This window comes from Manihot esculenta, chromosome 7 (genome assembly GCF_001659605.2).
Source record: "Manihot esculenta cultivar AM560-2 chromosome 7, M.esculenta_v8, whole genome shotgun sequence".
Taxonomy (NCBI): domain Eukaryota; kingdom Viridiplantae; phylum Streptophyta; class Magnoliopsida; order Malpighiales; family Euphorbiaceae; genus Manihot; species Manihot esculenta.
This window is the reverse complement of record NC_035167.2, coordinates 33,472,343-33,594,238: the sequence shown is the minus strand read 5'-3', so window position 1 is coordinate 33,594,238 and position 121,896 is coordinate 33,472,343. Positions and strand designations below refer to the sequence as shown.

Sequence of the window (121,896 nt, the reverse complement as noted above, 5' to 3'; positions counted from 1 at the left end):
TGAGAAGCCACCGACTGTCTGAATTAATTAATTAATAGGTTAATTACTTGATTAACAAAGAAGGTTCAAGTTAAATTTACTTCACTCTTCACATGCTAGAGTTGACCTCATCAGTAGCCTTTGTTCTAAGCCACAACACACTGTCTATTATTATTAATTAATTAATTAATTATTAACAGGGTTCTGTCTCTAAGACTTTAACTAACAAATCAAGTGAAGACAACATAACATAAAGTTCGATTAAATTAAGAAATAATGTCTCCAAAAATGCTCTCTCTCTTAAGAGAATCATGAATTACATTGCTAGAAGATGCAAAATTAAGGTACTGAGGGAGATTATTTTGGAGAAGATATGATGATTTGTCATCATCTGGATCAATATGTGGGGTTGGCATAACTGGTTCATTCTGCATCTGAATGCATAGTATCTCAGCTTGAGCTACTGCAAGCTGCATTTGAAGCTGAGAAACCTGGTTTTGCAGATATGATATGGCTCCAACACATCCATAAACCGGGTCTCTCACCCTTGCATTAGCTTCATACACTATGCTGCTCACTGCATCTGCCCTCTGATGAACCGGTAGCTCCTGCTCGACAATATTAACCAAAAAAAATCTTCAAACACTCGTGCGCGCACACACATACATATAGTATGAATTATGTATATGATTTGAATACGTAAAAAGGAAAGAAATGAGAGAGAGAAGGGAAGAGAAACCTGGAGCATTTTGCTAACGTTGCTAGCACCAAAAACTTTGTGAACAATAGCGAACTTGTGAGGGTCATCGGAGGGGAAGTAAGGAGCGAAAATGCAGTCCTTAGCGCAGCGGCGTCTAAGCAACTTGCAGGAAGCACATGGAGAATTTCCGCCCATTTGGTTTTGTGTAATGGAAGGTTTCTGAAGGAGAGAAAGATATGAAAACTAGGAAACTTGGGGATAGTGAGATGGGAGTGTGCATATATTTATAATGGATATGAACGTGTACAATAGATCAAATGCATACATTGTTTAGGGACATTAACGATTAAATAATTGACTTGGGTATTGTTTATTTGTTATAATTAATAATTAACCTATGAGATTAGATGAGAAACTAGTACTTTCTCACTCAGAAAATTGAAGGGTGTAATTTCTTATTAGTTTATTAGGAGAGAAGATAAGAGTAAATAAATAAATAAGAAAAGTCATGGTTCGAGACTACTATAGTAAGGAGGTCGATCAATAAATGAAAATTTTTTAAAATTTGAAAAGAAGCGACATGGACTCTTAATAAACTTATTCGATATAAATTTAGATTAATCTAATCGATATATTTAGAATATCAAATAATATATAAAAAAAATTAATTAATTAAAATTTACCTCCAAATTTAATAGTAATTCATAATTATTTAAAATTTATAAATACCCTAAATTATTGATCAATATTGTAGAATATGTACTTGAAACTTATTCAAAAGAAACTTAATCTATATAAATTTGTATCACTATCAAAACTTTTATTGCAAAACATGTCACGACTCTTCCCATGCCTCCCTAAAATCCAAAAAATTTTGTGAAGGAAGAATTGTGGGACAGCCTTATGGAGTGCCAAGGGGGCGTTGGTGGCAGCAACTGCGGGGCAGGCAGTTGGCTGGCCAACGGGCAGTTGGCAGATGCGTGGTTGGCCTACGGGTGAAGGGCCACTGCCAACTGGGCCTGCGGGATGTGTGGTAGGCCTATGGGTACGCACAGCATTAATCCTCCCCTCCACCAAGGAAGCTCAACTCAACTACGCCCAGTCACTCTGCTGGTTCTCCACACTAGAAAAGAAAACTCCTCTTTTCTTCCAGGATCTTCAAGCGGGATGGCAAACATGCCATGCGGAAGCCCACCTTGGCTCTGATACCACATGTCACAGGGCGCACTGGAGCACTGCGCCTGTGCGGCACTTAGACAGGCCCCAACGAGGTTACAGCCCGCCAAGTTCAGCCTATCGAGGAGTTTTGCCATGCTGACTGGTTTCGCCCTGCCTTGGGCTCATCAGGAGGAGCGGCTCTAGCCCCCGACCAGGGTGTACAGGTATGACAATCCCGCACACAACGGCCCTTCGAGCAACTCCCCACCCAATCTTTACGGCAACATCTTCCCCAGCATGGTGTCACGGCATCCCCAAGAATTATGCACGTGACAATCTCCCCCACTCAATCCATGCTCGCCCTCGAGCATGTCTGCAATTAAGCACTTTGATTCCAGCATCGTGTGCTCCGAAGTGACGCTTTTCCACCCAAGCTACGAGCGCAACGAGCTAATGGGGACGTCCCTATCCCGTCGAAACGCAGGCTTCACCTTGCCTTGCCCCACCCGTTGAGGCACCCGAGGAACCCTATCCTCGCTCACATAGTTGCCCCGCAATACTTGCTCTGGACACCACCTTCACCTAGTGAGTCCGATATAGCACCTCGATACGCGCAGCATCAATCCTTGCTCCCCTCCACCAAGGAAGCTCAACTCAACTACGCGCAGTCACTCTGCTGGTTCTCCACACCAGGAAAGACAACTCCTCTTTTCTTCCAGGATCTTCAGGCAAGATGGCAAACATGCCATACGGAAGCCCACCTTGGCTCTGATACCACATGTCACAGGGCGCACTTGAGCACTGTGCCTGTGCGGCACTCCAAGCCCTCCAGTTGAAGCCTCCTAGATTGAAGACCTCCCAATTCAGAGTCCCCCTTCCCTGTTTTGAGTGTCTCCCAGCAGTGCCAGCTGGGGGCAGAATGCTACTGGCCAGCCATGAGGCAGACAATAGTGGCTGGCCAGCCAACCAATCAGCAGACAGCAACAGGCTGAGTGGGTGAGCTTGAGTGCTCTTATTCCAACAATGTACCTATGTACCCCTTTGTACACATAAAGCTCAATTGTACATTGCTATGATTGTTTGAGTGAATAAAGCTCTTGATTGTTCCTTTCACCATTGTGTTCATAATGCCACCATGATGCCACAATTGTTAGCATTTCGCTGTGCTAATCTGAGTGCTTATTGCACAGTTCGATATGGGGCTGATGATGGGGTGAAAGGCTGACTTAGCCTTGGAAGAAGGCTAAGTGCCGCACAGTCCCTTGAAGAGACAAAATTACTGAATAATTTCAACAATGGACGTGACAAACACTTCTTTTTATATCTTAATCTTTTTAAAATATTGAAAATAAGTTTGGTAAAAATTTTTACCATTTACATAAAATTAATTTCTCCCAATTTATGTTTAACCTTTTGAAAATATTTTTTTTCTAAAAACTAAATTTAAATTTTATTTTTAAAAGCTCGAATTTTTCAAAATTTGTGTTTAACCTTTTGAAAATGTTTTTTAAATATAAATTTTTATTTTTATTTTTTAAAAACACGATATATTTTATTATTAAACTCCACATTTATTGACTATAGCCAAAAATGACAATCTACTTGAAAACAATCTTCTTAATCAGCAAAAACAGTTCTTAATAATAAGAATGACCCTAAAAAAAGGGGACATGGCCACAAAAGACAACATTTACCCTTCCAAAGCAAATCTTTGAAGTTATATTCATCACCCATTTTGTAAGACCATTGCCCTTAAATAATCCAAGAAAAGAAAAGAGCCCTAGTTAGGAGAAGAAGGAAAATAGTATATAGGGAAGCATATAGAAGCCAACGGTTCCTGTTGACCGCCGCCAAAGATTGTGTTAAGGTTAAGGTTTCCAATGTTCTGTTTCAGTGTTTTGTCTGTTTGCATTACAATAATTTTCAAGTTGAAAAATGTGAGAGCTTAATTAGGGTTTGCATTTATAAGGTTGTAAACCCTAGATGATTTAATTTGCGTGTGAAACCCTAGCTACCCAACTCCCCAAGAGAAGACTCTACGTGGTGAATGTTTGTTGGATTTGACACACAAACATTCACGTGAAACCTTTCACACACAATAATTCCCTCTCTAATATCTTTGCTTTTATCCGAGTTTTTCAAACTTATAATTGTAGTTGGATTATTGACCATTTTTAACCATTCATTATTTTAATTCAATTTCTGATTTTTATAATCTCCAATAGAAAGAAAAAATTCATATAATATTTATTTTATTAGTTTTTTAAAAGTATTTAATCTAATATGAGATTTTAGAGTAGATATATATCAAATTTAAGTCAGTTGTCATTTAGATACACTAAATCAAGGAAAATAATTAGAAGCTGATAAGAAATTGGCAGAATATAAATGTATCAACTTCCTCCTAAATTATTTTTTATTAATTATTATATATTTTGAAATTATTGTTAGTTGGTGATCACAGATGGTAATCTCGTGATAAGCTAGTCTGATGATTCAATCACTATCCATATATAGCAGACAACTTGGATTAATTTCTTAAGACCATTGAAGCTGATCAATGGTCACGGTTATGTTACTGTTTCTACACATCACATCCTATCAATTCTAATTCTTGCTGCTTGCTGCTTGCTGCTTGCTGCTCCATACAACTAAGAATGTTCTGCAAAAAGTTTCTGATTATGTCTATATAAAAGCAAAAAATGAAAAATAAAAAAAATTTAGCATTTGAGTTTCACTGAAAATTTGTTCAGAAACAAGAAGATGAAGAATCTATATTGGCAGAACTGAAGCTAGATAATCTCTTTGGACTCACTCTCACATGAACCATAATCATGACTATATAAATAAATATGAAAAAATTAATAAGAATTGGGTAATTTTTTTTTAATAAAATTTTATTGATGATAATTCGAAACCCCACAAAGAAATTAATGAGATCCTGACATCTACTCTATTAAAATTAAGTTGTATAGAGATTAATATTGAAACTTGTAGAACCCTAGCTAAGTATTAATTGCATGGCATTTAATGTTGGTCACATGATTCCACGCTTCTTTCTCTTGTCTTTCAAAATAAAACAGCACTTTTTACGTTGTATGTTGGTCTCTCTTCTCCCTTTACGATTCAACTTTTTTTTTTTTTTTTTAATTATTTTAAAAATTATTATTATTTATATAATAAATATTAAAACAAATAGTTCTCGAATGAAATTAAAATTTTAATTCGTATAAATAGAATAAATATTATTTAAATTTTTCATGCCTAAAATCGATAATTTGAGCCGAATTAATTAACAAAGAAGGGGAGAGTGATGAGTGTCCCAAAAGATATACGGTGATAATTAATTAAATAGTTGTTTAGAAATATATGAATTTCAAAACCCTAAGCTCTAGGAAGAAGAGATAGAGAGTGAGACAAAGGTACTGCAAGGAAGAAGCTTGTGTTAGAATCTGGGAATTTTTAGGAGTTAGAGAAAAAAAATAAAATAAAAGGAAAAAACAGACATCTTCACCACCTTAATGCAAGATTTAAGAAAAAAAAAACATATGAGATCTTCAATGCATTTTGCATTAAATGAGTTTCGTGCATGCTAATCAAAGATTCATTTTCGAGATGCATGGTTTTCTTTCTTTTCTATATATTATCTTATTTTTTATAATTAATTCTTTTTCTTTATTTTTTTTTTCTTTTTAATGTTGGTATGTGGATTATAGAAAGGACCCAAACAGGTCCCAAGGAAAAGTAAATTTCTATGGACTTTGGGCTTGGACTTGGTTTTAGCTTCAAAATTCTACCTTAGCAAAAGGCCCTTTGCCTTTTTAAGGATTGGATTTGGATGCCACAAGGAAAATAATTTGATTTTTAAGTTTTACAAAATTCAATAGTTAATTATCTACGAAAAATAAAAATAAATTAAGCCTTTGATTTTAATTTTGTTTAAGAACCCAAAAATCTAACTCGTAAATATTTACTAATCTAAAATGAAATATTTAATTAAATTATTTTCAATGATTTTAAATTAATCATTACCCAATTTCCATCTCAATAATTTATATTTTTTCAATGAAATTTTGTGGGATTTAAGTTAGTTAATTAATTTCACTATATTTAAAAAAAAATAAAATCATAGACTCAAGCTAAGATGCTTTTTCAATTAATATAATAATAATAATATATACTTGCAAAGAAGAAGTTTTGTTATATTTTGGATGAAATGGATAGGCAGTTTTAATATGATGACTGCATGTCATGATAAGTTAAATTCAATTTAAAGTAAAATTAGTCTAAAGTAAAAAATTTCTGTGCTAAATTTTTTTGATTTATTGATTTAAGAATCTCAATTTGATGATTATTTAACTAATTTATTGATATCTTGATTTAGACCAAAAATTAGAAATATCATTTTCTTGATTTTTAGCCAAATTGAGCTTAAATTAAGACGTATAATTTAATTTGAATATAAATTTAAAATTTGTTAAATTGATATTACCAATAAATAATGATATGACTAGAGGTAGTTCTGTCTCTTGAATATATACATAGATTATTAAAACGAGTTTAGTCCACGGTTCAAATCCATCGTATTATGTTTTGTTATTTGAATAGAGAATTTGTTATTTGAATAGAGAATATGGAGTTTGTTTTTAAACGGAATTTTTTAATCCAGTCTATTTTGAAATTGAGTATGCAAAATTATTTTTTAATCAGTCTATTTTGAAATCGAGTAAGCAAAATTAGACGAGATGATTATTATTTTGGTAATATATAACTTTAGTTGATAGTGGGAATTTAATTATTTTTTCTTAATTTTAATTCAATTTTTTTAAAAAAGAAGGCTGTCCACATATGTTGCAGGTTAGATTAGCTTAAATATTAAAAATTCATTTTTTAACAGGCACTTTTAGTTCCACCGGCTTTAAAATCAAACTCATACGGACTCAGCCGAACAACTCATTTTTATAGCACTATATACATAAACAATATAATGTTTATTTTCAAACCAGATTTCAAACACCATTTATATCCAATCGACCTTAATTTTAATCTAATTAAATTCTTTTATCTAGTTAGAGAATTTTTAAAGTGTAATTCACGTGTGAGATGAAATCGAGCTTAACATTTTCTTTTCATTTTTTATTTTTATGTTATTCCTTTTATTAGTAAAATTTTATTTATTTAATTGATGTAACCTGATCAATTGTATAGTTGAATAAATAATATATAATTATTCAGATTTATTAAATTTGTAATCACTTTAAGTTTGATATTCGTGATAAATAATATCTTATTGTGAAATAACGTATTCTGATTTTACAGCCGTGCTGGGTAAACTTTTTGGTGGGATCAGTCTTCCTAATTTTTAATACTATTATTAAATTGAAATCTTATTAAGCTAATCACGTGGTTTATTTGATAATTAGAAGTTGACTAATGAGTTGATCATTTTTAATCTTTTATTTAAGGGGATATTACGTTGTTAGACCGTATCAATAATTATAACTAGGCTGACCAAAAGTTGAGACCAAACATCCTTACATGTATGATTAATTTAGTGAATTCACTTTGAAATATTTCCGAAACTAGATATTTTTTCACTATGATTAATCACTTTAATTATTTGTTATTTATTAGTTTATTTTTACTTCTGATTTATTCTTCTCAATTAAAACTCTTTTTATATTTATAGTTTAATTTATTTTGCTTTGAAATCAGACATAAGATCAGACAGTTAGACACTCATAAATTGACAAGTGGGTCTTTAAGATTCATAATTAACAGGTCAGGCGTTCGATCTTCAAATCATCAAGTCGCATGTTCAATAGGTCGTCACGTTAGGAAAGTTAGTAAAAGATCGGTCGATCGGTCATAAAAATAACATATCGGTCAGATAGATTGAAAGATCGTTTAATCACGAGATTGATCATCATCAGATTATTATCAAGTTAAATTTTGAATAGATTAGTCAATAAATCGATAAATTGTCAAATCGATAAGCTGGACAGGTAGATGATCAAGTAGGTCATGATAGCACCATTCACCTTCTCACAAAATAAAAATATAAGTGGTAACTCAGTTCTATGTTAATTTGATTTTATTTATTATATTTATAATTTATAATTATTAAAAAATATAATTTATTTTTTATGAATTCAACACTCACCAAAAAATAAAAAAAAATATGAAGTATTAATAAATCAACCATATCAAAATATTAAAATGTATGAGGACAAAACCACCATTGAAGAGCTAAAATGAGCTAAAATTAATGTAATGACACCACAGAGAAAACTTGGCTTCTCTAAGAGGAAAGAGATCTAAAGTGAAAGGATTTTATATCTCTAGAAATTTAGGGAGAACGACATTATATCTATGCGTATATTTTTTTTTTCTTCAAAATATCTATGCCTTTTTGGCGTACACATAAGAGTGATCAATGACTAAAGCCACTTGAAAAATCCAAAAAATAAAAAAATATATATTATTTATTGAAATGAATAACATGTGTCACTTTCAAAGTGGTCCATATTTCAATCATATTTTAATCGAATCATAACTTTATGTTCATCTTATCTTTAATCTTATCACCACGATTAAAATATTTACACATTGAGCTATTAAAATAGTCATAGATTATATTAAAATTTATTAAATTTAATTTTTAATTAATTTTTAATATACTCTAATGTAAAATATTCAACACAAATTATTCATGTTTTTAATAATTTTATTTTATTTATATATTTATAATATTTTAATCATAACTTTATGTTCATCTTATCTTTAATCTTATTACCACGATTAAAATATTTACACATTGAGCTATTAAAATAGTCATAGATTATATTAAAATTTATTAAATTTAATTTTTTAATTAATTTTTAATATACTCTAATGTAAAATATTCAACACAAATTATTCATGTTTTTAATAATTTTATTTTATTTATATATTTATAATATTTTAATTGATTGAATTAACATATATTGATTTTATTTTTATATAATTTTTTAACTAATTATAATTAAGTATAAAGTATATTGATTCAAAAAAAATTAAGTATAAAGTATAATAATTGATAATGTAAGATTTTAAATTTAATTAGTTGTTAAAAATAGTAAATTAATGATAGTGATATGTGTAACGATCCGAAAATCGGACCGCTACCGGCGCTAGGATCCAGATCGGCTTAAGGCCGCCGGGACCCGTAGCAAGCCTGACATATAACCTGTGAACCTGTCAAATCCCATACATGATCATACATATTCATAAACCTGTAAACTTTTCCTTTCCATAAACCAAGCTCAATCTGTGCATACTCATAGCATAACATAAACCACACACTGGAGCACTCATCAAATACTCCAATGGGATATCATAACATACATTAATTAAGCTTGGTTGAACATAAACATCATAAAACATTTTATAGATCATGTATCAAAAGGGATTATTATACAAACTCGGTCAAGCACAACTTCTAAATCTCAATACATCATCATTACATATCATAACTGTATAAAACATTTCATTACAATTCAATCATGTCCACTGCTAGCTATTACATAACCATGACTTTACTGTAACGACCCGAAAATCGGACCGCTACCGGCGCTAGGATCCGGGTCGACTTAAGGCCGCCGGGACCCTTAGCAAGCCAAACATACATCCTGTAAACCTGTATAATCCCATACACGATCAACAACATGCGTAAAAATTTAAAACTTTTCCTTTAGACATCCAACCCAACCTGAACATACATGTACATAGTCATGATCATAATCATGATCCCTCTGTGGGATCTCATCAATGCCCCAACGGGCGATACAACATGAGATGAGTTGGCTTAAACATAAACATTATAAAACATTTCTATAGATCATGTATCAAAGGGATTACAATACTCATAGGGTCAAGCACATCTATCACCTCAATATACCTCGTTACATAACATACTGAAATCTCTTACATTACATCATAATACAATTGTCATGTCCACAATCTAACTATTACATCAACATACTTCAATAAACTTTGGCTAACCTTCTAGTCTACCCTGTACCTGCACATCTGGGGTTAGGGGAGAGGGGTGAGCTACAAAGCCCAGTGAGCAGAATAATAGAAAAACATATATTAAGATTTCATGCTTTCATGGAATGCAACACATCACAACAAATCACATCTCGGATGGTATTGTCACCAATAGTCCTCTACATAGTCCAACTGTGCCGGGACGTAGAATGGGTACAACCGGTCTTTCCCTTAACATAACATATCATACAGTCCAACTGTGCCAGGGACGTAGAATGGGTACAACCTGGACTTTCTCTTACATCGTGCCAGGGACGTAGAATGGGTACAACCTGGACTTCCATACCATATCATGCCATAACATCATCATATCATATGAGGACTAAAGGATCATCCAATGACCAATCCACATCAACATCAATATCATAAATGCAATGCGACATATTCGTGAATACTAATGCAAACAACCTACTATATCTCATGGCATTCATGATGCATGGATCATGCTCAAAATTCATATTTCATTTATTTTAAAACTTAAGATTTATTCCACTCACCTCTGGCTAGCTCTGACAAACTCTGTAGCAGCTATCTCACTGCTGAGGTCCTCGGTTCCTCGGGTCCGAACCTACACAGGTGGACTCCAATGAGGGACCAAACATACATAAACATGACTCTAATATACTCCCAAAAACCCCCTAAAACATCATGAAATCATCTCGTAAAAACATGCAAGAAATGGCTAAACAGGGCACTTTCGGCGGCAGGTTCGGCGGCCGAAACTCCCACACAGAGATGAAACTCATGCATGTTCGGCGGCACCTTCGGCGGCCGAAAGTCCCAGACAGAGACGAAAGTCTCCTTTCGGGGGCAACTTCGGCAGCCGAAAGGCCTGCCTCCACAAGGGGGTTCGGCGGCCGAAAGTCCCTTCGGCGGCCGAACCTGGTTTCTCCCAGAATGGCAGAAACTCAGCTCTCCTATGCACATTTCGCCTCCCAAGCTCAAATCATGCATACTACTCAACCAAAACATGCATACAAGCTCCTAGGGGCCTCAAACAAGCATATACCCCAACTACAACACTTCAAACATACTCAAACATGCTACATTGCTCAAAAATCCCATAAAACCCTAACATAGCTCAACTAACTTAAACATGCATTTCTACTCCATAAAACTTCATAAAACTTATTTAAAACATATAAGGAGCTTCAGATCGGCCCTTACCTCTTGAAGATCGAGAGGAAGACGACCTAAACTTGGAGATCCACGAAAATGAGCTCCTGAGTTCCTAAAGCTCCAAAACTTGTTTCAAAAGTTCAAAATCTTCAATGCAAGCTTAAAACTCAAGGAAAATGGTGGGGATTTGAAGGAAAAACACTAGATCTGGGGAGAGGGAAGTCGGAAGCTAGCTGTGGCCGAAAATGGGAGAAAGCTCGCCCATTTCGGCTAAGTGACCCTTTTATAGTGGTTGGCCAGGCCACGTTCGGGGGCCGAAAGTGCCTCCGCATGCATGCCATGTTCGGCGGCCGAACTTGACTTTCGGCGGCCGAACCTGAACTTCCCTCACTCATGCTTTTGGGGGCCTAACGTGCCTCCAAAACGCAAGCATGTTCGGCGGCCGAACTTGACTTTCGGCGGCCGAACCTGGGTTTTCCTCCAAGGACTTTTCATGCAAAAACTCATTTAATTTTCATACTTAAAACCATGAAATACTTTAAAACATTTTATGAAAACATGTTTCTACCCTACTAGAGGCTTCCGACATCCGAGATTCCACCGGACGGTAGGAATTCCGATACCGGAGTCTAGCCGGGTATTACATTCTCCCCCCCTTAAGAACATTCGTCCCCGAATGTACCTCAACTAGCACACAAAGCATGGCATAAAACATAACATACATACATAGCACATAAACATATAGGGATCTAACCTTAAAAGAGATGAGGGTACTGCTGGAGCATAGACTCCCGTGTCTCCCAAGTGCATTCTTCCAAGTTGTGGTGGTTCCACAGGACTTTCACCATTGGGATTTCCTTGTTTCTTAACTTTCTGATCTGGGTGTCTATGATCCGTACTGGCTGTTCAACATAGGTGAGATCCTCTTGAATCTCCACATCAGGCTTACTAAGAACCTTACTCGGATCTGACACAAACTTCCTCAACATTGAAACATGGAAAACCGGATGGATTCTTTCCATTGAAGCAGGTAAATCCAGCTTGTACGACACATTCCCAATCTTTTGCAAGATTTCAAAGGGTCCGATGTATCGTGGGGCTAGTTTACCTTTCTTCCCGAAGCGAACCACTCCCTTCATTGGAGACACCTTGAGCAATACCAGATCCCCCTCCTGAAACTCTAACTGTCTTCTGCGGACGTCTGCATAGCTCTTCTGTCTGCTTGCAGCAGTCTTGATTCTCTCTCTGATTATGGGTACCACCCTGCTGGTGATCTCTACTAGCTCAGGCCCTGCCAAGGCCTTTTCTCCAACTTCCTCCCAGCAAACAGGTGATCTGCACTTCCTTCCGTACAAAGCTTCATATGGAGCCATCCCGATGCTAGCATGATGGCTGTTGTTGTAGGCAAACTCCACCAAAGGTAGATGCTGCCTCCAAGAACCGCCAAAGTCCAGCACACACATTCTAAGCATATCCTCGGTAGTCTGGATGGTCCTTTCTGACTGTCCATCAGTCTGGGGGTGGAAGGCAGTACTGAAATCCAACCTAGTACCCATGGCATTCTGCAGACTCCGCCAAAATCTGGAGGTGAATTGGGGCCCTCTATCTGACACTATTGAAACAGGAACCCCATGCAGCCTGACGATCTCATCCACATACACCTGCGCCAACTTGTCCACAGAGTAGCCACTCCTGACAGGAATGAAGTGAGCAGATTTGGTGAGTCTGTCCACAATCACCCATATGGAGTCCACTCTGTTGGACGCCGCCGGTAACCCCACTACGAAGTCCATAGCTATATTTTCCCATTTCCATTCTGGAATAGGTAGCGGGTTAAGCATTCCAGCCGGCTTCTGATGTTCCAGCTTCACCCTCTGACACACTTCGCAGGCTGACACGAACTGTGCCACTTCTTTCTTCATAGCTGGCCACCAATAAACCTTCTTTAGATCTTGATACATCTTGGTGGCTCCGGGGTGAATGTTGTATCTTGCATTATGAGCCTCTCTCATAATGTCTCCTTTTAGCCCTATGTCATCTGGTACACATAGTCTGCTCCCATAGCGGAGGATCCCCTTGCTGTCGAATCTGAACGCACTATCATTGCCTGACTGAACAGTCCTGGCAATCTTCACTAACTCCGGGTCCTCATGCTGTCTCTGAGCCACCTACTCCAGAAACACGGGTGCCACTCTCATCTGGGCCACCAAGGCACCTATACCAGATAACTCCATCTGTAAACCTTCCTCAATGAGCTTGTAAAACTCCTTCACCACTGGCCTCCTCTCTGCCGATATATGGGATAAACTGCCTAGTGACTTCCGGCTTAGGGCGTCTGCCACGACATTCGCCTTACCCGGATGGTACTGAATCTTGCAATCATAGTCACTCAGCAGCTCCACCCATCTCCTCTGTCACAAATTCAAATCTCTTTGACTCAGGATGTACTGCAGGCTCTTATGATCTGTGAAGATCTCACATTTTACCCCATAGAGGTAGTGCCTCCACATCTTGAGTTCAAAGATTACTGCTGCCATCTCCAGGTCATGAGTGGGGTAATTCAACTCATGCTTCTTTAGCTGCCTAGAAGCATAAGCGATCACCCTCTCATTCTGCATTAGTACACAACCCAGTCCCACACGGGACGCATCACAAAAGACCGTAAAGTCCTCATCACTAGATGGCAGAGCTAAAACTGGTGCTGAAGTCAACCTCTTCTTAAGCTCTTTAAAACTCTCCTCGCACTGGTCGGTCCATAGAAACTTCTGATTCTTCCTGGTTAGTCTGGTCAGAGGAGCTGCTATCTTTGAGAAGTCCTGAACGAACCTCCTGTAGTAACCTGCCAAACCCAAGAAACTCCTGATCTCCGTCACTGAAGTGGGTCTAGGCCAGTTAGCCACAGTCTCTGTCTTCTTGGGGTCTACCTCAATCCCATTCTCTGACACTACATGCCCCAAGAACGAAATGCTCCTCAGCCAAAACTCACATTTAGAGAACTTGGCATACAAGCCATGTTCCCTCAAAGTCTGCAAGACCAACCGCAGATGATGGGCATGCTCCTCTGCATTCCTGGAATACACTAAGATATCATCTATGAAGACGATAACGAAGTGATCCAGGTACTGACTAAACACTCTGTTCATGAGATCCATGAATGCTGCAGGGGCGTTGGTTAACCCGAACGGCATCACAAGGAACTCAAAATGCCCATATCTGGTCCTGAAAGTTGTCTTCGGCACGTCTTCATCCCTTATCCTTAGCTGATGGTACCCCGATCTCAGATCTATTTTGGAGAAACAACCCGCTCTTGCTAGCTGGTCGAATAGATCATCGATCCTTGGCAATGGGTACCTATTCTTGGTAGTGACTTTGTTCAACTGCCTTCTTGGTAGTGACTTTGTTCAACTGCCTGTAGTCGATACAAAGTCTAAGGGATCCATCCTTCTTCCTCACAAACAAGACCGGAGCACCCCAAGGCGAGGTACTCTGTCGGATGAAACCCTTTTCTACCAGCTCTTGCAACTGCTCTTTCAACTCCTTTAACTCTGCTGGGGCCATCCTGTAGGGAGGGATAGAGATCGGTCTAGTTCCAGGCACTAACTCTATCTCGAACTCTATCTCCCTAGCAGGTGGTAAACCTGGAAGCTCATCAGGAAAGACATCCTGAAACTCTCTGACAACTAGCACCGAGGCCGGCTCCCTGACCTGACTGTCTAGCTCTCTCACATGAGCTAAGTACCCCTGACATCCCTTCCTAAGCAACCTACGAGCCTGAAGAGCTGATATCAGACCTCTAGGTGTGCCCCTCTTGTCTCCTCTGAAGACGACCTCTGACCCGTCCTGATCTCTGAACCTGACTACCTTGTCCCTGTAGTCCAAGGTAGCACCATGGGTAGATAGCCAATCCATCCCTAGAATGACGTCAAAGTCTGTCAAATCTAGAACCACAAGGTCGGCGGAGAGGCATCTTCCCTCAACAAAAACTGGACTGTACTGGCAGACTGACACTGCCACTGACGGGTCACACTTGGGTCCACTAACCCATAGGGGACACTCTAACCCAGAGACTATCAGACCCAACCTCTCAACGGCTCTCGGAGCAATAAATGAATGAGATGCACCCGGGTCCATTAATGCATACACATCAGAACACCCAATGACGAGATTACCTGACACCACGGTGTTGGATGTGTTAGCCTCCTGCTGAGTCATGGTGAAGATCCTGGCTGGAGCTGATGGACCTTCACCTCGAGAACCAGAAGAAGAGGCTGCCCCTCTCCCTCTACCTCTGCCACTGCTCTGAGTTGTGACTGGAACGGCTGGCTGTGCCACACTACCAGAAGCTGTCTGCTGGGGCTGGTCCATAAAAGGCGCTCTAGGACAATCCCGAGCCATGTGTCCCTCCTGTCCACATCTGAAACATGAATTAGTCCCAGCTCGACACACTCCCCTGTGCGGTCTTCCACATCTCTGGCATTCTGTTCCATCTGAGCCTGAGCTCGAGCCACCGCCAAATCCCAGACCGGATTTCAACTTGTTCCAAAACTTATTCTTCTTCGGCTTCCTGGTGGTGGTATCCCACCTCTTCTTACTTGAGCTCTGAGAAGAGAAACTTGGTCCTCCTCTGCCTGGGGTCTTAACCCCTGAAGACTGGGTCACTGACCCCTCAACTATAGCACTTGCCTCCATTCTTCGAGCCATATCCACCACAGTGTGGAAACTTTCTCTCTCAGCTGACTGAATCAGTGAGGAGTACCTGGAATGCAGCTTCATAACATACCTCTTGGCTTTCTTCGTATCTGTATCTAGAGCTTGCCCTGAAAAAGGCAATAGCTCCAAGAATTTATCCGTGAACTCCTCTACACCCATGTGCTCTGACTGCCTCAGTTGCTCAAACTCAATCATCTTCAGTTCTCTGGAACTGTCTGGAAAAGCCCATCCAGCGAACTCATTCGCAAATTCCTCCCATGTCATACCTTCTAGTCTCGGGTCCATATAACACTTGAACCATTCTCGTGCCTTCTTGCACTTTAGAGTGAACCCTGCCATCTGAATGGCCCTGCTGTCACTTGCCCCTAGCTCATCAGTTATAGTCTTCACCACTCTCAGATACTCAAAGGGGTCATCCCCTGACTTGTATTTGGGAGCATCTAGCTTGAGGTAATCTGTCATCTTTACCTTGCTCCCATCAGCTGAGCTAGGTCTAGGAGGTTGAGTAACTGGGGCTGCTGGTTCTGTAGGTGGTGGAGGTGGGGGTGCAGCATTCCCCGAGGTGGGGTTTGCCGGGTTTGGATAGAAGAGTGAGGGTGGATAAGCTGGGTACTGTGTGTAGGGTGGATAGAAAGGTGGATAAGGCATGTAGGTAGGGTAGGGGTTAAAGCTGGAGTAATCCGATGTACCTCCCATCGGATACCCTGAACCCTGTGGGAAGGGTGGATAATGGGGTGGAAAACCGTACCCCGATGCCTGAACGCCTTCCTGAGACTCCCCTGTCCCTTCTTCCTCCATGCTCACATCCAGGTTCCCATCCCTCCTCTGATCCTCTCCTGTAACCTCCCTCACATCTGAAGAACCTCCTCCTCTATCTGTCCCCTTTCTGCTAGCATCAAAAGACCTTCTAGGGTCCCTTGACACTCTTTCTCTGTTGGCTCTACAAGACATTGCCCTAGGCAATGTAGGAGGACGGGCGCTCGTGCCCTCATCCTCAGGTGGCACTCCAGTCAATCGTGCAGATCGACGAGTTCCTCTCATCCTGTTTTCTGAAAAACAGTACACATCACACAAACATTAGCATCATATGGTTCATGTGGGCACACATGAACCCTCATCACATACACATCACATTCATATCATAGCATCAATGCACATGTATATAATCATGGCATTTCACATCATCATACAAGACAGGACTCCACATCCTATCCTAGTGGACATGACCTTCCTATTGTGCTTGACCTTCTATAACATCTATGAGCCCGACACTCTAGGTCCGATCCTATAAACCTAGGGCTCTGATACCATTTCTGTAACGACCCGAAAATCGGACCGCTACCGGCGCTAGGATCCGGGTCGACTTAAGGCCGCCGGGACCCGTAGCAAGCCAAACATACATCCTGTAAACCTGTATAATCCCATACACAATCAACAACATGCGTAAAAATTTAAAACTTTTCCTTTAGACATCCAACCCAACCTGAACATACATGTACATAGTCATGATCATAATCATGATCCCTCTGTGGGATCTCATCAATGCCCCAACGGGCGATACAACATGAGATGAGTTGGCTTAAACATAAACATTATAAAACATTTCTATAGATCATGTATCAAAGGGATTACAATACTTATAGGGTCAAGCACATCTATCACCTCAATATACCTCGTTACATAACATACTGAAATCTCTTACATTACATCATAATACAATTGTCATGTCCACAATCTAACTATTACATCAACATACTTCAATAAACTTTGGCTAACCTTCTAGTCTACCCTGTACCTGCACATCTGGGGTTAGGGGAGAGGGGTGAGCAACAAAGCCCAGTGAGCAGAATAGTAGAAAAACATATATTAAGATTTCATGCTTTCATGGAATGCAACACATCACAACAAATCACATCTCGGATGGTATTGTCACCAATAGTCCTCTACATAGTCCAACTGTGCCGGGACGTAGAATGGGTACAACCGGTCTTTCCCTTAACATAACATATCATACAGTCCAACTGTGCCAGGGACGTAGAATGGGTACAACCTGGACTTTCTCTTACATCGTGCCAGGGACGTAGAATGGGTACAACCTGGACTTCCATACCATATCATGCCATAACATCATCATATCATATGAGGACTAAAGGATCATCCAATGACCAATCCACATCAACATCAATATCATAAATGCAATGCGACATATTCGTGAATACTAATGCAAACAACCTACTATATCTCATGGCATTCATGATGCATGGATCATGCTCAAAATTCATATTTCATTTATTTTAAAACTTAAGATTTATTCCACTCACCTCTGGCTAGCTCTGACAAACTCTATAGCAGCTATCTCACTGCTGAGGTCCTCGGTTCCTCGGGTCCGAACCTACACAGGTGGACTCCAATGAGGGACCAAACATACATAAACATGACTCTAATATACTCCCAAAAACCCCCTAAAACATCATGAAATCATCTCGTAAAAACATGCAAGAAATGGCTGAACAGGGCACTTTCGGCGGCAGGTTCGGCGGCCGAAACTCCCAGACAGAGACGAAACTCATGCATGTTCGGCGGCACCTTCGGCGGCCGAAAGTCCCAGACAGAGACGAAAGTCTCCTTTCGGGGGCAACTTCGGCAGCCGAAAGGCCTGCCTCCACAAGGGGGTTCGGCGGCCGAAAGTCCCTTCGGCGGCCGAACCTGGTTTGTCCCAGAATGGCAGAAACTCAGCTCTCCTATGCACATTTCGCCTCCCAAGCTCAAATCATGCATACTACTCAACCAAAACATGCATACAAGCTCCTAGGGGCCTCAAACAAGCATATACCCCAACTACAACACTTCAAACATACTCAAACATGCTACATTGCTCAAAAATCCCATAAAACCCTAACATAGCTCAACTAACTTAAACATGCATTTCTACTCCATAAAACTTCATAAAACTTATTTAAAACATATAAGGAGCTTCAGATCGGCCCTTACCTCTTGAAGATCGAGAGGAAGACGACCTAAACTTGGAGATCCACGAAAATGAGCTCCTGAGTTCCTAAAGCTCCAAAACTTGTTTCAAAAGTTCAAAATCTTCAATGCAAGCTTAAAACTCAAGGAAAATGGTGGGGATTTGAAGGAAAAACACTAGATCTGGGGAGAGGGAAGTCGGAAGCTCGCTGTGGCCGAAAATGGGAGAAAGCTCGCCCATTTCGGCTAAGTGACCCTTTTATAGTGGCTGGCCAGGCCACGTTCGGGGGCCGAAAGTGCCTCCGCATGCATGCCATGTTCGGCGGCCGAACTTGACTTTCGGCGGCCGAACCTGAACTTCCCTCACTCATGCTTTCGGGGGCCTAACGTGCCTCCAAAACGCAAGCATGTTCGGCGGCCGAACTTGACTTTCGGCGGCCGAACCTGGGTTTTCCTCCAAGGACTTTTCATGCAAAAACTCATTTAATTTTCATACTTAAAACCATGAAATACTTTAAAACATTTTATGAAAACATGTTTCTACCCTACTAGAGGCTTCCGACATCCGAGATTCCACCGGACGGTAGGAATTCCGATACCGGAGTCTAGCCGGGTATTACATTTACTCTAACCGACCACAAGCTCTATCCTGTACCTGCAAGACTGGGGGATAAAGGGAGAGGGGTGAGCTAAAAGCCCAGTGAGTAGAATCATAAAAAAACATATTAACAAACATGCTCCAATGAAATGCATCATAACACAGACAATTCACATAAGGGTTGGGTGAACTTGTCACCAAATAGTCCCAGTTTCCTTTGTGCCAGGCCGTAGCATGGGGTCCTGGTCTTCCTGTCATATCATACATTACTTACCATTTCCCCAGGGCCTCCTCTGGGCTCCTGGTCTTCGAGTCCCATATCCGTGCTATGCCGTAGAATGGGGTCCTGGTCTTTCATTTCCGTGCCAGGCCGTAGAATGGGGTCCTGGTCTTCCTGTCAGGTACTAATTGGGTCATCCAACATTCACCCACATCAACAATAAATAATGCAATGCAACATATTCGTGGATTCTAATGCAATCATCCTATTGCATAATCATGATGCATGAAACATGATAAACATTCAATTTTTCAATTTAAAAGATTAAGTTTAGTTCCACTGACCTCTGGCTGACTCTGATAACACCGAAGCAGCTGAACTCACTACTGGGGTCCTCGGTTCCTCGGGTCTGAACCTACATAGGTGGACTCAAATGAGGGACCAAACATACTAGAACATGACTCTAAAATACTCCCCAAAAACCCCCTTAAAACACCTCAAAACATCATGGAAAAACATGCAAATGAGGTATGCACAGGGTACTTTCGGCGGCACCTTCGGCGGCTGCAAGTCCCTCCAGAGCCGAAAGTTAGGCAGGTTCGGCGGCACCTTCGGGGCCGAAAGTCCCAGACAGAGGCGAAACTCATGCATGTTCGGCGGCACTTTCGGCGGCCGAAACTCCCAGACAGAGACGAAAGTCCTCTTTCGGGGGCAGTCTTTGGCAGCCGAAAGGCTTGCCTCCTAGCCATGTTCGGCTGCCGAACCTGGTTTCTGCCAAAGGGCAGAAACTTCAGCTCCTCATGCACATTGCCTCCAAAAACCACCCAAACATGCATAAACCTATTCTACAACACACATACACAAGCATACAAGTTCCTAGGGGCTTCAACTAACTTAAACCCCATCTACAACACATCAAGCATCCACATCCAAGCCACATTGTCCACACATGCACAGTAAACCCATAAACTCATACAACCCTACACATGCATTTCTACTTCAAGAATCAACTTAAAACTTACTTAAAACATGCAATGAGCTTAAGATCGGCTCTTACCTCTTGAAGATCGAGAGGGAGACGACTTAAACTCGGAGATGGGAGAGAGAGAGCTCCTTGAACCTCTAAACTCCAAAACTTGCTCAAATGCTCAAAACTTCAAAACAAAGTGAAAACTCATGAAAATCTTGAAAGATCTGAAGGAAGAAACTCAAGATTGGTGAGGAATGGCGGAAGGGCTCACTTTGGCTGAAAATGGGGAGAAAGCTCGCCCATTTCGACTAAGGGACTCCTTTATAGTGGCTGGCCAGGCCACATTCGGGAGCCGAACGTGCCTCCGCAACACATGCAAGTTCGGCGGCCGAACATGAGGTTTGGCGGCCGAACCTGGACTTCCCTCACTTATGCCTTCGGGGGCCTAAGGCTCTCCCGAAGTGCATGCATGTTCGGCTGCCAAACTTGGGTTTCGGCGGCCGAACCTGTGTTTTCTTCCAAGATTGTTTTCATGCAAAAACTCATTTCATCTTGCTTAAAACCATAAAACACATTAAAACATTTTATGAAAATATGGTTTTACCCTTTTAGAGGTCTCCGACATCCGAAGTTTCACCGGACGGTAGGAATTTCGATACCGGAGTCTAGCCGGGTATTACAATATGGCTCACTACTCATCCATAGATTTTGATTTGTTGATTGTCCTCCATTGATTCTCAATGTTAATGTGAGACTGAAAAAATTAACCAATTTGAATTAATTTAAAAATAATTAATTAAATTAAATTAATTTAAAATTTTGATTTGATTTTTTATTTATTTTTGTTAAATTATATTTTTAATTTTAAAAATTTTGATTATTTTGATTTAATTTAATTTTAATCATAAAAAAATTAAAAAAAATCAAATTGAATTTATTAGTGATAATAGTATATTATTTTTAATAATATAGAAAGATTAAATTATAATATTTCAATTAAATTTTAAAATATTAAAAATAAAGTGTAAAGTATAAAAGAATTATTAAAAATTCAAATCAATCAAACTAAATGAATCAAATCAAATCAAATCGATTTGATTTCTAATTAAAATAAGTTCGATTTTCATAAATATTAAAATTTTAATTTTTAATTTATTTTGTTAGATTCGATTTTAAATCAAACCGATCGAATATTCGTTCTAAATCAAAGGATATTAAGCGGCTCAAGTCATTGAACAATTTGTGCATAAACTTTTAAATCTCATTCTCATTTGGTGATTGACCGTTACAACTACATGATCTCTAGAATCTGTATAAGTATGAGATTTTAAATCTAAGTTTTAAAGAAAAGGAATTAATTAATTTTATTCTCGTACACTCACCTATTTCAATTAAATATTAATTTAAATATTAAAATAATTACTAATAAAATACTAACCGACTTATATTTTCTCTTCTTCAAATTAACAATTCTTAAAGAACAATATTAAATAAAATATATAAAAATTTAACATATTAAATAAAAAAAAATGATAAAATTTATAATAATTACCTAAAAAAATAATCAGAATAAAAATAATATAATATATTATTTATGTGACTTGATATACCTTTCCATGCTAGTACATGAAAAATTAACTTATATATTACATATGAAAATAATAAATTATAAATATTTATAAGGATTACAACGTGAAAAAGTAAAATGTCTCAATAATTTTATATCCTGTGATACAAAATGAGCTTAATGCTTAAACTGCTAATGTGATTTTCTTCATATTAGTACATTAATACCAAAATCTTATTATTTTAATAATAATTATTGTAATTAATACTAAAATCATTTTTTTTCTTAATAAATACTAAAATCATTTTTTTCTTACATTATCTTCAATAACTAGCATTCCAAGTTTTCATTATTTTCATTTTTTATCAAACAAAAATATTTTCATATGCAAGTTAATAATTAACCCTTAATTTTAACTATTATGTTGATTTGGAGGTTTAGTCTGTTTATTCAGAAATTTTTATTTTATTTTATTTATTTTATTAGGCTTATAATTTTGTAATTTAATTTTATATTTTAATATATTAAATTTAAAAAAAAAACTCTTAAAATAACAAAAAAAATCAGAATGAGTATTTTTGTTTTTCGGCTAAAGGTAAAAGAATGAAGAGTTGAATAGTTCAATAGAAGATTTTTTAAAATTTATTTAAATGTATTTATCGCCGAAATTTGAGTAACCATTTATTTCTGAAATAAAATTAAGATTAAATAATTAAAATGAAATAAATATAAAAAATGAGTCCGGAAAAATTATCTCCCACGCCAATAAAAAGAAACCCTAAACTCTTGGGACCAGATTCAGAATTGCCAGATTCTACTGTTACCTCCACGTGATCTCCAGAACTCTCTCCAGATAAGCCACGAGCCAGCCACGCGCTCGTTCTCCACCTCTCAATCTTCACCCTCCACGTGTTTTACAATCCAATGACCAATATTCATCCTTCACCCCTTAATATCTTCACTTCCCTACCTCACGCAAAATTATCACTCCCACACAGGAGCATAGGAGCCTTACTCATTGCTTCCATTGCCATTTTCAAATCCTTTCGTCTTCTTCGAGATCAAAAAGCTCTAATCTCCTTTCTTCTCTCTTTAGAAATCCATAAAAGTATGTTGCTGAAGGCTGCTCCTGCTCTCTCTTTGATTAACACTCGTGGGGAGAATCTGGGTCCTCTGTTTTCCTCTGTTTCTTCCTCGTCTAATCCTCCTTTTCCAATGATTCTTCGTGGAAAAACTGGAACTGGGTTTGTGGTCTGTGCATCAAAGGGTGCAAATGACAAGCCATTAACTGGTGTTATTTTTGAACCTTTTGAAGAGGTCAAAAAGGAGCTCAATTTGGTCCCTACTGTCCCTCAAGTTTCCCTTGCTAGACAGAAGTATGCTGATGAGTGTGAAGCTGCCATTAATGAACAGATCAAGTGAGTTTTCCTTCTTGGGGTAATTTTGGCTCTTGTTGATTTTGTTTGTTTTCTATTTGCTCTTAAGAAATGATCGGATGTTGTGGGGATGAGATTTGGTGTTTCTTTTATGCTATGCTTGGGTTGTTTTCTGTTAGTTTTGATCTGGGATTCGATTGTTTTCTTTCTGCCCGTGTTTTCTCTTACCTGAACTTTCATATGTAGATTTTTATCTGTGCATTGGTGCTCGTCTCTTTTTTTTTTTATTTTATTTTAATGATTTCTTTACATCTGTTTATCTTTCTAATGATTGTGTTAATTTTTTGGAAGGACAGTGTGGAGTATAATGTCTCCTACGTGTACCATGCCATGTTTGCTTATTTTGACAGGGACAATGTTGCTCTCAAGGGTCTTGCCAAGTAAAAAAATTTCTCCTTTATTTCGAGCTTTCTTCAGTTTATACAATGTGTGTGTCTGGGTTTTAATCGCTTGAGGCTTTGTTAAACAGGTTTTTTAAGGAATCAAGTGAGGAAGAAAGAGAGCATGCTGAGAAATTTATGGAATACCAGGTGCTTTAACATTGAAACCTGTAGTTTTTATTTCACTATTTGTTGTTTTTTGCAATTAAAGGCTTTGATAGGTTCAATAGTTTGGTAATAGAGAACTAGAGATGAATCCTTATCATCATTCAATATTTCAGAACAAAAGAGGTGGAAAAGTGAAGCTGCAGTCAATAGTAATGCCCCTTTCGGAGTTTGATCATGTGGAAAAAGGAGATGCATTGTATGGTGAGTTTTGATTTTCCCTTTTTGTATGTATCGTATGAAAAACTGTACAAAGTTGATGGAATTTTGATTTATAGAGGCCTTGTTCTCTATTGAAGATGAATTCTGCTGTCAATTTTTTTTCAATGGTTTGCTCCTCCATTGATTTATGGCGCATGATATGGTCGAATTTGAGACGGAACTTACATTTGAATGGAGTAAAATTTTGAGTTCAATAATGTGCAGGTTTGATTTTACTCATAAGAGACGTGAAATTTTGGTTGGATGAATGCATGTGGGGATAATTTATTTTTTTGTTGATTTGAAATATCTTATAAAATATCATTTAAAATACACTTTATACATTCTCAACTGCATTTATAAATATATTATTTATTTTTTTTGAGATCCACTTTATATAAGTACTCAATTTCATGAATCTCGTCCTTATTCATGAATTTAAGAAGAAGAATGAACAAGCTTCCAATCAAACAATTTACACTAATCTGCATCCAAACATACACCAAGGTTAGATTTGTGTATGATGATTGATGTAGCGTTGTACTCATGTTAAGGTCTTTTGTTCATGCATCCTTTTATACTTTGCTAGCTTATTATATGTTATGATGTGTTTTCTTGTTACACTTGTGATGTCTGTTAGATGTCAAATATTTTAAGTCATTATGTATTACATTTGCTTTTATTGCTTTCAAGTGGGCGTGATAAGTGGAAGAGGAACAAAGATTACTTTTTCTCTTTGGTGATTCATAGCATTGCAGTGTAAATGAAAAACCAGTAATGGGTTAAGATCCTTGCTTTATTTGCATTGTTGTCTTGTGAATTTTGTTGTTATCATTTACATTGGTGCTAACTGGATTAACTTTCTTTATTCAGCGATGGAGCTTGCTTTGTCTCTGGAAAAATTAACAAATGAAAAGCTCCTGAACTTGCAGAGTGTAAGAAATTTCTACTACTTAAATGTTTTTGCTCAGATTTGAAGTAGATGTATTTTAAATTTTAATGCTTGAATTGTAGTTTAAGACTTACGAAATAGGGTGATCCCAGGAGCTCCCTTCATGTCTTATAAAACAAATGTTTTGAAGTTGCTACATTTGTTAACCATGGCATAAAATTTGAAGTGCAACTTTGACCAACAGGTGGCTGAGCGGAACCATGATGTGCAGTTGGGTGATTTTGTTGAAAGTGAGTTCTTATCAGAACAGGTATTACTTTTGGGTTTACCTTCTTCATTAAGTCCTTCAGAAGTTATTTTTATCTACCATGAACAGCTTAGATGCTACTGATATATATATATATATATGTTTTGAAATTTAAACTTGGCTGTTTGATGGTTCCCTTTACAGGTGGAAGCCATCAAAAAAATTTCTGAATATGTTGCTCAGTTGAGAAGAGTGGGCAAAGGACATGGTAGGAACCCAAAATCTTGTTTGATTTCTACTTCTCTCGTCATCCTGTTATTCATTAATTTTTCATTGGACAAATACTCATCCTTCACACCCATAAGCTTTTGCTTGCGTATTTTTGTTTTCTAAATTTGTTTGGTGGATCACCAGGAGCGTGGCACTTCGACCAGATGCTTCTCCATGAGGAAGAGGCAGTTGTTGCATAATGATGGAGACATCTTATTTGCTGCTTAAGTACCATTTTGAAGGTTATCCTAAGCTATCTTTTTGGGTTAGTAGTTGTTGAAAGATTTTTGGAGGTGTGCTTAGCTCAGACATTAGGTGGTGTTTGATAAGATGAGAGACCTTTAAAAATGGGTTTAATCCCTCTTCCTTGACAATGATAATCCTGTTTAAAAGCGTTTGAAATATATGAATATCTTTTATTCCTAATCTTCATGGTTTATGTTATCCAAATCACAAAACCTAGTGATAATGGCACAACGGTTACTTGATTCAGTGTATCAATATGTGGAACACTGAATAGGATTGTTGGTTTGAACCGGCTGGTTCTGATGACAAGTCTAGCTAATAGACGTGATCAGCTGCCAACTTACATATGGCCAGGTTTCTAGCCTACCAAATAGCAACCGGGCTTTCAATTTCATTGAACTTGTCCACAAATTTTAAATGCTAAACATCAATGCGATTGACTTCGTCTATTTTCAATCTCATGCAGTGTTCGAACATAGCAGCCCACGTATTTATCAATTGGGCCTGCTTGCTTTAAATAAAGCATTTGATGGAACCTTTATTAAATTATTAGGCATTTCTTTTGGATCTATCATTATCCTTTAGACGTCGTCGGATTCAAAATAACCAATGTTTAAGAAAGTTAATTTTTTAGTACATTTTCAGAAAATTATTTTCTAAAAGATATAATTTAAATGTTTTTAATTAATATATTAACTTTTCAAAAAATAAATGGAGTGTGATTATAAAAATAATATAAATATTTATTTTAGTATAAAATATTTAAAATAAAATATTTAATTTAATACAAATAATTGTATATTAATCAAATACTCAACGTTAAAAACTGAATATTCATACTCTAAACCTTTTTACATATTATTTAAGAAGTATATAAATTTTGATTAAAAATATTTAATTTAACAGTTAACGATTTATTAACTTGAACTTTCAAAGTCTAACCATTTAAACGTGGAAAATGGATTTCAGATTTTAATATATTTCCACATTAAATATGGTTGATATAAAAAATATTCGAATCATGACAATCATTTTACATATTCTTGGCTTTCATTTGTTAGCTGGACTTTGTTTTTACCATTAATCTCCATATGATTTTTTTTTTGTTAACGTGTAAATTTTATATTTTAAAAATATATTAAAATATTTTTTAATTTCATTTAAATTTTGGTTATTTCACAATTTGTATATTTTTATTAAATTAATTAGTAATGAACGGCAATTGTGCATTTATAGACTTACTCAGATAATAAATGAATGCATGTAAATAAATTTGAGAGTCTATTTTATTTCTTTAATTTTTGATTTTGCTTTAAAAAAATAATCATAATAGTAATTATAATAACAAAAAATTAAAAAAATAATTTATAAATAAAATAATAATTTTGAAGCATAATAAAATATTAATTTATTGTATATAAAATATTTTCATTCTTAGTTACCATTAAAAATTGAAAAGTTAGATAAAGTAATGAAGATGTATAACAAAATTTAAATTAGAAAAAGCTAATTTTAAAAAAATTTAATTTACTCCATTTTTTATTCGAGATATTTTAGTATTTATTTTTAAGAAAAATGAATATTTTAATATTTACTTTTATCACTTTAAAATTAATGATGCTAAACAAAAACATAAAATTATCCACTAACAATCAAAGTATACTTCCATACTTCATTTCTTTTAATTTATCCCCGTGATTTTTCCCACGTGGACCTGAGTGATTGGATGAGTTGCATCACAGTAATCGAGAAATCAAAAATCAGATGACGACGCAGCACAAAGGGCAAAAACGGCGTCGTGCTAAAGAGCGCGGGGTACCGTGTCAGGACTTTGAATCTTCTTCTTGAAGAGCTTGCAGGTGTCACCAATTACTATAAAAAGCACAGAAAACTAAATACCAGTTTGTTTTACATGTAGAAAATGAAGACGTTCATGGCTTCCATCTCTTTTGTCATTTTCTGGTTTTCAATTCTCTTGCATTCTGTTGCCGGTCAATCCTTCGATGTACGGCAGCACCTCTCCACTGTAACAAGGTCTCACTTTCTCTCTAATACGCCTTTAGGATTCGATTTTGTTATTAGGTTCTGCTTTGTTTGCTTATAGATGGATTGACTTCACTTGTGTGAATTTCAGAATTTGCAATTCTTTTGGGTGGATTGTGAAGTAAATTATTTATATAGATGGGAAAGAGTAGAAACTACGGTGTTTCTTTTCTTTTCTTTATTTATTTATTTATGTATTTATTGTGTTGCGTTTGGTCACTTTAATTAAAAATTGAAACTGTTTAGCTTCTGATGAGAACAATTTATAGTTTTTTTTTTAATTTTTTTTTATTTTATCTCAGCTCAATTTTGAAGGGGAAACAAGCAGATCATCCCTAGTACTGTGCTATTGTTTAATTAAGCTGATTTTTTTTTTAATTTTTATTTTTGTGGGTGCAGATATGGTGTTGTGAAAGATGAGGTGAATAATTCCTTTGAACAGTTTAGTATTCCCGAAGGATGCACTCCTATCCACTTAAACCTTGTGGTAATTTACATCCTTTTCCTTATCCTCATTTATTAATTACTAATCCTTTAGTGTCATTTTTGGGGAGAGTGGAATTGTTTGTTGTGTAGCTTGACTGGTTAGCGTTAACGTTGATGCATTACATGATGAACAAGTTTAGAGTTTGGACTTAGCCTGATTAGCTTCTTATTCTTGGGAAACAATAACAGGAGCTGTTTTCTTCTTTATTACTATTTATATTGTGGCAGTCACTTTCTGTTTGTTTGGGTATTTCATTTTTCCTTCATTACCTTGGGGTCCACTTTTCTGATTCTGTTTTCTAGTTACTTGTGCTGGCTTTTGTTGAAGTGAACGCTTGCTTGAGAAAATCTACTGCCATGCTATTAAAACCTAGTTTTGAATCTTAATCTGCATTTTGGCTTCTCAGGCAAGACATGGAACTCGTTCTCCTACCAAAAAGAAGATGAAAGAGTTGGCCTGGTTGGCATCTCATTTGGAAGAACTTATAAGAGATGCCAAGGAACGGAACTTACCTTTGCAGAAAGTTCCTACATGGTTACAGGGCTGGAAATCTCCATGGAAAGGCAAATCGAAAGGTGGAGAATTGATTACCAAAGGAGAAGATGAATTATATGATTTTGGAATCAGGATTAGGGAAAGATTTCCAAATTTGTTCGAGGAGGAATATCACCCTGATGTATATCTGATAAAGGCTACCCAGGTGAGCTCTATCTTAAATTATTTATTTTGTTCAGTTCTAGTTACTTGGCATGCCTTATTGTCTGATTCTCGTTTATCTTTTTATCACAGAATTTACTCCCTGTACCAAATTTGTCTTATTTTAGAATTTAGAGTTTGACTTTGTGGCTTGGGCAATGGGCCTCATATAAGCACCTTTATCTTCATTTCTGGGGCTGAGACATCAACCTCGTGAATGCTGACTGCATCTTATTTTGTTCCCTCTTTTTATGGGTTTGTTTAATCTGCTTTGCTCCAATGTGTTAGGTTCCTCGAGCATCAGCTAGTGCTGTGGCATTTGGCATGGGGCTCTTTAGTAAGAAGGGAACCCTTGGACCATGGAATCAACGAGCTTTTGCAGTCAGCAGTGAAAGCCGTGCAAGTGATATAATGCTTAGGTTTCATGATTGTTGTGAAAACTACAAGGTATGTGTGTGGTTTTGCTTTTTAGTTGGTGGTTGCTTCTTGCTTGTGTTTGGACTTGGTATGTGTTTTTCATTTTGTTCAGGAAGTTGCTTTGAAGTAGTTATTCCTTTAATTAGTAGATTTTTGGAGATCTAGTTTGGCCTTTGGTTTGATAATTTCTAAGTTATCGAATTTAAACACATGGGGGATTGTTTGAATTTGACGATTTTCTTGCCCATGCCTGGATATTTCGTCATTTTCTTCCTCTAAATGCTTACATATGGATTCAGGCTTTTAGGAAAAGCCAAGAGCCAGTTGTCGAAAAGCTTAAGAAACCTATTTTAGATGCAATTACTGCTGCATTGGTGAGCCGTTATGAGCTTAATTTTACAAGACAGGACACTGCTTCTCTCTGGTTTCTCTGTAAACAGGTCATTGATTAGCTTCTTTTGCAATATTTTGTAGTTTTTGTATAAAATGAAAATATTTCTTTTTATGATTCCTGAAATTCAGTTGTGGCTTTTGAGCTGATGTTTACTTTTTCTTTCTCAATGCCCCTTGAATTTTCAATTTGCAGGAAGCATCCTTGTTGGATATAACAGATCAAGCGTGTGGTCTATTCAATCCTTCTGAGGTAGATCAGATTTAACTTGTTTGTGATTTTTCTAGTCTTTTTCTTGTTTCTGCATGGGTCTTTCCAATTATCTGAAACTTTGCAGACAGCAAATCTTGTGTATGCCATTACAAAATGTTTGTTGAGCACAATCAGTTGATCACTTCTTAATTTTGGCACCATTTTTGTTGGATGGCAAGAAAGTTATATGCATGGTTGATTAGCTTAAAAATATGGCCGTTGGCAAGTGTGGAATATGTCATCTTTATTAGAGAAGACAGAAATGCTTGTCAGAAAATTCAAGTAAAGAACTGTGCTTGTTTTCATTCTTTTATGGATATTGACTTGCAAAAATTTTAAATGCTTAGGTGGCTTTGCTGGAATGGACAGATGACTTGGCATTGTTTATATTGAAGGGTTACGGTAAATCAATAAACTACAGAATGGGAGTGCCATTGCTTGAAGATGTTGTTCAGTCCATGGAGCAAGCTATTAAGGTGCAAGAAGGTAATACACATCATCAAAGGACTGTGCGTATATAATCATGTCTGGTGCCACTGCCTTTAGGTCTTATTGCTGCACATCTCCTTTGGATGGAGAAGGCTTGAAGCCTGGAACATTCATATATATTTATTAGTTTGTAGATTATGTTTATCTGGAGATTTGGTTTTAATAACTAATCAGGGATGTGATTAGTTATTGAATTCACTGTTTTTAATGGAAAATGTGGAGGGAGGGCTATATTTCTGTCAAAATTTTGTATTGCAGTTTTTATTGGTTGCTATATTTAGCTTGTCTTCTTTTTCCCCAAATATCTATGTTTTGCCTTCAAATCTAGTAACTGGAAGTCTTTTAGGTAGCTAGCCTTGAAATAAGGGGAAAGCAATGATAAACCTTTCCTTCTCTAGTAATGTTTCGTTCTTCTTTTAAAAGGATATTTACCAATGAACTCCCTCTTAGTCTAGAGCTTTAATTTTTCTCCATTCTGTTCGTTCAGAAGTACTTGCCTCTGGACATTATGAAAAGGCAAGACTACGATTTGCACATGCAGAGACTCTGGTTCCTTTTACATGTCTGCTTGGTCTTTTCCTTGAACAATCGGGTTAGTGCTTCCGTTTGTGAAATTCCCATTTAATGAGCCAAATCTCTGTACTTTGTGGCTTCTACCATGTGCTAAATTTGTTTTAATCCTTGGAATCTTTCAGAATTTGAAAAAATACAGAGAGAGCAACCTTTGGAACTTCCTCCAAGGCCTCCCCACAGTAGAAATTGGTGGGGTAGCAAGGTAACACCTTTTGCTGGCAACAACATGTTGGTCCTGCACAGTTGTCCTGCAAACTCTTCAAGCAAGTACTTCGTTGAAGTACTCCACAATGAGTATCCCATTCCAATGCCAGTATGTTTTTCTGGTCCATTTGATCATTGTTTTTCTTTTTTACTTTTTTATGTACGCTGGTCCGATTTTGATTTTATTAATTTCTGATCTATACCTATATATACTTTAGTTGTTAACTTTTTGTGTTTTTGTGAATAGGGTTGCAATAATTCTAATTTCTGTCCATTTGAAGAGTTTAAGGTATTAGATTCATTTAACCAAAAGAGTGATGATATAATCACTTCTTTTATTCTCGGTGTAGATTCATTTTCTCTTTTTTTCTTCAGGAAATGGTAGTTGCTCCTCATTTAAAGCACAACTACAATACACTCTGTGCTAAGAAGCTGGAACAACCAAAGCAGAAGATTGAAACTAGTAAGTTATTGCTGCTGTTTCATTGGCTCTTCTTATTAGCGAGAGATTAGACAGTCTACCAAAGCTTTTCTCTAGTTTGTTCAAGAAACAAAAAGAGAACCATTCTTACATGGATATTTTTCGTTTTTGGCACTCCATTGTTTATGTGATTTTCAGTAAAGGGCAGCTCTTCCTTTTAGCAGAGTTTCACCTGGATTGATCCTATCATCAATATTGACATTGCTTCTCTGACTGCACAAGTTCACGATGTTGCTTCCTATTCTGATACAGTTGTTTGCTTTATACTTCTGAGGCAGCATTTGAACGCATAGCCTTTTTTTCTCTTGATCTTTTGCGCTCCTTGTAAACCATGTATTGGACTGGCTAGTGGCTTCAGGATCAACCTTTTTTCTGCACTGAATAGTGAGTAGAACTTTTACTGACTTTGTACAATAATAAATTAATAAACAGTTTTGGCATGCCGTTGGAATTTGTACTGTTGTCCGTCTGTAGAAATGGGTTTCACGTTATTATAGTTCTCTAGTTCCAATTTTACCCAGGGAATTATTTTGAAGTGTCTGTGTAAGTAATTTAGTTCAGACAAAAAGAAGGAAAAAGGAGAAAGGTAAAGCAGACAGAGAATATGAACACTATCATTTGAATATGCATGATAACACAATATCATGTAGAATTTTGAGTTTGTTTCACCTAAAAATAGGTTTTAAGAGACTATTATTTGCATACAAAACTGTTCTTAATTAAGTAGGTAAGAAAATTACGGTCTCTACATGCATAATTACAAGGAACTGTCAAAACATAGATTATAAGGTTTAAGAGAGAAGGGCTCATGGTTCAAGGCTTCATGTATTGGTAAGGTGGAGGAATCATCTTTCTCCCTTGACAGCCTGCAAAGACAGGAATTTTGCCATAAAACTCAGAATATAAATGGGATTACATAAGAAACCTAATGCATTATTAGCTGAAAATGTCAAAATGAAACCCTTAATACAAATATTCAATAATTGTTGAGGAAATGGAAGTCTGTTGCATACACCTTCAAAGCCTCTGACCTCAATCTCTCTCCACTCTTGAACCATAGCACAACAGCAACACATAAGATGAGTTAAGAAGTCATCAAACGAACCTCCCTGCACAAGATGGTGATGATTTTCTGATCACTTCATCATCATTCAAGCAAATTAACGCTCTCAAGTCTCAATTCATACTCTTATACAAGTTTTTATGTCAGGACTCGATACATGATATGGCAACTGCTCTGCATCTGCATTTTCTATACGCTTGTCTCTAGTATAATGGTCAGGAATTGCTACGTTCAAGTCTCAATTCATACACTCTTATGCAAGTTTTTAAGTGAGAGTAGTAACTGCTCTCCATCTGCATTTTGCATCCAATTTGTTTATAGTTGAATTGTCAGGAACTGCTAGATTCAACAAGAGGATTTTCAAAACTTCCATAACAGAAGATAAAACTACCTCTATATTAAAAATATGCCTAATTTTCCTCCTAATGCAGCAGGTGTAACAGCAGCATCCACAGAAGATGGCATACGCCATTAGATCATTAACTGCGCGCTCACGAGCTGTTGCACGCAAGAAAAGTTGTAAGAATAATTTGAGAATTATGCAGTAAAATCTGTTAGTTGGGAAGATAATCTAACACTTTCTCATAACATTGCTTTATACTTTAATCAGAAAAGCTTACATATTTCCCCTTTCGACACGACATTCGCTATCCTTGAAAATGTGCCACAGGGATATATGCAGGTCTTCAAGCCTGTATCAGAAAACTAGATAAATTATTACATAGATTTAAAAGCCTAACTGAAAAGTCTTGTGCACTGGAACATCCTTTTTTACTCGGACATGATTCGTTACCCTGCACAATTTAGAAAAAGAAGAAAAGATTACAGGAACTCACTCAAACAAGGCTCTTCACAGCAATCAAAGAGATCAACCTGCCACTCAGATTGTCTCTTATCATCAGGATTCATTTCTCCATAGCTGGATTTTGCATTTGTTATGAACCTGAAGTTGTAGAATTTCCCTGTGTAATTTTTCAAAGAAGCACGCACTACTGAAGAAGCTTTACTATAATGTCTCGGAAGAACTTACCCTGATACCATGTAAGTTGGTTCATTCACAAGAAGTTTAGTTAATTTCTTCTCAGGAATTGCATTGACAACATTTTCTGTGACATCAATGAGATGTTCTATTACACGACATTGATTCGGATCATTGATTGTTCTTGATCTCTGCAGCTCAATATGCAGCTTCTCTTTCTCTTCTTGCAGAGCCTCATGAAATTCCAGATTAGGATATCGCCGAGACAGTGACTTCTCCAAGATGTTGGCGTCTTTGTTTGTCCTGTCAGGTTTCAGAATCACATTCTGTGCCTCTAAATCCTCTTCTTCCAGAGTGTATTCTCTGTGATCCTCTTCAATGGCCTCCAGGCCTTCCTTTATATTCTGATTAATTAATTAATTAAGCAATTAATTATGGAACCCATTTTCAAAAGAAAAGTTTCTGATGTAAAAATAGATAAATTGCAAAAATACAAGTTTGGTCTATATAGATTTTCTTGGCCTTTGACAAAGAAAAATAGCTCAAGCGTAAAGCAGACTGCACTATTTTTCTGTCAAATCACACCGACAATAATAATTCAATAAAATTTAGAGATTAGAATATTCATCTATCATAGTCCTCTGTCCAGATAGGGTAAAAAAAATCACTTGATAGAAAAAATTCATTAATTAATACTGTAATTTTAAAAAATATATTAAAATAATTTTAATATTTTAAAAAATTTATTAGCTAATTATTTTATTAATTTTAATGGTTAATTATTTTATTATTTAATTTTTATAATTTTAAAAATTTTATTAATTAATTTCTTAAACTTTTAAAAAATATACTAATTAATATTTTTATATTACTAATATTTTAAAATTTTTATAATATTTAATAATTAAAATTAATAAAAAAATTAATTAATATTTTTTTTTAAAATATTAAAAATATTTTATAAATTAACTAATAAATTTTCTCCCAACTATCAACTATATAAAGACCTCTTTAAAACTTGTATCAACTATATAAAAACCTTTTTAAAACCCGTATGTATTGAGATTATTATATAACCTCTCTGATTAAAAATTTTTGAAAATTTTTTTAAAAGGTAAAATTATTCTATAAATACATTTTAATTATTCTATAAAAAAATTACAAAAGACAAAATTATTCTTGCCCGTTTTCCCAGAAAATGGCAAAAAACTCGATATCCGGTGCAATCAGCAGTCTCCTAGTGTCTAGTGCCCACAGATTTTTTTTTTTTAAAAAAAGAAAATTAAAAGAAATACCTGCATCCTAAATTCATGAACAAGAGAAATCAAAGGAACAATCTTGAGATAACGATCGATCTCAGCCTGAACTTGCCTGAACTGATAAACGACACTCCATCCCATAGCAAGCATATAAAGATAACTTTTATCTTTGCAGCTTTCAACCAAATCAAGAGCTTTTCTTAAAGCTTCTTCTATGGCTTCCAAGGGTTCTTTTGTAGCTGGCAAGTTGATTAGGTCAGTGGATTTCAACTTCTCTAGCAAGTTACTGATAAGCCTCACGTGCTCGGCGAGCTGCTCGCAGTTTTTCCGGTGGGTGGTAGCGTTTCTTGCGGCTGATATGATCATGTTTGCTAGGCCTAGAGCATCTACTCCTGATGCTTGTGAAATGCTTGCCATAGTTGCTGTGATATAAAGAACTCTGTAGAGAGAAAAAGAGAAGAGGATATGAACTAGAAACTGTCTGTGATGTTTAGCATGGAAGTGGAAGTTTATATATGGAAAAGGGAAGAGTTTTTTCTTTTATTTTTATAATACTTTCTTTGGCTGATTGATAGATCTTTTCTTTTTGGTTTTAGTTTGATATATGTATTTGGGCAGGCTGCTAGTTTTTTCTTTTTCCTTTTTAAATTATAAGTGAATATATCATAGTTCCTTTCTTTTATATATATATATATATATATATATGCCAAGCTGCCCTTCGCAGCAAAACGTTGCTGCTGCTGATTCAATGGCAGTCGTCATTCTCTCAAAAAAAAAAAGGTAGGTGGATGTTAAAATGTTAAAAAAAAAGTTTCTGATAATATTAAGAAAATATAATTAATTAGATGTTAATAAAATTATATTTAGTAATTTAAAGAAATTAAAATGGAATCGTAAAGATCATATGTATTGAAATTTTTTTAATTACCCAAAACAAGTCACCATCTCATTTTCTTTTTAAATAAAAGAAATAAAGGTTAAAGCCTCAAGGGGCCGCGTGACTCATTTCTTTTGTGTTTTAACTTTCTTTTTCTAGTGTAATTCTGTAATTCCCTTCTTTCTCTTTTTTTTTTTTTTTTAAAAAAATTTTCCTTCTGGTCTAAGCAAATCATCCATAAATTTCACATAATATTTTCGTGAGTTATTTTCCTCCCTCTTTCTTTTCTCTTTTTAAACAGATGAAATGTTTTCTCTTTTTTTTTATTTATATTTTATTTCCTATCTCATTTTCTATTAATTCAAACATCATGAATAAAGATCAAAATGTAATTGACTAATCTTTCAACAAGCCCGTCTAGCTCAGTCGGTAGAGCGCAAGGCTCTTAACCTTGTGGTCGTGGGTTCAAGCCCCACGGTGGGCGTTTTTAATTTTTTATTTGTCATTTTGTGTTTTTTTTTTTAAATTTTCCTATTTCAAAATATATGAAATCCAAAATTTAATATTCTACGAGTAATGAGCTGCTCTAACGAAAATGCGATTGCAGGTTCGAATCCTGCAGTCAAAGTAGTGATCACTTTGAGAGGATAACTTCTTTTAATAGTTAGACGATTAAGCAATATGCCCATATCATTCATCACTCTGATCTCTCCAGCAGATTTCATATGCTGTTCAGCGTTCTTATAGTTTCCATTTCTTCCATACCTTATTGAGCTTCTGAACTTAAACTGATGCATAACTGAAGTAGTAAAGTTTCCTTGACTTGATTTGATCCACCCCACTAGCAGTGTTCTTCTTGTTCCCTTGATTGTAAATGACCCATGAAGATTTCTAAACTCTTCTTGTCTTTTTAATGGAGGAACCAGAATTCTGATAAACCACTGATTTAGCTTCTACAGTAGCTGCTCCAGAATCCAACCAAAGATGCAAATTAGCATCGATGAGCCAATAAGAATTGCCATCACTAATACCAACTCCGATCACATGATCCTTCCCATCCAAAAGAAACCCTAAAAATGGCGTCAAATCGAAGTCATAAGTGGGAAGATCAAATGCACCAATAGCCACTGCAGGTTTCCAAGACAATGGATTAATCCCACTGGAGAAAATGACCGGAATGGAACTTCTGAGGCCACAAACTTCCCATCAATTGTCACGAAAACTTCTCTAAATGCTCCATTACCGCGCAATGTAGTCAAATTGTTCATTCTAATGTAGGTAATCGATGGATTAGAGTACCAAAATTCGTCGTTTTCGTGAAACGACACGTACAATTCAAAAACGGCTCTGCATGAGTTGGCCGGAAATCTCAATTTCCTGAAATGAACATCGGAATCCCCTTTGATTATAAACCAATAGCCTTTACTGTTACGAAATGAAGAAATCGGAATTATCAAATCAGCCGGCGATTCATGTACATCTTTCGCTCTAAATCCTCCCATTAGGCCTTGTTTTTGAAGGAAATTGCTTATGTGAGCACCCTCGATTCATGTACATCGTTCGCTCTAAATCCTTGTAAAAGAATAGGGTGATGTCGACATGGTAAACGCCGTTATAGACGTTATTAACGACGTTTTCGAGCTTGATAGTGAATGTTCCTCTTCGCGAGAAGAGAGGAGTAACGAGTAATATCCTTTTTAACTGTCCAGGTGATTCCAGAATCCGTCGGCTCGGCGGTGATGGTGCGGAGGACTTCAGCTCCGCCGAGCCACAAGCCACAGATGCGATCATACTTGTCGCCGCCGCGGGATTTGAAGCGAAACTCGAGAGTGAGGTGGAGCCAAGGAGGAGAGCAGCCGAGAGTGGAGAGTAAGGGGTGGAGTAGGGAGGACGGTTGACGGTTTTGGCGAAGGTGTGCTGAACAATGTGGAGAACGCATGATGGGGTCAAATGATCAGATGGTAAAGGATGAATTAGTTCAAAAAAATTCTCTGTACTTGGGTTTGGAGAAAGTGGATCTGGATGTCGCTGATGATTGCATGAAGACATGGTCTGGAGATGTTGATAGTGAAAGCGGAAAAGCAATGGCTCTGAGGAGGAGAAGCAGAAAACAAGTTCTTTCCATTTTCAGTTCTCGTGCTGGGCACTGAAGAAACTGGAGCAGAACCAGGTAGTTGCTTGTTAGTTATATCCGTTAGAAAAAGAAGATGGTTCCAAGAATCTTAAATATCATATAAAATTTTCTCTAGAATTAACAGAAGGGAACCGAAAACCTGTTTGCTTTCTGGGTTTCTGTTCTTATTTCAAATGAAGGATTGCACCTGCAGGGTTAGCAATGGTGGCTGAATCCTCTCAATTTGGATAAGGTTGCAAGTTCCAGTCTCTCCTCCCTCATTTATAAACTCTAAAATCAAATGGGGATGTGGACATAAGCAAACAGTCATATGATTGCCAACTCAGTACAAACATTTAGATAGTAAGTAGAATAAAGATAATCCTGCAGAAACATCAGTTTCCTTTCGTGCAGATAGCTCTAGAAACTACTAATTCTTGGCAACAATGGATGGGGACATAGTATTAATGGTGGGAGACTCATGGGCAAAGATAAATTAGGAACTAGAGATGCAACCATAGCTTAAATCATCTGCAGAGAGTATGCCATGAGTAACTGCAATAGTCCTGGAGTAGCAAATGGATATATCCCTATAAATCAACCTCTGATTAGTGTTTGATTCACCAGGAAAACTAGCTTGCTGCTCCACAATCGGCATCCATCCATTGGTTTTCTGGAGATTGTCAATAGTCCTTGACATGTTATTGCCATTAGACCATGTCTCCAGAAAAGCATGAGAAACATTTGCAACAATTCTTCCTGGTATTGTTGTAGTGATCATGTTCAGAGGATACTTCCTTTTAACAATAACTCGTTTAAGCAACTCTCCCCTGTCATTTAACACCTGAATTTCCTTGTTTACCTTGATTTTCAATTTAACAAATTTTTTAGTTGCATTTTTTTGGAATTGTATAAAGCTCTGGAACCTGAACTCCTGCAGAATAAGAGTAGTTAGGTTCCCTGCAGTTGATATAACCCATCCCTTGGATTCACTCCCTCCCTTCCCTTTTACCTCAAATGACCCATCAAGCCGCTTAAATTCTTTCCGGCTTTTCAAAGCAAGAGAAGGATTATGAGCAACCACAGTTCCTGCAGTGACAGAGGATGAGCCTTTATCTAACCAGATATGCAAATTTGCATCGACAAGCCAATATGGAATAACATTGCCTATTCCAACCCCAAATTCATGAACCTGACCATCCAAAACCTTCTCTAGAAAAGGTGTCACCTCAAAATCATAAGAAGGGAGATTAAAAGCACCAATAGAAACAACTGGTTTCCAAAACAAAGAATTAAACTCAGATGTCAACACAACTGGGAATGGCAACTCTGAGCCTACACTAGCCCCATCTATTGTAACAAATACCTCTCTATAAGCACCATTGCCTTGCAAAGATATATTGTTCATTCTCAGGTAGGAACTTGGTGGATTTGAGTACCAAGACTCATCATTTCCATGAAATGAAACATAAAGTTCCAGAACAGCACGGTGGGTGTTACACGGAACTAGGATTTGCTTTGAAGGCAAGTCTATTTCATTTTTTATTCTGTACCAAAACCCAGTGTCTCCATCATCAGAAATTGGAATAATCAAGTCAGCAGGAGTATCATAGAAACTCAACACACCTTCCAGCACACTATCCCCATCTCCATTTGCTTCTTTTTCTGCTAAAATTGGAAGGCTCAGATCATTCCTGTTTAATGAAACAGTAATGGAGCTATTTTTGTAGAATAAGACAGTCACACTGACATTGTAAACACCAGTGGAGACATTGTCAACAATACTTTGGAGAATCATTGTGAGATTAAGGTCTTCTTTTGCAAGAAGAGAGGAGTACCTAGTGATGTCCTTCTTGACTGTCCACGAGTTTCTTGATTTGTCGGTGGTCAGCTTGGGTGTGATGGTGCGAAGCAGCTCTACGCCACCAAGCCATAACCCAGATATGCGATAAGAAGTGTCGTTGCTGCATCCAGCATTGAAACTGAGGACAATATATGTCCATGGAGAGGAGCAATCCGAGGGGGGAGAGTAAGGAGTGGAAAAGAGATAGTTCGTGGTGTTTGTGTTGTTGGTGAAGCTGTGTTGGATAATTGGATGGGTGCATGATGGTGTCCAATGATCAGATGGTAGAGGAGGGGTGACTTCAAAGAATTCTTGGAATTCTTGCAAGTTGAGAGCGGCAGAGGGAGAGACTAGTGTGAGCAGAGTGAAGAGAAGTAAGCAGAGAAGAATGAGAACTGTCTTCATTTTCGAAGCAAGAGAATGCTTTCTTAGGTGTTTGATCTGTTATTTCAGGCTCTTTGTTATGCATATAAATGCACTAGATGGAGTCATAAATTATGCATGCCTTACCAAGCACACTACAATGTCTCTTAAAACAGCTAATTTGTACTTTTAGAGAAATATAGTGTGAAGTAGAAACAGTTAGGATCTTTCTGTTTATGGTGTGGAATTCTGCAATTGCACAAATTCATTCTGCATGTGTACTTGGCTGACCATTCAGCATTAGGAATTCATTGAACACCTTTCAAAATTCAAATGCATGACTCATAATTTCTCAATTACACCAGACTATGCAAATTGCCTGTGAAACAAAAAATACATCTGCAGATCATACGAGGACTAATTTTCACTACAAAATCCAATGCCTTTATAAGGTTAGTCATCTATTGATGAGAATTTGCATATTATAGGCCTTGTATAGAATGCTAGAGAACTTTATCATGTTGGATGGATTGTAAAGAGGAAGGCAAAGAAGAGGGAGGAGGAGAAGGCAAGGAGGCTCCCCTGCTTACAAGAAACTGTGAAATGTCAGTGTAGCCAAGTGTTCTAGCCACGTAGAGTGGAGTAGCACCTCGGTTACTCATTGCATTAACATTAGCTCCTCTGCTGACCAACACCTCAACTGTCTCTAAACTGCCACCTTCCACGGCCAAATGCAGGGAGGAATGACCTTCATTGTCCTGGCATTCCAAATCTACACCAAATTCAAGTAGCATTGATACTATATCTTTGTGCCCTTTGATAGCTGCTGCATGCAAGGCTGTGAAGCCATATTGATCTTTATAGTTTTTGTTTGCACCTTTCTTTAGTAATGATTCAAGGTGTTCCAAGTTCCCTCGCCTGGCCGCCATTAGCACTACTTCTCCACGTTCCAGAGTCCCCAGAATCTCCTCCTGCGTCGTCGTCAATAAAGAAAGGTTCTTAATAATGTAGACTGAAGAACAAGAATTATTTCAAGCTGGATTCTTTACTTTGTGACTATACTTACATGTCCCTTGTCCCGAGCAACTTCAAAAGCTGAACGGCCATGATTATCTGCGATTGTGGGGTCAGAACCCATCTCAATTAGCATCTCAACCATCTTATGGTCACCATTTGCAGCTGCTCTATACAGAGCAGTCCTGCCATCTTTGCTCTTAGCATCCTTATCTGCACCGGATTCCACCAGCACCCTAGCGCACTTGATATTCCCTCTGCCTGCCGCCAAATGCAACGGTGTCCTGCCTTCTTTATCTCTCAAATCCAATGGCCCAAAACTATCCAATGAATCCAAAACTTCGTCCGTCCGATCAAATGCTATTGCCACGTGCAGCTCGCTCCAGCCCTTGGATTGCCACTTTGCGTCCATTTGATGAAAGCCCACATCATCCGCTTTAGCCCGTGCGTCAATCTTCAACCCAGCTTCAAGCAGTAAGTTCACCATACCCTCAGGGTCAGCCAACTCAGTAGCAACTCGAAGGAGCGACTCAGCCTCTCTCGGTGACAACTCAGAAAGTATCGACCTCTGCCTCTTTATTATATTCTTCACAGAGTTAACATCCCCACAGCTGACAGCATGCCGGAGAAGAAACGGACCGACGAAGGCTACCTTGAGCTTAAAATCTTGAGTTGACCAGAGAGGAAGGGAAGAGAACCATGAGTTGAGAGAATCGGGGTTAGTCAAATCGGATGAATTGGGAGGAAACGGTGCCGTTTTGATGAGGAAACGGTCGGAGGGAGAACGAGGGAAAGAGGATGGGAGATGGGTTTGTGGTCTGAGTATGATTTGAAAGATGGTAGAGGATGAAGGAGGGATAAGCCCTGTTGGTGGATTAACCAGGAACTTGTGCGGCGATGAAGTTTGGACCTTGAATGCTATTGGGGTAGTGGCGGAGAGAGACCTGAGGCGGACGTTGGCTCGGCATTTGGAATTGAGCATAAAGTGTAGACGAACCTCTGAGTCTGATACTTCGATGAGCGGCCTCTCCATTAATGGAGATAGAGAAGTCAGAAATGGGGAAATGGCCTGTATGTTGTGATGATTAATGAAGAGGAAAGATATTAGTGTTTGAGACGATGCATGCACGTGATTCTGTGGGGCTCATGCATGGGTGCCAATTTGGAAACTTGTCGTCACCTATGGAAGATGCAAAAACGACACTTTAATCGTGGGGACGGCGTTTGGGTTGTCTTTGTTCCTAATGTATTAAGACTTAAAGTATAATTACATAATAATTAATTTTTTTACAAGTTAAAAAAATATATTTCCTAATTATTTTTATCTTTTTTAATACAATTGATAGCTAAGTGTCTTAAATAAGGCTGTTAAATGGATAAAGTATTTTTGAATATCTAGTCTGATGGAATTTTATTATAATGAATTTGAATAAAATATATAATTAGATTTGAAATGGTTTTGATTTAAATTCATGGTAGGCTTGCTTGGATTTGGATTTTTCATATTGAATAATCATTATCTAAATTTATTTATATAAATAATTAATTTAATTAAAATATATGTTTTATAATAATATTTATAAATTTTTATATGTTTTCATTTAAAATTATATTATAAATATTTTATGGAAATATTAATTTTAAAATTAAAATTATTAATTAAAAATATATACTCTCCATCAAATATACTTAATTAATTAAAAATTAAAATTATGAACCGGATTTAAATATATACTCTCCATCAAATATACTTAAAAATAACTCAACTTATTGATTTATTGGTTTATAAAAATTTATTTCGTCAATTTTATAGTAAACAATATTTTATAAATAATAATTTTAGTCAAATGTACTGATATGTAAAATGCTTTCGGGTGAGCATTTATTGAATTTTAAAAATTAAACCCAATCTTATTTTATTTTATCAGTTTTATAATAAATAACATTATATATATATATATATATATATATATATATATATATATATATATATATATATATATATATATATATATATATATATATATTTGGAGAAAGATTAAGAAAAGTACATGATAAATTTAAATATTGTATCATAAAAAATTATTACTCAATTTAAATAAACAATGTAATACATGGTGGTCAATTTAAGGTAAACGTGAAATATGAAATTAGAGATTTAAGGCCATATTCTAAAATTTTTAAATATTGATTTCAATTCAACAATTTCATGCAACAAAAATGACTTGGCTTTTAGTCCAGACGAAACAGCAAATTTTAATTTGATTTAAAGAAAAATAAAACAACTTAATGGAATTGATGTTGATTTTATTTTAATTTTGCTTCAAAACCTAACAGATTACTATTTAAATTCAAAATAAAAACCGAACTATGACCCAATTGAGAATGTAGTTCCTTTTGTTTGCTACCAATTTTCTAATTTTTATTTTCCTACCGAAGAAGACAAAAATGAAAAATAAAAAACAGCGAGCAGCTGATATTGTGGGACCCAAAAGCTGAAAGAGCAAACTCCACATCGTTGCCATGGGTTCTGCCTAATAGAATCATTTTTGTTGATGCTGACAAGGCAGACTGTTAATATTACTCGCGTCTTTAATATTCTTTCCCACGTAATAGGTTTAACCAAAATTTTGTTGTTTCCGAGGTGACATTATCACCCAAAGCATTCCCCCGTACTCTCTGGCGTGGCGGGTGAGTGTAGTTGTTTTTAAATAGAATCAAACTTCTGTCATTCGTTTGGCATGTGATTTCTGGCTCTCTCTAAAATCAATTCATCTCTGCTTGTTCTTCAATCGAAGCCATTATCCGTTTCTTTCGCCATTGTCTCGGCTTCGTTCTGTGTTGTACTGTGAAAAAAATAGAGCTATCAAAGATGTTCTACTTTCACCAGCTTCTAGCTCGCAGAGCACCTCTCGGCCAGATCTGCAAACCTTCTATTTGCTCTTCTCTTCAATTCCTACTGGTAAATGTGAACAAACTTGCATGGTTTCTTGCTTTATGGCGTTTTGAATTCTAACTCTGATTGTGAATAGTAGTTTTAGTTCATTTTAGTTGTGTTTTCAAGATAAATATATTATTTAATAGTGAATCGAAATTTCTATTGGTGTCGATAGTGTTTTAGTGATTTTGGAGTATTTCCTTTGTGAATTTTCTTTTTCCTGTTTTGGTAGCTAGAGTACATGGAAAGCTTATTCAATTTATTGACTCTCTAGCTGTGTTAAGGATGGTTGCGACGAATCAAGCAAAATAAAGAAGAAATTAACGTGCTCGACATTATTCCAATCTGGTCATTCCTTTGCTGATTTTTTTCCTTCTTTTTTGGTTTAAATTATATTCAAATTGTGTCCAATCTCTGGCAATGAGTATAATGTTTCCATGTTTGTTTACAATGAACAGATTTTGAATCCCTGTGTACCAATGGCGCTTAGGCTCTCTGGCATTCTAATATCCTTTTTTACAATCTATTTTGTAATGGATTTCTGATTGGAGATCACTGACTAGAATGTTTTCTTTTCTCTTCTCAGGTGAAATTGTTATCGCTTATGAACGGAAAGTGAAACTCCTCTATGGTGATCTTCAGTCCCTTTTATCTCACATTTGTTGAAGCTAAATTGCAATTTTCAGTATCATCTAGGTTAACAGTCTCTACTGTGTGTTTATTTGCAGATGATGCAATCCATTAGCTGGGTAATTGCACGAATTTCTACATCAAGAAGAAGACGAAACCATTCCTCGGTTTTCTTTTTGGCTTTTTGTTTTTAAATTCACAATTTCCTTCGCACAGCTAATTTTAAATTATATGGTGTCCGCTGACTCCACATCCTACTGTTCCTCCTAAAGAGGTCACCGTCTTTCTTCTCTTCTCCTCTCCTCTCCTTGAATCAGCGTATTTTAGCACACTGATTCACTAAACCAGCCAGCTATGTCGTAATCATTTGAGAGAAATTGTTTATTTCTACACGATTTAAGACCAGAAGGTGTTAAGGACCGATGCAGGCCTTAGCGTTCTGTCTCCAAAGAATGGAGAGAGCATTGTATGCACCGCAAGCAAGGGTGGCAATGTGAAATGACACGTGTTTGACCGTTTCGTTTTTTATTAATTGGTGTGATTTGTTCGCATGAAGGAGTCTGCAACTTGCCCGATAACCAAGGGACAGATACAAACGCCATAATTAGTTTCCAAAGAGCAGCCCATTTTGCAATTGTTAAATTAATATAAACATAAATTTCGCTTTCTACATGTTATTCTAAACTATTATGTTAAACAAAAAAATCCTTCGCAGAAAACAAGTATTATCTAGGGAATTTATCCGTTTGCAACTTTTCCCTTAAGCTAACCAGTGTTGTTCTCTCAGCTAATGCCAAGAACATCAAATTGTTTGAACGTGTTGATTTGTGTCATTATCTATGATAGCTTTGAGGAGACAACCAAACTTCACTTCTGGAGATCATATGAAGATCCAACCTACTCTCGTACCCTCCTAACTCCGACAGAATGAAGCTCCCAGATGTCAGTAACATGATATGTGCGCATCTCAAGATGGCTTTTTTTTTTTGTTTCTCTCTCTTTTATCTTCATGTTATAGAAAGGACTTCTATAAGAAGGGTGCATACTTTATCCAGGTTGCCTCTTGCTTTTCAAAACAATCTTTTACATTTTTTTTTCTTTTCCAACAGGGTTATGCAATTAGCTTTCCAACAGGATTATGCAATTAGCTTATGCAGCCTTTTTTTTCTTTCACCAATTTCCATTATATATTGCAATCTAAAAAAAAATCCATTATATGTTTTATCTATTTATTTGTCTTTCCTGGAACGGCATGTGAAACTTCTGTTAATGTTTTTGTTTTTTCCAAAAATGAGATTCTTAAATGTTTGTAGTGAATTCCTTTACTACTGAATCATATAAGGGTTTTCCATTTGATGATGACATACAGTGGTGTATATTAATAACTACAGAACAATTTGATCATATTCCTTCTTCATTTTAATGAACCGAAATATTATGTGGTCATTCTAGCATTTAGTCTAAACGAACACTTGGTGAACTTTCACTAAGAAAACGTCTAGCTGTGTACATATATTAACATTAATATTGCCTTCTGCAGCTGTTGAAATTGAAGGCTATCTAGAAAAATAAGTCGATCAACCATCTGATGAATGCAAGGCAAGCAGACAGGTAAAGTAATTTAATTAAAGAAGCTCTTATGTATGATCATGTTAGCTTAACAAAAGACAATAAAAGTTTATCTGATCTTGAAAGAGGGGTTGAAACAGGATCTATGGGGTCAAGGGCTCAATAAATGGCAAAAAAAAAGACATGTGACTCGAACAATGAATCATGAAGAAACCATGATTCCAGGTCAAATATACCAGTCATGGCTTCAAAATGCTTCTGATATTGCCTCTGGAAGAGGAAGAAAATGAAAGGTTTGTGCTTGCTCTCCAACATGGTTCACTTTTCTAACCTGTGCAATGAATCTTTTGATTATCATATATGTCAGGAGACAACTGGATAGGCTAAGAATATACTAACATGCCTACCATTGTTTAAAATTTCAATTGTTGGATGTATCTACCCTTGCAAAACAAACATTAAAGTGAAAAGAAAAGCAGCCTTGGACAACATACTGCATATTTTGCAGGAATGCAGGGATATCATGTCTTATTGAAGTAGTTAACCTGATGGATCTGCCACCTCTGTTCCTTATTGATGATTTATGTGCATATGAATATAGAGAAATCTATTATCCAGCACCTCTTCTGGAGCTTTGGATGAGAAGTGCCCAACCTCCCATAAGTTTATTATTCTACGAAAGACAATTGAATAAATTCATATTTTCGGTCTGCACTAAAAGGACCTCCATTGCTCTGCATTCAGAACCATCAAGAGCCAACTGGATATGTAAGTCTCTCCAGTTTAATCAGTTTGTTCCAAGGAGAAACACTGAAGTCTATCTGATTGAGTTTGGTGAATCTTTTCTGTGTTGGGTCTCCGTCACTGGATATTTCCGTAGAGAAACAGTGGGCAACCATTGTTAGTGATGAGATACCATTGGAAATCCTCGTGGGAGAGCTAAGACACAACCTTATGGAAAGTTGGTTGGAAGGTAAATGAGACCAATTTGTTGACACCTGGAAATTCTGGTAAGTTGCCTCTATCTTTCCTATATTCTATGTTTCAATTGTATATACAATTGCTAAGATAATGATGACGAAACTTATATATATATGTTTTTGCCTCGTGTAAATTTACAGGAGATGAAGTAGGATCCATTCTAATCTCAGGATAAGAACATGGGATGCCATCACACCATTCAGAAGTCCATTCAGGAAGGTTAGGAGAACATCCATCCTTATAAATTCAACTAGAATGAAAAATGTTGTATGTGAAATGATCATTTGAATATTAGAGAATTAGCAATTGCATTTGGCTTTATACCTAATTAGGTTTTTCAATTGAAATTTTATATTACTAGGTCAAACAAGAAAAAGGTCCTACTCCTGATTTAGACACAGCGGCAATATTCTTGAACCATCATAAGAAGAGGATTCATGGAAGTTTTGATGCGGAACCCTATTGGATCCATATCAAGTTTCCTGATCCATATAGGTGGAATTTAGATCTACACAAACCCAACATCCGATCATCAGTTAGCTAATAGACAAGGTAACTGGCATCATCGAAATGTGTGGTTCTGTTGTTTTATTTAATGCTCTGAATAACAATACGCTTGGGAGGAGGTTTTGGAGGAAAGGTACGAGTTTTGTTTGATCAACTGACACATATTACTTGCATTTACATGCCAACGGGGAGACGAAAGAACAAATTGAGACACAAGGAACTCTTCTGTAAAATCCTTGAACAAAAGTAGCAGCTGGAAAGAACCGAAAAGGAGCAGCTATGCTCTTTTATCAAAACTTGGGGTATTCACACATAAAAGTACTTTCTCTGCTACTAAACTTGTACCATTTTCAATTTAATTATTTATTAACTTCCAACAAATTAAAATGGCGATGAGAGGCTAATTTATGTGCAGTCTTGCTTTTCACGATTTCCTAAGAGTTGAACCGAAAGTGTATTAAGGGGAAATTCTCATTTCTAAAAGAAGAAGATTACCACGGTAGAAGGTCAGTACTTTGCATACCCATACTCTATAACAATGTTGCTTAAGACTAAGAATTGACTAATGATACAAATTTTCTTCCATGGTGGAGCTTATTATTTTAGAAAAAGATTCAGAAATTAGACAACAGTGCTCCATTATCAAAGTAGTAAAAGAAACACAAATTGTGAAAATTCTTCTCTCTAGATTTTAGGACATATCCTGTAATAGCTTATTCTTGTGCCAATATACTACGAGACTGTCTTGTGTTCAGAATTTTACCCTTCTGAGTAGTTCTTAGCGTTATAAAGCTGATGTTGCATTTCCTGTTTTCCCATTAAATATTCTAGCTGTTAATGCATAATCAGTAATTTCTTTTCATCAGTCCGTAATCGCTACTTCCCCTCATTACTGGATAGATACTTCTAGAGAGGTGCAGGGCACCGAGCTTGTAGAAAAGCTATAATGCGACTCCGCTTCAAAACTAGCTCGCAAGGATAGGTTTACAAATCCATTCATATTGTTAGATGGATGTACAAACAACAATTATGTGATTTTCCATAAAAATTGTAATTAGAGAATTAAGCGAGTGATTTTCCATAAGAATTGTAATTAGAGAATTAAGCAAGTAAGAAAAAGAAAAGAAGAAATAATAAGAAAGAAAGGAATAGGATTTGGGGATAAAATTTGAATAAATAAAAAATAAATATGTTAGAAGAAAACAAGTCTGTGATTTATAATACACTTTCATTCCCACAATTTGAATATTATTTAATTAATTTGAAATTTTCAAAATATCTCTCTAAATTATTTCATATTTAAAATAAAGTTTTCTATAATATAAACACTAAAAAAATTTTCTAACATTTTTGTGGATTTTTTTTTTTCTTTCCTAGAACTTATTTAAACGAGCTATTTTATATCACATGTAACTCTCAACACCACCTTTTAAAACATCAAACATTTTCATAAACAATATAAAAGATAGTGTTTTGGAACTCTTACCCTATTATCATGGATTAATTCTATGTAGGATTATTTACAGAAAAGAAAAGCAAATACTATTGTTATAAGAAAGAAGGATGCAAATAAATTAGAGTTAGTAGAAACACTAGTAGATATAGATGATTCAAAGATCTTCCCTTGAAGTTTGTTTTTGGATTCTGGAAACATAATTAAGAGAATTAAATGTGAGTCCATACCTACACATGATAATTTCCATTTTTCAATAAAATTTTAGGATGCAAATTAGATACTTTGAATGTAGCCTCACTTATTATGGACGGATGATTATTGATTCTAATTCATTTACGGATGAGGTTAGGAAAAATCATATAAGCATATGGATAGGATTTGATGTTAAGAGTCTATATTAAGGACATTGGGTTTAGGTTAAGCCTTTCTTTGGTAATGTTAACCGTTTTATTAAACTATTAACTGATTATTCACCTTATTTAGTAGTGAATAGTTGTTATGTTAGTGATTAGTTGAATATAAAAGATAATTTTTTTATAATTTATTTTTTTAATTACTGAATCAAAATATTAAGCATTATTTGAAAGAAAAATTATTACTTCATTTTTATGAAGAAACTCAATTTTAAAAAGTATATTAAAATATTTTTAATATTTTAAAAAATTTATTAATAAATCATTCTATTAATTTTATTTATTAAATATTTTACTATTTAATTTTTATAATTTTAAAAAATTTATTAATTGATATTTAAATATTTAAAAAGTTTATTAATTATTTTTTATATTAAAAACATTTTAAAAATTTTATTATATTTAATGGTTAAAATTAATAAAAAAAATTAATTATTATTTTTTTTAAACATTAAAATATTTTAATATATTTTTTAAAATTAAAAAAATTAATTTATTAATTTTCTTATACCATATCCACTAAACAATAATTTTTCCTCACTAAGATGGAAATGGCGGGAAGAAACCATTGTGATCCTATGACATCTTTTATTCTACAAATTATATTAAATTTTCAATAATGATTTCTAAGTTGTTCCTGCACATGCATTTGCTCATACATATGGCACAGGCAATTAAGTTCCATAGTGGTAAGCAGAATTTATTGGAGTTCTCCACACTAGCTGCTCTTCACTTTATCAGAGAAAAATAATTTAGGGATTGGCAGATTTTAGTGCACCCCCAATGGCCACTAATCATATCTCTAAACATCCCCAAATCAAGGAATATTCGAAATCAAGGAATATTCGAAATCAAGGAGTTAAAAATATTATCATATACTGCATTGTCATTTTTTCCCAATTGGCTCCATTTTTTTTTACAAATATTAATATTAAAAACCCATAAATAATTAATTAACATAACTTCAAATTTTTTCCACCAAACTTGACTGTATATATAATTTCTTTCCTTCTTACTAAATCTATATTTAGATAAATATTTCATATCTCTGAACATCCCCGAAATCAAGGAATTAAAAATATTACCATGTGTGCATTGCCATTTTTTTCCCAATTGGCTACATCTGTTTTTGCAAATATTATTATTAAAAACCCATAAATAATTAATTATCATAACTTCAAATCTTTCCAAGCAAACTTGACTATATATATAATTACTTTCCTTCATACTAAATCCAAATTCAAAATAAATATTTTATATCTCTGAACATCCCCGAAACCAAGGAATTAAAAATATTATAATGTGTTGCACTGCCATTTTTTCCCAATTAGCTCCATCTTTTTTTTGCAAATATTAATATTAAAAACCCATAAATAATTAATTACTATAACTTCAAATCTTTCCAAGCAAACATGACTATATATATAATTACTTTCCTTCTTACTAAATCCTAATTTAGAATAAATATTTCATCTCTAAACGTCCCCGAAACCAAGGAATTAAAAATATTACCATGTGTTGCATTGTCATTTTTTTCCAATTGGCTCCATCGTTTTTGCAAATATTAATATTAAAAACCCATAAATAATTAATTACCATACCTTCAAATCTTTCCAAGCAAACATGACTATATATATAATTACTTTTCTTCTTACTAAATTCAAATTTAGAATAAATATTGAGAATAACTAATATTTTTAAAGACCTCCGAAGATTTCCAGTCCTACTTTGTAATCGTAACTAGTCTCATGTCTCTTTCATTCTCTCTTTCTCTCTCTATATCTCTAATGTGGCTAGAGTGGCTGAGATCACCAAGTAGGGCTCACACCTCCCCAAGACAGCCGCCGGAGCCACCTTCACTAAGGTACTTCTCCTGCTCATCTTTCAAAGATATCAATGCCATTCTAGAAGAACAAAATGGATCCAAATCCCAACCCCAAACCCCAGAAGACCCTCCATTTTCCACCGCGCCTCCCCACTCCACCGCCACCACCGCAATCGCTCTAAAACATTCATAATTTCACCACCTCCTAACCAGGATGACCACAAGATCATCCTCTACTTTACCAGCCTCGGCGTTGTTCGCAAAACATTCGAAGATTGCAGAACCGTCAGATCAATCCTCCGTGGATTTCACGTCCCAATTGACGAGCGAGATTTGTCCATGGATGCCGGGTATCTCGACGAGATACAGATGATCACTGCGTCCAAAAAAGTTAGGTTACCTGCAGTTTTCTTAGGAGGGAATTATGTTGGTGGGGCCGAGGAGATCAAGGAGATGAATGAGAGTGGTGAGTTGAGTAAGCTGATTGGTGGGTTACCGTTTGTAGGAAACAATATTAAAATTAAATTTAATAGCGTCTGTGATGTTTGTGGAGGGCTGAGATATGTTCTTTGTGCATAGTGCAATGGCAGCCATAAGATCTACTCTGAGAAGCATGGGTTTAGGACCTGCACATCCTACTGTGCAGGTCCTAAACCCATGCTGCAGGTCCTAAACCCATGCTTCTCAGAGTAGATCTTATGGCTGCCATTGCACTGTGCACAAAGAACATATCTCAGCCCTCCACAAACATCATAGACGTTATTAAATTTAATTTTATTTAATTTTAATATTGTTTCCTACAAACGGTAACCCACCAATCAGCTTACTCAACTCACCACTCTCATTCATCTCCTTGATCTCCTCGGCCCCACCAACATAATTCCCTCCTAAGAGGTAACCTAACTTTTTTGGACGCAGTGATCATCTGTATCTCGTCGAGATACCCGGCATCCATGGACAAATCTCGCTGACGTGAAATCCACGGAGGATTGATCTGACGGTTTTGCAATCTTCGAATGTTTTGCGAACAACGCCGAGGCTGGTAAAGTAGAGGATGATCTTGTGGTCATCCTGGTTAGGAGGTGGTGAAATTATGAATGTTTTAGAGCGGTTGCGGTGGTGGCGGTGGAGTGGGGAGGCGCGGTGGAAAATGGAGGGTCTTCTGGGGGTTTGGGGTTGGGATTTGGATCCATTTTGTTCTTCTAGAATGGCATTGATATCTTTGAAAGATGAGCAGGAGAAGTACCTTGGTGAAGGTGGCTTCGGCGGCTATCTTGGGGAGGTGTGAGCCCTACTTGGTGATCTCAGCCACTCTAGCCACATTAGAGATATATATAGAGAGAGAGAGAATGGAAGAGACATGAGACTAGTTAGGATTACAAAGTAGGACTGAAAATCTTTGGAGGTCTTTAAAATATTAGTTATTCTCAATATTTATTCTAAATTTGGATTTAGTAAGAAGGAAAGTAATTTATATATAGTCATGTTTGCTTGGAAAGATTTGAAGTTATGGGAATTAATTATTTATGGGTTTTTAATATTAATATTTGCAAAAACGATGGAGCCAATTGGGAAAAAATGGCAATGCAGCACATAGTAATATTTTTAATTCCTTGGTTTCGGGGACGTTCAGAGATGAAATATTTATTCTAAATTAGGATTTAGTAAGAAGGAAAGTAATTATATATATAGTCATGTTTGCTTGGAAAGATTTGAAGTTATAGTAATTAATTATTTATGGGTTTTTAATATTAATATTTGCAAAAAAAGATGGAGTCAATTGGAAAAAAATCCCAATGCAACACATTATAATATTTTTTAATTCCTTGGTTTCGGGGATGTTCAGAGATATGAAATATTTATTTTGAATTTGGATTTAGTATGAAGGAAAGTAATTATATATATAGTCAAGTTTGCTTGGAAAGATTTGAAGTTATGGTAATTAATTATTTATGGGTTTTTAATATTAATATTTGCAAAAAAGATGTAGCCAATTGGGAAAAAAATGGCAATGCAGACATGGTAATATTTTTAATTCCTTGATTTTGGGGATGTTCAGAGATATGAAATATTTATTCTAAATATAGATTTAGTAAGAAGGAAAGAAATCATATATACAGTCAAGTTTGGTAGGAAAGATTTGAAGTTATGTTAATTAATTATTTATGGGTTTTTAATATTAATATTTGCAAACAAAATGGAGCCAATTGGGAAAAAATGGCAATGCAGTACATGGTAATATTTTTAATTCCTTGATTTCGAATATTTCTTAATTTCGGGGATGTTTAGAGATATGACTAGTGGCCATTGGGGTGCAGTGAGATCTGCCAATCCCTAAATAATTTTTCTTTGATAAAGTGAAGAGCAGCTAGTGTGGAGAACTCCAATAAATTCTGCTTAACACTATGGAACTTAATTGCCTGTGCCATATGTATGAGCAAATGCATGTGCAGTAACAACTCCGAAATCATTATTGAAATTTTAATATCATTTGTAGAATAAAAGATGTCATAGGTGACAATGGTTTCTTCCCGCCATTTCCATCTTAGTAAGGAAAAAAAAAGTATTTTTTAGTGTATATGGTATAAGAAAATTAATTAACTTTTTTAATTTTAAAAAATATATTAAAATATTTTTAATATTTTTTAAAAAATAATAATTATTTTTTATTAATTTTAAGGTTAAATATTATAAAAAAATTTAAAATGTTATGAATATAAAAAATTAATTAATAAACTTTTTAAATATCTAAAATATTAATTAATAAATTTTTAAAATTATAAAAATTAAATAGTAAAATATTTAATGAATAAAATTAACCTAATGATTTACTAATAAATTTTTTAAAATATTTAAAACATTTTAATATATTTTTTAAAATTAAATTTTTTTATAAAAATTAAGTAATAATTTTTTCTTAAAATAATATATACTTAACATTTTAATATATGTAACCTGTAAACCTGTTTAATCCCATACATGATCAACAATCATACATAAAAATTTAAAACTTTTCTTTCATACATTCTATCATACACCAAACTCAACCTGTGCATGCACTGAACATAGCCATAATCATGAACTTGACCCCTCTGTGAGATCTCATCAATGCCCCCAATGGGTGGCATAACAAGTGTTGAGTTGGCTAAACATAGTCATCAATAAACATTAAGATCATGTATCAAAAAGGGATTACAATATACTATGGTCAAGCACACTTCTAACCTTAATATCGTTACATTACATATCTATACATCATTATACAATCTGTCATGTCCACATTCTAACTATTACATACATAATACAATCTGTCATGTCCACATTCTAACTATTACATACATAAGACTTCATTACTCTTCTTGACTTCTCTGTCTAACCCGTACCTGCAAACCTGGAGAATTTGGGAGAGGGGTGAGCTACTAGAGCCCAGTGAGCAGAATAATAAAGCATTTAAAACACATGCTGTCATGAAATGCAACACATCACAACTAATCATATCAAGGATGAACTTGTCACCATTTAGCCCTCTACATATTCCAATCATGCCAGGGGCGTAGTGCAGGCCACACCTGGTCTTTCTCTTATACATAACATAACATAACATACATAATCCATGGTGCCGGGGGCGTAGTGCAGGCCACGTCTGGTCTTCCTCTTACATAGTGCCAGGGGCGTAGTGCAGGCCACACCTGGACTTCCATATCATATCATCATGTCATAACATATGAGGGTTAATGGATCATTCAACATTCATCCACATCAACAACATATTATGCAATGCAACATATTCGTGATTTCTAATGCAAACAACCTAAAATATCACATGGTATCCGTGATGCATGAACATGCTCAAAACTGATTTATTTATTTAAAAGCATAAGAGTTATTCCACTCACCTCTGGCTAGCTCTGACACTGACTGAAGCAGCTGACTCACTGCTGAGGTCCTCGGTTCCTCGGGTCCGAACCTACACAGGTGGACTCAAATGAGGGACCAAACAACTAGAACATAACTCTAAAAACATCCCCCAAAAACCCTCTAAAACACCTCAAAACAACCATAGAAAAACATGCAAAGGAGGCCTGGACAGGGCACTTTCGGCGGCAGGTTCGGCGGCCGAAAGTCCCTCCAGAGCCGAAAGTCAGGCAGGTTCGGCGGCACCTTCGGCGGCCGAAACTCCCAGACAGAGACGAAACTCATGCATGTTCGGCGGCACTTTCGGCGGCCGAAACTGCCAGACAGAGACGAAAGTCTCCTTTCGGGGGCAGGCTTCGGCAGCCGAAAGGCTTGCCTCCCCAGCCATGTTCGGCGGCCGAAAGTATTTCGGCTGCCGAACCTGGTTTCTGCAAAAGGGCAGAAACTTGGCTCCTTTTGCACATTTCGCCTCCAAACCTTCCAAACATGCATCAAACCTATTCTACAACACACAAACACAAGCATACATGTTCCTAGGGGCCACAAATCATCATAAACCCCATCTACAACACATCACGCATCCACATTGCTCATGAACATACATTTATACCCATAAACATACCATAACTTAAACATGCATTTTACCCCCATAGATCTACTTAAAACTTACTTAAAACATGCAATGAGCTTAAGATCGGCTCTTACCTCTTGAAGATCGAGAGAGAGACAAACTAAAACTCGGAGGTGGGAGAGATTGGGTTCTTGAACCTCCAAACTCCAAAACTTTGCTCAAAAGCTCAAATCTTCAAAACAAAGTTAAAACAAGTGAAAAGCTTGAAAGATCTAGAGGAAAAACATCAAGGATCGGTGAGGGACGGCGGAGAGCTCACCTTGGCCGAAAATGGGGAAAAAGCTCGCCCGTTTTCGGCTAAGGGACCCTTTTATAGTGGCTGTCCAGGCCACGTTCGGGGGCCGAATGTGCCTCCGCATGCATGCCATGTTCGGCGGCCGAACTTGAGGTTCGGCGGCCGAACTTGGACTTCCCTCACTTATGCCTTCGGGGGCCTAAGGCACACCCGAAATGCATGCATGTTCGGCGGCCGAACTTTGAGTTTCGGCGGCCGAACCTGAGCTTTCCTCCAAGGCTGTTTTTATTCAAAAACTCATTTCCTCTTTACTTAAAATCATCAAAAACATTAAAACATTTCATGAAAACATGGTTTTACCCTTCTAGAGGTCTCCGACATCCGAGATTCCACCGGACGGTAGGAATTCCGATACCGGAGTCTAGCCGGGTATTACATTCTCCCCCCCTTAAGAACATTCGTCCCCGAATGTTCCTCAACTAACACATAGCATGGCATACACATATCATACATACAAAGCACATAAAACTCATAAGGAACTAACCTTAGAAAAGATAAGGGTATTGCTGGAGCATGGACTCCCGTGTCTCCCAGGTGCACTCTTCCATATTGTGGTGGTTCCATAGGACTTTCACCATCGGGATTTCCTTGTTTCTCAGCTTTCTGATCTGGGTGTCTATGATCCGCACTGGCTGCTCAACATAGGTGAGATCCTCTTGGATCTCCACATCAGGCTCACTAAGAACCTTGCCCGGATCTGACACAAATTTCCTCAACATTGAAACATGGAAAACCGGATGGATTCTTTCCATTGAAGCAGACAAATCTAGCTTGTACGACACATTCCCAATCTTCTGCAAGACTTCAAAGGGTCCGATGTATCGTGGGGCTAGTTTACCCTTCTTCCCAAAGCGAACCACTCCTTTCATTGGAGACACCTTGAGCAATACCAGATCCCCCTCCTAAAACTCTACCTGTCTTCTGCGGACGTCTGCATAACTCTTCTGTCTGCTTGCAGCAGTCTTGATTCTCTTTCTGATTATGGGTACCACCCTGCTGGTAATCTCTACTAGCTCAGGCCCTACCAAGGCCTTCTCTCCAACTTCCTCCCAGCAAACAGGTGATCTGCACTTCCTTCCATATAAAGCTTCATATGGAGCCATCCCGATGCTAGCATGATGGCTGTTATTGTAGGCAAACTCCACCAAGGGTAGATGCTGCCTCCAAGAACCGCCAAAGTCCAGCACACACATTCTAAGCATATCCCCTATCGTCTGGATGGTCCTTTCTGACTGTCCGTCAGTCTGGGGGTGGAAGGCAGTACTGAAATCCAACCTGGTACCCATGGCATTCTGCAGACTCCGCCAAAACCTGGAGGTGAACTGGGGCCCTCTATCAGACACTATTGAAACAGGAACCCCATGCAGCCTGACGATCTCATCTACATACACCTGCGCCAACTTGTCCACAGAATAGCCACTCCTGACAGGGATGAAGTGAGCAGATTTGGTGAGTCTGTCCACAATCACCCATATGGAGTCTAATCTGTTGGACGTCGCCGGTAACCCCACTACGAAGTCCATAGCTATATTCTCCCATTTCCACTCTGGAATAGGTAGCGGGTTAAGCATTCCAGTCGGCTTCTGATGTTCCAGCTTCACCCTCTGACACACTTCGCAGGCTGACACAAACTGTGACACTTCTTTCTTCATCGCTGGCCACCAGTAAACTTTCTTCAAATCTTGATACATCTTGGTGGCTCCGGGGTGAACGCTGTATCTTGCATTATGAGCCTCTCTCATAATGTCTCCTTTTAGCTCTATGTCATCTGGTACACACAATCGACTCCCATAGCGGAGGATCCCCTTACTGTCAAATCTGAACTCACTGTCCTTGCCTGACTGAACAGTCCTGGCAATCTTCACTAACTCTGGGTCCTCATGCTGTTTCTGAGCCACTTACTCCAGAAATACAGGTGTCACTCTCATCTGGAACACTAAAGCACCTGTACCAGACAACTCCAACTGTAGACCTTCATCAATGAGCTTGTAAAACTCCTTCACCACTGGTCTCCTCTCTGCCGTGATGTGGGATAGACTGCCTAGTGACTTCCGGCTTAGGGCGTCTGCCACAACATTCACCTTACCTGGATGATACTGAATCTTGCAATCATAGTCACTCAGCAGCTCTACCCATCTCCTCTATCTCAAATTCAAATCTCTTTGACTCAGGATGTACTGCAGGCTCTTATGATCTGTAAAGATCTCACATTTTACCCCATAGAGGTAGTGCCTCCACATCTTGAGTGCAAAGATTACCGCTGCCATCTCAAGGTCATGTGTGGGGTAATTCAACTCATGCTTCTTTAGCTGCCTAGAAGCATAAGCAATCACCCTCTCATTCTGCATCAGTACACAACCCAGTCCCACACGGGACGCATCACAAAAGACTGTAAAGTCCTCATCACTAGATGGTAGAGCTAAAACTGGTGCTGAAGTCAACCTCTTCTTAAGCTCTTCAAAACTCTCTTCGCACTGGTCGGTCCACACAAACTTCTTATTCTTCCTGGTCAACCTGGTCAGAGGAGTTGCTATTGTCGAGAAGTCCTGAACGAACCTCCTGTAGTAACCTGCCAAACCCAAGAAACTTCTAATTTCTGTCACTGAAGTGGGTCTAGGCCAGTTAGCCACAGTTTCTGTCTTCTTAGGGTCCACCTCTATTCCATTTTCTGACACTACATGCCCCAAGAATGAGATGCTCCTCAGCCAGAACTCACACTTAGAGAACTTGGCGTATAAGCCATGTTCCCTCAAGGTCTACAGGACCAACCTCAGATGATGGGCATGCTCCTCTGCATTCCTGGAATACACTAGGATATCATCTATGAAGACAATAACGAAGTGATCCAGGTACTGGCTAAATACTCTGTTCATGAGATCCATGAATGCTGCAGGGGCGTTGGTTAACCCGAACAACATTACAAGGAACTCAAAATGCCCATATCTGGTCCTGAAAGCTGTCTTTGGCACATCATCTTCTCTGATCCTCAACTGATGGTACCCCGATCTCAGATCTATTTTGGAGAAACAACCTGCTCCGGCTAGCTGGTCAAATAGATCGCCGATCCTTGGCAATGGGTACTTATTCTTGGTAGTGACTTTGTTCAACTGCCTGTAGTCGGTACAAAGTCTAAGGGATCCATCCTTCTTTCTGACAAACAAGACTGGAGCACCCCAGGGTGAGGTACTCGGTCGGATGAAGCCCTTGTCTACCAGCTCTTGCAACTATTCTTTCAATTCCTTCAACTCCGCTGGAGCCATCCTGTAGGGAGGGATAGAGATCGGTCGGGTTCCAGGCATCAGTTCTATCTCGAACTCTATCTCCCTAGCAGGTGATAAACCTGGCAGTTCGTCTGGGAACACCTCTAAGAACTCTCTAACCACTGGCACCGAGGCGGGCTCTCTAACCTGACTGCTAAGCTCTCTCACATGAGCCAAATACCCCTGACATCCCTTCCTAAGCAACCTACGAGCCTGAAGAGCTGATATCAGACCTCTAGGTGTACCCCTCCTGTCTCCTCTAAAGACTACCTCTGACCCATCCTGACCTCTGAACCTGACTACCTTGTCCCTGCAGTCCAAGGTAGCGCCATGGGTAGATAACTAGTCCATCCCTAGAATGACATCAAAATCTGTCAAGTCTAGAACCACAAGGTAGGCGGACAAGCATCTTCCCTCAACAAATACAGGACTACACTGGCAGACTGACTCTGCCACTGATGGATCACACTTGGGTCCACTGACCCAGAGAGGACACTCTAACTCAGAGATCATCAACCCTAACCTCTGGACGACTCTCGGTGCAATAAAAGAATGAGATGCGCCCGGGTCCATCAAGGCATACACATCTGAACAACCAATGACTAAGTTACCTGCCACCACGGTGTTAGATGCATCTGCCTCCTGTTGTGTCATTATGAAGATCCGTGCTGGAGCTGATGGACCTTCACCTCTGAAACCCGCCGAAGAAGAGGCTGCCCCTCTCCCTCTACCTCTGCCACTGGCCTGAGTCGTGGCTGGAGCTGCTGGCTGCGCTACACTGCCTGAAGCTGTCTGCTGGGACTGTGCCATCGGGGCTGCTCTTGGACATTCTCGAGACATATGCCCCTCCTGACCACATCTGTAACAGGCTGTCGTCCCAAACCGATATACTCCTCTGTGTGGCTTACCACACCTTGCACAAACTGCATTATCCGCACCAGAGCTTGAGCCACTCCCTAGTCCCAGACTGGACTTAACCTTGTTCCAGAACTTGTTCTTCTTAGACTTCCTGGGAACTTTGTCCCACTTCTTGCTACCTGAAGCTGCTGCACTCATTGTAGAAGAGCCTGGGGTCTTAGAACCAGAAGGCTGTGCCACTGACTGTTTAACTGTCCCCTGAACGATGGCACTGGCCTCCATTTTCCGGGTCATATCCACTATGGCATGGAAGCTCTCCCTATCTGCTGACTGGATCAAGGAGGAATATCTGGAGTGGAGTTTCATGATATACCTCCTTGACCTTTTCTGGTCTGAGTCAAGGTTTTGCCCTGCAAATGGCAACAGCTCCAAGAATCTGTCTGTGAACTCCTCTACACCCATCTCATCAGTCTGCCTCAACTGCTCAAACTCTATCATCTTCAGCTCCCTTGAACTATCTGGGAAAGCCCATCCTGCAAACTCGTTTGCAAACTACTCCCAAGACATGCTATCCACTTTCGGGTTCACATAATTCTTGAACCACTCTCGTGCCTTCTTGCACTTAAGTGTGAGCCCAGCCATTTGAATGGCTCTACTATCATCAGCCCCAATCTCATCTGTGATCACCTTGACCCTCTCAAGATACACAAACGGGTCATCCCCTCTTTCATACTGGAGAGCACCCAACTTCATGTAGTCGGTCATCTTGACCTTGCTCCCACTGGCTGAGCTAGGTCTAGAAGGTTGAGTAACTGGGGCTGCTGGTTCTGCTGGAGGAGGAGGAGGTGCAGCATCCCCTGGGGTAGGGTTTGCTGGATTTGGATTGTAAGGTGGGGGTGGATACATTGGGTATTGTGGGTATGGTGGATAATAAGGTGGGTATGGCATCTGTGTGGGATAAGGGCTAAAACTGTGGTAGTCCGATGTGCCTCCCATCGAATACCCAGGGTTTTGTGAGAAGGGTGGGTAGTAAGGTGGCTGAACAAATCCCGAGGCCTGGGTGCCTCCTTGGGATTCTCCCATTCCTTCTTCTGACATGCTAACTCCCAGACTGCCATCCCTCCTCTGCTCTACATCCATATCATCCCCCATGTCCTCTGACACTCCTCCCTGAACTGTTCCTCTTACTGATCTGCTTCTACCCAGATCCAAAGACCTTCTAGGGTCTCTTACTGCTCTTTCTCTGCTAGACCTGCTTGACATTGCCCTAGGCAATGCTGGAGGACGGGCGCTAGTGTCCTCATCCTCAGGTGGTACTCCAGTCAATCTTGCTGATCGACGAGTTCCTCTCATCCTGTTTTCTGAAAAACAGTACACATCACAAGTAGACATTAGCATCATATGGTTCACGTGGGCACACATGAACCCGCATCACATACATCACATATCATAGCATATCATTAATGCACATGCATATTATCATGGCATTTCACATCATCATGCAAGACAGGACTCCACATCCTATCCTAGTGGACATGACCTTTCCTATTGTGCTTGACCTTCTATAACTTCTATGAGCCCGACACTCTAGGTCCGACCATATGAACCTAGGGCTCTGATACCATTCTGTAACGACCCAAAAATCGGACCGCTACCGGCGCTAGGATCCAGATCGGCTTAAGACTGCCGGGACCCATAGCAAGCCTGACATGTAACCTGTAAACCTGTTTAATCCCATACATGATCAACAATCATATATAAAAATTTAAAACTTTTCTTTCATACATTCTATCATACACCAAACTCAACCTGTGCATGCACTGAACATAGCCATAATCATGAACTTGACCCCTCTGTGGGATCTCATCAATGCCCCCAATGGGTGGCATAACAAGTGTTGAGTTGGCTAAACATAGTCATCAATAAATATTAAGATCATGTATCAAAAAGGGATTACAATATACTATGGTCAAGCACACTTCTAACCTTAATATCGTTACATTACATATCTATACATCATTATACAATCTGTCATGTCCACATTCTAACTATTACATACATAAGACTTCATTACTCTTCTTGACTTCTCTGTCTAACCCGTACCTGCAAACCTGGGGAATTTGGGAGAGGGGTGAGCTACTAGAGCCCAGTGAGCAGAATAATAAAGCATTTAAAACACATGCTGTCATGAAATGCAACACATCACAACTAATCATATCAAGGATGAACTTGTCACCATTTAGCCCTCTACATATTCCAATCATGCCAGGGGCGTAGTGCAGGCCACACCTGGTCTTTCTCTTATACATAACATAACATAACATACATAATCTATGGTGCCGGGGGCGTAGTGCAGGCCACGTCCGGTCTTCCTCTTACATAGTGCCAGGGGCGTAGTGCAGGCCACACCTGGACTTCCATATCATATCATCATGTCATAACATATGAGGGCTAATGGATCATTCAACATTCATCCACATCAACAACATATTATGCAATGCAACATATTCGTGATTTCTAATGCAAACAACCTAAAATATCACATGGTATCTGACTTTGAAATGTGAATAGCAAAGCGTCTGATACATATGTCTATAACTGTAATTGGGTTCTGATGATGGTTGATGAATCGTTTTTCCTTTGAAATGTGAATAGCAAAGCGTCTGATACATACTGCAAGATAGAAGTGGAAAGTTGATACAAAAAATGAGAGCAAAAAGGAGAAACAGGATTGCCATTTGAAGTACAAAACCTTCTTTCTGACTTTGTCCGCTGCTGTAATAGGTGTTAATTGATCACTGTTTAGGTGCTTATTGTGCATATACAATTACTGCCCATTTCTTGGTTATCAAATTGAATATGATTGTGTGAACTGTGGATTGCAGTGCCCATCATTGGTCCACTAGGTCACAATTATTTATTCCCAGGTCTTGATTTTATGTTCTTGACTTCTTGGTATGGATAATGGATTCGAATTTATATGAGCCACCCAATTGCCTTTATATTAATAGCTGAGTTTCTTTGTCTTTGAAAAGAGAAAAAGAAAAGGCTGCCTTTCAAGCGTGTGTCCAATATTCTCTTATGATAAGATTAATTAGTAAGTGCCCATATAGATATGAAGTTAAATTTACCTCATAGATTAGTGCAGAAAACAATATAATATTACCACTTGATTTATTGATTGTAACTTTAATAAATTAAGAGGGTATTTGGGTAGGAGAAAGAAAAAGAAGTCGGGTTAATATTTATATAGACGGGAAAAAGCTTGGAGTCTTTTTTTAAATAAAAATATAACAAATTTTCTTGGAATGATAAGACTGTTTTGCTTATAAAATGTTTAAATCTTACTTATAAGTAATTAGTGTTTGTAGTTTGGATCTTCATCTTCCACGGCTTTTTCTCTTGTTCCATGTATTTAAACCCAAGCTTTTCCCTCTTTAAAATTTGGTTTCTGGGTAGTTTCTCTGTCTTGGATTTCTTTGAAAATCTTTCTGGTATCAGGTAGTTGCCTGGAGGTTTTAGACCCCTGGATCGATTCTTCTGTTGCTCTTATCGAGTGAAAGGAGATATGTTTCTGCATGTCAAAGTTTTCTGCTCATCCTCTCGATCTAGAAGCTTTTGCTCTATTGGTTGTTTTTCTTCATTCGCCATCTTCAATGAGTGTTAATAAGGCCTTCCTAAATTGTCTGTAGAGGGAGATATTGCATTTGCCATAATGGTGGAAGGTTTCCGGAATGGAGTGCAGCTGGCTATTTGTTTGCATGCGGAGTGAGCTTATTTGTTTTGAATATGTTGTTTGAGACTTGAACTGTATTTTGAGATTTATGTTTAAGTCTTGTACGTTTCATAATGAACTTATCTCTAGAAAAAGAAGTAATTAACGTTTGAATTGACTTATCAAATAAAAAATAAATAAATAAATAATCATAATTGGTATTTGTTTGAAAGACCTTACACATTAGCTTATCCGAATGACTCCGCAACTCCATAAACATTTTGTAGTTCGAAACATATTCTTGGGGTCCCGTCCCATTATAGATTGTCAAAATTGATATCACGAACTTCTTTGATATTGTTTCCTACTGAATTTGTTTTACAAACAACAATGAGATTGACAATATAGGACTGTTGTTGTCTCGTACTCCTAGCTCTGTCTATATTCTCTTTCAATCTTTCTAACTTTTGGTCTACTTCTGCGTTTTTCCTTTTGAACCTCTTCTCCAGGCAGTAGTTTCTTTCTAACTTTTCATTCTCGGACCTTTATGCGGACTCGAAAGAGTAGCTCTCGGTCCCATCATTCTCAATGAGCTCTCTGGCTATCTTGTCTCTAGCGTAGGGCTGTTGGCTCGTTTCTCCAACTTGCTTATCCGTCTCCATCTTCTGTCTTCTTACTACTCTATTAGGGGATTTGATAGTTCAATATGGGTTGGAACTCATTGATATTGAGCCCTTCGGCTACAAGTAGTTTGCCTAACGAGGTATTGAGTCCTCTCTACTATAACATCTGACCTAATCAGTGGGTAATATTCTGTAATTGGAGAGCTATGTTTTGCAATTTTTAGTCAGATAGGAAAGTTCAGGACACAGTCCCGATTGAGCTTGGTGAAGAGTTAAACAATATGGGTAGTGTAATACCCGGCTAGACCCTGGCACATGAATTCTTACCTTGAGGCGGAATCTTCGTTGGAATCCAGAATTTCTTGGATATCGGAATCTTCTAGAAGGGTAAAATAAAGGTTTTCTAAAATGTTTTTACATGTTTTTATGGTTTGATTAAGAAAGAAAATTGAGTTTTGAAAGAAAAGAAAGTTTTGAAGGGAAATGCCAGGTTCGGCCTCTGAACCTCATGTTCGGCCGCCGAAAGTGGCTCCCTTTTGCTACCGCCGAATATCAAGTTCGGCCGCCGAACGTGGTGGAGTTGTGGAAGCACCTTTGGCCTCCGAAGGTGGTCTGGCCAGCCACCTATAAAAGGCCCCATGTTCGAAAATGGGCGAGTTTCTTCTCAATTTTCGGGCACCCTTACATGATTAGTGTTGATGTTTTCCTTCAAATCATTCATGTTTTTTTATGAGTTTTAACTTGGTTTTGAAGATTTTTGAGCGAAGATCGAAGTTTAGAAACTTGGAGACCCCGGAGCCCATGTCCTCCACAACTCCAAGTTTGGATCGCCTCTCCTCTCGATCTTCAAGAGGATCGGACCTGAGAGACCGAGGATTTATCTCTTTATTTTTTAAATCTAATATATTAGTTTTTAAATTTTAATTCTATCAAAATTCAAAAAAGAAAATCTCCATAAATAAATAAAAATTTCAATAGATTCGAATTCAATAAATACAATAAAAATTAAAATATATAAAATTTAAATTATTAAAAATTAAAAATTAAAACTCAATATAAATTATTTTTATGATGTGGATGGCTGTCAATCTCTACTCTGCTTGATTATCTCTTTCTCAATTACTGCAAATTGATTTTTAATATATAAATTTTATAATTTTGAGTATAGTTGTTAGACACAAATAATGAAGAAGGTGTGAAAAATATATGAAAGAAATATGAGAATATGGAAAGTAGAATAAAATTTTTATTAGAGAAAATTACTACTTAGATCTTATGATATGAAAAAACTCACTAGTTGATTACTCGATTTTAAAAATTATATTAAAACGCCATTGACATTTTAAAAGTTTACTAATTAATTTTAATAGTTAAGTATTATAAAAAAAATCTAAAATACTTTTGATATAAAGGGACAAATTATTAAATTTTTCAATAATTTGATTGACCAACTAATAAGTTTTTTAAAATTAGTAAAATACTTAACGATAAATGAACGAAGTGACTAATCAGTAGATTTTTTAAAATATTAAAGACTTTTAATATATTTTTTAAAATCGAGAGATTAACTAATTTCTACCATAAAAAATAAAATTATTATATTGTTAAAAAAAAAACCTTAGCATTATAGCACATTAAAAAAAATGATTTTTTTATATTATTATTATCGCTATTATAATTTTATTTTGATTTTTTTATTTAAAGGTGTACATTACTAAAATAATATAATTACTAATATAATAATCAAGTTATAATTTATAAATATATTATCATTTGACTAGTTATTAAATACTATTTTAAAATTAAATTATTTTTTTAAAGCAATGATACTCAGAAAAAAAAAATCAAAATTTATCTTTAAATTCACTCCATATCAAATAAATTCATCATCTTATAGTTTTCCCACTTCTATTTAATTTAATTATTTCATAATTTATAAAATCATGAAAGTCAGTTATTATCATAAAGTATTATTGGTATAACATTTTTTTAAAGATTTTAAGCAGGACGAAAAAATCAGAAATTATCACAAAACATAAAAAAGCATTATAATAATTGAAAAAACAATAAGCATGATTAATATGATTTTAATTGTGTAATATTTTTTTTATTGTTGCATAAATATGTAATTGTGTAATATAAATGAAAATAAATTCAATTAAAAAAAAAAGAGATTAGTAGCAGAATCGCGATTGAGGATTAAAGATGGGCTTAGGGCTCTAAACGGTGCGTGGTAAGGGGATGAAATTGCGAAGCTTCCAAACGTATGATTCCCTATTAAAAGTTGAAGAAAATTAATAATAATCATATTATGACGCAATAAAAAATTATAATGTACTCTTAATTACATTGCATAATAATTTATTATTTTATTAAAACATAAAGAGTTATGTAATTAAATAATAATGATATATTTTTACCATTAAAATTTGTTATATTTATGAGAATTATTTATTTTTATTTATTTACATTATTTTTATATTTAATTGCTGTTGTTGAGATATAATGCAAAATTCAAATTTATGCGCACTGATGTCATCAGGCGCGGCCTTGAATTAATAATGGCCGCCCCTCATCGTCATCGTTCAGTCCCCCACCGTTCTCGCATAAACAAGTCTTTTTTTTTTTCTTTTTTTTTTTTAAAAAAATTCTAGAAATTCAAATATCCAATATTAAATTATCGTAACGTAAACTAAATTTACTCTGTTCGCAAATTAAGATAATTTAATATAATTTACAATTCATTTAATGGATTGTTTTACAAAATAATCATTTTTCTATAAATTATAAATGACTGTCGTGTATAAGTTCTACTCTTGAATTAGAATCAAAATCAATTTCTCCATAATTTTTTTGACAGATTTTATTTTGTGGATCCACAAATCTATTTGACGAGGTACCAAATCAAATGATGATGATATATATTATTATTTATTTTATTCCTTTCCTGTTTGGTTTGTATCGAGTTTTATGAAAAATTATTGATAACGGATATAATCCAATAGATTCAAATTAAGATTTCTTATCAATTAGTCAATATCAGTCAGATTCATAAGAAATTTGATAATTAATAAAAGTTGATGTGTGCACAAATTAAGATACACATTCTCATACATCTATAACTAATTTATTATATTCGGTTATTTTATCAGTTTACTAACGTAAGTGTTAAAGTTACTGTAGTTTTCTCGTAAAGTCACCGTGTATAAACATCAACTACTTCACATCAATTCAATTTTTAATAGACACATTAGTTTTTTTAAATTAATGATAATGTTCAATGATAGAATACTAATGAGTTTTTCAAATCGTAGCAGCGTGACTCTTATAACTCTAAACTTTAAGACACTATTATTTTTAAAATGCGATTTTAAATAATTTAATTTTTAAAAGTATTGAAAATCTAAAAGTTTTTTTTATATTTTAAATTAAATTTTTCTAAATTAAAATAACACGTTTAAAATATAGAATATTTTCATTTTCCTTATGCAAAAATTAAAAAATAAAATAAATGAAATTTCCTATATGTTGAAAATTGTTTGCTTTAGCCAATGTTCCTAATTTATCCCAATAAATAAAAAGAATGATGTAGAAGACATGAAAATTCATACAAGTATACATTATGAGGTATAAGAGAATAAAAATTAGAACAAAACATTCAATATTAATTTTCCAAATTTCAACTTTGCTAACATAAGCAACATACTTTATTTATTTATTTTTATTATTGAAAATATAAATAATTATAAGGACTAATTAAAAATATTTTTATATTTTAAGTTCAATTTTTAATCATATTTACTAAAAATAAAAAGATTCTAATGATTCGTAGAGTGTCGGTATATATAAGATAGAGTTATATAACAAGATTCTAATAATTCGTGATTCTTGATCAATTGAGTTCACGTATGATAAAAAAAGATCTGTTCAATGTGATGATCCGTTTTCAGAATGACATCGTCATTTTATAACTGGTCAAATCTCTTATGACACTTAAATTATCGTTAAAAGATATTATACAGTAAATCTCTATTACGTTTATATATGTAAAATTTTTTATCTATTACTAGTTGGATTTAAGATTATCTAATCAATTTTATTTTTTTTATAATATACCAACTAAGTAAATATAGAGTTTATATTTTTACACTTACACTTATCTATTTTGATAAATTACAGATTTAACATTTAAATGGTTGTACACACACATCATCTATCTCACTTTTTTTATTTTATAAAATAATATATTAATTTCAATTTTTTTTACCATATCAAAATTAAATTAGTCTAAAATCAAAACTAAAATAGTCATTAAATTATTTAAAACTTGAACTATCTTAATTCATTTCATTATTCATCAAATTTAAAATTTAGATTTTAACCAGACCAGACTTTGGAGAGATCTTATTCAATGGAAGTCCCATAAGACGGAAAAACAATGATGATCATGTGCGAACCACATTGATATATTATGGCAAATAAATCAATCATTTGCTTTTATAATTTCATAAAATTCTCATAATCCTTTGTACGAAACACTATATTATATTCTCTCTATTTTTTTTAATTATCTATCATTTATAATTTTTACAATCGATTAATAAATATATTAAATTTTAATAAAATTAAAAATTAAAAGTATAATTGGAAAAAAAAGGGAATTTCCTTTTATTTAAAGAAAAATGTGATGGGGGCATGTGGTGGGAGTAACATATTTTTCATAAGTAAAGCAAATATGGAGGCCAAGGGAAGAGTAGGGTTAAAGCCATTTAAAGAAGAGACCAACTCTACTCCAACATCCATTGTTGATTTTTAAATATTTTTTTTATTATGTTATGCATGTTGGATTTGAATGATAATATATTTATTACTACTAATTATTTAATTTAAATAAAATAAAATTTTAATTATACATGAAAATTAAAAAGAAAGAGGTAATGAAGTATAAGAATGGGTAGAAAAATTGAAGGCCAACATCAAAAGAAGTCACCAATTCCACCAAACCAATTTAATATCAAATCACACAAATAATCAAATATTTAATTAATACCATAAACCGTCCTTAAGAAATAATCAATCCAATCCAATCACACGTGTTTGACCGTTTCGTTTTGTATTAATTGGTGTGATTTGTTCGCTGAAAGGAGTCTGTAACTCTGCCCGATAACCAAGGGACTGATACAAACGCCATGATTAGTTTCCAAAGAGCAGCCCATTTTGCAATTGGTAAATTAATATAAACATAAATTTCGCTTTCTACATGTGATCTAAGCTATTATGTTAAACAAACAAATCCTTCGCAGGAAATTGTTTTGAACGTGTGCAACTTTTCCGTTAAGCTAACCATTGTTGTTCTCTCAGCTAATGCCAAGAACATCAAATTGTTTGAACGTGTTGATTTGTGTATTATCTATGATAGCTTTGAGGAGACACAACCAAACTTCACTTCTGGAGATCATATGAAGATCCAACCTACTCCCATACCCTCCTAACTGCGCATTTCAAGATGTTTTTTTTTGTTTCTCTCTCTTTTATCTTCATGATATTCTAAACAATCTTTTACATTTTTTTTCTTTTTCCAACAAGGTTATGCAATTAGCTTTCCAACAGGGTTATGCAATTAGCTTTACAACAGGGATATGCAATTATCTAATGCAGCCTTTTTTTCTTTCACCAATTTCCATTATATATTGCAATCTCAAAAAAAAATCCATTATATGTTTTTATTTATTTATTTGTCTTTCCTGGACCGGCGTGTGAAACTTCTGTTAATGTATTTGTTTTTTCCAAAAATGAAATTCTTAAATGTTTGTAGTGAATTCCTTTACTACTGAATCATATAAGGGTTTTTCATTTGATGATGACATACAGTGGTGTATATTAATAACTAAAGAACAATTTGATCATATTCCTTCTTCATTTTAATGAACTGAAACATTATGTGGTCATTCTAGCATTTAGTCTGAAGCCTTGACTGATAGAGCGAACACTTGTGAACTTTCACTAAGAAAACGTCTAGCTGTGTACATATATTAACATTAATATTGCCTTACGCAGCTGTTGAAATTGAAGGCTATCTAGAAAAATAAGTCAATCAACCATCTGATGAATGCAAGGCAAGCAGACAGGTAAAGTAATTTAATTAAAGAAGCTCTTATGTATGATCATGTTAGCTTAACAAAAGACGACAAAAGTTTATCTGATCTTGAAAGAGGGGTTGAAACAGGATCTATGGGGTCAAGGGCTTAATAAATGGCAAAAAAGAAGACATGCAACTCGCACAATGAATCATGAAGAAACCATGATTCCAGGTCAAATATACCAGTCATGGCTTCAAAATGCTTCTGATATTGCCTCTAGAAGAGGAATAAAATGAAAGGTTCGTGCTTGCTCTTCAACATGGTTCACTTTTCTAACCTGGGCAATGAATCTTTTGATTATCATGTAAGTCAGGAGACAATTGGATAGGCTAAGAATATACTAACATGTCCACCATTGTTTAAAATTTCAATTGTTGGATGTATCTACCCTTGCAAAACAAACGTTAAAGTGAAAAGCAAAGGAGCCTTGGACAACATACTGCATATTTTGCAGGAATGCAGGGATATTACGTCTTATTGGAGTAGCTAACCTGATGGATCTGCCACCTCTGTTCCTTATTGATGATTTATGTGCATATGAATATAGAGAGATCTATTATCCAGCACCTCTTCTGGAGCTTTGAATGAGAAGTGCCCAACCTCCCATAAGTTTATTATCCTATGAAAGACAATTGAATAAATTCATATTTTCGGTCTGCACTGGAAGGACTTCCATTGCTCTGCATCCAGAACCAGCAAGAGCCAACTGGATATGTAAGTCTCTCCAGTTTAATCAGTTTGTTCCAAGGAGAAACACTGAAGTCTATCTGATCGAGTTTGGAGAATCTTTTCAGTGTTGGGTCTCCGTCACTGGATGTTTCTTTTCATCAGTACGCTACTTCCCCTCATTACTGGATAGATACTTCTAGAGAGGTGCAGGCACCCAGCTTGTAGAAAAGCTATAATGCGACTCCGCTTCAAAACTAGCTCGCAAGGATAGGTTTACAAATCCATTCATATTGTTAGATGGATGTACAAACAACAATTATGTGATTTTCCATAAAAATTGTAATTAAAGAATTAAGCAAGTGATTTTCCATAAGAATTGTAATTAGAGAATTGAGCAAGTAAGGCAAAAAAAAAAAAAAAAAAAGCAAGAATAAGTAAGAAAGAAAGGAATAGGATTTGGGGATAAATTTTGAATAAATAAAAAATAAATATGTTAGAAGATAACAAGTGTGTGATTTATAATACTCTTCTATTCTCATAATTTTGAATATTATTTAATCAATTTTAGATTTTCAAAATATCTCTCTAAATTAATTCATATTTAAAATAAAGTTTTATATTAAATATTTTTGTGAAATTTTTTTCTCTTTCTTCTACGACTTATCTAAACAAGCTATTTTATATCATATGTAACTTTCAACACCAACTTTTAAAACATCAAACATTTTCATAAACAATATAAAAGATAGTGTTTTGGAACTCTTACCCTATTATCATGGATTATTTACAGAAAAGAAAAGTAAATAATATTATTATAAGAAAGAATGATGCAGATAAATTAGAGTTAGTAGAAACACTAGTAGATATAGATGACTCAAAAATCTTCTCTTGAAGTTTGTTTTTGAATTCTGGAAACATAATTAAGAGAATTAAATGTGAGTCCATACTGATAATTCCCATTTTTTATATTAGTGATTAGTTGAATATAAAAGATAATTTTTTATAATTTATTTTTTTAATCACTGAATCAAAATATTAAGTATATATTATTTTAAGAAAAAATTATTACTTAATTTTTATAAAAAAATTTAATTTTAAAAAATATATTAAAATGTTTTCCTTACTAAGATGGAAATGGCGGGAAGAAACCATTGTCACCCTATGACATCTTTTATTCTACAAATGATATTAAAATTTCAATAATGATTTCGGAGTTGTTACTGCACATGCATTTGCTCATACATATGGCACAGGCAATTAAGTTCCATAGTGGTAAGCAGAATTTATTGGAGTTCTCCACACTAGCTGCTCTTCACTTTATCAGAGAAAAATTATTTAGGGATTGGCAGATCTCAGTGCACCCCCAATGGCCATTAATCATATCTCTGAACATCCCCGAAATCATGGAATTAAAAATATTACCATGTACTGCATTGCCATTTTTTTCCAATTGGCTCCATCTTTTTTGCAAATATTAATATTAAAAATCCATAAATAATTAATTAACATAACTTCAAATCTTTCCTACCAAACTTGACTGTATATATAATTTCTTTCCTTCTTACTAAATCTATATTTAGAATAAATATTTCATATCTCTGAACATCCCCAAAATCAAGGAATTAAAAATATTACCATGTGTGCATTGCCATTTTTTTTCCAATTGGCTACATCTTTTTTGCAAATATTATTATTAAAAACCCATAAATAATTAATTACCATAACTTTAAATCTTTCCAAGCAAACTTGACTATATATATAATTACTTTCCTTCATACTAAATCCAAATTCAAAATAAATATTTCATATCTCTGAACATCCCCGAAACCAAGGAATTAAAAATATTATAATGTGTTGCATTGCCATTTTTTCCCAATTGGCTCCATCTTTTTTTGCAAATATTAATATTAAAAACCCATAAATAATTAATTACTATAACTTCAAATCTTTCCAAGCAAACATGACTATATATATAATTACTTTCCTTCTTATTAAATCCTAATTTAGAATAAATATTTCATCTCTAAACGTCCCCGAAACCAAGGAATTAAAAATATTACCATGTGCTGCATTGCCATTTTTTCCCAATTGGCTCCATCTTTTTTTGCAAATATTAATATTAAAAACCCATAAATAATTAATTACTATAACTTCAAATCTTTCCAAGCAAACATGACTATATATATAATTACTTTCCTTCTTCCTAAATCCTAATTTAGAATAAATATTTCATCTCTGAACGTCCCCGAAACCAAGGAATTAAAAATATTACCATGTGCTGCATTGCCATTTTTTCCCAATTGGCTCCATCGTTTTTGCAAATATTAATATTAAAAATCCATAAATAATTAATTACCATAACTTCAAATCTTTCCAAGCAAACATGACAATATATATAATTACTTTCCTTCTTACTAAATCCAAATTTAGAATAAATATTGAGAATAACTAATATTTTTAAAGACCTCCGAGGATTTCCAGTCCTACTTTGTAATCCTAACTAGTCTCATGTCTCTTCCATTCTCTCTCTGTCTCTCTATATCTCTAATGTGGCTAGATTGGCTGAGATCACCAAGTAGGGCTCACACCTCCCCAAGACAGCCGCCGAAGCCACCTTCACCAAGGTACTTCTCATTCTCATCTTTCAAAGATATCAATGCCATTCTAGAAGAACAAAATGGATCCAAATCCCAACCCCAAACCCCCAGAAGACCCTCCATTTTCCACCGCGCCTCCCCACTCCACCGCCACCACCGCAACCGCTCTAAAATATTCATAATTTCACCACCTCCTAACCAGGATGACCACAAGATCATCCTCTACTTTACCAGCCTCGGCGTTGTCCGCAAAACATTCGAAGATTGCAGAACCGTCAGATCAATCCTCCGTGGATTTCACGTCCCAATTGACGAGCGAGATTTGTCCATAGATGCCGGGTATCTCGACGAGATACAGATGATCACTGCGTCCAAAAAAGTTAGGTTACCTGCAGTTTTCTTAGGAGGGAATTATGTTGGTGGGGCCGAGGAGATCAAGGAGATGAATGAGAGTGGTGAGTTGAGTAAGATGATTGGTGGGTTAGTAGGAAACAATATTAAAATTAAATTTAATAGCGTCTGTGATGTTTGTGGAGGGCTGAGATATGTTCTTTGTACACAGTGCAATGGCAGCCATAAGATCTACTCTGAGAAGCATGGGTTTAGGACCTGCACATCGTGCAATGTAAACGGTCTGATTAAGTGCGGCCTATGTTATCCTGTGCAATGTAAACGGTCTGATTAAGTGCGGCCTATGTTATCCTGTGCAATGTAAACGGTCTAATTAAGTGCGGCCTATGTTATCCTGTGCAATGTAAACGGTCTGATTAAGTGCGGCCTATGTTATCCGGTGAAGCGGCGACGTATGTCAACTTAGCCCTTTATCCACAATAGGAAATATAGAAATAAAATAATATTAGAATAGAAGTAGCAGATGTTTTTTCTTTTGCTTATTTTCTATTTTAGAAAAAAATGGAATACAGGAAAGTGGGGATCTTCCTATTTGGGTTCTTTTATTTGATGGGATTTGTTTGATTAGATGTTTATAGACTTTTTTGCCACAGATGTTTATATACTTAGCATTATTTGTGAAACTTGTAAATCTTTACTTGTTGATTTTTGTTTATTATTTTTCTAACAAGTCCCTGTGATACTATTTCTCCTTTTTTTTTTCTCTTTTTCTTTGTTTTTTGCAAACATAAGCGATTTCTAATTTGTATTACATAAAAGGGAAATACAGTATATCAGTCATACACCATACCTATTGAAGAATATTCAACATAAAAAAACAAATCATGGATAACTACTATAATATGCTTTAGAAAATATCATTGAGAAAATTATTAACTTAAATATATATTAGTCAAATTTATAAAAAAAATTAATTTAAAATTAAATTTAACATGCTTTATTATAAAAAATTGAATAAGTAAATAATTTTAATTTTTTTTTTTAAAATGGACATTGGAAATTGAGAGACTAAAATATGAGAGTTCTTTCAAATTCACTTAAATGCATTTACCAGATTAAATCTGTGAGTCCAATTTTAAATTCTGTTTATATATATATATATATATAAACATATCTTAAACGATCATTGTTTTTTATTATTCCGATCTTTGACGGGATGAGCCGGTTTACTGTTGATTGTCAAATTAATAGGGACAACTATATTTTCTTATTTATCCATAGTTAATTAACGCAGATCATTTCTCATGGAAAAGGGAAAATAAGAAGTTAGGTCTAAAAAAAAAGAAAAATGCGAGAGTACTGAGTTACAAAAGGAGTAGAGAGAAAAACTTACATTAATTAATAAAAATATTCTGTGGTAGCTCATTAAAATTTTAATTAAAAAATAATAACCCTAGGAGAGAATATTTTTATTTATAATATTTTTAATTTGAAAAATATTTTAAATATTCATAAAAATTATGATGTTTATTTTCTTCTCGTTTTTGCTCCTGGAAATTCATCAGATTTAGAGTTCTTCTTCTCTTTTTGCTCTACCAGAACTTTATTTTCTGCTGGTCGCTCAACGACGAAGGTATATAGCTACATATGGTTTTCTGTTTGTTTCTTGGGAAAGTGGAGAAGAATGGTTGGTGAAATTTGGTGGTCTGTTTGCAGGTTTAGCGTTATTGAAGTTTAGAGAAAGAATAGTGAGTGATCCGTACGACGCGTTGAAGAATTGGAAGGATGAGGATGGAGTTGTTAATCCGGGTTATTGGTTTGGAGTTGAGTGCTCTGATGGCAAAGTTGTCGAATTGTATGTATCTTTTCTCTCTGCTGAAAAATTTTGGCCTTTTGTTTTCGTTTTCTTTTCTGTTCTGATACTGGAAAATTTAAGGGAAAAGTTTTGAGGCTCGAGATGCAATTTTTTGATAAAATTTGTAATTTCTGAAGCTAATCATGCGAGTCAGCGATGAAAAATACATAACCTTTTGGTTTTGGATGGCAAGTTTAAAGTGTGTTCTAGCTATTACTTTGCAGTTTTGAGAAGTCATCCGTTGGTTTCCAGTTTACTTTTTTGGATGACTCTATCAGATCAAAGTAACTCTATTACTATAATTTATGCTGCTTGATCTATGGATTACATATTCTGTTGATTGCCCTTTTGGCTGCAGTCTGCAGCATTGTGAGAACATTTTTCAAAACTATATCACATCAGGTGCTGCTGTGCCTGGGAACCTTTTGGGTTCCCTGGTGATATGTAAACTTTGCAACTTGAATCAGAATCCTTAAATCGTGCTTTGGTTTCCAAGTTCTGTTTATTTTGATTAGAACTTAATGGAATCAGCTCAGATTGAGTAAAATTTGAAAAGAAAATCAGTGTTACTCTCTTTGTAGTTAATGGTTATTTTAAACGTGATACTACTTGCTGATAAGCTCTCTATTTTATTCTAAAAAAAAATATGTAATATTCAGGAACTTGAAAGATCTTTATCTTGGAGGAACACTAGCACCTGACCTCAGAAACCTTGTTCGCATAAAGTCTATGTAAGTATCAACTAGGCAACATAAATTTACCTTTTGTCCTTTGATTCAGAATTTTTTTGGCTTTGGTCATATGGCTTAATGTTCTGCTGCAGCATTTTGCACAACAATTCTTTTACTGGCATCATTCCTGAAGGGATTGGAGAGTTGAAGGAGTTGGAGGTGCTAGATTTTGGAAATAATAACTTCAGTGGGCCACTCCCTCCCGTCCTTGACAGTAGTCTCTCTTTGACAATCCTGTAAGTTGATAATGTTGAACAATTTTTTTCCTCCATTGAGATTATCTTGTGCTTCCATTAGTATATGAACTCCATTTTTTTTGTGCATATGTTTTAGTCTCCTGGACAACAACAGGCTTCTCAGTAATTTATCACCTGAAATTCATCGACTAGAAACACATTCTGAATTGCAAGTAGATGAAAACCAACTAGCTAGTGCAGCTAAAGGACCATCTTACAATGAAAGATCTGCCTTACGGTATGTCAGTTGAATATTCTCGTATGGGTCAAGATAAGACATTTTTCTGGTAGTCTACCGTAAATCTGAGACAATTTTAGTGGCACTAACATTGTTTTAGGTTCTTGGGCACCTTTTGGTGAACCATCTGATGGAATTTCTCCTTTATGGGGGACGTTGAGAAAAGGAATGGCCCCTCTGTGACAAACAATTCATTGTTTTCATGAAATGAAATTGTCTTGCATTCCCCCCCCCCCTCCCTTCCCTTCCCTTCCCCTTCTCTGTATTTGTGTAATTTCTTTGTTGTTCCATGCTGTTACATACTTACATTATGCCTTTGTCCCCCATATTTTTTACAGGAATGCTGTGCAAACTGAAAATGCAATTAACAAGCGACAGCTGCAAGTGGCCAATGCCCCTCGAGTGAATGAATCACCATATTTAAGAAGTCGTTTCTCTGTTCCAGAAGCACCTTCTGAATCTGGAAAGGCTCCACCTAGATCTGTAGCCCCACCATTTTCGCTTTTGCCTTCTCCCCCTGTAAATAACTCCATTCAATCTCCTCCACCGGAACCAAATCCGGCACCCTCTTCTCCCCCTGCAGTTGTTTCTCTTCCAACTCCACTGGAACCAAATCCCCCTTCTGCTTCACCTAATGGTTCTGCTTCAAATCCTCTTCTAGTTCCAACTCCTCCATCCTCTAATAATCCTAGAAAACCTTCCTCATCAAAAAAACATGTTTCTATAATTGCTGGTGCCATAGGGGGTGCTCTACTTGCCATGTCCATTGTCATTTTCTATGTGTATAAAATTAACAAGGCTACTGTCAAACCTTGGGCCACAGGATTGAGTGGGCAACTTCAGAAAGCATTTGTAACTGGTAATTCTTCTTCCCAAGTGGAAAAGTTATATTTTGTACGAGGGTGTGAGGTTTCAAACTTCAAACCATTTTACATGTGCATCTAGAGTGTAAGCTGCTCCATATCTTTCTTCCATATGGTGTGTCCGTGTTCAACCCTTTTTGGCTATCTACTTACATGACTCAAGATTTGCGTTTCAGGTGTACCGAAGCTTAAAAAAGATCTGAGCTTGAAGCAGGCTGTGAAGATTTCAGTAGTGTAATTGGTTCTTTACCAATTGGTACACTGTACAAGGGAACATTGTCCAGTGGCATTGAAATAGCTGTGGCCTCACATCTTCCAAGGATTGGCCTAAGCATTTGGAAGTTCAATTTAGGAAGAAGGTACTTTATGAGCTAATCACATTGAACTATAAGGACTTATGATGCAACCTCGTTTTCTAATTCCTTCAGATATTTTCTTTCAGATTGAGACATTATCAAAAGTGAATCGCAAGAATTTTATCAACCTTTTTGGATATTGTGAGGAGGAGGATATTTTACTTCATTTCTCTTCTCTTCAATTCCTACTGGTAAATGTGAACAAACTTGCATGGTTTCATTGCTTTATGGCATTTTGAATTCTAACTCTGATTGTGAATAGTAGTTTTAGTTCATTTTAGTCGTGTTTTCTTGGAGAAGATAGATATATTATTTAATAGTGAATCGAAATTTCTATTGGTGTCGATAGTGTTTTAGTGATTTTGGAGTGTTTTCTTTGTGAATTTTCTTTTTCCTGTTTTGGTAGCTAGAGTACATGGAAAGCTTATTCAATTTATTGACTTTCTAACTGTGTTAAAGATGGTTGCGACGAATCAAGCAAAATAAAGAAGAAATTAACGTGCTCGACATTATTCCAATCTGGTCATTCCTTTGCTGATTTTTTTCCTTCTTTTTTGGTGTAAATTATATTCAAATAGTGTCCAATCTCGGGCAATGAGTATAATGTTTCCATGTTTGTTTACAATGAACAGATTTTGAATCCCTGTGTACCAATGGCGCTTAGGCTCTCTGGCATTCTAATATCCTTTTTTACAATCTATTTTGTAATCGATTTCTGATTGGAGATCACTGACTATAATGTTTTCTTTTCTCTTCTCAGGTGAAATTGTTATCGTTTATGAACGGAAAGTGAAACTCCTCTATGGTGATGTTCAGTCCCTTTTATCTCACATTTGTTGAAGTTAAATTGCAATTTTCAGTATCATCTAGGTTAACAGTCTCTACTGTGTGTTTATTTGCAGATGATGCAATCCATTAGCTGGGTAATTGCACGAATTTCTACATCAAGAAGGAAACGAAACCATTCCTCGGTTTTCTTTTTGGCTTTTTGTTTTTAATTTACAATTTCCTTCACTCAGCTAATTTTAAATTATATGGTGTCCGCTGACTCCACATCCTACTGTTCCTCCTAAAGAGGTCACCTCTCCTCTCCTTGAATCAGCGTATTTTAGCACACTGATTCACTAAACCAGCCCGCTATGTCGCAACCATTTGAGAGGAATTGTTTATTTCTACACAATTTAAGACCAGAAGATGTTAAGAGCCGATGAAGGCCTTACCGTTCTGTCCACCATTGTTTAAAATTGCAATTGTTGGATGTATCTACCCTTGCAAAACAAACATTAAAGTGAAAAGCAAAGGAGCCTTGGACAACATACTGCATATTTTGCAGGAATGCAGGGATATTATGTCTTATTGGAGTAGCTAACCTGATGGATCTGCCACCTCTGTTCCTTATTGATGATTTATGTGCATATGAATATAGAGAAATATATAAATTTCAATTAAAAATATTTAATTTAACAGTTAACAATCTATTAACTTAACTAGCATTGATACTATATCTTTGTGCCCTTTGATAGCTGCTGCACGCAAGGCTGTGAAGCCATATTGATCTTTATAGTTTTCGTTTGCACCTTTCTTTAGTAATGATTCAAGGTGTTCCAAGTTCCCTCGCCTGGCCGCCATTAGCACTACTTCTCCACGTTCCAGAGTCTCCAGAATCTCCTCCGGCGTCATCGTCAATAAAGAAAGGTTCTTAATAATGTAGTCTGAATTATTTCAAGCTGGATTCTCTAGTTTGTGACTATACTTACATGTCCCTTGTCCCGAGCAACATCAAAAGCTGAACGGCCATGATTATCTGCGATTGTGGGGTCAGAACCCATCTCAATTAGCATCTCTACCATCTTATGGTCACCATTTGCCGCTGCTCTATACAGTGCAGTCCTGCCATCTTTGCTCTTAGCATCCTTATCTGCACCGGATTCCACCAACACCCTAGCGCACTTGATATTCCCTCTACCTGCCGCCAAAGGCAACGGTGTCCTTCCTTCTTTATCTCTCAAATCCAATGGCCCAAAACTATCCAATGAATCCAAAACTTCGTCCGTCCGATCAAATGCTATTGCCACGTGCAGCTCGCTCCAGCCTTTGGATTGCCACTTTGCGTCGATTTGATGAAAGCCCACATCATCCGCTTTCGCCCGTGCGTCGATCTTCAACCCAGCTTCAAGCAGTAAGTTCACCATACCCTCAGGGTCAGCCAACTCAGTAGCAACTCGAAGGGTTGTCTTTGTCCGCTTTGGAAACTTGTCGTCACTTATGGAAGATGCAAAAACGACACTTTAATCGTGGGGACGGCGTTTGGGTTTGTCTTTGTCCCTAATGTATTAAGACTTAAAGTATAATTACATAATAATTAGTTTTTTTTATAAGTTAAAAAAATATATTTCCTAACTATTTTTATATTTTTTAATACAATTGATAGCTAAATATCTTATGAAACGATATAAATTAGAGATTTGAATAGATAAAATATTTTCGAATATTTAATCTGATGGAATTTTATTACAGTGAATTTGAATAAAATATATAATTAGATTTGAAATAGTTTTGATTTAAATTCATGGTAGACTTGCTTGGATTTGGATTTTTCATATTGAATAATCATTAATTAAAAAATTTTATTTATAAATTATTAATTAAAATTATATAAATATGGTATTAATTTGAGTTATAATAATTGATTTTAGAATAAATTTAAATAATTTAATATAAATTTTCATCGTATTTGAACGAGTTTAATTATTAAAAATATTAACCAATTTTGGATAGGGTGTTTTTTGTGAATGTCCTAGAGAGATGAACAATGAAATTCATTTTATATCATTTGTTAAATCACATTATTGTTTATGCTTTAAAAATAAATAATTAAATTAAATTAAAAATAGTTATATTACACATTTTATTGATGTTTGTAAATGTTTCTCTCATAAATTCAGTTTTAAATGTATTTATTAAAAATCATTTTAGTTTTAAAAGTTGACTCATCAAAATCCGGTTTGGATAGATTAGTGGTGCACAAAGTTGAATCAAAATGGAAAAATTAAAAGGAGAAATTTTTAAATGAATTAGATTTATTATGAAGTTAATAGATATTAAAGGCACTCAGAGACTTAGCCTGGTGGAAAGTGCATCATAGTAGACTTGAGAGGTCTAAGATTCTACTCTCTCAACCCCTATTTCAAAAAAAAAAAAAATATTAAAGTGAATTTTATAATATAATTTATTATTTATAATTTTAAAAATTTATTAATTTATAATAAATTGGATCCAAATATATACTTCCCATCAAATGTACTTAAAAATAACTCAATTTATTGATTTATTGGTTTATAAAAATTATTTTCGTCAATTTTATAGTAAACAATATTTTATTAATAATAATATTAGTCGATATACTAATATGTAGAATGCTTTCAGGTGAGCATTTATTAAATTTTAAAAATTAAACTCTATCTTATTTTATTTTGTCAATTTTATAACAAACAACATTAAAAAAAGTACGAGATAAATTTAAATATTGTATCATAAAAAGCTACTACTCAATTTAAATAAATAATGTAATGCATGGTGGTCAATTTAAGGTCAACGTGAAAGATGAAATTAGAGATTTAAGCCCATATTCTAAAATTCTTAAATATTGATTTCAATTCAACGATTTCATGAAAAAAAAAAAAGTGACATACAGCAAATTTTAATTTGATTTAAAGAAAAATAAAACAACTTAATTAAATTGATGTTGATTTTATTTTAATTTTGCTTCAAAACCTAACAGATTACTATTTAAATTCAAAATAAAAACCAAACCATGACTCAATTGGGAATGTAATTCCTTTTGTTTGCTCCCCATTTTCTAATTTTTAAATGTGAGTCCATACTGATAATTTTCATTTTTCAATAAAATTTTAGGATGCAAACCTCACTTATTAAGGACGGATGATTATTCATCTAACTCATTTTAGGATGAGGTTAGAAAAAATCATATAAGCATATGGATAATATTTGATGATAAGAGTCTTTTTCTGTAATATTAACCGTTTTATTAAACTATTAACTGATTATTCACCTTATTTAGTAGGGAATAGCAGTTATGTTAGTGATTAGTCGAATATAAAAGATAATTTTTTATAATTTATTTTTTTATCACTAAATCAAAATATTAAGCATTAAGAAAAAATTATTATTTAATTTTTATGAAAAAATTTAATTTTAAAAAATATATTAAAATATTTAAAAAAATTTATTAGTAAATGATTTGGTTAATTTTATTCATTAAATATTTTACTATTTAATTTTTATAATTTTAAAAATTTATTAATTAATATTTTAGATATTTAAAAAGTTTATTAATTAATTTTTTATATTCATAACATTTTAAACTCTTTTATAATATTTAACCTTAAAATTAATAAAAAATAATTATTATTTTTTAAAAAATATTAAAAATATTTTAATATATTTTTTAAAATTAAAAAATTAATTAGTTTTCTTATACCATATACACTAAAAAATATTTTTTTCCTTACTAAGATGGAAGTAGCGGGAAGAAACCATTGTGATCCTATGACATCTTTTATTCTAGAAATGATATTAAAGTTTCAATAATGATTTCTGAGTTGTTCCTGCACATGCATTTGCTCATATATATGGCACAATTAAGTTCTATAGTCGTAAACAGAATTTATTGGAGTTCTCCGCATTAGCTGAGAAAAATTATTTAGGGATTGGCAGATCTCAATGCACTCCCTCTGGCTACTAGTGAATATCCCCGAAATCAAGAAATTAAAAATATTATCATGGGCTGCATTACCATTTTTTCCTAATTTGCTCCATTTTTTTTGCAAATATTAATATTAAAAATTCATAAATAATTAATTACCATAACTTCAAATTTTTCCTAGCAAACTTGACTTTATATATAATTACTTTCTTTCTTACTAAATTCAAATTTAGAATAAATATTGAGAATATCTAATATTTTTAAAGACCTCTGAAGATTTAAACGATCATTGTTTTCTATTATTCCGATCTTTGACGGGATGAGCCGCTTACTGTTGACTGTCAAATTAATAGGGACAATTATATTTTATTATTTATCGATAGTTAATTTACGCAGATCATTTCTCATGGTGAATAGAAAATAAAAAGTTAGGTTTAAAAAAGAGGAAAATGCGAGAGTACCGAGTTACAAAAGGAGTACAGAGAAAAACTTACATTATTATATATATTATAAAAACGTGTAGAAGCATATAAGAAAATCATTATATGAATTGTTAATCTAAGAAAAAAAGTCGTTAATTAATAAAAATATTTCGTGGTCGCTCGTTAAAATTTTAATTAAAAAATAATAACGCTCGGAGAGAATATTTTTATTTTTAATATTTTTAATTTAAAAAATATTTTAAATATTCATAAACATTATGATCGTTTATTTTCTTGCTCTAAAAAATAGAGCAATATTATATCAATAACAATCTTATGTTGAAAATTGTTTGCTTTAGCCAATGTTCCTAATTTATCCCAATAAATAAATAAATAAAAAGAATGATGTAGAAGACATGAAAATTCATACAAGTGTACATTATGAGGTATAAGAGAATAAAAATTAGAACAAATCATTCAATATTAATTTTCCAAATTTCAACTTTGCTAACATAAGCAACATACTTTATTTATTTATTTTTATTATTGAAAATATAAATAATTATAAGGACTAATTAAAAATATTTTTATATTTTAGTTCAATTTTTAATCATATTTACTAAAAATAAAAAGATTCTAATGATTCGTAGAGTGTCAGTATATATAAGATATAGTTATATAATAAGATTCTAATGATTCGTGATTCTTGATCAATTGAGTCCACCCATAATAAAATAAAGATCTGTTCAATGTGATGATCCGTTTTCAGAATGACATCGTCCTTTTATAACTGGTCAAATCTCTTATGACACTTAAATTATCGTTAAAAGATATTATATAGTAAATCTCTATTACGTTTATATATGTAAAATTTTTTATCTATTACTAGTTGGATTTAAGATTATCTAATCAATTTTATTTTTTTTTATAATATACCAAGTAAATATAGAGTTTAAGGTATATATTTTTACACTTACACTAATCTATTTTCCGTTAAGCTAACCATTGTTGTTCTCTCAGCTAATGCCAAGAACATCAAATTGTTTGAACGTGTTGATTTGTGTATTATCTATGATAGCTTTGAGGAGACACAACCAAACTTCACTTCTGGAGATCATATGAAGATCCAACCTACTCCCATACCCTCCTAACTGCGCATTTCAAGATGTTTTTTTTTGTTTCTCTCTCTTTTATCTTCATGATATTCTAAACAATCTTTTACATTTTTTTTCTTTTTCCAACAAGGTTATGCAATTAGCTTTCCAACAGGGTTATGCAATTAGCTTTACAACAGGGATATGCAATTATCTAATGCAGCCTTTTTTTCTTTCACCAATTTCCATTATATATTGCAATCTCAAAAAAAAATCCATTATATGTTTTTATTTATTTATTTGTCTTTCCTGGACCGGCGTGTGAAACTTCTGTTAATGTATTTGTTTTTTCCAAAAATGAAATTCTTAAATGTTTGTAGTGAATTCCTTTACTACTGAATCATATAAGGGTTTTTCATTTGATGATGACATACAGTGGTGTATATTAATAACTAAAGAACAATTTGATCATATTCCTTCTTCATTTTAATGAACTGAAACATTATGTGGTCATTCTAGCATTTAGTCTGAAGCCTTGACTGATAGAGCGAACACTTGTGAACTTTCACTAAGAAAACGTCTAGCTGTGTACATATATTAACATTAATATTGCCTTACGCAGCTGTTGAAATTGAAGGCTATCTAGAAAAATAAGTCAATCAACCATCTGATGAATGCAAGGCAAGCAGACAGGTAAAGTAATTTAATTAAAGAAGCTCTTATGTATGATCATGTTAGCTTAACAAAAGACGACAAAAGTTTATCTGATCTTGAAAGAGGGGTTGAAACAGGATCTATGGGGTCAAGGGCTTAATAAATGGCAAAAAAGAAGACATGCAACTCGCACAATGAATCATGAAGAAACCATGATTCCAGGTCAAATATACCAGTCATGGCTTCAAAATGCTTCTGATATTGCCTCTAGAAGAGGAATAAAATGAAAGGTTCGTGCTTGCTCTTCAACATGGTTCACTTTTCTAACCTGGGCAATGAATCTTTTGATTATCATGTAAGTCAGGAGACAATTGGATAGGCTAAGAATATACTAACATGTCCACCATTGTTTAAAATTTCAATTGTTGGATGTATCTACCCTTGCAAAACAAACATTAAAGTGAAAAGCAAAGGAGCCTTGGACAACATACTGCATATTTTGCAGGAATGCAGGGATATTACGTCTTATTGGAGTAGCTAACCTGATGGATCTGCCACCTCTGTTCCTTATTGATGATTTATGTGCATATGAATATAGAGAGATCTATTATCCAGCACCTCTTCTGGAGCTTTGAATGAGAAGTGCCCAACCTCCCATAAGTTTATTATCCTATGAAAGACAATTGAATAAATTCATATTTTCGGTCTGCACTGGAAGGACTTCCATTGCTCTGCATCCAGAACCAGCAAGAGCCAACTGGATATGTAAGTCTCTCCAGTTTAATCAGTTTGTTCCAAGGAGAAACACTGAAGTCTATCTGATCGAGTTTGGAGAATCTTTTCAGTGTTGGGTCTCCGTCACTGGATGTTTCTTTTCATCAGTAGGCTACTTCCCCTCATTACTGGATAGATACTTCTAGAGAGGTGCAGGCACCCAGCTTGTAGAAAAGCTATAATGCGACTCCGCTTCAAAACTAGCTCGCAAGGATAGGTTTACAAATCCATTCATATTGTTAGATGGATGTACAAACAACAATTATGTGATTTTCCATAAAAATTGTAATTAAAGAATTAAGCAAGTGATTTTCCATAAGAATTGTAATTAGAGAATTGAGCAAGTAAGGCAAAAAAAAAAAAAAAAAAAAGCAAGAATAAGTAAGAAAGAAAGGAATAGGATTTGGGGATAAATTTTGAATAAATAAAAAATAAATATGTTAGAAGATAACAAGTGTGTGATTTATAATACTCTTCTATTCTCATAATTTTGAATATTATTTAATCAATTTTAGATTTTCAAAATATCTCTCTAAATTAATTCATATTTAAAATAAAGTTTTATATTAAATATTTTTGTGAAATTTTTTTCTCTTTCTTCTACGACTTATCTAAACAAGCTATTTTATATCATATGTAACTTTCAACACCAACTTTTAAAACATCAAACATTTTCATAAACAATATAAAAGATAGTGTTTTGGAACTCTTACCCTATTATCATGGATTATTTACAGAAAAGAAAAGTAAATAATATTATTATAAGAAAGAATGATGCAGATAAATTAGAGTTAGTAGAAACACTAGTAGATATAGATGACTCAAAAATCTTCCCTTGAAGTTTGTTTTTGAATTCTGGAAACATAATTAAGAGAATTAAATGTGAGTCCATACTGATAATTCTCATTTTTCAATAAAATTTTAGGATGCAAACTAGACAATTATTCATCTAATAACTCATTTTAGGATGAGGTTAAGAAAAATCATATAAGCATATGGATAAGATTTGATGATAAGAGTCTATATTAAGGATATTGGGTTTTAGGCTAATCCTTTTTCTGTAATATTAACGGTTTTATTAAACTATTAACTTATTATTCACCTTATTTAGTAGTGAATAGCAGTTATGTTAGTGATTAGTTGAATATAAAAGATAATTTTTTATAATTTATTTTTTTAATCACTGAATTAAAATATTAAATATTATTTTAAGAAAAAATTATTACTTAATTTTTATAAAAAAATTTAATTTTAAAAAATATATTAAAATGTTTTAAATATTTTAAAAAATTTATTAGTAAATCATTAGGTTAATTTTATTCATTAAATATTTTACTATTTAATTTTTATAATTTTAAAAAATTATTAATTAATATTTTAGATATTTAAAAAGTTTATTAATTAATTTTTTATATTCATAACATTTTAAATTTTTTTATAATATTTAACCTTAAAATTAATAAAAAATAATTATTATTTTTTAAAAAATATTAAAAATATTTTAATATATTTTTTAAAATTAAAAAAGTTAATTAATTTTCTTATACCATATACACTAAAAAATACTTTTTTTTTCCTTACTAAGATGGAAATGGCGGGAAGAAACCATTGTCACCCTATGACATCTTTTATTCTACAAATGATATTAAAATTTCAATAATGATTTCGGAGTTGTTACTGCACATGCATTTGCTCATTCATATGGCACAGGCAATTAAGTTCCATAGTGGTAAGCAGAATTTATTGGAGTTCCCCACACTAGCTGCTCTTCACTTTATCAGAGAAAAATTATTTAGGGATTGGCAGATCTCAGTGCACTCCCAATGGCCACTAATCATATCTCTGAACATCCCCGAAATCAAGTAATATTCGAAATCAAGGAATTAAAAATATTATCATGTACTGCATTGCCATTTTTTTCCAATTGGCTCCATCTTTTTTGTAAATATTAATATTAAAAACCCATAAATAATTAATTAACATAACTTCAAATCTTTCCCACCAAACTTGACCGTATATATAATTTCTTTCCTTTTTACTAAATTTATATTTAGAATAAATATTTCATATTTCTGAATATCCCCGAAATCAGAAAATTAAAAATATTACCATATGTGCATTGCCATTTTTTTCCCAATTGGCTACATCTTTTTTGCAAATATTATTATTACCCATAAATAATTAATTACCATAACTTCAAATCTTTCCAAGCAAACTTGACTATATATATAATTACTTTCCTTCATACTAAATCCAAATTCAAAATAAATATTTCATATCTCTGAACATCCCCGAAATCAAGGAATTAAAAATATTACCATGTACTGCATTGCCATTTTTTCCCAATTGGCTCTATCTTTTTTGCAAATATTAATATTAAAAACCCATAAATAATTAATTAACATAACTTCAAATCTTTCCCACCAAACTTGACCATATATATAATTTCTTTCCTTCTTACTAAATCTATATTTAGAATAAATATTTCATATCTCTGAATATCCCCGAAATCAAGGAATTAAAAATATTACCATGTGTGCATTGCCATTTTTTTCCCAATTGGCTACATCTTTTTTGCAAATATTATTATTAAAAACCCATAAATAATTAATTACCATAACTTCAAATCTTTCCAAGCAAACTTGACTATATATATAATTACTTTCCTTCGTACTAAATCCAAATTCAAAATAAATATTTCATATCTCTGAACATCCCCGAAACCAAGGAATTAAAAATATTATAATGTGTTGGATTGCCATTTTTTCCCAATTGGCTCCATCTTTTTTTGCAAATATTAATATTAAAAACCCATAAATAATTAATTACTATAACTTCAAATCTTTCCAAGCAAACATGACTATATATATATAACACTTTCCTTCTTACTAAATCCTAATTTAGAATAAATATTTAATCTCTAAATGTCCCCGAAACCAAGTAATTAAAAATATTACCATGTGTTGCATTGCCATTTTTTCCCAATTGGCTCCATCGTTTTTGCAAATATTAATATTAAAAACCCATAAATAATTAATTACCATAACTTCAAATCTTTCCAAGCAAACATGACTATATATATAATTACTTTCCTTCTTACTAAATCCAAATTTAGAATAAATATTGAGAATAACTAATATTTTTAAAGACCTCCGAAGATTTCCAGTCCTACTTTGTAATCCTAACTAGTCTCATGTCTCTTCCATTCTCTCTCTCTCTCTCTATATATCTAATGTGGCTAGAGTGGCTGAGATCACCAAGTAGGGCTCACACCTCCCCAAGACAGCCGCCAGAGCCACCTTCACCAAGGTACTTCTCCTGCTTATCTTTCAAAGATATCAATGCCATTCTAGAAGAAGAAAATGGATCCAAATCCCAAACCCCCAGAAGACCCTCCATTTTCCACCGCGCCTCCCCACTCCACCGCCACCACCTCAACCGCTCTAAAACATTCATAATTTCACCACCTCCTAACCAGGATGACCACAAGATCATCCTCTACTTTACCAGCCTCGGCGTTGTTCGCAAAACATTCGAAGATTGCAGAACCGTCAGATCAATCCTCCGTGGATTTCACGTCCCAATTGACGAGCGAGATTTGTCCATGGATGCCGGGTATCTCGACGAAATACAGATTATCACTGCGTCCAAAAAAGTTAGGTTACCTGCAGTTTTCTTAGGAGGGAATTATGTTGGTGGGGCCGAGGAGATCAAGGAGATGAATGAGAGTGGTGAGTTGAGTAAGCTGCTTGGTGGGTTACCGTTTGTAGGAAACAATATTAAAATTAAATTTAATAGCGTCTGTGATGTTTGTGGAGGGCTGAGATATGTTCTTTGTGCACAGTGCAATGGCAGCCATAAGATCTACTCTGAGAAGCATGGGTTTAGGACCTGCACATCGTGCAATGTAAACGGTCTGATTAAGTGCGACCTATGTTATCCTGTGCAATGTAAACGGTCTGATTAAGTGCGGCCTATGTTATCCCGTGAAGCGGCGACGTATGTCAACTTAGCCCTCTATCCACAATAGGAAATATAGAAATAAAATGATATTAGAATGGAAGTAGCATGTGTTTTTTCTTTTGCTTATTTTATATTTTAGAAAAAAATGGAATACAGGAAAGTGGGGATCTTTCTATTTGGGTTCTTTTATTTGATGGGATTTGTTTGATTAGATGTTTATAGACTTTGTTTTTGCCACAGATGTTTATATACTTAGCAGCAAGTGTTTGATGATTTATGAATTATTTGTGAAACTTGTAAATCTTTACTTGTTGATTTTTGTTTATTATTTCTAACAAGTCCCTGTGATACTATTTCTCCTTTTTTTTTCTCTTTTTCTTTGTTTTTTGCAAACATAAGTGATTTCTAATTTCTATTACATAAAAGGGAAATGCAGTATTTCAGTCATACACCATACCTATTGAAGAATATTCAACATAAAAAAAACAAATCATGGATAGCTACTATAATATGCTTTAGAAAATATCATTGAGAAAATTATTAACTTAAATATATATTAGTCAAATTTATAAAAAAAAATTAATTTAAAATTAAATTTAACATATATTAGTCAAATTTATAAAAAAATTAATTTAAAATTAAATTTAACATGCTTTATTATAAAAAATTGAATAAGTAAATAATTTTAATTTTTTTTTAGAATGAGCATTAAAAATTGAGAGACTAGAATATGAGAGTTCTCTCAAATTCACTTAAATGCACTTACCAGATTAAATCGGTGAGTGCAATTTTAAATTCTATTTATATATGTATATATATATATATATACATAAACTTATCTTAAACGATCATTATTTTTTATTATTTCGATTTTTGACGGGATGAGCCACTTTACTGTTGACTGTCAAATTAATAGAGACAACTATATTTTCTTATTTATCGATAGTTAATTGACGCATATCGTTTCTAATGGAGAAGGAGAAATAAGAAGTTAGGTTTAAAAAAGAGGAAAAAGCGAGAGTACCGAGTTACAAAAGGAGTACAGAGGAAAACTTATATTATTATATATATTATAAAAACATGTAGAAGCATATAAGAAAATTATTATATGAATTGTTAATCTGAGAAAAAAAGTCGTTAATTAATAAAAATATACTGTGGTAACTCGTTAAAATTTTAATTAAAAAATAATAACGTTAGGAGAGAAAATTTTTATTTATAATATTTTTAATTTGAAAAATATTTTAAATATTCATAAAGATTATGATGTTTATTTTCTTCTCTTTTTGCTCCTGGAAATTCATCAGATTTAGAGTTCTTCATATGGAACCCATTTTCAAAAGAAAAGTTTCTGATGTAAAAATAGATAAATTGCAAAAATACAAGTTTGGTCTAAATAGATTCTCTTGGCCTTTGACAAAAAAGAAAAATAGCTCAAGCATAAAGCAGACTCTGCACTATTTTTCTGTCAAATCACACCGACCATAATAATTCTATATTTGTTAAACAATAATAATAATTCAATAAAATTTAGAGATTAGAATATTCATCTATAATAGTGCTCTGTCCAGGGAGGGGAAAAAAAATATCACTTAATAGAAAAAACGCATTAATTATAAAAAATATATTAAATTAATTTTAATATAATCAAATCGAATCGAACCAATAAAAATTGATTTGGTTCGATTCAAACTGAAATCTATATTTTTTTAAATTTTTTTGCTTCTAATTTCAATAGAATAATTCAATAAATGTTTCACATAAATTTATCAATAAAAATTATCTCAATATATAAGAATAATATTTAAAAAATTCATATAAAATTTAAAAATATAAATCAATTCAGTATTTTAAATAATAAAAATATATATAAAATCGATTTTTCGATTTTTCGATTATTTAACACGTTTAAACTGAACCGAATCGAAAACTAAATAAATTGAAAAATATTAATCGAACCGGACCGAACTTTCCTATTAACCGAACTATTAAATCGAAATTGATCGGTTCGATTCGGTTTTTCGGTTCAAACCGACTTACGCTCAGCCCTAATGCTTGCTGCTCAAAGTTCTCCTCTTGCCTTAGTGTTGTGCTCTATGCCTCAGGTTAAAAACATTAGGTTATTATGCATATCAATAACGACTTGCTGATAATTTTTATTAATATTTTATATTTTTTTTTGAAATTAATAATAGTTTATATTTTTAAGAGCACATACGGTATACATTTAAAGTGTAAATTTATTATATTGTAATTTTTCAGCTTTATTCTGGTAACGTTTTAAACATAAAATGCTTGACATTTGAGCGTAATTTTAACAAAATGTAATTTTTAAAAAAAAAATATTTCCGATTCTATGAAATAATTTAAAAACTAAATGTAAAATTTATAATAAAAAATAATTATTTTATTAATTATGGATAATATATTAATATAATTCAAAATATGATATTTTTTTATCCTATAATTTTTATTTATTTTATTTTTTATATATATTAAAAAATAATTTTTTATTAGTCTTTTTATTGTACTCATCTTAAAAATAACTTAAAATATGGTTGATATTGAAATTTTAAAAGAGAAAGTTACTTATAATATCAATGAAATATAATTAATTTATTAATTAAATGTTAACAAAATTATATTTAGTAATTTAAAGAAAATAAAATGGAATCGTAAAGATCATATGTATTGAATTTTTTTTAATTACCCAAAATAAGTTACCATCTCATTTTCTTTTTAAATAAAAGAAATAAAGGTTAAAGCCTCAAGGGGCCGCGTGACTCATGGATTTTAACTTTCTTTTTCTAGTGTAATTCCCTTCTTTCTCTTTTCTTTTTTTAAATAAAATTTTCTTCCGGTTTAAGCAAATTATCCATAACTTCCTCCCTCTTTCTTTTCTCTTTTTAAACACATGAAAAATTCTTTTCTTTCTATTTATATTTTATTTCCTATCTCATTTTCTATTAATTCAAACATGATACAAAAAAATTCTTGATTTTTTTGATTTCTTTAAAATTCTTCTTGTCTTTTAAATGGAGGAACCAGGATTCTGATAAACCACTGATTTAGCTTCTACAGTAGCTGCTCCAGAATCCAACCAAAGATGCAAATTAGCATCAATGAGCCAATAAGAAATGCCATCACTAATACCAACTTCGATCACATGATTCCTTCCCATCCAAAAGAAACCCTAAAAATGGCGTCAAATCCAAGTCATAAGTGGGAAGATCAAATGCACCAATAGCCACTGCAGGTTTCCAAGACAATGGATTAATCCCGCCGGAGAAAATGACTGGAATGGAACTTCTGAGGCCACAAACTTCCCATCAAATTGTCACGAAAACTTCTCAAAATGCTCCATTACGGCGCAATGTAGTCAAATTGTTCATTCTAATGTAGGTAATCAATGGATTAGAGTACCAAGCCATAACCCAGATATGTGATAAGAAGTGTCGTTGCTGCATCCAGCATTGAAACTGAGGACAATATATGTCCATGGAGAGGAGCAATCCGAGGGTGGAGAGTAAGGAGTGGAAAAGAGATAGTTCGTGGTGTTTGTGTTGTTGGTGAAGCTGTGTTGGATAATTGGATGGGTGCATGATGGTGTCAAATGATCAGATGGTAGAGGAGGGGTGACTTCAAAGAATTCTTGGAATTCTTGCAAGTTGAGAGCGGCAGAGGGAGAGACTAGTGTGAGCAGAGTGAAGAGAAGTAGGCAGAGAAGAATGAGAACTGTCTTCATTTTCGAAGCAGGAGAATGCTTTCTTAGGTGTTTGATCTGTTATTTCAGGCTCTTTGTTATGCATATAAATGCACTAGATGGGGTCATAAATTATGCATGCCTTACCGAGCTCAGTATAATGTCTCTTAAAACAGCTAATTTGTACTTTTAGAGAAAAATAGTGTGAAGTAGAAACAGTTAGGATCTTTTTGTTTATGGTGTGGAATTCTGCAATTGCACAAATTCATTCTGCATGTGTACTTAGCTGACCTTCAGCATTAGGAATTAATTGAACACCTTTCAAAATTCAAATGCATGACTCATAATTTCTCAATTACACCAGAACATGCAAATTGTCTGTGAAACAAAAAATGCATCTGCAGATCATACGAGGACTAATTTTCACTACAAAATCCAATGCCTTTATAAGGTTAGTCATCTATTGATTTATACTAGTTGAGAATTTGGATATTATAGGCCTTGTATAGAATGCTAGAGAACTTTATCATGTTGGATGGATTGTAAAGAGGAAGGCAAAGAAGAGGGAGGAGGAGAAGGCAAGGAAGCTCCCCTGCTTACAAGAAACTGTGAAATGTCAGTGTAGCCAAGTGTTCTAGCCATGTAGAGTGGAGTAGCACCTCGGTTACTCATTGCATTAACATTAGCTCCTCTGCCGACCAACACCTCAACTGTCTCTAAACTGCCACCCTCCACGGCGAAATGCAGGGAGGAATGGCCTTCATTGTCCTGGCATTCCAAATCTACACCAAATTCAACTAGCATTGATACTATATCTCTGTGCCCTTTGATAGCTGCTGCATGCAAGGCTGTGAAGCCATATTGATCTTTGTAGTTTTTGTTTGCACCTTTCTTTAGTAATGATTCAAGGTGTTCCAAGTTCCCTCGCCGGGCCGCCATTAGCACTACTTCTCCACGTTCCAGAGTCTCCAGAATCTCCTCCTGCGCCGTCGTCAATAAAGAAAGGTTCTTAATAATGTAGACTGAAGAACAAAATTATTTCAAGCTGGATTCTTTACTTTGTGACTATACTTACATGTCCCTTGTCCCGAGCAACATCAAAAGCTGAACGGCCATGATTATCTGCGATTGTGGGGTCAGAACCCATCTCAATTAGCATCTCTACCATCTTATGGTCACCATTTGCCGCTGCTCTATACAGTGCAGTCCTGCCATCTTTGCTATTAGCATCCTTATCTGCACCGGATTCCACCAGCACCCTAGCGCACTTGATATTCCCTCTACCCGCCGCGAAATGCAACGGTGTCCTGCCTTCTTTATCTCTCAAATCCAATGGCCCAAAACTATCCAATGAATCCAAAACTTCGTCCGTCCGATCAAATGCTATTGCCACGTGCAGTTCGCTCCAGCCCTTGGATTGACACTTTGCGTCCATTTGATGAAAGCCCACATCATCAGCTTTAGCCCGTGCGTCAATCTTCAACCCAGCTTCAAGCAGTAAGTTCACCATACCCTCAGGGTCAGCCAACTGAGTAGCAACTCAGCCTCTCTCGGTGTGACAACTCAGAAAGTATCGACCTCTGCCTCTTTATTATATTCTTCACTGAGTTAACATCCCCACAGCTGACAGCATGCCGGAGAAGAAACGAACCGACGAAGGCAACCTTGAGCTTAAAATCTTGAGTTGACCAGAGAGGAAGGGAAGAGAACCATGAGTTGAGAGAATCGGGGTTAGTCAAATCGGATGAATTGGGAGGAAACGGTGCCGTTTTGATGAGGAAACGGTCGGAGGGAGAACGAGGGAAAGAGGATGGGAGATGGGTTTGTGGTCTGAGTATGATTTGAAAGATGGTAGAGGATGAAGGAGGGATAAGCCCAGTTGGTGGATTAACCAGGAACTTGTGCGGCGATGAAGTTTGGACCTTGAATGCTATTGGGGTAGTGGCGGAGAGAGACCTGAGGCGGACGTTGGCTCGGCATTTGGAATTGAGCATAAAGTCTAGAACAACCTCTGAGTCTGATACTTCGATGAGCGGCCTCTCCATTAATGGAGATAGAGAAGTCAGAAATGGGGAAATGGCCTGTATGCTGTGATGATTAATGAAGAGGAAAGATATTTTCCGAAATTAAGGAATTAAAAATATTACGCATTGCCATTTTTTTCCCACTCCATCAATTTTTTAAATATTAATATTAAAAATCTATAAATAATTAATTATCATAATTTCAAAACTTTTCAAACAATTTGACTATATATATATAATTACTTTTTTTATTAAATTTAAATTTAAAATAAATATTATATTACCATTTACGGGCATTGCTATTTTTTTTCAATTAGTTTCATCCGTTTGGCAAATATTAATTTTAAAAATTTATAAATAATTAATTACCATAACTTTAAATCTTTCTAAGTAAACTTGGCTATATATATAATTATTTTTCTTTTACTAAATTTAAATTTAAAATAAATATTTAATATCTCTGAATATCTCCGAAACCAATGAATTAAAAATACTATAATGTGTGTTGTATTGTCATTTTTTTCTAATTGGCTCCATTTTTTTTTGTAAATATTAATATTAAAAACCCATAAATAATTAATTACTATAACTTCAAATCTTTCCAAACAAACTTGACTATATATATAATTACTTTCCTTCTTACTAAATCCAAATTCAGAATAAATATTTAATATCTCTGACATCTCAGAAACTAAAGAATTAAAAATACTACAATATGTTGCATTGCCATTTTTTTTCCAATTGGCTACATCTTTTTTGCAAATATTAATATTAAAAACCCATAAATAATTAATTACCATAACTTCAAATCTTTTCAAGCAAACTTGACTATATATATAATTACTTTCCTTCTTACTAAATTCAAATTCAGAATAAATATTTAATTTAATATAAAAAATATATTTTACAATAATATTTATAAATTTTTTTTATATATTTTTATTTAAATATTTAAATATTCTTTAAAAATATTATATTTTTTAAATAAAAATTATTAATAAAAAATATTTTTTATATAAATTATTAATTAAAATATATAAGATTAAACGGGTTCGGATTTTATTCGGATAATAATAATCGGGTTTGGGACGGATTCGGATAGTTTAAATTAATTTTTAATCGGGTTCGGAACGGATTCGAGTAGTTTAATTTTCGCGGGTATCCTACCCGTTTACATCGTCTCTTTATGAGAATTGCATAGAATTTCAACTAATATTCTTTAAAATAAAATATTTAATATCAAAATTTATATAATATTTATTTTAATTAATTTATATTCTATAAAAAAAATTAATTTTCCATCTTATAATTTTTATTTTCACTTTCTTTTTTAATTATTTTAAAATTATTAATTTATTTTTAATTATAACAAACGACTATCATAATCTATTTAACTTTATCATATTTTTAAAACAATCACTTATTACTATATTATTTTATGATAAAATAAATTATTAAAATAATAACATCAATATACAAAAAGTTACAATAAAACTTATAAATCTTATACAATAATTATGTAATTACTACAATAATAGCAATTAGTGGCAAAAAAAAAGTTTACTACTATAATTAATGAAAGTTAATTAAAAAATTTACTACAATAATGGAAAATGAATTTACCCCGTTTGGCACTCTTAATAAAGTGCGGATACCAATCATAGAACGTCAAGTAGAGTTACGTAAAAAGTACAAAGCGAAACCGTTCAAAACTTTCCCTCCTATTTCATCCACCTTCCAAACTCTCCCCTCTGTCACTGCATCATCACATTTAATTCCTTCTATGTATAACTCGCTATCCTCATGAAGCCAGCCTTAAATTTCAAGTCCCTAAACGTCCCGAGACCAAATCTCGCCCCCTTACGCATCTCCGATATCTTACTCGCTGCCGACGACGACGACGTTTTAGACGAGCTTTCTATTATGAGCGAGTCTGAGTGTTCTAGGAGCATATGCTGTCCATCGCCCCACCGGATTGTGGCTCGGTGGATCTCGGGGCTGAGGCGGACCAGGGTGAAGAGAATCCCGGGTGAACATGTGAAGAAAGAGAAAGAGACAGAGAGCAAGATGGATGAAGATGAGAAAGGATTGGGTGATCGAGCGGTGCAGGCTAGATGTTCGATGAATGGACTGAAAGGATTGGGTGAACATGTGAAGAAAGAGAAAGAGATAGAGAGCAAGATGGATGAAGGTGAGAAAGGATTGGGTGATCGAGCGGTGCAGGCTAGATGTTCGATGAATGGACTGAATGGATTGGGTGAACATGTGAAGAAAGAGAAAGAGACAGAGAGCAAGATGGATGAAGATGAGAAAGGATTGGGTGATCGAGCGGTGCAGGCTAGATGTTCGATGAATGGACTGAAAGGTGGAAATTCGGTGTCGACGACTGGTCAGTCAGTTCTGTTTGTTTCTTATGTAAGTTTTATTAATTTGAAGTCTATATCAATTCAATGTGGTATTAGTATGTTCAATTTTTCCAGGAGAGAGCAGGAAAGATACCTCTTTCAATATGGGAGTTGGGTGTTGCCTTTTGTATCTAATTGCAGCAAGTAAAAACGAGCTTAATAAGATAGTGCAGATGAGGTTGCAAATGGAAACCCTCCTCCAAAATACCAGCGAAGAATTGATTAACAAAAGCAATATCTCTAAGCTGTCGAAACCAAATGATATGTTTGCGTGCTCTGACACTGATTCTCCACAAGGGCCACAGTTTGAATCTCAATACATACCGTAGTCCTCAGCAGTTTCAGCGGTTGATCGGTCTTTGAAGTGCCAACCACCTGAAAAAAAGAGCTTTCAGTCCATTCATCGAACATTTAGTCTGCACCGCTCGATCACCCAATCCTTTCTCATCTTCACCCATCTTGCTCTCTGTCTCTTTCTCTTTCTTCACATGTTCACCCAATCCGTTCAGTCCATTCATCGAACATCTAGCCTGCACCGCTTGATCACCCAATCCTTTCTCATCTTCATCCATCTTGCTCTCTATCTCTGTCTCTTTCTCTTTCTTCACATGTTCACCCAATCCGTTCAGTACATTCATCGAACATCTATCCTCCACCGCTCGATCACCTAATCCTTTCTCATCTTCATCCATCTTGCTCTCTGTCTTTCTGTTTCTTCACATGTTCACCCGGGATTCTCTTCACCCTAGTCCGCCTCATCCCCGAGATCCACTAAGCCACAATCCGGTGGGGCGATGGACAGCATATGCTCCTAGAACACTCAGACTCGCTCATAATAGAAAGCTCGTCTAAAACGTCGTCGTCGGCAGCGAGTAAGATATCGGAGGGACTTGAAATTTAAGGCTGGCTTCATCGAGGATAGCGAGTTATACATAGAAGGAATTAAATGTGATGATGCAGTGACAGAGGGAGAGTTTGGAAGGTGCATGAAATAGGAGGGAAAGTTTTGAACGGTTTAGCTTTGTACTTTTTACTTAACTCTGCTTGACGTTCTATGATTGGTATCCGCACTTTATTAAGAGTGCCAAACGGGGTAAATTCATTTTCCATTATTGTAGTAAATTTTTTAATTAACTTTCATTAATTATAGTAGTAAACTTTTTTTTTGCCACTAATTGCTATTATTGTAGTAATTACATTATTATTGTATAAGATTTATAAGTTTTATTGTAACATTTTGTATATTGATGTTATTATTTTAATAGTTTATTTTATCATAAAATAATATGGTAATAAGTGATTGTTTTAAAAATATGATAAAGTTAAATAGATTATGATAGTCGTTTGTTATAATTAAAAAAAAAATTAATAATTTTAAAATAATTAAAAAAGAAAGTGAAAATAAAAATTATAAGATGGAAAATTAATTTTTTTTATAGAATATAAATTAATTAAAATAAATATTATATAAATTTTGATATTAAATATTTTATTTTAAAGAATATTAGTTGAAATCCTATGCAATTCTCATTGAGAGACATGGGATACAGGGATGTAAACGGGTAGGGTACCCGCAAAAATTAAACTATCCGAACCCAAACCCGATTTATATTAGTAATATTCGAACCCGTTCCGAACCCGATTAAAAATTAATTTAGACTATCTGAATCCGTTCCAAACCCGATTATTATTATCCGAATAAAACCCGAACCCGTTTAATCTTTTATATTTTAATTAATAATTTATATAAAAAATATTTTTTCATTAATAATTTTTATTTAAAAAATATAATATTTTTAAAGAATATTTAAATTTACATTTTTAAATAAAAATATATAAAAAAAATTTATAAATATTATTGTAAAATATATTTTTTATATTAAATTAAATATTTATTCTCAATTTGGATTTATTAAAAATGAAAGTAATTATATATATAGTCAAGTTTGCTTGGAAAGATTTAAAGTTATGGTAATTAATTATTTATGGGTTTTTAATATTAATATTTGCAAAAAAAATGGAGCCAATCGGAAAAAAAATGGCAATGCAATATTTGGGAATGTTCAGATATATGAAATATTTATTCTGAATTTGGATTTAGTAAGAAGGAAATAAATTATATATATAGTCAAATTTGATGGGAAAGATTTGAAGTTATGATAATTAATTATTTATGGATTTTTAATATTAATATTTGAAAAAAAATGGAGCCAATTAGGAAAAAATGGCAATGCAACACATTGTAGTATTTTTAATTTTTTGGTTTCGGTCAGAGATATTAAATATTTATTCTGAATTTGGATTTAGTAAGAAGGAAAATAATTATATATATAGTCAAGTTTACTTGAAAAGATTTGAAGTTATGATAATTAATTATTTATGAATTTTTAAAATTAATATTTACTAAAATGATGAAATCAATTGGAAAAAAATAGCAATGGAGCAAATTGTAATATTTTTAATTTCTTGATTTTGGGAATGTACATAAATATGAAATATTTATTCAAATTTAAATTTATTAAAAAAGAAAAATAATTATATATATAGTTGAATTTATTTTGAAAAGATTTAAAATTATGATAATTAATTATTTATGAATTTTTAATATTAATATTTAAAAAACAGATGGAGCGGGAAAAAAAATGGCAATGCGTAATATTTTTAATTCTTTAATTTCGCTCATCGAAGTATCAGACTCAGAGGTTCGTCTAGACTTTATGCTCAATTCCAAATGCCGAGCAACGTCCGCCTCAGGTCTCTCTCCGCCACTACCCCAATAGCATTCAAGGTCCAAACTTCATGGCCGCATAAGTTCCTGGTTAATCCACCAACTGGGCTTATCCCTCCTTCATCCTCTACCATCTTTCAAATCATACTCAGACCACAAACCCATCTCCCATCCTCTTTCCCTCGTTCTCCCTCCGACCATTTCCTCATCAAAACGGCACCGTTTCCTCCCAATTCATCCGATTTGACTAACCCCGATTCTCTCAACTCATGGTTCTCTTCCCTTCCTCTCTGGTCAACTCAAGATTTTAAGCTCAAGGTTGCCTTCGTCGGTCCGTTTCTTCTCCGGCATGCTGTCAGCTGTGGGGATGTTAACTCAGTGAAGAATATAATAAAGAGGCAGAGGTCGATACTTTCTGAGTTGTCACACCGAGAGAGGCTCAGTCGCTCCTTCGAGTTGCTACTGAGTTGGCTGACCCTGAGGGTATGGTGAACTTACTGCTTGAAGCTGGGTTGAAGATTGACGCACGGGCTAAAGCTGATGATGTGGGCTTTCATCAAATGGACGCAAAGTGGCAATCCAAGGGCTGGAGCGAGCTGCACGTGGCAATAGCATTTGATCGGACGGACGAAGTTTTGGATTCATTGGATAGTTTTGGGCCATTGGATTTGAGAGATAAAGAAGGCAGGACACCGTTGCATTTCGCGGCAGGTAGAGGGAATATCAAGTGCGCTAGGGTGCTGGTGGAATCCGGTGCAGATAAGGATGCTAATAGCAAAGATGGCAGGACTGCACTGTATAGAGCAGCGGCAAATGGTGACCATAAGATGGTAGAGATGCTAATTGAGATGGGTTCTGACCCCACAATCGCAGATAATCATGGCCGTTCAGCTTTTGATGTTGCTCGGGACAAGGGACATGTAAGTATAGTCACAAAGTAAAGAATCCAGCTTGAAATAATTCTTGTTCTTCAGTCTACATTATTAAGAACCTTTCTTTATTGACGACGGCGCAGGAGGAGAACGTGGAGAAGTAGTGCTAATGGCGGCCCGGCGAGGGAACTTGGAACACCTTGAATCATTACTAAAGAAAGGTGCAAACAAAAACTACAAAGATCAATATGGCTTCACAGCCTTGCATGCAGCAGCTATCAAAGGGCACAAAGATATAGTATCAATGCTAGTTGAATTTGGTGTAGATTTGGAATGCCAGGACAATGAAGGCCATTCCTCCCTGCATTTCGCCGTGGAGGGTGGCAGTTTAGAGACAGTTGAGGTGTTGGTCGGCAGAGGAGCTAATGTTAATGCAATGAGTAACCGAGGTGCTACTCCACTCTACATGGCTAGAACACTTGGCTACACTGACATTTCACAGTTTCTTGTAAGCAGGGGAGCTTCCTTGCCTTCTCCTCCTCCCTCTTCTTTGCCTTCCTCTTTACAATCCATCCAACATGATAAAGTTCTCTAGCATTCTATACAAGGCCTATAATATCCAAATTCTCAACTAGTATAAATCAATAGATGACTAACCTTATAAAGGCATTGGATTTTGTAGTGAAAATTAGTCCTCGTATGATCTGCAGATGCATTTTTTGTTTCACAGACAATTTGCATGTTCTGGTGTAATTGAGAAATTATGAGTCATGCATTTGAATTTTGAAAGGTGTTCAATTAATTCCTAATGCTGAAGGTCAGCTAAGTACACATGCAGAATGAATTTGTGCAATTGCAGAATTCCACACCATAAACAAAAAGATCCTAACTGTTTCTACTTCACACTATTTTTCTCTAAAAGTACAAATTAGCTGTTTTAAGAGACATTATACTGAGCTCGGTAAGGCATGCATAATTTATGACCCCATCTAGTGCATTTATATGCATAACAAAGAGCCTGAAATAACAGATCAAACACCTAAGAAAGCATTCTCCTGCTTCGAAAATGAAGACAGTTCTCATTCTTCTCTGCCTACTTCTCTTCACTCTGCTCACACTAGTCTCTCCCTCTGCCGCTCTCAACTTGCAAGAATTCCAAGAATTCTTTGAAGTCACCCCTCCTCTACCATCTGATCATTTGACACCATCATGCACCCATCCAATTATCCAACACAGCTTCACCAACAAACACCACGAACTATCTCTTTTCCACTCCTTACTCTCCACCCTCGGATTGCTCCTCTCCATGGACATATATTGTCCTCAGTTTCAATGCTGGATGCAGCAACGACACTTCTTATCACATATCTGGGTTATGGCTTGGTGGCGTAGAGCTGCTTCGCACCATCACACCCAAGCTGACCATCGACAAATCAAGAAACTCGTGGACGGTCAAGAAGGACATCACTAGGTACTCCTCTCTTCTTGCAAAAGAAGACCTTAATCTCACAATGATTCTCCAAAGTATTGTTGACAATGTCTCCACTGGTGTTTACAATGTCAGCGTGACTGTCTTATTCTACAAAAATAGCTCCATTACTGTTTCATTAAACAGGAATGATCTGAGCCTTCCAATTTTAGCAGAAAAAGAAGCAAATGGAGATGGGGATAGTGTGCTGGAAGGTGTGTTGAGTTTCTATGATACTCCTGCTGACTTGATTGTTCCAATTTCTGATGATGGAGACACTGGGTTTTGGTACAGAATAAAAAATGAAATAGACTTGCCTTCAAAGCAAATCCTAGTTCCGTGTAACACCCACCGTGCTGTTCTGGAACTTTATGTTTCATTTCATGGAAATGATGAGTCTTGGTACTCAAATCCACCAAGTTCCTACCTGAGAATGAACAATATATCTTTGCAAGGCAATGGCGCTTATAGAGAGGTATTTGTTACAATAGATGGGGCTAGTGTAGGCTCAGAGTTGCCATTCCCAGTTGTGTTGACATCTGTGTTTAATTCTTTGTTTTGGAAACCAGTTGTTTCTATTGGTGCTTTTAATCTCCCTTCTTATGATTTTGAGGTGACACCTTTTCTAGAGAAGGTTTTGGATGGTCAGGTTCATGAATTTGGGGTTGGAGTAGGCAATGTTATTCCATATTGGCTTGTCGATGCAAATTTGCATATCTGGTTAGATAAAGGCTCATCCTCTGTCACCGCAGGAACCGTGGTTGCTCATAATCCTTCACTTGCTTTGAAAAGCCGGAAAGAAGTTAAGCGGCTTGATGGGTCATTTGAGGTAAAAGGGAAGGGAGGGAGTGAATCCAAGGGATGGGTTATATCAACTGCAGGGAACCTAACTACTCTTGTTCTGCAGGAGTTCAGGTTCCAGAGCTTTATACAATTTCAAAAAAATGCAACTAGAAAATTTGTTAAATTGAAAATCAAGGTAAACAAGGAAATTCAGGTGTTAAATGACAGGGGAGAGTTGCTTAAACGAGTTATTGTTAAAAGGAAGTATCCTCTGAACATGATCACTACAACAATACCAGGAAGAATTGTTGCAAATGTTTCTCATGCTTTTCTGGAGACATGGTCTAATGGCAATAACATGTCAAGGACTATTGACAATCTCCGCAGCAAGCTAGTTTTCCTGGTGAATCAAACACTAATCAGAGGTTGATTTACAGGGATATATCCATTTGCTACTCCAGGACTATTGCAGTTACTCATGGCATACTCTCTGCAGATGATTGATCAAACATAATTTAACCATGTTTTTAATATATTATTTACTGTTTATTTACACATTTTTCTAGCTTAAATTGTGTTTTTGTTATGGTTTTGTAAAAAAGGAAGAAATTGAAAAGATGGAGAAAAAATGCAGAAAATGACAGAAAAGTGATTGGATCAGTGATTTGCCCAAATCACTGCCCAAATCAAGCTGAAGCAGAAACCTAGAGGCAACAGGAAAAGTGATTGGGTCAGTGATTTGCCCAAATCACTCGCAGAAACTGCCTAGATCATTAGCAGAGATAGCACAGACTTGCAGAAAGTGATTGGACCAGTGATTTGCCCAAATCACTGCCCCGATCACAATGACAGCAGAAAATACAGCAGAGCGGAAAATTGTTCAGGAAACCGAATTTTGAGTTTTCAGAAGTCCAAATTCAACTCAATCACTACCAAAACAATTCCAAGAGCCACGAAAGAGTCTCTCACTTGAGGAATTCCAGTTGCAATTAAATTCAACATCAAAAGAGGAATCACAAGCCAAATTAAAAAGGGATTTCAAAACCCTAGAAGGATGGAATTCTTCAGCTATAAAAGAGCAACCTCCAAACCAGCAAGGGCATCTTCTGATCAGCTACTCAGCATCTTCTCCTCTCGCCTGAAACTCTGCAGCTTCTTTCTTTCTCCTTTCTTTTCATCTTTTATGTATTTTAGTCACCATGAGTGGCTAAATTCATTCTTTTCTAGTTGAAGTTGAGAATATTCAGATTTGTGATGATTTGGGAGGTTTAATACTCCATTGTTGAACTCTTGTTTGTTTCAATATTTATGCAATCTGATCTTTTCCATAATTATTACTTGGCTTTTAGAATCAATAAGGGCCCATTGCTTTTAAATTGCTTAAGTGATAAATTGTTTGAATGATTTAGGTCCGTAATTGCTTAAATTGTTTGAACATAAATATAATCAGTTGCATAACCTAGCCTTGATCACGCGGTTGGCAAGGATAGAATTGGGTTTCTCTAAGTCTTAATGCGATCAACGGTTGTTTGATGCTAAATGCCCCAAGGACGTTCCTTGGCAACTTGTTGATCAGTGTTTGATTAGCGAACGTTTCCTAATCCAACTAGAACTAAGGAGGAATTTGGATTGTGAGAAGCGTCTTCCACAACCAAAACTGATTTATTGAAATCAAATAGGAGTCTTTAGTAATCAATGATCAAATCTGAACAAACTGAATTATGCTCACACTTCGGCTAGAATTTCTTTCTCATTGAAATTCCTTTTCAATTAAATTATTGTTCTCTTTTGCTTTTAGATTTTAACTCATCAAAACAAACCCCCTCTTTTATTTACTTGTTATTTACTTGACCTAATCATTATTAGAAAAATCATTGGTGTCAATTCTCTGTGGTTCGACCCTATTGCCACTATCTACAAGTTTATTGTTGATTGTTTAATAGGTTTATTTTTGACGGCTTCGACAACCGCTTATCAAAAATTGGCGTCGTTGCCGGGGAATTGATCTAACTAATGTATTTTCCCTTTATGACCAGGTCTGGCCGTAAAGACACTCTTCTTTACGATCCGGAGATTGAGAAAACCGCCAAGAGCTTAAGGAAGCAAGCAAATTTGAGGAACCAAGCCTCAAAACCATCTTCATCAACAACTCCACCTCATAGACCACCTATTGCCCCTGCTGAAGAAATTTCTGCACCAGCAGAAACTTCCATCACCGCACTGATAAGCGGTTGTCGAAACCGTCAAAAATAAACCTATTAAACAATCAACAATAAACTTGTAGATAGTGGCAATAGGGTCGAACCACAGGGAATTGACACTAAAGATCTTCCTAATAATAACCAAGATGAGTAAATAACAAATAATTAAAAGATGGGGGTTTGATTTGATGATTAAAATTAAATAGCAAAAGAAAGCAATAATTTAAATAGATGAGAATTTCAATGAGAAAGAGATTCTAGCTGAAGTGTGAGTCTAATTCAGTTTGTTCAGAATTGATCATTGATTATTAAAGACTCCTATTTGATTTCAATAAATCAGTTTTGGTTGTGGAAGACGCTTCTCACAATCCAAATTCTTCCTTAGTTCTAGTTTGATTAGGAAACGTTCGCTAATCAAACACTAATCAACAAGTTGCCAAGGAACGTCCTTGGGGCATTGTAGTATCGAACAACTGTTGATTGCATTAAGACTTAGAAAAACCCAATTCTATCCTTGCCAACCGCGTGGTCAAGTTTAGATTATGCAACTTGATTAAATGTGTATTTGAACAACCTAAGCAATTACGGACCTAAATCATTCAAACAATATTACTTAAGCAATTTAAAAGCAATGGGCCCTTATTGATTCTAAAAGCAAAGTAATAATTATGGAAAAGATCAGTTTGCATAAATATTGAAACAAACAAGAGTTCAACAATGGAGTATTAAACCTCCCAATTCATCACAAATCTGAATATTCTCAACTTCAACTAGAAAAGAAGGAGTTTAGCCACTCATGGTGGACTAAATACACAAAAAGATGAAAAGAAAAGAAAGAGGAAGATGCTGGAGAGTTTCTGGCGAGTTCAATTCCTCAGCAGAAGATGCCTTTGCTGGTTTGGAGGTTGCCCTTTTATAGTTGAAGAGTTCCATCCTTCTAGGGTTTTGAATTCCCTTTTTAATTTGGCTTGTGACTCCTCTTTTGATGTTGAATTTAATTGCAACTGGAATTCCTTAGGTGAGAAACTCTTTCGTGGCTCTTGGAATTGTTTTGGTAGTGATTGAGTTGGATTTGGACTTCTGAAAACTTGAAATTCGGTTTCCTGAACAATTTCCCGCTCTGCTGTATTTTCTGCTGTCGAAGTGATTTGCCCGGCGATTTGACCAGTTTCTTCAAGGGATTGGGCAAATCACAGACCTGATCACGTTTCTGCCAGTCAGTTCTCTCTGTCTTCTGCGAGTGATTTGGCCAGTGTCCTTGAGTGTCCTGGGCAAATCACTGCCCATATCACTTCTGCCTGTTGCCTCCAGGTTTCTGCTTTGGCTTGATCTGGGCAGATCACTGGGCAAATCACTGATCCAATCACTTTTCTGTCAATTTTCTGCACTTTTTCTCCAATTTCCCAATTTTTTCCTTTTCTGTAAAAACAAGATAAAAACCATAAATTAAACTAAAAAATGTGTAAATAAACAATAAAAAAGATAATAAAAATGTGGCTAATTTATGTTTGATCAAATACCCCCACACCTAGCTTTTTGCTTGTCCTCAAGCAACAAATAACTTAGCCAATCAAGCCCCCTTTTTCCTTAGAGCCTAAATACCACTTAATCAGCTCCTCCTAGACTCCTAATCTGAATTATCACAGTATAGAGTACATGCACTAAGGTCATCCTCTCCTTTCCTTGTTTCCTTTCACCTACCATGGTCAAAAGAAAGGTTTTTGAATCAATCATGCTTATTCCTTTATGTTAGTTTTAATGCAACCCCTATGAGTGACCTGCCACCTTCTCTCTTTCTCCTTTTTATTTAATTTATATTTTTATTTTCAGCAGCACTTATTCTTATCCTTGCCTGAAAAAGTCACTAACCTTTTTACGCGATTGTGTACATGGGTGATTGATAGGCGATTGTCGAAGCCGTAAAAAATAAACCTATTATCAATCAACAAATAAATTTGCAGATAGTGGCAATAGGGTCGAACCACAGGGAATTGACACTAAAGATTCTCCTAATAATAACTAAGGCAAGTAAAAACAAATAAGTAAAAGAGGGGGGTTTGTTTTGATGATAATGAATTAATGGCAAAAGAAAGCAATAACTTAAATAGATGAGAAGTTCCAATAAGAAAGAGATTCTAGCTGAAGTGTGAGTCTTATTCAGTTTGTTTAGAATTGATCATTGATTTACTAAAGACTCCTATTTGATTTGAATAAATTAGTTTTGGTTATGGAAGACGCTTCTCACAACCAAATTCCTCCTTAGTTCTAGTTTGATTAGGAAACGTTCGCTAATCAAACACTAATCAACAAGTTGCCAAGGAACGTCCTTGGGGCATTGTAGCATCGAACAACTGTTGATTGCATTAAGACTTAGAGAAACCCAATTCTATCCTTGCCAACCGCGTGGTCAAGTTTAGATTATGCAACCTGATTAAAAGTGTATTTGAACAACCTAAGCAATTACGGACCTAAACCATTCAAACAATATTACCTAAGCAATTTAAAAGCAATGGGCCCTTATTGATTCTAAAAGCAAGTAATATTTATAGAAAAGGTCAGATTGCATAAATATTGAAACAAACAAGAGTTCAACAATGGAGTATTAAACCTCCCAATTCATCACAAATCTGAATATTCTCAACTTCAACTAGAAAATAAGGAGTTTAGCCACTCATGGTGGACTAAATACACAAAAGATGAAAAGAAAAGAAAAGGGAAGATGCTGGAGAGTTTCTGGCGAGTTGAGTTGCTGATCAGAGGATCTTTGCTGGTTTGGAGGTTGCCCTTTTATAGTTGAAGAGTTTCATCCTTCTAGGGTTTTGAAATCCCTTTTTAATTTGGCTTGTGACTCCTCTTTTGATGTTGAATTTAATTGCAACTGGAATTCCTTAGGTGAGAAACTCTTTCGTGGGTCTTGGAATTGTTTTGGTAGTGATTGAGTTGGATTTGGACTTCTGAAAACTTGAAATTCGGTTTCCTGAACAATTTCCCGCTCTGCTGTATTTTCTGCTGTCGAAGTGATTTGCCCGGCGATTTGACCAGTTTCTTCAAGGGATTGGGCAAATCACAGACCTGATCACGTTTCTGCCAGTCAGTTCTCTCTGTCTTCTGCGAGTGATTTGGCCAGTGTCCTCGAGTGTCCTGGGCAAATCACTGCCCATATCACTTCTGCCTGTTGCCTCCAGGTTTCTGCTTCAGCTTGAACTGGGCAGATCACTGGGCAAATCACTGACCCAATCACTTTTCTGTCAATTTTCTGCACTTTTTCTCCAATTTTCCAATTCTTTCCTTTTCTGTAAAAACAAGATAGAAACCATAAATTAAACTAAAAAATGTGTAAATAAGCAACAATAATTATGATAAAAATGTGGCTAAATTATGCTTGATCAAATACCCCCACACCTAGCTTTTTGCTTGTCCTCAAGCAACAAATAACTTAGCCAATCAAGCCCCCTTTTTCCTTAGAGCCTAAATACCACTTAATCAGCTCCCCCTAGACTCCTAATCTGAATTATCACAGTATAGAGTACATGCACTAAGGTCATCCTCTCCTTTCCTTGTTTCCTTTCACCTACCATGGTCAAGAGAAAGGTTTTTGAATCAATCATGCTTATTCCTTTATGTTAGTTTTAATGCAACCCCTAGGAGTGACTTGCCCTTTTTCTTCTCTATTTCTTTTTGTTTTTATTTTCAGCAGCACTTATTCTTATCCTTGCCTGAAAAAGTCACTAACCTTTTTACGCGATTGTGCACATGGGTGATACACCCCCGGTTACTCAGTTAGTCACTTGTTCAAGTGGCTACTAGCTCTGTTCATAGTCTAGACCATCGAAACTTATTTGCTTGAAAAAGTTACTGACCTTTTTACGCGATTGTGTACATGGGTGATACACCCCCGGTTACTCAGTCAGTTACTTCTCCAAGTGGCTATTAGGCTCAGTTCATAGTCTTAGACCATTGGAACAAGTTTGTGATTTGTGCTTTGTGCTGGTTTTTCATGATAATTTGGGCAAATCAGCTCATAGGGAGTTACACTAGCTTTGTGTTTGCATGTATTTGTATTTTTATTTCCCTTGACCTTAGCACATTTAAGGATTCAATTCAAGAGAAAAACTCCCTAAGTGAAGGTAACATACTGTGAATGATTCAATTTAGGCTTAAAGGGTGGCAAATCAATGGGGTCATGAGATAAGGGCACTCTTTCAACCTTGTTATCTATGTTGAGTAGAGCAATTAGCTACAAAATTCTGTGTGTGTGTGCAAGAAGTGAAAAAAATGTGTGCAAAAGAGAAGTGAAAAAAATGTGTGCAAAAGAAAAAATTTTTGGTGTGTGTTTATAGGGTAAAAAGATGCAAAAAGAAACAAAAAGAAAGCAAAAGATAATATAATCAATGCAAAAAGAACCTAACAGTACCCCCACACCTAGTCCCAACATTGTCCCCAATGTAAAATATATAAAGGAAAAATTTAAGAAGGAAAGGGAAAGGGACTTCCTGGCCTGGGGGTGATTTGACCAGTGACTTGGGCAAGCACCGGGCAAATCACTGGGCAAATCGCTATCTGTCATGGCGCTGGGGCAGAAAATGGTCCACCAGCAGGTCCAACAGGTGCTCCATGTGCTGCATCCTGTCTCTGATTCTGGTGAGATGAGCCTCCACCGAATGGTCTTGAAGTGCCTTTTATGTCCTCCAAGGTCCACCCAATTGCTTTTTTGTGCTTCCTTAACACATCAAGGAGCTTTTCTTCTTCTTCTTGGTTGAGCTGGTTGGAAATAATGACTGGAAGTGTATTTCCAGCTCCCAAGTAGTCATATTTGAGGTGGCTAGGCAATGGTTTCAGTTCTGGTGCAGTTGATGTCTGTGCTGATTTCTGCTGTTTGCTGTCTGATTTGGGCTGTGATTTGAGCAGATTTTCTGGTGTTCTGGGCAAATCACTGGGCAAATCGCCCACATCCAGCAAGTTACAGCAGTCTGCTGTTTTTTCTGTTTCAATGATGTTGCTGTCCACTTCTCCTCTCCTGCAAAGACCATCATAAAGTAAATTTTCTTGATCAAAATCAAAAATTTCTTGACTTAAATCATCAATAACATCAAGGCCATAAACAGGAGAAACATCATTGGGGAATTTCATTGCATCATAAACATTAAATTTTATAATTTCCCCTTCAAACTCCATGGTCAATGTGCCATCATGCACATCAATTTTTGTTCTTGCTGTGCTCAAGAATGGTCTCCCAAGTAAGATATCAGAGGTGATGTTGCCCTTATCCTCCTCCATGTCAATCACATAAAAATCAGCTGGGAAGACTAGTTGGTCCACTTGCACCAACACATCTTCAAGCACTCCCTTGGGGTGGACAATGGATCGGTCAGCCAATTGGATCACAATGCTGGTGCCCTTGAGTGTACCTGCATTTAACAAGTTAAAAATAGAAAGGGGCATAACATTAATTGAAGCTCCAAGGTCACACATGGCTTTCTTTATCCCCACATTGCCTATCTTGCATGAAATGGCAAACATTCCTCTATCCTTGCATTTGGTTGGAAGTTTCCTTTGGATTACAGCTGAAACACACTCCCCCACACTTACCTTTTTATGTTCAGCAAGTTTCCTCCTATTGGTGCATAGCTCTTTGAGAAATTTAGCATACCTTGGTATTTGTTTGATAGCATCAAGTAGGGGAATGTTAATTTCCACTTTGCGAAGTGTCTCCAATATCTCTTTTTCCTCTTTCTCCTTTTGGGACCTTGCAAATCTCTTTGGGAAGGGAGGAGGTACCTTGAATTTCTCCATAGGTTGCTGTTTCTGCCTTTGACTTGATTCTGCCTGGTCTGTTGATTTGGGCAAATCACTTTCTGCCTTCTCTGGTGGTTTGGGCAGATCCCTGCTGGACAGCTCAGTTTGACCAGCGATCGGGTCAGTTTCTACTAGTGAACTGGGCAAATCACTGCCCTGATCACTTTCTGGCAGAATTTCTTCCATGGTCTGTTTTTGCAATTTTTCAGCCCTATTGTCTTGCAACTCCTTTCCACTCCTCAATGTGATGACACTAACATTTTGTCTTGGATTTATCTCAGTTTGGGAAGGTAGCTTTCCTTGTGATTCAATTTTGTTCAAGGATGAAGCCATTTGCCCCATTTGTTTCTCAAGATTCTGCACAGTATTTGCCAAATTTTTCACAATCTCTTCAAGAGATGCATTGGAATTCTGAGGTGCAGCTTGAGCTTGATTCCTTTACTGGTAGCTTGGATATTGATTTCCCCTTGCATAACCGAAATTTGGATGGTCCCTCCAACCTGGATTATATTGCAGATCTCTTTGGTAGTCATGGTAGTGGTCTGTCCTAGCATAGCCATAGCTCAGATTGTCTCCCCAACCTGTATTGTATGTGTCAAGGTAGGGATTATGTCTTGGCTGTCCATAGAATCCTTCAAATGCATGTGCTTGTTGAAGTTGTTGAACTTGTCGAGCTTGACTATAATTTCTCACAATAGAGGTTAGTTCAGAAATTTGAGAAGAGAGAAAAGACATACTTACCGTAGCCATGCTTGTAAGGTCTTGGCAGTGCGTTCAATTTCAGGATCGTAAAGAAGAGCTTCTTTACGATCAGCCCTGATCATAAAAGGAAAATACGTTAGTTTAAATCAATTCCCCGGCAACGGCGCCAATTTTTGATAGGCGGTTGTCGAAGCCGTAAAAAATAAACCTATTATCAATCAACAAATAAATTTGCAGATAGTGGCAATAGGGTCGAACCACAGGGAATTGACACTAAAGATTCTCCTAATAATAACTAAGGCAAGTAAAAACAAATAAGTAAAAGAGGGGGGTTTGTTTTGATGATAATGAATTAATGGCAAAAGAAAGCAATAACTTAAATAGATGAGAAGTTCCAATAAGAAAGAGATTCTAGCTGAAGTGTGAGTCTTATTCAGTTTGTTTAGAATTGATCATTGATTTACTAAAGACTCCTATTTGATTTGAATAAATTAGTTTTGGTTATGGAAGACGCTTCTCACAACCAAATTCCTCCTTAGTTCTAGTTTGATTAGGAAACGTTCGCTAATCAAACACTAATCAACAAGTTGCCAAGGAACGTCCTTGGGGCATTGTAGCATCGAACAACTGTTGATTGCATTAAGACTTAGAGAAACCCAATTCTATCCTTGCCAACCGCGTGGTCAAGTTTAGATTATGCAACCTGATTAAAAGTGTATTTGAACAACCTAAGCAATTACGGACCTAAACCATTCAAACAATATTACCTAAGCAATTTAAAAGCAATGGGCCCTTATTGATTCTAAAAGCAAGTAATATTTATAGAAAAGGTCAGATTGCATAAATATTGAAACAAACAAGAGTTCAACAATGGAGTATTAAACCTCCCAATTCATCACAAATCTGAATATTCTCAACTTCAACTAGAAAATAAGGAGTTTAGCCACTCATGGTGGACTAAATACACAAAAAGATGAAAAAGAAAAGAAAAGGGAAGATGCTGGAGAGTTTCTGGCGAGTTGAGTTGCTGATCAGAGGATCTTTGCTGGTTTGGAGGTTGCCCTTTTATAGTTGAAGAGTTTCATCCTTCTAGGGTTTTGAAATCCCTTTTTAATTTGGCTTGTGACTCCTCTTTTGATGTTGAATTTAATTGCAACTGGAATTCCTTAGGTGAGAAACTCTTTCGTGGGTCTTGGAATTGTTTTGGTAGTGATTGAGTTGGATTTGGACTTCTGAAAACTTGAAATTCGGTTTCCTGAACAATTTCCCGCTCTGCTGTATTTTCTGCTGTCGAAGTGATTTGCCCGGCGATTTGACCAGTTTCTTCAAGGGATTGGGCAAATCACAGACCTGATCACGTTTCTGCCAGTCAGTTCTCTCTGACTTCTGCGAGTGATTTGGCCAGTGTCCTCGAGTGTCCTGGGCAAATCACTGCCCATATCACTTCTGCCTGTTGCCTCCAGGTTTCTGCTTCAGCTTGAACTGGGCAGATCACTGGGCAAATCACTGACCCAATCACTTTTCTGTCAATTTTCTGCACTTTTTCTCCAATTTTCCAATTCTTTCCTTTTCTGTAAAAATAAGATAGAAACCATAAATTAAACTAAAAAATGTGTAAATAAGCAACAATAATTATGATAAAAATGTGGCTAAATTATGCTTGATCAGTGATACACCCCCGGTTACTCAGTTAGTCACTTGTTCAAGTGGCTACTAGCTCTGTTCATAGTCTAGACCATCGAAACTTATTCGCTTGAAAAGTTACTGACCTTTTTACGCGATTGTGTACATGGGTGATACACCCCCGGTTACTCAGTCAGTTACTTCTCCAAGTGGCTATTAGGCTCAGTTCATAGTCTTAGACCATTGGAACAAGTTTGTGATTTGTGCTTTGTGCTGGTTTTTCATGATAATTTGGGCAAATCAGCTCATAGGGAGTTACACTAGCTTTGTTTTTGCATGTATTTGTATTTTTATTTCCCTTGACCTTAGCACATTTAAGGATTCAATTCAAGAGAAAAACTCCCTAAGTGAAGGTAACATACTGTGAATGATTCAATTTAGGCTTAAAGGGGTGGCAAATCAATGGGGTCATGAGATAAGGGCACTCTTTCAACTTTGTTATCTATGTTGAGTAGAGCAATTAGCTACAAAATTCTGTGTGTGTGTGCTAGGAGTGTGAAAAAAAATTCTGGTGTGTGCAAAAAGGGGTAGGAACAATGCAAAAAGAAACAAAAAGAAACAACAAGAAGCAAAAAGATGGTGTAATCAATGAATAAATACTCTCCAGTACCCCCACACCTATCCCACATATTGTCCTCAATGTGTGAAGAAACATATAGAAAAAATGAAGGAGAAAAGGGAAAGGGACTCCCTGGCCTGTGAGTGATTTGACCAGTGACTTGGGCAAGCACTGGGCAAATCACTGGGCAGATCGCTATCTGTCACGGTGCTGGGGCAGAAAATGGTCCACCAGCAGGTCCAACAAGTGCTCCATCCTTTGCATTCGATCTTCAATCCTTCTGAGACGAGCCTCTACTGTCTGGTTGGGGGCTTCGTCTTTAGGTGGCTGAGGAGCATCCTGCTGGGGGGCTGCTGGAGGTGGCTCATTTGCTGGTTCTTGTCCTATTACTTGTGTTGCCTCATCTGCAGTATCTGCTATAGTGGCTGGCTGCTGGGTGGTGGTGCTTATGGTGGCTTTCTTCCTTCTGAAAACACGCTCATGGCGTGGCGTTACTGGACCTGCAGGTGCAATGGAAAAAACATCCCCCACCTTACAAAGCAACCCCATATCATCCAATGTGCGTAGGTCCAAGGGGGTTGTTTTGGGGGTGGGGGAAAGGTCAGTATATGCTGGGTGCAATAATTTGAGATTCACTGCAATGGCAGTGATCAAGGGGCCAAAAATCAGTGGCCTGTTATACTGAATGATGCTAGATAGTTGGGTGGCAACCCAGTATCCCAGATGTATTTTCCTATGTGTGTGCATACACCAAAGAATATATAACTCAGTTCTGGTCAGGATGTTGGAGGCATCCTTCCTCCCAGAAAATGTGTAAGCCAGGAATCTGTGGAGGTATTTCAGGCTGGGGTTCTTGAGGTAAAGGTCCTTGGACCTTGTTGGTGAGTAGGAGTCTGGTGGATTGTCACTTAATTCCAAGTACACAGAGCTTGGATCAAACTCAGCAGGGAAGTCCCAGGTGGACTGAGGGCATTCACAGCCCATGGCTATGCCGAATTCCTGCAGGGATAAGCGAAATCGCTTCCCCAATAACCTAAATCCAATAGTGCCTGGTGTGTGTATGTTATGCATGGCAGGTTTATCAAAATAGAACGTGGTGAAGAACTCATGTGTGAGTTCAAGGAAGGAGGGCATGCGCAGGAGGAAAAAGGTGTCCCAGCCAATAGCAGAAATTAGAGAACGTACCTGGGAATGGAGTCTCAGTGCTCCAAGGGTGGCATGGTGGATATATTTACCTGGGTGATATGGTAGGGATGAAACTTTAAGCAGCCTGGTGCGCTCAGAAATTTTGTTGAATGTCAGTGATTTGACGATGTGATCTGGGTATGCTGGCCTGGGCAAATCGCTGGGCAAATTGCTGGGCATATCACTGAGTGTGTCGCTAGGCACATCGCTAGGCACATCACTTGGTAAGTCCACGGGCGCATCGGTGGGCACATCGATGGGCATAGCGCTGGTGAAATCAGTAGGCGCATCGCTAGGCACATCGCTGGGCATAGCGCTTGGCAAGTCCGTGGGCGCATCAGTGGGCACAGCGTTGGTGGAATCAATGGGCGTACCACTTTCTTTAAGTCCTGCGGGATGTATGGCAATGGTGGGTTCCAGCTCTGATCTTGGTGGCGACTGTGTTCTTGGCCGTTTCTGGCTGTGGCCGGTGGGAGTGGGGGCTTCAGGTAGCATTTCGCCCGCAGGGTTTGTCTTCGGGTCTATTGTGGATGGTGGTGGCGGCGTTCTTTGCCGTTTCTTTTTCCGGCGATATGTCTGGGCGGCCAGTGAGTCGGTGCGTCCGGTCGCTGGTTCAGTAGCCGGTGGCGTTTCGGTGCTGGTGGTGGCTGGTGGAGTGGTATCCCACGCTTCATCGTCACTGTCATAGGGGATGGGTTTCGGCAGCCCTAGTTTCTTCCACATGAACGGTCCGCCGGTGGCCTTCATCTTGATTCGGACCATGGTGGTCTTGAGTTCGCCGGTGGGTGAGTGGTGGTCGGAGAGGGGAAAGCTTGAAGAAGTAGAAGAGATAAAAACAGTAGTTTAGCGTAAAAATTAAAAATAAAAGAAAAGACTATTTAAAGTAATTAGGGTATGTGATCTGCCCTGATCATTTATTGCTGGCCCTCTGGATTCTTGACAGGGTGATTTGACCAGTGATTTGGGTAAGCAGTGGGCAAATCACTTGGCCAGATCGCTTCTCCTTTGCAGTTGCTGGGCTGGTACTGTTCACGCCCTTTGCTGATGATGTGCTTGGTTTTGCGATGGGACCGGTGATCTGGTTACTTTATCTTGGCAACTGGGCAAATCACTACCCTGATCACTTGTGATTATGGTACATTCAGTCGATTTGCCCGGTGTTTTGGGCAAGCAGTGGGCAAATCACTGGGCAAATCACTACATCTGGGCTGCCTCCCAGTAGCGCCCTGTTTTCTGTCTTGGGCTGGACTTCAGTGTCTTGCTCAGCAGTCTTGGGAAGGGGGATCCAAGGGAACCTCCTCCACAACATGGACAGTAAAACCTTCATAGAATCTCTTCAAACGATGCCCATTAACTTTGAAAACTTTGCTAGTTTGTGAGCTCCTAATGTCAACAGCTCCATGTGGATAGATATGTTCAACTAAGAATGGTCCAATCCACCTAGACCGAAGCTTCTCAGGGAATAATTTGAATCTGGAATCAAAAAGCAAGACTTTATCACCAACCTGGAAGTGTTTTCTGGAGATATTCTTATCATGGAAGGCTTTAGTCTTTGTTTTGTAATCCCATGAAGCTTCATAGGCATCACGCCGGATCTCCTCAAGCTCTTGAATCTGTAATTTTCTGTTAACTCCAGCTTCTTTTTCATCAAGATTACAGCTCTTCACAGCCCAATAGGCTTTATGTTCAAGTTCCACAGGTAGATGGCATGCTTTCCCATAAATCAGCCTATATGGAGACATCCCAATTGGAGTTTTATATGCTGTTCTATATGCCCATAAGGCATCATTGAGGCGTGTACTCCAGTCTTTGAGATTTGGGCAGACCGTTTTCTCCAAGATGGACTTGATCTCCCTATTTGATACTTCAGCCAGCCCATTTGTTTGAGGATGATAGGCAGTAGATGTTCTATGGATGACATGGTGCTTTTTGAGGAGAGTTTCTACTACCTTGTTGCAAAAATGGGTGCCTCGGTCACTGATTATGGCTTTGGGCAGTCCAAATCTTGAGAAAATGTGGGATTTTACAAAATCACCCACTGTTTTTGCATCATCAGCTCTTGTTGCTTTGGCCTCAATCCACTTAGACACATAATCCACAGCAAGTAGTATGTAGGTGTTGCCAAAGGAAGGTGGGAATGGTCCCATGAAGTCAATGCCCCATATGTCAAAGATTTCACACACCATAATGGGTGCTTGTGGCATTTCACTTCTTTTGCCAAGGTTTCCCGTTTGTTGGCATCTTGCACATGACCTACAAAATAAATAAGCATCTCTAAATATGTTAGGCCAAAATAATCCACTTTCAAGGACTTTCAAGGCTGTCTTGCGTGGCCCAAAGTGACCTCCACAGCTGTAGGAGTGGCAGAAAGTCAGAACAGAAGTGATTTCATGATTTGGGATGCATCTCCTTATGACTTGGTCTGCACAATGCTTCCATAGGTAAGGCTCATCCCACACATAATACCTTGCTTCCTTCTTGATCTTGTCTCTTATGTGTTTGGGCAAATCAGTGGGCAAATCACCTATGGCAAGGAAGTTAACAATATCAGCATACCATGGTTCCTCTTCTTGGACAGCAAAGAGGTGCTCATCAGGGAAGGTCTCATTGATGGGGCATGTCTCCATCTCGGTCAGAATTCTGCTGAGGTGATCAGCCACAAGGTTCTCCTTGCCTTTCTTGTCACGGATCTCCAAGTCAAACTCTTGTAACAGCAATATCCATCTCACCAGCCTAGGTTTGGACTCCTTTTTCTTGATTAAATACCTTAGTGCAGCATGATCTGAGTATATAATCACCTTTGTACCAAGTAGGTAGGGTCTAAACTTCTCCAATGCAAACACAACAGCCAGCAACTCTTTTTCCGTGGTGGAATAATTGCATTGTGCAGCATCTAGGGTGCGTGAGGCATAGTGAATGACATGAGGAGAGTTACCTATGCGCTGTCCCAATACTGCACCTATAGCAAAGTTGCTGGCATCACACATGATCTCAAATGGAAGGGTCCAATTAGGTGGCTGGATGACGGAGGCAGAAATTAGGAGTGATTTGATCAAATCAAAGGCTGATTTGTAGCTGTCATCAAAGTTGAATGGTACATCCTGCTGTAACAATCTGCAAAGAGGCTGAGTTATTTTAGAAAAATCCTTGATAAACCTCCTGTAAAAACCAGCATGTCCAAGGAATGATCGAATCTCCCTAATGCTGGTTGGGTAGGGCAGATTTTTGATGGTGTCAATTTTGGCTTTGTCCACCTCAATCCCTTTTGCTGAAACAATATGGCCTAAGATTAAGCCATGGCTGACCATGAAGTGGCACTTCTCATAGTTGAGAACCAAGTTTGTCTCCAAACACCTTTGAAGTATCTTCTCCAAGTTGGCTAGGCATTCATGGAATGAGTTGCCATACACCGTAAAGTCATCCATGAAGACTTCAATGATTTTCTCCACATAGTCAGAAAAAATGCTCATCATGCACCTTTGGAAGGTGGCTGGTGCATTGCAAAGACCGAAGGGCATCCTCCTAAATGCGAATGTGCCAAATGGGCATGTGAAAGTGGTCTTCTCTTGGTCTTCTGGTGCAACGGGGATTTGATAAAATCCAGAATATCCATCAAGGAGGCAGTAATGGCTTTTTCCAGCAAGTCTCTCAAGCATTTGGTCCATGAAGGGCAAGGGAAAGTGGTCCTTCCTTGTGGCTGTGTTGAGCTTCCTGTAGTCCATGCAAACTCTCCACCCATTTTGTACACGAGTGGGTACTAGCTCTCCTTCAGAATTAGGGACTATGGTAATCCCGGTCTTCTTTGGTACCACATGGATGGGACTCACCCACTTACTGTCAGAAATGGGGTAGATTACCCCAATGTCTAGGAGCTTCACAATTTCCTTCTTTACAACCTCCATCATAGGTGGATTCAGCCTTCTTTGTGCCTCATGAACAGGTTTGCACTCATCCTCCATAAGTATCCGATGCATGCATGTTGAGGGTGAGATACCCTTTATGTCCTCCAATGTCCACCCAATTGCCTTCTTGTGTTTCCTCAACACATCTAGGAGCTTTTCCTCTTCTTCTTGGCTGAGCTGGTTGGAGATGATTATTGGAAGTGTATTTCCAGCTCCCAAGTAGGCATATTTGAGGTGGTTAGGCAAGGGTTTCAGTTCTGGTGCCTTTTCTGTCTGCTGGTTTTCTGTCTGCCTGCTGTCTGATTTGAGCTGTGATTTGAGCAGATTTTCTGGTGTTCTGGGCAAATCACTGGGCAAATCGCCCACATCCAGCAAGTTACAACAGTCTGCTGTTTTGTCTGCTTCAGAGATGTTGCTGTCCACTTCTCCTTTCCTACAAAGACTTTCATAAAGTAAGTTTTCTTGATCAAAATCAAAAACTTCTTGACTTAAATTATCAATAACATCAAGTCCATAAACATGAGAAACATCATTGGGGAATTTCATGGCATCATAAACATTAAATTTGATAACTTCCCCTTCAAACTCCATAGTCAATGTGCCATCATGCACATTAATTTTTGTTCTTGCTGTGCTCAAGAATAGTCTCCCAAGTAAGATATCAGAGGTGGTGTTGCTCTTGTCTTCCTCCATGTCAATAACATAAAAATCTGCTGGAAAGACTAATTGGTCCACTTGTACCAACACATCTTCTAGCACTCCCTTGGGGTAGACAATGGATCGGTCAGCCAATTGGATCATAATGCTGGTGCCTTTGAGTGTACCTGCATTTAACAAGTTAAAAATAGACAGAGGCATGACATTTATTAAAGCTCCAAGGTCACACATGGCCTTCTTTATTCCCACATTGCCTATTTTGCATGAAACCGCAAACATTCCTCTATCTTTGCATTTGACTGGTAGTTTCCTTTGGATGACAACTGAAACACACTCCCCCACACTTACCTTTTCACGTTCAGCAAGTTTCCTTCGGTTGGTGCATAGCTCTTTGAGAAACTTGGCATACCTTGGAATTTGTTTTACAGCATCAAGTAGGGGAATGTTGATTTCCACTTTGCGGAGTGTCTCAAATATCTCTTT

General features: G+C 35.8%; 11 protein-coding genes, 1 long non-coding RNA gene, 1 other non-coding gene and 4 pseudogenes across 26 annotated transcripts; 9 read left to right on the top strand and 8 right to left on the bottom strand.

Annotated features, from left to right (window-relative positions):
- Positions 1 to 223: 223 nt before the first annotated feature.
- LOC110619744 (LOB domain-containing protein 12) lies at positions 224 to 917 on the bottom strand. The gene is made up of 2 exons (XM_021763292.1): positions 719 to 917; positions 224 to 587 (listed from the first exon to the last, which is right to left on the bottom strand). Exons 1-2 carry the CDS (start codon positions 872 to 874, stop codon positions 246 to 248), a joined length of 498 nt encoding a protein of 165 aa, XP_021618984.1. The 5' UTR covers positions 875 to 917; the 3' UTR covers positions 224 to 245.
- Positions 918 to 23,017: 22,100 nt separating this feature from the next.
- Positions 23,018 to 26,096, top strand: LOC110619691 (ferritin-3, chloroplastic). The gene is made up of 8 exons (XM_021763233.2): positions 23,018 to 23,497; positions 23,812 to 23,895; positions 23,985 to 24,045; positions 24,177 to 24,264; positions 25,135 to 25,196; positions 25,398 to 25,463; positions 25,605 to 25,668; positions 25,815 to 26,096. Exons 1-8 carry the CDS (start codon positions 23,190 to 23,192, stop codon positions 25,868 to 25,870), a joined length of 789 nt encoding a protein of 262 aa, XP_021618925.1. The 5' UTR covers positions 23,018 to 23,189; the 3' UTR covers positions 25,871 to 26,096.
- Positions 26,097 to 27,723: 1,627 nt separating this feature from the next.
- LOC110619520 (multiple inositol polyphosphate phosphatase 1) lies at positions 27,724 to 32,404 on the top strand. Of its 2 annotated transcripts, XM_021763023.2 has the most exons (12): positions 27,729 to 27,950; positions 28,359 to 28,446; positions 28,853 to 29,146; positions 29,431 to 29,589; positions 29,859 to 29,999; positions 30,146 to 30,202; positions 30,550 to 30,688; positions 31,179 to 31,283; positions 31,387 to 31,577; positions 31,716 to 31,757; positions 31,844 to 31,931; positions 32,088 to 32,404. In XM_021763023.2, exons 1-12 carry the CDS (start codon positions 27,838 to 27,840, stop codon positions 32,108 to 32,110), a joined length of 1,440 nt encoding a protein of 479 aa, XP_021618715.1. In that variant the 5' UTR covers positions 27,729 to 27,837; the 3' UTR covers positions 32,111 to 32,404. The 2 variants fall into 2 exon arrangements, with proteins under 2 accessions (XP_043814449.1, XP_021618715.1); XM_043958514.1 differs by lacking the exon at positions 31,716 to 31,757 and having other exon boundaries at positions 27,724 to 27,950.
- LOC110619521 (protein MID1-COMPLEMENTING ACTIVITY 1) lies at positions 31,923 to 35,882 on the bottom strand. Of its 9 annotated transcripts, none has more exons than XR_002488681.2 (8): positions 35,287 to 35,878; positions 34,043 to 34,395; positions 33,849 to 33,955; positions 33,633 to 33,704; positions 33,404 to 33,510; positions 33,137 to 33,305; positions 32,963 to 33,058; positions 32,776 to 32,815 (listed from the first exon to the last, which is right to left on the bottom strand). XR_002488681.2 is itself a non-coding variant. In XM_021763026.2 (7 exons), exons 1-7 carry the CDS (start codon positions 35,665 to 35,667, stop codon positions 32,763 to 32,765), a joined length of 1,167 nt encoding a protein of 388 aa, XP_021618718.1. In that variant the 5' UTR covers positions 35,668 to 35,878; the 3' UTR covers positions 31,923 to 32,762. The 9 variants fall into 9 exon arrangements, 5 of the variants coding, with proteins under 5 accessions (XP_021618718.1, XP_021618716.1, XP_043814450.1 ...); XR_002488682.2 differs by having other exon boundaries at positions 32,965 to 33,058; positions 33,170 to 33,305; XM_021763026.2 differs by lacking the exon at positions 33,137 to 33,305 and having other exon boundaries at positions 31,923 to 32,815; positions 32,965 to 33,058.
- Positions 35,883 to 36,538: 656 nt separating this feature from the next.
- Positions 36,539 to 36,611, top strand: TRNAK-CUU. Its single transcript has one exon. It is a non-coding gene; the product is annotated as a tRNA-Lys (tRNA).
- On the bottom strand, positions 36,606 to 38,256 carry LOC110619085 (annotated as a pseudogene).
- Positions 38,257 to 38,358: 102 nt separating this feature from the next.
- On the bottom strand, positions 38,359 to 40,621 carry LOC110618877 (peptide-N4-(N-acetyl-beta-glucosaminyl)asparagine amidase A-like). The gene has a single exon (XM_043958231.1). It carries the CDS (start codon positions 40,486 to 40,488, stop codon positions 38,737 to 38,739), a length of 1,752 nt encoding a protein of 583 aa, XP_043814166.1. The 5' UTR covers positions 40,489 to 40,621; the 3' UTR covers positions 38,359 to 38,736.
- A 136-nt stretch (positions 40,622 to 40,757) lies between these two features.
- Positions 40,758 to 42,555, bottom strand: LOC110619083 (protein VAPYRIN). Its single transcript, XM_021762339.2, has 2 exons — positions 41,513 to 42,555; positions 40,758 to 41,417 (listed from the first exon to the last, which is right to left on the bottom strand). The coding sequence occupies exons 1-2, from the start codon at positions 42,491 to 42,493 to the stop codon at positions 40,950 to 40,952; spliced, it is 1,449 nt and encodes a 482-aa protein (XP_021618031.2). The 5' UTR covers positions 42,494 to 42,555; the 3' UTR covers positions 40,758 to 40,949.
- A 1,658-nt stretch (positions 42,556 to 44,213) lies between these two features.
- LOC110618545 lies at positions 44,214 to 49,239 on the top strand. 4 transcript variants are annotated; one of them, XR_006351203.1, is made up of 10 exons: positions 44,214 to 44,422; positions 44,985 to 45,029; positions 45,127 to 45,986; positions 46,569 to 46,639; positions 46,738 to 46,890; positions 47,199 to 47,365; positions 47,478 to 47,607; positions 47,719 to 47,797; positions 47,940 to 48,403; positions 48,501 to 49,239. It is a non-coding gene; the product is annotated as an uncharacterized LOC110618545 (long non-coding RNA). The 4 variants fall into 4 exon arrangements; XR_006351202.1 differs by having other exon boundaries at positions 47,106 to 47,365; XR_006351204.1 differs by having other exon boundaries at positions 45,127 to 45,970; positions 46,738 to 47,365.
- A 25,193-nt stretch (positions 49,240 to 74,432) lies between these two features.
- Positions 74,433 to 80,495, top strand: LOC110619302 (annotated as a pseudogene).
- Positions 80,496 to 80,533: 38 nt separating this feature from the next.
- Positions 80,534 to 81,396, bottom strand: LOC110619298 (protein VAPYRIN-like). Its single transcript, XM_043958236.1, has 2 exons — positions 80,870 to 81,396; positions 80,534 to 80,777 (listed from the first exon to the last, which is right to left on the bottom strand). The coding sequence occupies exons 1-2, from the start codon at positions 81,302 to 81,304 to the stop codon at positions 80,580 to 80,582; spliced, it is 633 nt and encodes a 210-aa protein (XP_043814171.1). The 5' UTR covers positions 81,305 to 81,396; the 3' UTR covers positions 80,534 to 80,579.
- Positions 81,397 to 90,014: 8,618 nt separating this feature from the next.
- On the top strand, positions 90,015 to 90,693 carry LOC110619082 (uncharacterized protein At3g28850). The gene is made up of 2 exons (XM_021762338.1): positions 90,015 to 90,544; positions 90,627 to 90,693. The coding sequence occupies exons 1-2, from the start codon at positions 90,015 to 90,017 to the stop codon at positions 90,691 to 90,693; spliced, it is 597 nt and encodes a 198-aa protein (XP_021618030.1).
- A 4,136-nt stretch (positions 90,694 to 94,829) lies between these two features.
- LOC122724021 lies at positions 94,830 to 96,514 on the bottom strand (annotated as a pseudogene).
- Positions 96,515 to 98,160: 1,646 nt separating this feature from the next.
- Positions 98,161 to 99,216, top strand: LOC122724023. Of its 2 annotated transcripts, none has more exons than XM_043958235.1 (2): positions 98,161 to 98,861; positions 98,953 to 99,216. In XM_043958235.1, the coding sequence occupies exons 1-2, from the start codon at positions 98,276 to 98,278 to the stop codon at positions 99,204 to 99,206; spliced, it is 840 nt and encodes a 279-aa protein (XP_043814170.1). In that variant the 5' UTR covers positions 98,161 to 98,275; the 3' UTR covers positions 99,207 to 99,216. The 2 variants fall into 2 exon arrangements, with proteins under 2 accessions (XP_043814170.1, XP_043814169.1); XM_043958234.1 differs by having other exon boundaries at positions 98,935 to 99,216.
- A 2,303-nt stretch (positions 99,217 to 101,519) lies between these two features.
- On the top strand, positions 101,520 to 103,096 carry LOC122724012 (annotated as a pseudogene).
- Positions 103,097 to 103,351: 255 nt separating this feature from the next.
- On the top strand, positions 103,352 to 105,307 carry LOC122724022 (peptide-N4-(N-acetyl-beta-glucosaminyl)asparagine amidase A-like). Its single transcript, XM_043958233.1, has one exon. The coding sequence runs from the start codon at positions 103,989 to 103,991 to the stop codon at positions 105,156 to 105,158; it is 1,170 nt and encodes a 389-aa protein (XP_043814168.1). The 5' UTR covers positions 103,352 to 103,988; the 3' UTR covers positions 105,159 to 105,307.
- Positions 105,308 to 116,334: 11,027 nt separating this feature from the next.
- On the bottom strand, positions 116,335 to 117,577 carry LOC122724011 (cell surface glycoprotein 1-like). The gene is made up of 2 exons (XM_043958174.1): positions 116,905 to 117,577; positions 116,335 to 116,402 (listed from the first exon to the last, which is right to left on the bottom strand). Exons 1-2 carry the CDS (start codon positions 117,575 to 117,577, stop codon positions 116,335 to 116,337), a joined length of 741 nt encoding a protein of 246 aa, XP_043814109.1.
- Positions 117,578 to 121,896: the final 4,319 nt, after the last annotated feature.

Bases quoted from the DNA above. Each gene is read 5' to 3' on its own strand.
- LOC110619744 (XM_021763292.1), bottom strand. From the start codon at position 874: ATGGGCGGAAATTCTCCATGTGCTTCCTGCAAGTTGCTTAGACGCCGC. The intron at 588-718 runs GTTTCTCTTCCC...ATTGTCGAGCAG, and splicing joins ACGTTAGCAAAATGCTCCAG to GAGCTACCGGTTCATCAGAG.
- LOC110619520 (XM_021763023.2), top strand. From the start codon at position 27,838: ATGAAGACGTTCATGGCTTCCATCTCTTTTGTCATTTTCTGGTTTTCA. The intron at 28,447-28,852 runs GTAATTTACATC...TTGGCTTCTCAG, and splicing joins CTATCCACTTAAACCTTGTG to GCAAGACATGGAACTCGTTC. The intron at 30,000-30,145 runs GTCATTGATTAG...TTCAATTTGCAG, and splicing joins TCTGGTTTCTCTGTAAACAG to GAAGCATCCTTGTTGGATAT.
- LOC110619691 (XM_021763233.2), top strand. From the start codon at position 23,190: ATGTTGCTGAAGGCTGCTCCTGCTCTCTCTTTGATTAACACTCGTGGG. The intron at 24,265-25,134 runs GTGAGTTTTGAT...TTCTTTATTCAG, and splicing joins AAAAGGAGATGCATTGTATG to CGATGGAGCTTGCTTTGTCT. The intron at 25,464-25,604 runs GTATTACTTTTG...TTCCCTTTACAG, and splicing joins GTGAGTTCTTATCAGAACAG to GTGGAAGCCATCAAAAAAAT.
- LOC110619521 (XM_021763024.2), bottom strand. From the start codon at position 35,667: ATGGCAAGCATTTCACAAGCATCAGGAGTAGATGCTCTAGGCCTAGCA. The intron at 33,956-34,042 runs GTAAGTTCTTCC...CTACAACTTCAG, and splicing joins CCAACTTACATGGTATCAGG to GTTCATAACAAATGCAAAAT. The intron at 33,705-33,848 runs GTGAGTTCCTGT...TTTCTGATACAG, and splicing joins CTGTGAAGAGCCTTGTTTGA to GCTTGAAGACCTGCATATAT.
- LOC110619082 (XM_021762338.1), top strand. From the start codon at position 90,015: ATGTGGCTAGAGTGGCTGAGATCACCAAGTAGGGCTCACACCTCCCCA. The intron at 90,545-90,626 runs GTTTGTAGGAAA...CTTTGTGCACAG, and splicing joins AAGCTGCTTGGTGGGTTACC to TGCAATGGCAGCCATAAGAT.
- LOC110618877 (XM_043958231.1), bottom strand. From the start codon at position 40,488: ATGAAGACAGTTCTCATTCTTCTCTGCTTACTTCTCTTCACTCTGCTC.
- LOC122724023 (XM_043958234.1), top strand. From the start codon at position 98,276: ATGAAGCCAGCCTTAAATTTCAAGTCCCTAAACGTCCCGAGACCAAAT. The intron at 98,862-98,934 runs GTCAGTCAGTTC...ATGTGGTATTAG, and splicing joins AAATTCGGTGTCGACGACTG to TATGTTCAATTTTTCCAGGA.
- LOC110619298 (XM_043958236.1), bottom strand. From the start codon at position 81,304: ATGGTGAACTTACTGCTTGAAGCTGGGTTGAAGATCGACGCACGGGCG. The intron at 80,778-80,869 runs GTAAGTATAGTC...ACGCCGGAGGAG, and splicing joins TTGCTCGGGACAAGGGACAT to ATTCTGGAGACTCTGGAACG.
- LOC122724011 (XM_043958174.1), bottom strand. From the start codon at position 117,577: ATGTGGAAGAAACTAGGGCTGCCGAAACCCATCCCCTATGACAGTGAC. The intron at 116,403-116,904 runs GTAAATATATCC...GCACACACATAG, and splicing joins ATCCCTACCATATCACCCAG to GAAAATACATCTGGGATACT.
- LOC110619083 (XM_021762339.2), bottom strand. From the start codon at position 42,493: ATGGAGAGGCCGCTCATCGAAGTATCAGACTCAGAGGTTCGTCTACAC. The intron at 41,418-41,512 runs GTAAGTATAGTC...ACGACGACGCAG, and splicing joins TTGCTCGGGACAAGGGACAT to GAGGAGATTCTGGGGACTCT.
- LOC122724022 (XM_043958233.1), top strand. From the start codon at position 103,989: ATGATTCTCCAAAGTATTGTTGACAATGTCTCCACTGGTGTTTACAAT.